Source organism: Bos grunniens, chromosome 26 (assembly GCF_055505025.1).
Source record: "Bos grunniens cultivar Pamir isolate PY7600 chromosome 26, Bosgru_T2T1.0, whole genome shotgun sequence".
Classification (NCBI taxonomy): Eukaryota; Metazoa; Chordata; class Mammalia; order Artiodactyla; family Bovidae; genus Bos; species Bos grunniens.
Window position 1 is genome coordinate 33,789,662 of NC_141190.1, and position 118,774 is coordinate 33,908,435.

Consider the following 118,774-nt stretch of genomic DNA (forward strand, 5'->3'; position numbering starts at 1 on the left):
AACGAAATTTAAAAGAAAACTTTGAAGCCAACAAGCAATCGTGGGCAATGCTTCAAAGGGCCTAGAATCAATGTTTGTCAATAGCAGTTTTGCATCCTTTAATTTATCTTTCATGAATATAAAGCGTGATGTTATTAGGAGCCTATCCATGCCTTAATTCTGTTAGCGATTTGATGAATCAGATCTCTATTAACATTCTGATCGAGTCAGCAATGTCAGAGGCCTGTGGCAGGAGCCTCACTCTGGCCAGGCTTTTATCCTGCAACTGAGATGCTAGTGAACTGTGGGGCCTTCTGCACTGAACCCTTGGCAATCCCGCCCCCACCCCCAGGAGCCAGGGGCACTTTATCTCTGCTGCTTTCTTTGGAGACTTTCTCTCCAGAAAAGAAACCAACCCCATGACTCAGCCCAGCCCCAAAGTTACCATTTGTTTAATCAAGATAGTTGGTTTGCAAAACATTAAACATTAAACAGTATTTGATGCCTAGTTAATAATTTGCATCCTCTTCATTTGTTCCTGAATCCTGGGAGACTGACATTCCCCCCTCCCCCCCAAAGGCAGAGACAACAAAAGAAATTGTAGTTAGAGCAAAACAAGAGTTCTTAAACTACAAAGATGTTTGCCAGAATGTCTGATCTCCATGTTCTGCTGTTAATGGTTCTGGCGGGAAAGACAGCCTTCGGGGTAAGTGTTCTTTTCAAATATCTGGTGTTGAGAGGCTCTGAGGTTATTAGGAAGACCAAACCCACTGGGCCAGGAGCAATGAGAAACTTTAGCTGTGAAAGACTGGTGTTGCCAGGTCGAATATGTCCTGATTTCGAGCTCTAAAGCAGGTCTTTCATGTTGGTTGCTATTAAGTGGCCAGTTCCATGAAGCCATGCAATTGACTTGAGTCATCTTGGAGCAGTCTCCATGAACAACTTCCAACTAAGGGAATCGGAGCCAAAAAATCCACTAAGGCAGCATGTTTTGTCTGATATGAACCCAGAGATCCCTTTGGGAAGCCACTGAAAGCTACCAACTCTTTCTCTGTACATGCTGACACGCATACCCAGTTCTCCAGCTTCTTTGGGGGACAATAGGGTAAGAATCCCCCTACTTTGACCCTAGAGGAGAATCTTGCTGGCAACAGCTTTACTTAGGTGGATCGAATTTGGAGAGAAGCTTCACAAGCAGGACTTTTTCTTGCATCAACCTGTGATTGTAGCTGTAGTTAACAGGGCACAGAGGTGCGCAGGGGCCCAGGAGGTCGTGGTAAGTGGAGAAGGAAAGTTACATCAGGGGCTCTCACATGGGGGACTCAAGACATTAGGGAGCAGATGAGGTATGGTGGTGTCTGCTCCTGTTTCGTGCCCTTTAGTCCAAGACTGTTAGCTGGGTCTCTGTGGGCATATGAGGGGGGTCCTCACCAGACCTCACACCTCTCAAGTTCCATGCTGGAGGTGGTCTGAGGTGGGAGTGTGGGCTTGGAAGCCAGGGTTTGAATCTCAGCTTCGCCACATTCTGGGTGTGGAACCTTGTGCAAATAACATCATCTCTGTGAACCTCAGTTTCCTCTACTGCAAATCAACTGATAATCTCCCCCAGATTTGGGAAGGGTCGTGACTGATTAAGCGGGGCAATGCATGCTCACATTCAATAAATGTGAGCTCTTTTCCCTTGAAATTTCCAAAGTGAACACGAGTTCTTTATAAAAATCAAAGAAGGCTCACCTTTGTTAGGGTGGAGGGGGGTGGTGAGTAACGTACAAGAAACGGATGAGAACTGAAATAACAGTCATCATATTAAATAGCTTTGCATTTTATTTCCAGTTTCACTCCATAGAGCTTTACCTGCAGGAAGCAGATTAGATTCTAGGCTTTCTGATTAGCATGCCTTAAAAACAGCAGCTTCTCCTCCCCTTTTCGTAAACTGTACACAGACACCTACCTTAGTACCATATTAAGCTGCCAATGACTCATCTTGGAAAGAATTTTCTTTCCCAATGATAACTTGTGTATATGTGTGTGTGTGTGTGGTGTGGCTGCAATGATCAGTCGTTATCAAACCCTCTACATCACTGATTGCTGTTGAATGTCTGAGGCTAAGACCCTACAGAAATAGCACAGGTCTAGAAAAAAGCGATGGAAATTATTAGACTCACAAAGGGCCCAGGGAAAGTACCACTCAGAAGAAATTAAATCCTAAAATTTGCAGGCAAGGAAGAGAGTGGATGCAGTCTGTTTGAAGTTCAGCAAAAGATAACAGTCTCCCCAAATTCTTATTTTGCAAGCCCTAGTGAATTTTTAGGGTTAGCAATGAAATTGTAAGTCAATAATGGATAAAAGAGAAAATATGAGAACTAGCCTTTAGGCAACGAGCTTAGTCAATTCCAAAGAGAGGATTCAGGGCTTTGGAATGTTTTCTTACTTCAGATGCATGCCAGACAGGTGACTGGGAGAGTGGCTTGCATTCCATAGGCCAATACACAGAGATACAGGGGAAAGTGGCCAACTCACTCGGATGTTTAGAGAGCTTGAGACATCACCAGGAAGGAAGGAACCACGTAGCCGGATGGACAGGGTGGCTTCTCCTGCCCCAACGTAGGTAGTAATAACAAACTGCCATTTAATGAGAAATCCTGTGTGCTGTGCGCTGTGCTTTTGAGGCATTGGCTTTTGAGTTCTCCAGAAGAAAGAACAAAATAATGCCATTTGCAGCAACATGGATAGATCTAGAGATTGTCATACTGAGTGAAATAAGCCAAACAGAGAAGGGTAAATAGCATGTTACAGCTTTTATACACGGAATCTAAAAAGAAATGATACAAATAAACTTTTTTACCAAACAACAATAGGCTCACAGACTTAGAATATGAACTTATGGTTGCCAGGGGGAAGAATGGGGAGAAGGGATAGTTAGGGAGTTTGGGATGGACATGTACACACCGGTATATTTAAAATGGATAACCAAGTCCCTACTGTATAGCACAGGGAACTCTGCTCAATGATATGTGGCAGACTGGACGGGAGGGGAATGTGGGGGGGATGGGTATATGTACATGCTTGGCTGAGTCTCTTGGCTGTCCACCTGAAACTATCACAGCATTGTTAATCAGCTATACTCCAACACAAAGTAAAAAGTTTAAAAAGAAAAGAAAGAAGTACTGTTATTGCTCCCACTTTGCCGAGCAGGAAACTGAGGAACGTGTTCTCAAACTAGGAGGTGGCAGAGCTGAGTCTCAGACTATGGCTGGTTTCCATCTGTCTGGATATGGTCTCTTGCCTGGGGCCCTGGCTGAGGATGAGATTTCTTTAGTCCATACAGCCTCCAGTATTCTTGCCTGGAGAATTCCTTGGACAGAGGAGCCTGGTGGGCTACAGTCCAAGAGGTCACAAAGAGTCAGACACAACTGAGTAACTAATTTTAGGGGGGCTTCCCTGGTGATTCGGATGGTAAAGAATCTGCCTGCAATGCAGGAGACCTGGGTTCATCCCCTGGGTCAGGAAGATCCCCTGAAGAAGGGAATGGCAATCCACTCCGGTATTCTTGCATGGGAAATCCCATAGACAGAGGAACATGGCGAGGCTACAGTCCATGAGGTCGCAAAAGAGTCAGACACAAAACACACACACACACACACACACACACACACACACACACACAAAGAGCCAGACACGACTTGGCGACTAAACAACAACATATGGCCTTAGGGGTATGATCCTTCCTATAGGGATGGGGGGCTTTTAGACCAGGGGCCCGTTGCTGGGTCAAGCGTCAGGCACAGATTCCTTGTGCCTCTGAAAGTTTAAACAAAAGCAGTCACAGGTCTCCCATTGCTGCCCACTGGAGAGATGCCCGGAAATCTGCCTATGCATTCAGATTATACCACAAACATTATGATGACTTCTCTGTGGGCTCATCTGTAACTTAGGTTTATATTCAGGTATCATGATCCCAAAAAAGCGTGGTCAAATATTGCCATAGATTCCAGGGAATCCTTCATAGTGCCTTCCTGGTCTGGTCTAGATTTGTTTTTTCCTTACCTGTCAGTGTTGAACACCTGTCCCCAGCACAGGGGCTTCCCTGGTGGCTCAGTGGTGCAGAATGCCTGCCAATGCAGGACAATCAAGTTCAATCCCTGGGTCGGGAAGATTGCCTGGAGTAGGAAATGGCAACCCACTCCAGTATTCTTGCCTGGGAAATTCCATGGACAGAGGAGCCTGGTGGGCTACAGTCCACGGGGGTGCAAAAGAGTTGGACACAACTTAGCGACTAAACAACAAAATCCCCAGGACATCTCATATTGTTATTCCCATTTTCTGAAGGAGAAGCCAGCCCAAAGATGGTGACCTAACTTCCCAGCCAGAATTGAGACTCAGCTCTGTGACTCCTCACCCATCACGGGAGGTTTGCTTGACTATGTGCCCTGTCCCTAGGGCTTTGACGTCTTTTCCTGCTGCGGTTCTGAGGGTGACTTGGGGTGCTCCTGGGCTCAGCTGTAATGCACTTTGACTTCTTCCAGGGTCAGAAGCTAGAGGATGAGGCTTGTCAGGCTTGCCCTGTTTATCTCAGCTCATCCTCAGCAGGGGGCCTTGCAATTAAAATGCGTGTTTGCTCCCATTTCTTAGCTTTTTAAACCCTATAGAATTTAAACTCAAGAACTCTAGGGCTCCAGAATCCTCCTAGGTGGAGAGTCACAAAAATATCTGCACAGACAAGAGGTTGCAAATCTGTGGCTTGGGATGCATGTTGCTCACAGCCCGTGTTTTGTTTGTCAGGTAAAAGTTCAACCTGAAGACTGTTTTCATTTCCTTTCAATTGCTGGTGACATTTGAGAATCAGGACACCTCATATAATAATACAGACCCCAGCTTTTCCTGAAAATCAGACTTTCTAGTAACACAGGCTTCCATTCTTATATAACACCGAGGGGACAAGGAACTACGGCTTCTGGTATTAGAAACTGAAGACCCCAGGCCCCCCAGGTCCCAGCATGCTCTACTTTTGACACTGTCTCTGTTCGATGGGTGTACATTACCTGTCCAGTTCCACCTTGGAAAGAGAGAGACAAACAAGGAAAGAAACACAGAGAGCATGCTTGTCTGATTATTGTTCAGAAACACTGTGGATGCCGAAATATTAGAGTCAATTTCGGGTGGTCAAGTTACAGGGCTCCTTGTCTGATTAATTCAAGAATCCATAACCGCATGGCCCCCAGGACCAAACAAGGGCTTTGACGAGAAGACACAAACCGCCCTTTTCAAAGCCTCAGTGCTCCAGAATGTCAGGGTCTCTTTCAGGCATAGGAGACATCCCTCCTTCATGCTGTGTAACCTATTCAAAGTCTTATGGAAAAGATAAGTACTGATTTGCACTGCATGTACCTATAGATATTAAAAAAACCTGATCCTAAGCACAAGTCCAACTCATTAGCTTTGGTAGTGTACGCTGTTATTTAGGGAAATCAGGTTGCAGGAAATCGTATGTGTGTAGGCACAGATATATTTATATTTTCAATTCATTAGAGTTTCCTAAATGCAAAAGCAATTCTGCTGTCACAGAGAAAGAAACAGCATGGCAGAATATTCGGCAGCCGGGATTTTAAATAAAACATGCTTTTTCTTCATAATTAATATAACAAGGTTTCCTGGCTTAGGACTTGGCAAAGATCCCAGGAAAAATGGGGGGAGGGGGTTGGTGTGACGTGCTTGTGACCCAACGAACAAATTCCAGGAAGAGTTTGTGCTGCTGAGTGAGCTCTCCTCAATCACTTCATAATTTGAAAAAAAAAAATTTTTTAACATATTGACAACAATGGCTAATAATCACTGTAGCAAGTATTTATTAAGCTTATTAAGTCTTTTCTATATGTCAGATATTGTGTGCTTTATATTTATTACCTCATGTATAGCTTCCCCACAGCTCCATGAGGTAAGGACTGCTGTCATCCTCATTTAACAGATAACAAACTAAGCTTTAAAGAAATTAAATAATCTGCACAGACGGCTGCCCCGTGAGGTTACAGAGCTGGGATTCAAACCCAGGATGGCTTGATGCTGGTCCCAAATTCATAACCTCTGTGTTAGAGGTTGCTGTGACAGGCACTACCCTGAAACGACTGAGACCTTCAATGTGGAATGGAACGTGTCCAGAGGGACAGTGGCCTCAGATTCCAGCTTCAGGCAGGAGGAAAAGTCAGTCCCACCTGGAAGCTTCTCCAACAATCCCTGAAGCTTTTCTTTGCAACACGAGAGGGATCAAGTCTTGCTAGATGGCTAGCCCGTTAGCTCAGGGCTTTCAAAACTTTAGTCATGAATGAATCCATCTTCAGAAATTTTGCCAAAGCCCAGACTAGTTTCTTAATACTTTCTGTCAACCTAAATAGATTTATTTTGAAAGGAAACTGTCACTACTATAAATTGGAAAATCAAAGAAAAGGAAACAATGATATTGAATTCCAACTGGCTGCAGCTGTCATTCTAAAACTCCACGCGGAACTCTGCTTTCTTCTTGGTAGGAGGGAAGATTAGGAAGAGTGGCTCAGATGGTAAAGAATCTACCTGCAATGAGATAGACCTGGGTTTGATCCCTGGGTTGGGAAGATCCCCTGGAGAAGGAAATGGCAACCCACTCCAGTATTCTTGCCTGGAGAATTCCATGGACAGAGGAGCCTGGTGGGCTACAGTCCATGATCTCACAAAGAGGCAGACATGACTGAGCAACTAATACTTCACTTTGGAGGAGAAGGACTTACCAGCACCACCCCAGTCTGTCTTTGTTATGGGATTGGGAGAGCTTACAGTAAAACTGAGAAGGAAATGGCTTTCTCACGCTGTGTTTTGACGTGATGTCTCCCCTGGCCAGGCACCACCCGAATCAACTTGGATACCAGCAGCAGTTCACATGCCACACCAGGGAAAACACAGACGTAAAGACAGCTTCGGGGATGGAACTGTTTCCCATTTGTGGGAAGTTAGTTTCCTGGGAAAGTGAAAAAAGTGAGAGAGACAGTTGCTCAGTTGCGACTGACTCTTTATGACCCGGTGGACTATAACCTGCCCGCCAAGTTCTTCTGTCCATGGAATTCTCCAGGCAAGATTACTGGAGTGGGTTGCCATTCCCTTCCCAGGGGATCTTCCCAACCCAGGGATCAAAAACAGTTCTGCATTGCAGGTGGATTCTTTATCATCTGAGTCACCAGGGAAGTCCACCTCCCTGGGAAGCCCCGGGCTTTTCCTGAGAACTGACTGGCGGAGGAGGGGAATATTGGGGCTTGTGCCCATGTGGTGGGCCTCAGACACAAGGCCAACCCACTCTTTTGTTCATTCATTTGCCATTTCAGTGGGCTCCCAAGAGCATGATCGCATCCAGAAATGTGTTTTTCTCCAACCTCCTCATACTGGATGGTCTCATGCCTGATCTTTTGGCTCCCTCCCTGCAAGCTCCTGCGATAACCCATTTGCACCAGTATCTCTCACCAAGTGCTTATGTGAAGAGCAACCGATTGCAAATGCTGTGCAGTCCAGTCCGCAGCTAACTGAGCAGAGGTGGTGTAGGTGGCCCTGGGTCGGGCACAGGTGACTGCCTCAGAGTGAAGGGATCCAGCCTTGACTTCCTCCCCAGCCCAATCCCCTCATGTCCTTACAGGAGTGCGTCATCCCACTGGGCCTGAGCTTCCTCCTTTGCATGTAAAGGGTCTGGGCCAGCTCCCCTTCACCTCCTGGCTCATCACTGTGGTCCTATAAACAGCTTTGCCCAGTGTCCCAAGAAGGAGACCACCCAGAGGGACCACTGGATGCTGCTTCTCCTTTGGCCTCGAATTTTCCCATTAGAACCTTCCCTCCTTCCCTCCAGCTCCAGATGAAAGCAAAGCCACAGTGAAGCCACTGCTAGGATAGCAGTGCGCATGTGCAATGGATGGATAGTTCATGTGCTAAAGCAAGGATGAGATTTCCTTTGACCACAAAGGACGGAGCGGCACCACTTCACACCTATCAGGATGCCTAGAACCCTTTGAAAATGAAAAATAACAAGTATTGGTGAGGATGTGAAAAAATCAGAGCTCTCATTTATTGCTGGTGGAAATAAATGGTGCAGCCACTGTGGAAGAGCATGGTGGTTTCTTAAAAAGTTAAACATAGAATTACAACGTGATCTAGCAACTCCACTTCTAATATCAACCCCAAAGAATGGAAATTAGGGACTCAAACAGCTACGTGTACACCAATGTTCATAGCAGCCTTATTCATATAGGCAAAGGATATCACAACCCAAGTGTCCATCAGCAGATGAATGGATAAACCATGATATGCCATGGAATACTATTTAGCTATAAAAAGGAAAAAATTTTGATATATGCTACAACATGGATGAACCTTGAAAACATGAATAGTGGTGACATAAAGCCAGTCATAGAAAGACACGTATTGTATGATTCTACTTACATGCTGCTGCTAAGTCGCTTCAGTCATGTCTGACTCTGTGCGACCCCATAGACAGCAGCCCACCAAGCTCCCCCGTCCCTGGGATTCTCCAGGCAAGAACACTGGAGTGGGTTGCCATTTCCTTCTCCAATGCATGAAAGTGAAAAGTGAAAGTGAAGTCGCTGAGTTGTGTCCGAATCCTAGCAACCCCATGGACTGCAGCCTACCAGGCTCCTCCATCCATGGGATTTTCCAGGCAAGAGTACTGGAGTGGGTTGCCATTGCCTACTTATACGAGGTGCCTAGACTAGGTAAATTCATAGTGACAAAGTACAATAAAGGTTACTGAGGGCTTGGAGGAGGAAGGAAGAGAGTTATTTTTAAATTTTTTATTTATTTACTTATTTTTTGGCTGTGCTGGGTCTTCGTTGCTGTGCACGGGGTTTCTCTAGTCGTGGCGACTGGGGGCTTCTCTGGCTGTAGTACTTGGGCTTCTCGTTGTGGTGGCTTCTCTTGCTGCAGAACATAGACTATAGCTGCAAAGGCTTCAATAGTTGTGGCTCCTGGGCCCATTTATGCCAAAGCATGTGGAATCTTTCCAGACCAGGGCTGGAACTGGTGTCCCATGTATTTCAAGGTGGATTCTTCAGCACTGGACCATCAGGGGAGCCCGAGAGTTATTATTTAATGGATACAGAGTTTATATGTTAGGAATGATGAAAAAGTTTTGGCTATAGATAGTGGTGATGGTTACATAATACTGTGAATGTAATTAATGCCACTTAATGGTATACTTAAAAATGGTTAAAATGAAACAGTGGTATGGTGCATATATTTTACAATTTTTTAAAAATAGCTGAGGCTTTGCATAATTGTTCATCTCAGGACATAGCTTATGTTTGCGGCAGGGGCCAGAGCAGATGGATGGTATGAAGGAAGCAGCAGCTGGAATGGTGACTGGAATACTGGCAACCCCTGTCCTCTGTCACCTCCACCTCTTACCCCAACACTGAGCGCTTGGTCCAGCAGTGGGGACAGGCCCTGCTGTGTTGTGCACTCCTGCTCGTGGCTCGCTTTCCAGCCCTGCAGCTTCACATGGCCACAATGCAGTTCTCTCCAGCTGCCTTTAGGAGCAATGCAAATCCTTCCCTGGTGTGTAGTGACATCTGGTCTACCACCAGGGCTTGGAAGAACATCCAAAGAGAAAGAGATGGCTGGGGTATGAGTTCCAATCTTACCTACCAGGTGAAAGGTTGTTCCGCTATTGGCTCATTCTAAGCCAAGGTTCTAGCCCCAGAGGTCAGGTCTAGCCCCAGCTCTTTGCTCTACAGCTTCCCAGTCCTTTGAGAACATATTGTGTTGTTCTTGCTGTTCAGTCGTCCAGTTGAGTCTGACTTTGCGACACCATGGAGCAGCACACCAGGCCTCCTGTTCCTCCCCATCTCCCAGAGTTTGCCCTAGTTCATGTTCACTGCACCAGTGATGCTGTCCTGCCATCTCATCCTCTGATACCCTCTTCTCCTTCTGCCCCTGATCTTTCCCAGCATAGGGTCTTCTCAGTGAGTCGGCTCTTTGCATCAGATGACCAAAATACTGGAGCTTCAGCTTCAGCATCAGTCCTTCCAGTGAATATTCAGGGTTGATCTTCCTTAAGATTGACTGGTTTGATCTCCTTGCTATCTAAGGGACTCTCAGGAGTCTTCTCCAGCAGCACAGTTCAAAAACATCAATTCTTTAGCATTCTGCCTTCTGAGAAAATGTCCTAATAGTTAATTCCTAGAGACCATCAACACAGACTTTTAGTCTCTGCTTTTTTGTTTTGTTTTCTAGAAGGTTTAGAATTGTCAAAAGTAGAGGAAGAGCCTGTGTTGAAATAATCACTAGATTAAAGATAGGACAGAAGAGATTAGACCACAATGCCCTCCACCCCCAAGAAGATTATGCTGTAAGTCACAGGATCCCTCTCTCTGCGCCCCCCTCCCCCCAGCCGCCTTCCCCCCAAAACTATCCTTAGCCTAGAAGACACCATATTATGCTCACTGGTGACTGGGTAAGGGGGTGAGATGTTAACATTGCTAGTAATTTGCTTCTAACTCAGTTTAGTTCAGTTCAGTTCAGTCGCTCAGTCGTATCTCTTTGTGACCCCGTGGACTGCAGCACACCAGGCTTCCCTGTCCATCACCAACACCTGGAGCTTGCTCAAATTCATGTCCATTGAGTCAGTGATGCCATTCAACCATCTCATCCTCTGTCATCCCCTTCTCCTCCTGCCTTCAATCTTTCCCAGCATCTGGGTCTTTTCCAATGACTCAGTTCTTCACATTAGGTGGCCAAAATATTGGAGTTTAAGCTTCAGCATCAGTCCTTCCAACTGGGGAAGGCCAAAGTCCTGAGGCATGGATCCATCGTGAAAGCCTGATTAGAGATGGACCAGCAGTTGGATCTCAAGGGGTCTCAATGAATCTACTGCAAAACGTCTACCTTCCCACGTGCCAGAAGTAGCTATTCCTAGCCCTCTCAGAGGAGCTGGGCAGTTTGTGAGCACTCAGCCATGGTGAGACTGGGGATACACATGACGGAAGAAGCAGGCAGTAGCTTGTGCGCCTTTCGATCTGGGTGGAGATGTTTGCTGAAACATGTTTGTCACAGTGAACTGGCTGAGGCTCCAGCTGACTTTTGTCCCTACCCTGGATGCCCCTGGAGCCTAGCGGCCCTTTCTGTGTCTGCCAGGCCTGAGCTAGTCTGGGTAGGACCTGCAAAAACTTTCCAAAGACAGGGGCCCAATCTCTTCACCAGAGAGTGCCCTGCCTCTCTTAGGATTGGGTGGCTCTCCTACTTCCTTCATTATCATGCTTGCATGCGGTGGGTCCCTCATCCCTCACACAATGGCTCTGGCATAAGACTGGCTCCATTCTACTCTGGCTCCAGCATTTACTAGCTGAGTTACTTTCGGTAACTTAACGTCTGCAATGGACATAATTATAGTACTCCAATTATCGAAGATTATGTGCAATAAAAGGGACAAAATGCACATAAAACATTTAGCACAGTCCTTGGCAACTGTCAGGTATTAATAAATGTGAACTGAGATCATAGTTGTCCCCCTCCTTCTCCCCATTCTCCTTGTTTTGCACCAGTGATCTTCCTCTTTGGATTTACAAGTCCCAGGAATAAGAATTCTTATCCTTTCCCTGTCTCTCTCTGTAGGAACAGAATGGATTATAGGGATGAAAGTAGGTAGATGCTGTCTATTCACAATCCCCATGCCCTGCCATCACCCAGGTGAGCCACAGGATCCAGGTGTATGGCGCAAACAACTGGCGATTCTTGTGGCCTTTCTGGTTTGGTCCAGCCTGGTGGTGTGACTGCCAGTATCCACGTTTCCACCACAGCCTCTTTTCTGTGGGTGGATCCAGTGATTCACGAAATAAGTGGGCCTGCTTCGGACCCCTGGGACCCCTTGACATCAGCCCAGGGTGCACAGCTGGGAGGCAGCTGTTTCAGACTCCCAGAGCCCGAGGGATCTGAAGGGCCCCCAGCTTGGGAAGGTCCTGCTTTCTTTTTGTTTAGTTTCCATTTGAGCTCCAGCTCCGGTTCCAACTCCTGCGAAGGGCACGTCTGCCACCTGCTGGCCACGAGCAGTGCAGCACCCAGCTGTCCCTCAGGCTCCAGTTTCCAGTTAAAATGTGGGGCTCTGGCCTGGCATAAGTCCTGCAGGCCTGGATGAAGGCCGGTAGAGAGGGACAGGCCCTGGCCTCCAGACAGCTTCATGGAGGGATGAAGAGACAGACAAAGGACTGGATCAAGGCTGAGCTGACAGGCTGTGACGAGGATAAGATTGAAGGAGGGGGTAACATTTGTTCCAGGGTCCCCTCATTCCTCTTCTCTGGCACCTACCTGGCACCCAAGCCCGGAGGTATCAACATCAGACACTCCCCAGGGCCAGAAACACCCTGAGCCCTGAGCCTGCCATTCCTCTGCCGACCTGCTCTCACCTCTCCAAAACAGGCGCACTCCGGGCAGCAAATGACCTCTGTTTCTGCATCCTTTCTCCTCCCCAGCTTTTTATTTTATAATTTGTCAAACCTCTAGAAAAGTGAAAAGAATAATACAGTGAATATTTTTCACCCAGACAGATGCAACACTGATCGTTTGCCATGTTGCTTTCTGCCCTGATTTTATGTACACACATTTGCTTTGGCTGGTTGGTTGGTTAGTTGGTTGCTTTGCTGGATCCTTCGCAACTAAATTGCAGCCATCCCACTCCCTGCTTCAGGACCTTCTTAGAACAAAGGCATTTTCTATAAAACCACACTTCCATTATCACACTCAAGAAACTCAGCATTGACACAATAATACTGTCTAACCTAGGTCTATATTCAAATTTCCAGATAGTCCCAATGATATTCTTCAGGGCTTTTTTTTTTTTTTAAATCTAGGATCCAATCAAGGATCCTTCGCTGCATTTGGTTGTCAGGTCTCTCTAGTCTCATTAATAGGGAACAATCTTCCCATCTTTTTCATCTTTTATGACACTGACAGGCTTGCAGAGTTGAGGCTAGCTGTTTTGCAGAAAGCCCACGCTTTCTGTCTGTCATGTTCTTCATGAGCAGATTCAGGATAAGCATTTTTGTCTAGACTGTTGTGCCCTTCGTACACCATGTCGAATGCATTCTTTCTTCTTACCATTTTACCCAAAAATGACTGAAGGCGCTACAGTGAAACAGAAAACTGAAGCTTCTGCTGGAGGTGGAGGAAGCAAATATACGAAACTGCCTAGACTGGGTACCAGGAAAATACATCATACTGACAGCAGCTTCCTGGCCACTGAGAACCAAAGGGAAGCCTGTCAGAAGACGGAGCTCCTGTTTCCTAAGACAGAGGTCAGCAAACCTTCCTTGTAAAGTTCCAGACAGGAAATATTTGGGACTATACTGTTTCTGTCACAACTGTCCTCCCATTATAGCATGGAAAGAGTTAAAGTCAGTATACAAGCAGGTGGGAGGGGCCATGTTCCAATAAAACTTTATTGGCAAAAACACAATCTGGCTTCGGCTTCAGAGCTTTTTTTTTTTTTTTTTTTTTGCTGATCTCTGATTTAACTGAAAGGAAATATTCCACCTATTAAATAAATAACACTTTCTCTTTTTTTTGATGTACTGCCTTTTAAAAACAAAGGGGACAACAGAGGATGAGATGGTTGGATGGCATCACGGACTTGATGGACATGAGTTTGAGCAAGCTCTGGGAGCTGGTGATGGACAGGGAAGCCTGGCATGTTGCAGCCCATGGGGTCACAAAGAGTCGGACATGACTGAGCGACTGAACTGACTGACTGACATCATTTTAAGAACAACGCAAACACTATTCCTACCATTATCTATTTTTTCAGCAAACCTATGTTGAGGCACGCCATATGCCAAACACTGCTGGATAATGGCTAAATACATCAGTGGTGAAACAGAAAGAGCCTTGATTTTCTAGAGAATCAGAGTTTGATGTGAGCAACAGATAACATGCAAATAAACACATATAAAATTATAAGCAGTAATGGGCACCATGGAGGAAATGAATGGGTGCAGAGACAAAACCACTGGGGTGTGTCATACTGATGGGGGAGGCAGGAAAGATGCAGAGAGGATGACATTCAAGCTGACATGGAGGCAAGGGAGGAATGGTGGGGCAAGCTATCTAGGCAGAAGGAACAACTGCAAAAGCCCCAAGGAGGGAAGAGCTCGGCTGGTGCCATTTTGAACCCAGGTCTAGTTGGAGCATCAGGAGAGAAACAACATTTGGAGAAAAGGGTCTGGGATGAGGTTCATAGGTCATGGCAGGTGTTCCTATTTTGTTCCAAGAACAATGAGGAGCAACTGGAGAGTTTAAACATCTGTCCATCTCCAACCTTAAAGAGCTGTTGTGTGACAGTCGCTCAGTTGTGTCCAACTCTTTACAACCCCATGGACTGTAGCCCACCAGGCTCCTCTGTCCTTGGGGTTTCCCAGGCAGGAATACTGGAGTGGGTCGCCATTCCCTTCTCCAGGGAATCTTTCCAACCCAGGGACTGAATCTAGGTCTGCTGCATTGCAGGCAGATTCTTTACCCTCTGAGCCACCAGAGAAGTCTAAGGCAATCACCTAGACATGGGCATAAATGTGAATCCTCTCACAGCTGTGTGACCTCTGAAACTCAATTTCCTCACCTGTGAAGGTGCTAATGCAACCTCTTCATAGGGTTGTTGTAAGAGTTAAATGCAGCAGTGTATAGTCAGGCAGAGGAGACACACAATACATGGTGATCGCTGTAACTAAGAAAACAGTCGGTACCTGGGCAGCCAGGTTTCACCCTGGGAACAGGTAAGTGCAAGCATTCTGCATCCATACTGAGGAGAAGAGGGATGTTTCGGATGCTCAACCAGCACAGAAAGAGTGGGGAGCGTGGTCAAATAGGCCCTACCACTCTCTCCAGTCCACACTCCCATGCCCCCAGCCATCAGAAAGTACCTAGTGCTGCTATGCCCTGGCTATGACCCCAAAACAGCCCCTTTCAGCTCACGGGAGCTCAGGAAAGAGCCCAACCAGCTCAGAGAACTCAACCTTGCTCCTCTCTCTGTCATTTTCTCTTTCAGCTCTCCCTGCTGTCTTTTCTCACAGAGCCGGACCCAGGTGAGTGTGCAGACTGCCCTGGGGCTGCTCACCCCACAGGCTGGTTCTGGGATGGAGAAAAGGGATGTGAGTGTGCGTGTGCCCCCAGGGGTCCAATGTTTCGGAAGTGGCTTGGACCCCTTTGAGGATTTCCCCAAAGAAATATACTCCTGGGTGTTTATGTGTCCACAAACAGTGTTTCACACAATTTTGAGTTGACTGATGTTGCCTCAGGACTCCAAGAGAAAAACTGCTGAAGTGGTTAAACCCCTTCATTTCTCAGAGAAGGAAACAGGCTCAGAGAGGGGAAGTAACCTGCCCCAGGTCACACAGCCTACTAATGCTGAGATGAGACACTTTGCCTTGGCAAAGGGAGGATGTCTTGAGCAATGGCTCCAGGGATGCAGCCCTGGGCTACCCTACTCTCTCCACTCCATCAGTGGCAGGCCGGCATCTCTCTGTGGAAAGGGTGGTGTCATGTAGGCAGGCTCCAGGCTGGCCCATCCCTGCTGATGGCCTCCCACCAGCAGCCCCACTGGGATGCTCCTCCACAGGCTTTGTTTCCTCAGTGTTCTTTCACACAAGCTCTTCTCTCACAGACACACCTGCCGCCTCTCACCTTCTCCCTATCCTGTTTCCTCTGTCTGGTACCCTGGGCTGAGCACAGCTGCTCCTTCCTGCCATCTGGTCCCCTGTGGGTCTCTGTCTCCAGGTCCGAGTCTGTTTTTGCTGCTCTGAGACCCAAGGGAGTTAACTCCACTCACTACTTCACTTGGGGGGTAGAACGCATCCCCCACTGGTAGTGCCCCATGTTGGTCACCCGCAGAGGACATGAGCCAGGCACAAGGAGACTACAGTCATGTCTCAGCTTTGGATCAAGGGTCTCTTTGGAGCAAAGATGGCACTGGGTCAAATTCAGCTTGACAGTCAATATTCTCTGGCAGCAAAGCCCTACATGGGCAGACAGACTTGTGCCAGCTCAAGGCAAGCGACCTTATCCCACCCCATGTGCTTAGGGAACATTTGTGAAACTGGTAAGAAATATACATGAGTGTGGCATGCTGGGGTTTGAAAGGATCGGGGTCTTTGCTCAAAGCACAAGAGAGTGTTGAATTCAACAACATGTAATTCCTTGGAAGGATCGTATTTCAGGGAGGGCTCCCTTGGATGGCCAGACCAGCAGTGTCCACATGTGGAATCCAGGGAAGGTCCAAAGTCCAGAGATGGGATGAGCTGCCCCCACCCCAGCCTTCTGCACAAAACTTCTCAGGCACCACTGAATGGGCTGCTGTAGTCTGGGTGTCCAGGAGACACAGCTGCAGAACTGTGTGGTCACACAGAAGAAGAAACAGGACGTTGAAGTCTCAAGGGACCTCACTCTCCATGTATTTGAAGAGCAGCCCCACCCTTAGTCCATGAGGTAGCCTTTGTGGGAATTAAGAGGGATATCTACCTCAACACACTTTACTGCCACCTGCCAGAAAGTTGCAAAAGACATCTACAATGACTCTATGTTTACGATGCCCTGGATTGTGCAGTGAACAGCGTAAAGAACGTGGACTATATGCAGTGGTTCTGCTGAACAGACGTCACAGAAAAGGGACTTTGCGTCCACAAAGCTCTCAGTTTTAATTAAACAGATTGGAAACTATAGTGTCAGATTTAATCTGCAAATAGTAGATCATCAGAGTTCTCAAAAAAAATCTCAGTGGGCTTTGGGGCTCTTGGAAAATAGTGTGTTCTCCATCCCTGGTGGTATTCAAGCACAGGCTGAAAAACCACTTAATGGACATGAGTTTGAGCAAACTCCAGGAGACAGGGAAGGACAGGGAAGCCTGGCGTGCTGCAGTCCACGGGCTCTCAAAGAGTCGGCCACGACTTACGACTAAACAACAGCAATAGGGAGTGGAAAGAGTGGAATTTAACATGCTGAGCTTCTGGACTTTATAAGAACTCTGCCAATGGCTTCTGAGAGTTCAGTGAGTAGAAGAAGGGACCTTGGAGCAGGCCACCCACAGTTTTCCGAGTCCCTCTCAAGGTGTTCGGTCAGCCTGTGGCTGTGGAATGAGGTGAGATGTCGTGACTGGGTCTGTCTGCAAAGAACAGGTTAGGTTCTAAAGACTCCTCTGTTTGTGTCTGATTTAATTTCATCTGAGGGTTATACTTTGATGGAATTTTGTCAGATTCCCCGCCATCTTTAGACAATGTGGGGCCAGAGATACACTGTGCTCATGTCCATGGGCAAGCTGCTGCTGTGGTTGATCCTGCTGGAGTCAGTGCGTGGTGACGGCCTGGCTGGCACAGACGGGGCCAGGACACAGTCCCCAACGGGTGGCAGAGGAGGTGGCCATCAAACAACACAGACTCTGCCCATCTCCCCAAAGCAGGTGACACAACAGCCCACAAGCCTATGGAAATGCCTCTTCAAAGCCGGCTAGACTGGGCCCAGCAACACAGGCTGAGCGCATCCATCAGCTGTCCTGCCACCTGCCAGCAAGGGTCTCTGCTGGGCTTGCCCTGTCAGCCGATTGGAAGCGTCAAATGCAGGCTGACAGGGCTGGGGTTTGGGGGCGGCCCTCGGAGGAATGGTTTGTGCCACAGTGATGGATGGTGCCAACAGGGACAGCGTTCCAGGGATTTCTACTCCGTTCCACACATCTGGCGAGCTCTTTAACCCAAACAGCTGCAGAGCCCCATCCTAGGAACTCTGGAGTTTTTCTGTAGGGACCACGATAATCCCAGTCCAGGGACCTGGAGCACGTGCCAAAGGAGATTTCCCAATGCATGTTACTTCCTAGAAGCTAAAACCCATGGACTTTCAGGAAACACAAACCCACAAGAGGCTCCCGGGCTCATAAAAAGCAAACTAGACTGGAGTCAGGTAGACTGGGGTTCTGATATCATCTCCTTCTGCCCTAACTTTTCCTTTTCTGTGAAATAGAAATAAGAAGACCTATGCCATTAGGGTTTTGTTTTGTTAAGGTTAAACAGATTGTGTGAAATCACATTTATTTAGTATAGTCACCAATACATAGAAAATAGTGAGTGTGTAATAACCTCTTATTTGGATTATTGGAGTTAAGATACTCTTACCATTCTTCCTGATAAATTCTAAAAGCAGACTCTGATAATTAGACAAATCCACAAGGGTTTCTTTTTATACCTGATATGAAATACTTCTGACAGCTGCCCCATTCTTCCCTCAAAGCTTTCTCCTTTTCTGTAGACTAGAGAAAGTTTCTGATAATCTGTATTTGAACCTGGAGTGATTTTTTAAAATCTGCCAATGGAACCAAATTTCATGTCGGGCTGCATGCAATCCCTCTCTCCCCAGGTAAGCCCTTGGACAAATGTCTATACTGCTGTCAAGCTCATCAGGCACTGTCTTCACCAAATATCTATGACCCAAGTCTCACAGTTTCTCTCCTGAATTCTCTGTTTACTCTAAACCAGACAGACACCATCTTTGCTGGCAGAGCCGTGTGCCCACCGTGTGTCGGCTGATCAGAAGGAAGGGAGGCTTGGCCCCCGAGGGAAAGCTTGATCTATCAAATACATATGTCAGGGGCTAATAGGGCTCTGTGTTGGGCACTGTGGAGCGAAAGAGAGGAACCGACATGGCTCTTACTCTTAAGAAGCCAACTATGCAGTTGGAGGAAACAAATCAGATAGACCATGTTAAATATGAAGTACAAGAGCTATGCCCTCTGAGATTGAGCCATGCAACCTAAAATTCTGCAATCAGCTGAGCCATTGAGGAGTTCTAGTATCTAGAATTTGTATCCCACCAGCAACTGAATATTAATCAAGCTATGTGGGTCTGTTTGTTATTACTACATGATATAGTCGGCCCTTGAACAATGTGAGGGTCAGGGATGCTGACCCCAATATAGTAAAAAATCTACTTTGTGTCCCCCAACCCCTGCCCCCAGCTTAACTTCCCTGGTGGCTCAGCAGTAAAGAATCTGCCTGCAATACTGGAGACGTGGGCTTGATCCCTGGGTCATAAAGACCCCCTGGAGAAGGAAATGGCAACCCACTCCAGTATTCTTGCTTGGGAAATCCCATGGACAGAGGAGCCTGGCTGCTACAGTCCCTGGGGTCACAAAGAGTCGGATCCGAGTGAGCACACACACACACACTGCCTTGCTTAGCAGGATGATAATCAATATCTACGTGTTTCATTCCCTCCTTAGCTTCACTGAGGGGTGAGGAGGCCTTGTAAATAGAGCTGGATTCAAGTCAAAGCCCTCCAGCACACATTTCATCCATCCCTCGTCATCTGGAAAAATCATACCATTCCATCTATCTATAAAAACCTCCCCTCATTTCCAAATATCTGCAATGGTCTAACCAAGATCAGCCAGTCTGACCCTCAACTTGTGGGAGTGATGGGAGAAATTACAGGAGCAATTCGAAGGTGCTGATCTCTAAACACCTGTTGGAAAACAAAAATCAATTCTCCAAAGAAAAAAGAAAGAAAGAAATGGGGCCATCATCTCATTACCAAACCCATTGTCTCTGAAAAATGTCAGTTTGAAATCTTTCATGTCAAATTCAGAAAAACATTTTTTTCCCTTCACACTCTCCCTCTCTTTCTCTACTTTATTAAGCTAGCTGGAAAGAAACTTGATTTGCCCCAGGAAGACAATGGCCTTATCTTCAACCTAGATCCTCTTGCCTGGGAAGGTGGCCTCCTCTGGGAGCATTTTCATAGTGGGGAAAAGCGGCTCGAGCGAAATAATGAGGAAGCAAAGGGAGTCTTGACTTGACAGTGTGATAAATGAGGTGAAACTTTGGCAAGGAACCAGAGTTGGCGTATTCAAAAAGGAAATAAAAAGATAGTTCCATTTTAATGGGAAATATAAAACAGCCATTGTGCAAAAGTCGATTTTTCAAAGGCTAGAGCGATAAAGACTATCAGGGAATGACTGAGAGACCAGTAAGATAATGTGATTGATAATCAGGCTTAGGTAAAGTGGCATCCTCCGAGCCATCAGCTGGCTCTGTGGGAGTGCCCTTTCAAGTCGGCTATCTGCATTTGCCCCTACGTCATTATCATATGCATCTCCGGAGGGCTTTCTTGCAGCTTCAGCTTGCCGGCTTGCCACACTCCTACCAGCTGGCGAGAGCAAAGTCAACCCTACTTCTCCTAAATCCCAAACTTCTCTCTGTCAGTTGCAGAGCTACCAACATCTTCCAAAGCCCCGGACAACAAAGAGCTTGGGTCCAGCCTTACACACACCTGCTTTCCCCAGTGGACTGGTCTAGTGTGAGATTTACCACCATGGCCAAGGCCACACACGGCCCTTTCTCTCAGTGGGCAGGATCTGTGAACCTTCTCAAGGTTGTTCTTGGGTGATTCCTAATTAACAGGCTGGATGTGCAGTGGGAATGACTGGACCCCTTTGACAAGGGCAAGTGTGAATTCTCTGAGGCAGTGTGAGAGGCCTGCTGAAGAAGTGGAGAGTGTGCACTTTAGGGGTTGTGCGGAGATAAGCTGCCTTTGTTCATAAGCTACATCTATTAGTGTGTGGTTTAAAGTAGAGATAATAATACACTTCCTAGATTTTCAGGAGAATGAAATGGGATGGTTCATGTAAAATGCTTAGTACCGAGCCTGGTACACAGTAAAGACTCAGTAAATATTAACGGTTATGATGACTCTATAGAAATAACTTGGGAGCAGTTTGATGCTGTGACCGAAAGGGAGGTGACAAATTTCTTTGACTTGATTGAGCTGAAGTGACTGGTAAAGTCCCACTGAGAAATTTCATTCATAGAACCACCCAACAAGGCATCCAAGTGCCCCTGGATCTGACCCTGGGCAGATCTGTATAGCAACTTGGAGGATTCCTAGACCCCAGTCATCTTCCTGTTACAGGTGAGGAAACTGAGGCACCGAGAACACAGTTGGCTTGTGTCCCAGGTCATGGTTAGCGAAAAGCCAGAACTTGACATCTTCTTCCCATTTCCAATCACGTACTCTTGACCTTGCCAAGTGCCAGTACTGGATCACTGGGTCATAACAACCCCCTCAAATGAAAATTCACAATGCTTGACCCCTTCTATACACCCTATTAGTGTCAGGAGCTGAAAAGACACAGGAAGCCTCTTTTAGGACCTAGAAATCTTCAGAAAATGGGGTTTTCAGTGAAATAAAATGGTGGCTTCTTTAAGTCTAACAATTAGGGTTTCTTCTGTCCTGTTCCCATGTCTGTAGATTGGACTCCTGACCAGTATGAGTACAGCCAAGAGTATAATAACCAGGAAGAGAACGCCAGCAGTACCTCTGCCTATTCTGACAACCCTGACTGGTACTACGAAGAGGATGGTGGGTACCAAAGCTGTTTGGGGGCCCTCCCGAAAGGAGAGCAGCCCACCCAGCAGGGAGTTTACATATGACCACATGCAAGGGCTCACCACCTCCTCGCTGAATGGGATCATAAAATAGGTTTTGGAAAAAGTTATTTAGAGTGGCTTTTTGGGTTGTTTTTTTTTTTTTTTTTTTTTTTTTCAGTTAGAATCATATACTGTGAAAACTGGAGAGGTTGTTTGAGACCATCTCTTCCATCCTCAAATGACAGGGGAAGCAAGTGAGGCCGAGGGGAGCTGACTTAGCCAAGATCACACAGCAAGTTAGTGCATCGTCATTCAGGTCTCCCGACCCTGTGGGTTAGTCATGTTCAAAGTCATTCCCAGAGCTTTCATGACATGCGGGTCCTAATTATGCAGAAGAATTTCGGTTAGCGTCAGGCAGCAGACTGTAGCTAATGCACAGCTGGCATTGGGACTTCCCCTTCAGCTGCGCTGTGTCTTCCTTTCTCTTTCCGCTCTTTGGAAGCTTTGCACGGTTGTTAGGTTGTGCGTGTGCATGCGTGTATTCACACATGTGCTTCGGCCACCTTTGTTTTTGTTTCCATGGCTTCTTAACCCACGCAAAGGGACAGAAAGGAAAATGAGAAGCGGGGCCTAAGCACAGGCACGTGACTAAACCAGGAGAAGGAATGGAAAGCACTTAGCAGCTGGAATAAAAGCTGTGTAACTGCGAAGTGGCCTGGAAGGCAGGGCCAAGATCCGGGGCATCAGGGGAACATCAGAAGGGACCATCAAAACAAGAGCCAGGCCCAGGGATCCTAGTTCCTGAACCAAAGAACAATGTGTGTGAACAGAAGGATAAAGAATTCCCCAAGGGAAGATCCATTCAGACAGCCATGAAAAGCCAAAGGCACAGATGAAATATGACAAAATCTAACTGAACAAGTAGTTGAAGAAAGATGAAGGCCACTGGGTCATTTCCTCCTCGCCGTCAATTCTTCTGTCCCCCTCTTGCCTTTGGTCTTCTTTCCTGATGTTCAGAAGGCTGGTGTTTCATTAGGGGTGGGTTTTCGTTCCCCGCTCCTGACCTCCACCCCTGGGCACTGGGAGTAGGGGAGGTCTTCAGGCTTGTGAAATGCCTTCAGCATCAGAGACAGACCCCGTGGCACTCCCAGCGAGACTGGGAGGAGAGAGACAGTGATGATGGGAAAGGGGAGTTACTCCAGGAGAAAGGCCCCATCCAAAGCCAGGCCGAGGGAGACAGGCACGATTCCTTCTCGCCTCTCCTCTTACTAACCCGAATCCCTCCCTCTGCCCTTGTGATGGCAGTGTTCCTGGATCTTTAAGGGCAAAGCATGTTTCCCCCTTTCCCTGATAACTGGCTCTGTAGTTCCTCTTTTATTTGGGGGCAGGAGGCAGAAATCCCATGAGCGAAGTGGGGTGTCTTGCCTGCTTTTCATTGCAAACCTTGACTTCTGCTCATGTGCTTTAGACCCATGCCTGTCCAACCCCTGTACAAATGGTGGGGACTGCCTCGTCAGTGGGGCCACCTTCACGTGCCGCTGTCCGGACCCTTTCTCTGGAAACAGATGTCAGAATGGTGAGTGTACCTTCACCAGATCCACTCTTTCCTCCAAGTTGAATAACAGGCACTTTCTAGGGGGTTAATGAAGGCTCTCAGAAATCCCATGGAAAGGCTGAAAACCACACATATTATATTATGCATAAAGGATTCCTCAGCCCGGTCAAGGCAACATCTTCCTGAGTCCTCATCCCCACGTGTTAGATTGGACTAATATGTCCATTCCACAGATGAGAACACTGAGGAGATAAAAACTGGATCCTGATCAGGGCTTGTTATTACTGTTGTTGAGAGTGTTTAGACCAACTTCAACAGAACAGTGTTCTCAAATAGGGGAGCAGGAAGGTGCTCAGGGCACATAAGGCCCAATCCTGTTAGAGAAAGGGAGACCAGAGTACACAGAGGACTTGTACACGGTCACACATCTAGTTGGGAGAAGAGCAGGAATTAGAGATCTGGGGCCTGATTCCAGCAGGGGCCTGATTCTCTCTTCCTGCCATCCTCACTCATGAAGACTCTGATAAAAGCTGTGTCTGCCTTTAGTGACCTCTTGTGGGCATAGCATGAGGTGATAAGGTATTGGGAATAGAATTCTTTTGGGCCAATTATACCCTTAGAGAAAACCTGGATTCCATCCTATCTAGTGACCATATAACTGGGGTGGGGGAGACAGTGAGGGTTTTGAGGTTGACTTCTTTTCTCTGTGCCCTTTTCAATTATTCCTACCATTTTCTTAAAAAAATATTCATTTATTTATTTGGTTGTGCTGGGTCTTAGTTGGGGCACGTGAGATCTTTGGTTGTGGCATTCAAACTCTTAACTGTAGCATGTGGGATCTAGTTCCCCATCCAGGAATCAAACCCAGGCCCCCTGTACTGGAAGCATGGAATCTTAGCCCCTAGGCCACCAGGGAAGTCCGTCCTATCATTTTCAACACCACAAAGTCTAAATAAATGCTTCAGGATGGTTTGGGAAATCAGGCACAAGCACAGTATCTGAGCTTATCCTCCACTTCTTGGAAGAGTGACAAAATTGTAAATGGAACATAAAATCAGCATAAAGTGGAGAAGCTCAAATTGCAGATCCATTTGGATTTGTTGAAGTTTTAAAATTATCAAAGTGCTCATAAAGATAGAATAATAAAGGCTATGAGCAGTAGGAACTCTTAAGGAACTGGGAAGCAATCATCCATGACCCAAGGATGAGGGAAATTTTCTTGGGGTAGGGGGGAGTGTGAGGGATGGGGGCGGGGGGGTGGTAGCATGGTGTTTCAGAACCATGGACAAGGGCACATGCTCTACCAGTCACCATCACCACCTCTCCCAGGACCACCTCCTAAATATTGTACTGTGCAAGTACCTTTCAATGTAAAATGTGCCCCAAATAACATCCTGTACCTGGCAAAACTTCTCTATTGGTCTCCCACAGTGCAAAACAAGTGCAAAACCAACCCCTGTGGCCGGGGAGACTGTCTCATTACTCAGAGTCCTCCTTACCACCGCTGTGCCTGCAAACACCCTTACAGGGGCTCAGACTGCTCCAGAGGTAAGTTCTGGAAGCCTATTCTATGCTAAGCTCTCTCTACCCTGACTTATGCCTAGGATGTCAGTATCCTACTGTGTGAAGTCCAGATACCAACCCAAAGTTTTGATGGCCCTTTTAACGAAGACTTTTTAATATTCACTATCCCTGGAGAGTCCAGTGGGAATTGACCAGTCTGTGTGCCTTCCCATAAAAAAAATCATCTTGAAATCCGCTGCTAGGAAGTAAGCCCCAGTCTATTCCTGCTGCTGCTGCTAAGTCGTTTCAGTTGTGTCTGACTCTGTGCGACCCCATAGACGACAACCCACCAGGCTCCCCCATCCCTGGGATTCTCTAGGCAAGAACACTGGAGTGGGTTGCCATTTCCTCCTCCAATGCATGGAAGTGAAAAGTGAAAGTGAAGTCGCTCAGTTCGTGTCTGACTCGTAGTTCGTGTCCGACTCGTAGTGATCCCATCGACTGCAACCTACCAGGCTCCTCCATCCATGGGATTTTCTGGGCAAGAGTACTGGAGTGGGGTGCCATTGCCTTCTCCGAGTCTGTTCCTAGAACGGGTCATGTATATTTATCCACTGCTGCGAGTCAGGCATTGTCCCAGGAGACTTACATTCTCTCTCACATTCTCCCAAAAACACTACAAGAAAGAGTTTTACAGATGAAGAAATTGAAGTTCAGAGAGGTTAGCTAACTTGCTCATGGTTACACAGCTATCAAGGGGCAGAGCTAAGTTTCAGTCTAGCTCAGACTGGCCCCAAATTCCTGCTCAGTCCATGCATCTTGCTGTTTTTCACTGAACGACGTGTCTGCTTATATACTCACTTTTGCTGGCCTCTGTCATACTGTCTCACCCACGTTTGTTTACATCCTTAGGGTGTGTGTGTATGTTTACTAGCATGCCAGTGGGTCTCTTTCCCCTTTGGTGACCCACCTTCTGTGAAAGGATGGACACCAGAAAGGTGCCACCAACATCTCCTCATCAGCTCAGATGTAGCTGCAACTCCTCCTAAAGAGTCTTCCTGGACCCACTCCCTGTGTTCACAGTGGTTCCTGTGTGCAGGCCAAATCCCTGCCAAAACGGTGGCACCTGCTCCCGGCAGAGGCGGAGGTCCAAGTTCACCTGTGCCTGTCCTGACCAGTTCAAGGGGAAGCTCTGTGAAATAGGTATGGGTCTCTACCACCACTTCTCCAGAATCTCAGAGCCACACAGGAGGCCTCTGGAATCCTTTATCTGTTGGGGACTTGGCAGAACAGGATTCAAGTCAAGATTCCCAAGCGCTGCTATTGCCTCAGCCTTCCAACCAAAGGGCATAGGGTGTGTCCTGCTCCATGTAAAGGATGTAATCAACGGGGATATATGTAGGCAAGTCAAATACATCTGGGCATCCTCAGTCCTCAATGCACCTACCTCAATGCCCCTCAGTGCACCAGTTCTTGTTTGAGCCAAAATTAAAGAATTCAGTTCCCATCCCCAACCCCCATGAGATTGTGTTTTTAAACTGGGTTGAAGGTGGAACATTTGCAAGCCACCTTCTTTCTGGGACCTGTGGTGGAATCTCAGGGTGATCTGTATCTAGGCCAGTCCTCTCACACCTGATACAGCTGACAAGTCCTTTCCGGGTGCGGCACGCGTTGGCCTCAGCTCTCACATCCTTGCCTGCTCTCTCCGAGGTCCTGATGACTGCTACGTTGACGACGGCTACTCTTACCGAGGGAGAGTGAGTAAGACCATCCACCAGCACACGTGCCTTTACTGGAACTCCCACCTCCTCTTGCAGGAGAAGTACAACATGTTTATGGAGGACGCTGAGGCCCACGGGATTGGGGAGCACAATTTCTGCAGGTAAAACTCACCTACGTCTCTGCTCAGCCTTGGCTACTTGTCAGGGTGAGGATTTGCTTGTCCCTTCACCTTGCTCCTAGTTTTCCTGAGTCAGCTTAGAGATTTTGAAATGGAACACTGAAACTCATCAGCTTACTATCAATAGGAAGATTTTCCAACTCAGTATAGATTAGGTTATGCTGCTGTAATGAACAACCCCAAGCCCCAGTGGCTTGAAAACATCAGTGTTTATTTCTCACTCACACTGCATGTGTCATGTAGGTTGGGTAACTCCACAGAGTTACTCAAATATCCAGGGAGGGCAAGGAGAGCCTGGAATATGGAGGATGAGATTTTTACCTCCTCAACCTAGAAGTGACACATCATTTCAGCACACGTATTTCATTGACCAGAAATAGTCACATGGTCCCACACAAACTTCAAGGGAGAAACGGAACATCAGAGGAGGAAACGAAAGGTTTGGTGAGCCTTACAGTCTCTGCCACAAGGATGTGCAGGCTTTCCCAGAAAAGAATAATGTTATTTCCATCCCTGGTGATGACTAGTTACCTTCTTCCCCATCTGCTGCCTCCAGACCATTCTGTTGCCTTCCTCCCTCTGCTCATTGTCTGACCAAGGCCAAGGACATTCTATACGGTCTCCATATAGAAACGGGGATTTTGTGTATGGCTTTCAACTGGTTCCATTAAGCAGAAGGATTTCCCTTGTACAACACACAAGTTCCCTTCCACTTTCGTTGATCTTGAGCTGTTCCTTCCATGGGATTGTCTGCAGGGTAGCCTCTCTCAGAGAATTCTCAGGCTCAAAATTTGAAACTTTGGGCAAAGGAGCCTTTCTCTCGCCCTGTTTCTGTATTTATTTCATGTTCCTAACAAAGAAGGGTCTTTAATAGGGATATCATTTATTTTCCTGCAAAACAATTTGTGTCTTGTGGATCTGGCATAATGTTTGTGAACTACTTTCTGGTTATTGAGATTCCCCTCCAGAAGTTAACTTGGTCCCAGAGCTATAACCACGCTTATATGCCAAGATTTGCTAACCTGTTGGAGGAATGGAATGGAAGTTAGCTCTGGGTATGGGGGGGCAGAGGGTGTAAGAACTTGATATTCTTTTACCCAAAGGTCCTTTAATGAAGTCCAGTGGGTTCACCAAGCCTCAACCCCGGCTTACTTTGTTGTTTGTTTTTTAGAAACCCAGATGGAGACAAAAAGCCCTGGTGTTTCATTAAAGTAAACAATGTGAAGGTGAAATGGGAGTACTGTGATGTCCCTGCCTGCTCTGCCCTAGGTAAGACTGTGGCTATCTGGAGGTCTGGGAGTGGGGAGGTTGTAGATCCACAGAAGTTCCTGGAACTCTCTCTCTCCCCGACCCTTACTCTCCCTCCACACCTGCTTCACCATTTGCCAACCTGGTGGCAACCCAGCTCCCCGACCCTCTGCTCCCAGGCCGAGCAGACCTGGACAGCTTTGCAAACTCAGGCCTCCTGGCTCCCAGTCAGTGCACTCAGCAAATACTGGCTGCTTGCGTGCCGTATGCCAGGCGCTGTGCCAGGCCTTCAGTGTACAGTGGGGATCAAACATTGGCTGAGCCTCCACAGCCTCTCAGGATACAACATGGACTGAGTTCCAGCTTCACGGTCTTTCTAAAAGTCTGCCTTGGTCCACTTCTCTACCCACATCTGAAGCTATGCACCCTCCTGCCCTGATCAGTGGAATTGCTTCCCTGAACAGTTTCATTTTTGTGCCTTTGCTCTGTCCCACGTTCGCTCTTGTCCATATCTAACCATTCTTTGAGAATCACCCCAAGTAATCACTCCTCCTGGCTCAAATGGTAAAGAATCCACCTGCAGTGCAGGAGAGCTGCGTTCAGTCCCTTGGTCAGGAAGATCCCCTGGAGAAGGGAGTGGCTACCCACTCTAGAATTCTTGCCTGGAGAATTCCATGGACCGAGGATCTTGGTTGGCTATAGTCTGTGGGGTCACAAAGAGTCAGACATGACTGAGCAACTGTGACTTTCAATCACTCCTCCAGAAAGTCCTCCATGACCTACCAAGTGAAGCGCTACCTTTCACTCCTTACAAACCTCATGAAATGGACTGGGCACCACCCTACAACTCTTATTGCTCTTTCCTTTGATTGACAATAATCTGTGCAAATGTCTCATCTACCCAACTCTGTCATCTGGGTATCTTCCCCTAGGCACCAAAAAAGCCTTCAAAAATCTATGTGTGCATTAACATAGTTAAATACATAACTGGAGGTCAGTAAAGAATCTGCCTGCAATGCATGAGACCTGTTTGATTCCTGGGTCTGGAAGATCCCCTGGAGAAGGAAATGGCAACCCACTCCAGTATTCTTGCCTGGAAAATCCCATGGACAGGGGAACTTGGTGGGCTACAGTCCAAGGAGTTGGACACAACTTAGCAACTAAACTACCAGAGATGGATTTCTAACTGATACTTATTTGCATGTTTTGTTGAAATCCTCTTGCTATACAGTGTTAATGTGAGTTACAGGTATATACTAGAAGGATTCACAATTTCTAAATGTTGAACTATATTTATAGTTATTTTAAATATGGACTATATTCCACCCGTTGTACAACAAAATAACCCCCTGTAGTTTATTGTATACCTAATAGTTTGTCCCTTTTAATCCCTGTCTTGCCTCTCCTCCCTGTCTCCCCACTGCTAAGCACTAGTTCATACTCTATATCCGAGTCTGCTTCTTTTTTGTTATATTCTCTAATTCGTTGTATTTTTTAGATTCCATATACAAATCATACACATTTCTATGTGTTTGTATGCACATCAAAATAAGAAGGAAAAAGCAGTATCTTCATCATTAATTCTATAGACTTGCTTTGTGTTAATCAATGTGCTCAACAAATTTTTAAGGGTATGTATAAGCATGCAGGTGTTCTTTTTTTTTCACTATACCGAGTGGACTTGTGGGATCTTCCGTCCTCGACCAGGGATTGAATCTGGGCCTTTAGCAGTGAGAGCACGGAGTCTTAACCACTGGACCATCAGGGAATTCTGCCAACAAATGTTAATTGCACGTGCTCATCCTGTATGCACCAGTACGGTCTCTTAGTTCTGGACAGTAGCTCAGCTTCTAAGGCAGAGCCATATCTCTGATAAGGTCCTTCTGAGACCCCAGAGGGAGGGTGGAAGTGTGATTTATTTCTCTGTGTTTTACAGACGTTGCCAACCCAGAGGGAAGACCCACTGAGCCCTTGACCAAGTTTCCTGAGTTTGGGTCCTGCGGGAGGACGGAGATAGCAGAGAAGAAGGTCAAGAGGATCTTTGGAGGCTTTAAGAGCACGGCCGGCAAGCACCCGTGGCAGGCATCCCTGCAGACCTCCCTACGACTGACCGTCTCCATGCCCCAGGGCCACTACTGTGGGGGGGCGCTGATCCACCCGTGCTGGGTGCTGACTGCTGCCCACTGCACTGAGTAAGCGCCTGCTGCGAGCAGAGGCCAGGGTGGCCAGAATCCCCAGGGGGTGCTGTCCCCTTCCCATCTGATCAGCATCTTGACAACTCTGGCAGGACTAGGGGGTCTAACCTAGCTCCAAGGGCAAAAGTGTGTCTCCTTAAAACCAGACAACAGAAGAAAGCTCCCGTGTGTAGAATGCTTACCACATGCATTACATGTGTTATGACAGTCAAGCCTCAAAACTGACTGCTGAATGACCGGCAGGAGAGCTCTGTGAGCAAGACCATGATTACAGATGAGGATGCCACCGGGCGAGAAGTCAGGTCATCTGTCAAAGGTCACAGCTCACGGGTGTGGCTCCAGCCTCTCAAATTCCAGGACTAGTTCCTGATCATTATACTTTCCTCTTACAGGATAAAAACCAAATATCTGAAAGTGGTACTTGGAGACCAGGACCTGACGAAGACGGAATTCCATGAGCAGAGCTTTGGGGTGCAGAAGATTTTCAAGTACAGCCACTATATTGAAATAGACGACATTCCCTACAACGATATTGGCAAGTCTCTTCTCTTCTATTGTGGCTTTCCTGCTTCTCTTGTCCTGGGTGGATTTCTCTACTGACAGAAAGTTGAGGCTTGGTTTTGGAAGGTGCTCTGCGCAGGTCTTTCATAGACCCTGTAAGGTAGAGCATTTCTTCCAGGGCGTTTTAGTTCTGAAAGGTCTATGTTAGTGTTGCAGATAAATGTGCACAAACTTTTAAACTGAGGGGAAGGAACATCCGATGCAAAGAACGGTGTGCTGTGCAGAGCTCAGTCTTGAATCCCTACTCCCCCACTTCCTAACCGGTTTCACCCTTCTAAGTCTCAATTCCCTCTTCTGTGAAACAGGGACACTGATGTCCAGCTGTTCACTTCCCCTGTGTGCTAAGTGACATGATGTACATATGTCCCATGTACATCTGGCACCTGGTAGGCAATGATGTACTTATGCTTCTTGCTCCTTAGTTCTGTATTTCTTCATTCACACACTTCTCACTCTCCCTTCTCAACACTGTGCACGCATGCTAAGTTGCTTCAGTCGTGTCCGACTCTGTGCGACCCTTTGGACGGGAGCCGACTAGGCTCTTCTGTCCTCAACATCTTTCCCCCCACTTAAAGCCTGTTTTTCCAAAATGGTATTCAAAATGATTTCAAACTCAGTTATTGTTCCTTAGCATTACTCTCAGCCTGAAGTGTTATGACTCCTCCCCAGGTGAAGGTTAAAAGCATGAAATGATGACAGAAGAATTTGGGGTATTGGGAGTAGGGTTTTCCTACAACCACCTTCCAATCGAGCTGAAGCTAATGCTTCTTTGACAGAGAGGGTTTCATCACCCATTTCCCCTCTCTCTACCTAGCCTTGCTCAAGCTAAAGCCAGTGGATGGTCATTGTGCCCTGGAATCCAAATATGTGAAAACTGTCTGTTTGCCCGACGGTCCCTTTCTCTCTGGGACTGAGTGCTATATCTCCGGCTGGGGTGTCACAGAAACAGGTGAGTGTGGCCATGCATTCTCCTGCCACTCAGGTGACTTACATCCACCAGACAGGAAAGGGTCACATTCAACTGCCCTCCAGGACTAGAAATCAGAGTTACATTCAAAATGACTTATCAAAAGAAAGAGATTGCCCCAGCTTTCTGTGTATGTGCTCAGTCATGTCAGACTCTTTGCAACCCCATGGACAGTAGCCTACCAGGCTTCAATGTCTGTGGGATTTTCCAGGCAAGAACACTGGAGTGGGTTGCCATTTCCCACTCCAGGGTATCTTCCTGACCATCTTTCTAGCTCTAGTTAAATCTCATCACCTTCACAGTCTCCTCTGATCTCCATATCTGTCCTTGGCCCTAGCCCCTAACTCCTTGACTTTCACCAGGTATTGATCTTGCATCCATGGAGAATTTCCTCCTTTCCTAGGTAGATATAGTACTGACAAGATTATATTGTTATTGTTCAGTAACTAAGTCGTGTCCAGCTCTTTGCGACCCCATGGACTGCAGCATGTCAGGCTTCCCTGTCCTTCACTATCTCCCAGAGTTTGTTCAAATTCATGTCCATTGAGCAGATGATGCTATCCAACCTTCTCATCCTCTGCTGCCCTCTTTTCCTTTTGCCTTCCTCCTTTCCCAGCATCAGAGTCTTTTCCAATGAGTTGGCTGTTCCCATCAGGTGGCCAAAGTACTGGAATTTCAGCTTCAGCATCAGTCCTTCCAATGCATGTGCCCTGTAATATGGAAATTCAGGAGTAGTATCTTAAGTGTCTCTCAAATACTCAAAATAGATTTCCCTCCCTTCCAATCTTGTTCTTAATAATGGAAGGCAAGGATCATTTCAAGTAGGCTTCTCTCCCCATCTCCTAGAAAAACCCCTACTGCCTGAACTTGGGGCAGGTGGCCCTCTTCTGACCACTGCTGATTTCTGGTGGGGCAGGTTCCACCCTGGTCTCTACAGTGGCAACATCTTTTCTCTGCCCCTCAGGAGAAGGGTCCCGCCACCTCCTGGATGCCAAGGTCAAGCTGATCAGTAACACAATATGCAACTCCCGCCAACTCTATGACCACTCGATCGATGACAACATGATTTGTGCAGGAAACCTCCAGAAGCCTGGACAAGACTCCTGCCAGGTCAGAGACTCCACGTGGCATTTGGAGAAAGCAGGGCCTCACACAGGGGCACAGAGGGCACTTAGAGCCCCGGGCAGGGAGGAGGGGCAGAGACCCACTTGCCATTCGGTCAAGGTGGGCACATCTGTCCTCTGAGGGCTCAGCATCAATACCTAGCAGTCACTCTGCTCGCTGTTGTTGAATTTGATTCTGACCAGTCTGGTGAAGGATGTCACTGTCGCCATTGTACAGATGCTTAGAGAAATTATCTTGGTCCACAGCTCCTGGGTGGAAAGTGCAGAGCAAGAACTTGCTCCTCTGTGTTAAAATGTGAAGAGGGTGTTTCTGCCCTCAGTGCTGGGCAGCTTGTCTGCAAATCCCAATAAGCAGGGACATTTGCAAAGACCAGTGGTTAGAAAGAGAAAGATGAGGGGCCAGAGAATTCACAATATTGAGTCACCATTAGGATTTAAATGTGTGTGTGTGAAGGGGGAAGGAGATTTACCCCTAATACACTAATTGGCTGAGTGGCTCCCCTGTGGCCAGAGCCAATTTAGATCCTGCCTGACACCCACCCTCAGACAGGACTTTGGGGGGCAAGCATGGGCACCCTCAAACCTGAGCTCCTCCCTACAAAGAAACTCAACAGTGATCTGCAGCCTCGAGCCTACTTTGGGATGGGAAATCATGGTCACTCTCAGGGTCTGTGGCTCTCCTGTGACCCTCTGTCCTTTTCCAAGGAGCCGCAGGTATCTACCTACTTAAAGGAAGGGTATGGGCAGATGGGAGTGATTTTCCCCGAGTCCCTAGAAGATGGATAAGGAAACATATTGCAGGATTTTAAAAAGACAGTCAAAGGTTTGAAACCTGCTTCTGTCCTTTACTTTGTGACCTGTCAGTCACTGAATGGCTTAGTCAGCCTGGGCTTCTATATAAGTGACCTAGACTGGGTGGCTAAACAACAGACGTTTCTCACAGTCCTGGAGGCTGGAAGACTGAGATCAGGGTGCCAGCATGGTTCCAGTGGGACCCTCTCTGACTGCCAACTTCTCATGGTGTCCTCATGTGGCAGAAAGAGAGAGAGCTCTCTAGGTCCCTTCTGCATGCGTGCTTGGTCACTCAGTTGTGTCTGACTCTTTGCAACCCCAAGGACTGTAGCCCATCAGGCTTTTCTGTCCATGGGATGTCTCAAGCAAGAATACTGGAGTCGGTTGCCATTTCCTTCTCCAGGGGATCTTCCTGACCCAGGGATCAAATCTGGGCTTCCTGCGTTGCAAGTGGACTCTATACCAACTGAGCCACAAGGTTTCGACAAGGGCACTAATCCTGTGCATGGTCCCCACCCTCCCAACCTAATTACCTCCCCAAAGCCCTATCTTCTGATAAAACATTAGGCTTTAACACAGGAATTTGAGCAGGGCAGGGAGGACACAAACATTCAATCTGCTGCCCTCAAATAATTAGCCAACATTAAGTGTCTAATCTATAAAATGGAACTAGGGTATCCATAAAATTGGGAGATTGTGGCTAAGATTGAAAGAAATAATTCATTAAATATCCTACCAGGTGTGTAAGTGGGAGCACATACGTGTGTGTGTGTGTATGTGAGCTGTCCTTCTCATTCCTGCCCTCCTCACCATCTTCCTCCTCTCCACTCTAATTGGGGGTTTAATGTGAACCATGCACTGTCCCATAAGCCTTACAAACCTTAGTCCTCACAAGAACCCTCGGGTGGGTTCTGTGGCCACCTATGGTTTACAGTGTGAGAATGGAGGCCCCACAGGCCAGCAGATGGACAGCCTGGCTTGGAGACTGGTAAATCTCAGCCCACAGACCATGCTGAACGTCATGGCCATGCTGCCTCTGAACCCCATCCTTCCTGGCCAGTGTGTGCCCTGCAGGCCCTGGAAGGTGCTCTATCCAAACAGGGCATCCCTCCAGCCCCTGCTAGATCCCAGGATGGAATGAGAAGTCGAGAGCCCCCTAGTAATACCTGCATCACTGAGTCACGGTGGGTTAGGAAGTCAGGGTATGACCTGGGCCTGGCCCCATGGCTTCTCTGCCAAGCCCTCTCTGACTTAGGACACAGGTTGGTATCTGCTTCTCTCCCTTCGGAGCACTGCATCATATGAGGCATAGGAAGAACCTTGTTGCCACTTTCCCCAGGGCTGGCCAACAATCCCACCCCTCACCCCCCAGCATCCCCTCACAGGAGGTGGGGGTGTCTGAGTATATACTGAACCACAGAGTGGACCCTTGCATCTTTTCCCATAGGGCGACTCCGGAGGCCCTCTGACCTGTGAGAAGGACGGCACCTCCTACATCTATGGGATCGTGAGCTGGGGCCTGGAGTGTGGGAAGAGGCCAGGCGTCTACACCCAAGTGACCAAATTCCTAACGTGGATCAAAGCCACCATGGAGAAGGAGGCTAGCTTCTGAGGTGTCTTGTGAGGCTCACAGCCTGTCCTGTGAACACCCAGACAAGGCGAGGCCCTGTGGGCAGCAATGGACGCCCCCGGAGCCTCTGAGCACACAGGCTCTCAGCAGAGACCACTGCTGCCCAGCCCAGGGCACCAGGGACCGGCATGGCCCCCGCTTCCTCAGGCTCCCTCCTGGGAAACCCAGAAATGAGAGAATCAAGCTCAAGTGCATGACGTTTGCTTCCCTTCCAACAACCGTAGCTTCTAGAAAATCAGTGTTCACAGCCTGCCTTCACTTGGGACACTGGCAAGTGAGAGCCTTCAGACGGCTCAGCATCGGTGGGGGTCACCTTTACGTCTTTACTCCTCAGACACTCAAGGTGCACGACAGGGCGAGCCACCCACTGCTAGGTGTTAGAGGACCAAACACAACATTCTCCACCCATTTTCAGGGAGCTGTTATTTTAATAAGGGAGGGCTAGGGCAGGGGCGCCGTTTTCACAGCTGGCTCCGACTGAAGCCATGTCTCTGGCGTGCAGATCTCCTCTCCAGCTTCTCTCCCAAGAACCAAGGGTGGACGCCGCCCACTCAGAACAGTGGGGCCTTCCTCCTTTTGACGTGCAGAATCTCGGTGGCATCTGGGTTTACAAACCCGCTCTGATCATCTCTGGGCTCCACAGCCTCCGGCCCCCCCTGCAGAAACCAAACACACCTCCCTGAGTGAAGCGGAAGCTCCCACAAGACAAGCTGTCTAAAAAGCTCGCCCTCTCCTTCCTTTCTCCCTCTTCCATCCTCCCCAAGAAAAAGGAACCTCACGGCAAGAAAAAGAAAGCAGCAGAGCCCATCTCTCATTTAGACGGGGCGCCTTTCTTCTGAACAAAGTAGGGTTCAAAACCCAGACTGTGGTAGACAGCGCAGCTCTGACCCCTTCCGCGCATGTAACGAGCAAGCAGTCAGCACAGCCTGGCCCGCGTGGCCAGGATTGATGTAGCCCCGGCACGCTCGCCTCCGAAGAACTAATGGCTGTGACTTCAGAGAAAACCCCGCAGGAAGTTAACCCAGGTGTCATCCGCCTGGTCATCTCAGACCCATGAAATTAGGCACCTTGCCTGAGCTGCAATGCACGCATCTTTAGAGCCAGCTAACCTTTGGCCAAAAATAAAGTTTGAAAAGAAACAACTGAGTTCGCCTTTCCCCCGTGGCCTTGCCTGCCAGCCCGCTACTTACATAAGCCCCTTGGAGACCCAGGCCCCTCGCGTTGGCCAGTTCTGCAGCCCGCCGAGCCATTTCCACTTTGTAGGAGCCAGGAGGTGTCCAGCCAATACCTCTGGTCAGGTTCAAGTCTGATTTGTACTTGACCTTGGGGGAACGAGGGAGGCAAGAGGAATAGGTCAGCAGGGCCTAGAGTGCAGAGGCTTAGAAAGGCTGCCCGGGGGACTATGTTGTTAGTGAAAGCAGGACGTGGGAGCCAAGCCGCCTTACGCAGGAGCTCCTTGGCACTGCGGATGCGCTGTGCTGGGGGTCAGGCCAGCATAGCGCTGTCCTCTGCACTGCTCTACTCAAGGGGGCTGCAGTGAGGGTTCAAGGCTGAGCTCCTATCTAGACCTGCTCTGTAACCTTAAGGAAGTCATTTCCCATTTAGGGGCTTCAGTCGCCTCTCAGAGATAAAGGGCCCAGGCTGCTGACTACTAAGATCCCTTGGAAAGAGTGTGTACGTGCCAAGTCGCTTCAGTTATGTCTGACTCTTTGCCGGACTGTAGCCCATCAGGCTTCTCTGTCCATGGGATTTCCCAGGCAAGAATACTAGAGTGGGTTGCCATGCCCTTCTCCAGGGAATCTTCCTGACCCAGTGATCGAACCTGTGTCTCTCACATCTCCTGTACAGGCAAGCAGGTTCTTTACCACTGGCGCCACCTGGAAAGCCCTGGGAAGACTAAGGCACAGCAATCAAGACCTTGGGCTCTCACATTAAGCCATATGGGGCTCAGATTCCAGACCTGCTACTGATTGCCATGGGATCCTGAGTAAGTGACTTCATGGCTCTAAGCCTCCAGTTCCCCATCTGTAAACCAGCTGGCTGTGAGAGCCACGAGGCACGGCATGGAAAGCATTTGGCACGGAGCCTGGCCCACAGGAAGGACTCGATACACTGGGATTCTTGTGATTTCTTCTGGTACTATCATCTCAGGTCTCCTAGGTTCTATCGCAGCCCAGCTCCTCCCTGAGGGTAACACGGGACGTGGGATTATGGACACCTCTGATGAAGAGAACCAGAGGCAGGGCCTAGGCCTGAGGGGAGGGCAGCTCACATCGCTCTGCAGCCGGTGGGCCTTCTGCGCGTGTTTCAGGCCCAGCTGCTCCGGGTCGCAGGTGGGCTGGGGCAGGGGCTGCCTGTAGTGCACGTCGCTGGCCAGCTGCTGGCTCCTCTTGGCCTGGAGGAAGCCGGGCTGGTCTGGGCGGCTGTGGAACTGGGACCGACTCTTGGCGAAGTCCTTCTTGTACTCGTTGTCACTCTGGAGTCTGCCGACGCTGAGGAAATGCTTCGTCCTCGGGTCGTCGTTGATGCTGCGGTACCCTATCTGCAGGCCCCGGTCCCGTAGGAAGGCCTCTTTGTACAGGAACTGCAGGGCAGAGGAGCAGAGAGGTGGTCATGGGCGCCCCCCTTCCCTCCAGGGCCGGCCCTCGGGATTCTCAGCAGGAAGTTCAGCAGTGGGTCAAGGGCACCGCTTTGGATTCAAGTAGGCCTGGGATCCGGGTTTCCCTCTGTTTCCTTTAGCTGTGTGGCCTCGGGTCAGTTACTGAGTCTCTCTGAGCTTTGGTCTCCCCACTTGGTAAAATGGGTGTGAAAATGGGTGCGGGAACCTCCACCCCACGGGATCTTGAGAGGATTCAGCGAGAAGGGCTGAGCTTCATGTCCTGCACAGGCTCACGTCCACCCAGCGGCAGGTGACGGTATTGCTGTGGTAACAGTTAATCCAACAGCTAAGGAGTGCACCCATTCTATCAGCAGCCACTCATCCTTTGATTCTTTCCAGCTTTCAGGGACCCAACTCAGTGCTCCTCAAACCATATATAGTGAAAAACGGGACTGAGTCACTTTCTTTTTTAAAATTTCCAATCCATCGAAGTCCAATATGTAGTCCTTCTGCCTGTGATTGCATGTGTGTGAAATCACTTCAGTCGTGTCTGACTCTGTGTGACCCCATGGACTGTAGCCGCCAGGCTCCTCTGTCCATGGGATTCCCCAGGCAAAAATACTGGAGTGGGTTGCCGTGCCCTCCTCCAGAGGATCTTCCCCACCCAGGGATCGAACCGCATCTCTTATGTCTCCTGCATTGGCACTCGGGTTCTTTACCGCTAGCGCCACCTGGGAAGCCTGTGATTAGTATGTAAAAAGTACCAGGTGCATTTGATAAACCCAAACCGGCCTCTATTCTGCTCAGCCAGAGGAGTCCACCCATCTCAGGCTTGGAGGCCAGAATATCTCATTGCTAAGTGTTGCTAAATGCTTGGTTTCTATATTTGTTTCACTTTGAACCAGTGACAAGTTGTTCATGAATGATCATATATCTAGTTAGTAATGTCTTCCTATCTAGTTAGTGATGTCTTCCTCTTCGATAATAACAGCTGCCATGCTTTGTCCCCTTGCTCTGTACATGACACTGAACCATTTTGGTTACATTCCTACATCAATCCCGGGCTTCCCTGCTGGCTCAGCTGGTAGAAAATCTGCCTGCAATGCATGAGACCGCGGTTCTATCCCTGGGTTGGGAAGATCCCCTGGAAAAGGGAAAAGCTATCCACTCCAGTATTCTAGCCTGGAGAATTCCATGGACTGTATAGTTCATGGAGTGGCAAAGAGTTGGATACGACTGAGCAACTTTCACTCTCTCTACATCAATCCTGTCACCAATAGAGACAAATATTAGATCTCTATTTCATAGGAGAAATTTTAGTTCAGAGGATTTAAGCAACTTGCTCAAGACCACAGAGCCAACTCCTAAGCAACTGAGGCAGGATCTGAACTCAAGTCAATCTAGGCGGGAAACCCAATCTCTTTCTATTCCATAGTGCACTTCAGCTTTGAAAAAAAGGTCCCTTTATTGAAGGTCAACAAATCAGTCCTCTGCTAACTGATTTCTAGTTTCTGTCCACATGCATCAACATTTAAGAACGCCTCTCTTGAAGGAGAGGAAATAGGAATAAAACCTTCCCTAATTCCAAATTTCTGGCTGAGATGCTAGAAACTGAGGCCAACTTTTATTCCTTTCACTTGAAATACTTTCTCAGCTTTGGTTCCCAGTGGTCTGCCTTTCAACAGAACTGGGGAAACCAGAGTGACACCTATCAGAGACAGAGGCAGGGAGGGAACGTGAGGTCTTACATCACTGGCGATTTCCCTCGATGCCCGTGCCGTCTGGAATGGGATGGCATCCAGCCTGAAGTCGTAGCCGCCAGCCCGGGTCTGCTCCCAGGAGTGTCTGTAGACTTTCTAGTTGGGGAAACAAAGAAATGAGTGAGAGGCGAATGGGCAGCTCCATGCCTCCATGTCTGCTAGTTCTCAGAGGGAGTAATTCCTATACAGGTACCCTCTGTCTTGCTGGCGCCCAGATGGCAGAGCCCATGGCCCCACGGCCACCCTGAGGACCTCCTCAGCTCTGGCCATGAAGGGCTTTGGCTCTAAACGCCCAGCCAAAGCCTGAGCATCAGGCCCTGCTCTTGTGGGTCTCGGGGTCTGGCTGATTTGCTACACCCTGTGGGTACCAGATGCCCCTGTCCTCCTTCTTCCTGTCTTTGCTTTCACTCCAGCACCTCAAGTTTGCAGCTTCCAGCTGCCAGAATGCAAAGTTAAAGAACCCTGTTTCTCCCCACATGCTGTTGGTCCTATTCCTTGGGTCCTGGTACCCTCATGTTCACGGGCTCCCCTCAATTCCTGGGGGCCCCTGGGCCACCTTGATGCCACGTCACATTATCCCTGTGAAGCGTGCTGCAGCCCCCATGCCCTCCTGGAGTCTGCACCGAGAGGAGAGCCTTCACCTGAATTAAATTGATTGTCAGGAACCTGACCGAGTTCCTGACCCCTGCATTTCACATCGTCTTCTTTTATTTCTCCGCCTTTCAAGTTGTTCTTGCACACCCTCCGGGAGTCTGTAATCACATCCTCTTAGTCCTCAGGTAGACCCACATCACCTACGGAGGCATCAAAACCGCCCGTGCCTTCATGTAGCTCATATATTTTTTTTTTCAAGATAAGGGAATGGCTCCATGAAAGGAGTCATCTGGAGATCCCAGCGGAAGGCTGTCCTTTATTCTGTCGCAGAGAAGGGAGACAGCAGGTGAGGCGCATCGCCAGCAGATGACAAAGTGACAGCCCCAGACCGTTTCGGTCGCTCACGCATCTCAGAGCCACGGCAGGTCAGGGGGCCCTTAAGAACCTTACTTTTGTCACTTGGGAATAGAGGTCAAGGCTGAGACTCTGTTCTACAGGGGATTGGGGGGATTAAGCGGAGGAAGAGTGGCAGAGAAAAAAGCAGAGTGCCCTCACGCCACCCCACAACCGAGCCTGGAACTAGAGGGGACCACAGAAAGCTTGAGCCAAGCGTGGTGGAGCTCATTGTTTGTTAAGTCCTGCTGCTCATCATCACCTTTACCTTCATCACTTCTTCCAGTCCCAACATTACAAACCAGAAGCCAAATGCCTACTCTGTTGATGTACCTAGAAATAGAGAACTAATCATCGCTAAGGTCATCACTTCATTAGCAGATCACAGACAGGGCCCAAAGGATTAGATTTCCTGGGTTGTCATTGAGTTTAGCGGGGAAGGACTGAGAGATATGTAGAAGGTGAGGTGGAATTCAGATCATGACAGACAACCAGCCCCTCTAGCATTGCGTTTCCTTGTTTTGATGGTCGTACAAATTAATTAGACTAGGAAGGAGAGTCAAAACCCTTATCGTTCCTTGGAAAGGGGTCTGTCAGCGCCTTCCTAGTGAGATTCTCCACCAGATCTGGGCTAGGAAACAACACCAATCTTTTCACAGCATCGAACTCCAAGGTCACCCTGCTTTGGTGTCAAGGCACCCCAGCCTCCGAGTCTCTGTAACTGGGGGTCAACTCAAGTGTAAGTATGGTGCAGGCACTCAGTCCTGGCCAACTCTTTGCCACCCAATGGGCTGTAGCCCCCCAGGCTCCTCTGTCCATGGGATTCTCCAGGCAAGAATACAGGAGCGGGTTGCCATTTCCTCCTCCAGGGGATCGTCCCAACCCAGGGATTGAACCCGCCCTCGTCTCTTATGCCTCCTGCATTGGCAGGCGGATTCTTTACCACCGCACTGCATGGGAGTCAACTCAAGGGCAGGCCCAGATTGGGGTTCTGCCCGAGGCGCTGGCTCCCTGTCTCCCCACCCCGCTTCTCTCTGTATACTATTTGCTTGATTGTCATCGCTTCCTCCCTGAGTTTTTTTTTTTTTTTTTTTTTTTTAATTCTGTTGAGGTTTTTGCCTTGCCACTGGGAGTCTTTAGATTCCGCAGGCTCTTTGATTTGGAACCCTGGGCGTTCCTCTTCTTTATCACAGTGGGCACAGCTTTGCCCTCATCCTCACACATTAGAGTCATTTGATTTTTAGTTATTTCGGCTGCCTTACACATCTCAATGGCTTTCTTTGCCCAGGAAGGTCACTTTCCCTCCACATCTTCCTCACAGAGCACTTGATCCAATTGTGCGTATCCTACACGCCCCCGAAGAAGTGCTCTTTCAAAAGAGGTTCATGAGTCCTCCATACCCGCGTGCCCTGGCGGCTAATTTCAGCTCCGGGACTCTGCAGACGGGCACCCCTTGTGGAAGGAAGGATGCCTCTGCCACCAGCCCGGGGTGGCTGTCCTCCTTAAGTCGGGCCCCCGAAGGACTGGCACTTCTATCCCAGTGTCCAGGGCGATGGGCCTCCAGGAGCTCCTCACATGGAGGCCTGGCCTTCCCCTATCCTTGAAACATTAATGAGATGGATGTTTTGTCCGAGCTCCGCTGAGGGGGAGGTCCCGCTTCCCCAGATGGAGGTCAGCCCACCAGAGCTGCTGTTCTAAAATTATCACCTGCGCATCCCTCAAAAGCATCAAATGGTCATAATAACTCATATTTACAAAGCAGCAGCACATTCACCGCGTGGGATCCCACAGGGCTTTACAAACGCAACAAACTAACACACACGCTAACTAGAAGGCGCCTCTTGCCGACCCCTGCGAGGCGGCTACCTCTGGGGTGAGCAGCAGCAGCTGTTGATCTGCACGGAGCCCCAGGACACAATGGCCGGGCCAGGGCGGGAAGAATGGCCGGACTCTGGGAGGCCCCGCGCGGCCCCAGGCCGACACACTCAGCCTGTGTTATTCTGATCTGACAGTGTCTTTTGATTCTGCCGCCTCGGTGCCTGTTATCCCAGGATCACAGCTTTGCCGGCAGAGCGGCCGCCTATTCTATTACGACCAGGGGCCTCCGACCCCTGCCAACAACAAGCCCGGGCTGAGGAAACAGCATCTTGGAGATGCATGCAAAGGGCACACATCCAAGGGAACAGACGTGTCGGGGGCCACAGCCTCAGGCACAAAGGAGCGGATTGTGTTTGGATCCCATGGACTACAATTGCAGCGTCTTTCTAACCTGCAGAAAGCAAAGAAAGCGCCACTCGGTCTCCAAACTTACAAGGCTCTGAATGGCTAAGGAGAGGAGTCTGGGGAACAAGCAGAGCAGGCAGAGCCAGGGCACCACTCCTCTGACTGGAGCCCAGCACCTGACTGAGGTCTTTGGAGTCATGCCCAGCACTGAGATGCTAGAGCTGACAGAACCACAGGAGTCAGCTAGCACAGCTCCATCCCCATTTTGCAGCTGGGGAGACTGAGGCCTAGCGAGAAAAGTGGCTCAAAGTTATACATGCCATTTATCCTACTCTCAGTCTAGGGTGCTTTCTGTTCCCAGCTCCCTTCCTAGGAATTCTTTCTAAAAAAAAAAAAATCCCATTTGGGCACACATCACATTACAGAAGCGGGCACACACCACATGAGCGGCTGGTTCACTTACGTCGCTCAGATTCAGGGCGTTGAGGCGGGCTCTGGTGAAATCGGGGTGGTCGGGCACCAGGGTGTACCTGTGTCGGGATTCCGCATCCCCCGACCGGTACAGGCGCTGCAGGGAAGAAGGCTCACGGTAAATGGGAAACCGCACTTGCTGCAGTCAAGGTGAAGAGGGGCTGATGCCCTTTCCTGCCCCTCCCACCCCAGGGTGCAGAAGCTATCCTGCACTCGGAGAGCATCCCTCCAGACGCCACCCAGGAAGGGAGGTGCCCGAGTGGCCAGGGTCAGGTGGTGAGGAGCTGGTTTTAAGTATTTAAAAATATTCATCAAGTTTTGCTCCAAAAGGGTCACAAACCATCATCCTGGGTTGCTGTACCTATGTTTCACAAACAGTAAAAGATGGGTGGATATTTCAGAGAATCTTTGCAATCAGGCATTTGCTCAAGCTTTTTACTAGTAACAAGACGCCTCAATGCCTTTGTTACTAAACATTAATAAAAATAATAAAAGACATAGCAGCTAAAAAACCTTAAGCACCTTAATATCTCTTAAGAAATTTAAAGTTTTCATAGTCTACCCTGTGTCCCAAGAAGACACAATTTTAGAAATCAAGCTTTCTCTTAATGGCTATTTTTAGGGCAGTGATCTAAAAACTGCAAATAATTTTAGGAGGTGGTTGAGTCTCATCCAGTTTTAGAGAGGAAATAAAATATTTAACATTCCAACCCTTTCCCAAATTCAGTTTGTGTTTTCAAACATGAACTGGTCAGTACCGCACTTGGACTCTGTGAGCAGGGGGCAGCTTTGTCAGTGTGCAAAAATCCAATCCCTGGAGGATTTCAGAGAAGAAAATATGTAATTTCCTATTCTTCAAAATTAATACAGGAGAGAGGAAATGGGGCTAAATTATACAGTAGAAAGAAGTTCTTTATATAGCTGCTTTTTTTCCTAATTGGCTTATGTTAAGATTTAATTCCATTATCATCTATGGACAATTAAGATATATATGACCTAGTGTTTGGTAAGGGTCCATCAACAATACTTAGTATTACTATTGTGATGATTATGAGTCAAACTAGGGACATTTACTGAGGACTTACTATATTCTAAATACTTGCTAAAAGCTTCATGAAGTTTTATTTACTTCATCCTCATTTAATTCACTCCATCTTATGAAATGGTTGCTATCATTATCTTTATTTCAAATAAGGGAACCATGGCTAAAAGACATTAGAAAACTGACCCAAGATCGCCTAGGTAAGGGACAGAAGGTTTGCACTTACATCTTAAGCACTGGCCACTGTGCAGCCCTACCCCCTATTAAGCCTGGGATGAGTGAGCAGAAAACACCCACCTCATTGCAATGCATGTAGCTGTTCTTGGCATGAACTAGGTCTGGGGAGTCAACCACTGTGGTAAACTTGATGGTGTCTGGTTTTTCACGGTATTTGGTCTGTAAGAGAAAGACCAAGACTCTCAAGAAACAATCAAACACCGTGCATTTTTCCAGATGCCGCTTTACCCTAGTACCAGATGTACCAATGACATGCTTGGGAAAGAAATCTCTCTTCTTTGTGGCCACCTCACCAGCATACAGAAGAGATTCAAGCTGCCTCTGTGATAAGGACCATTTTACAGGTATTTACATTCTTGAAAAGAGAGGCTGCAAAATGCCAAAGCTCATCACAAGAAAAGGAATTCAGTAGATGGAAGGATTCAGCCTTAGGTCAGCCCTGCCCAGACCCTATTCAAGTAGATTCTGTTATTAAGGAACTAAAGAAGGCAGTGCTATGCTCGCAAGGAGTTCCCAGGGCAAGAAACTCTGGGTCATCAACATGGGGGCGGGGGGAGTTCAGTTAATGTAACCATCTCTGGGCAACTTTTAACACCCTCTGAAGTCAGATAACCCTAGGACATTGAACTGAGTAAACTCAGGAGACGGGTGGCAAACCCTCTCCTTATCTCCATGAAAATAATGGGTCAGGTTAGATCATAATTGTACATAGAACATTTGTTGGTCATCCTCTAATGATTGGAACAAGCCTTTAACTCGCCAGCAAGTGAATTCACTGGGAGCCAAATCTTGTTCTGTTTTGGGATTTGATTGCAAATAGCCCCAGAAAGAAATCAGGAGTCCAGTGTCATGGGCACTCCCAGGCTCTCCAATCCATCTGCAAGTTCCCTTGTCAGGAGGAGATAAACGCCAGGGTGTGTTTGTGGTAGAGTCAGGTTAATGATACCTCACTGATGAGTTCTCCGGCCTTCTTTGCACTTTCTATCTGTGGGGAACTCAGCGCCAGCCATCCTGTCCCCTTCATGCCCATCAGGTCCGACTTGTAGCGCAGCTGTGAGAAGAAAAAAACACTGGCTTTTATCAGGAAAGGGCTGCAAACCATTGTGGCATCCATAAAAATGCTTCATCACAACATTTCAATATCTTCATTTGGGTGAGTTCTGCATGTCGCCAAGGCAAACTATTTGAGTTTGTGCATTCTGCCCAGAATTAAGTAACGGATCACATGTAAGATACAAGCAGGTCCCACATGTAAACTGGCTGGATTCCAAGCAGAAGGTTGTGACCTATGGGAATGATCCCTTAAGAAAGATCTGAGATAGACACCCCAGCCCACACATCAGCCTTGATTATTTGGTTTCATTCTGGCAGTGAGGCGATTGACCGCCTGCCTAAACAGAAACGTTTTACACACTTTCAGCGGATCAAAGGGCTTTGAGCTCTGGATCAAACCTGCTGTGACTCAGGGCAAATCACTGTACCAAAATGTGACTCAGTTTCTCTCTGTGATACCTGAAGGTCATGACAATCCTCTGTTCTCATGAAAACACCTGAGAGTCCTGAGGGGTAAAAGATATTCTGTGTGTTAGATTTGTTTTTTTCTTTGCAGTGGTGGGGAAGGGGCAGTTCTTTGCAGGACTCTCAAAACTGCAACAAACCTGGCTACAACTGGGGAATGGTGTGTAAACCGCCTTAACATTTCCATGCCTCAGTTTACCCCTCCTCCTCTGGTTACTCAGGATTTGCCTACATTGCACAATAGGCTTAAACTTTAGCCATTTTCCTCCTCTTAAGGACTTGGAAGATCAGAACCACAGCATCAATTCCAGGAAGAAAACAGTAAGTGGGGTTTTAAGACAATGGGCCTGATTAGGAATCTCCTGAAATGTTTAATCTTATTACCATTCCTTGATCTGCCCACCATTACCTACATTGAGACAGTCTCTGAAAAAGCTTTTCTTCCTCTCCATATGGAAATTAGGCATTTTTAAGGAAGAAAAAGGACTCTCTAAGGAAATGTGAAATTTGGAACTAAACGAAGTTGCTGGCATTTCTCTAATTTAGATACAAGCTCTGCGGTAACGCAAAATACCCGCTCCTGAAATCAGCCTTTCGGCCTTTTTAGCTTTCTTTCATTTCAGGAATCACAGTGCTCCTCACAGCTGGCCTCAAAGAGGGTCTGTTTCTGATCTACTGTCTGCTGGCTAAGGCCCCTGTGCAAATCCCACTCTGCTTTCCAACTGCTGAAGGGGGACATCACTCGGGTTTGGGAGCACATTTCAAAACCCCATGTCAGTGAAATTGCTTTTTATACCGCGATCTTTCAGTCTACACCAGCAAAGCTTTTGCCTTCCACTCTGATAAAGAACAGAGAAAATTGGATAAATTTCTAAGTTAGAGAGAATAATCCTACAGGGCCTCTTCACAGCCGGGCCTTGCTCCTTTCATAAGTGAGATGAAGTGGGGGCGCATGCTTTCAACTTGCCTTTTGTTGAGCTGAACAGTGCGAGCGCAGGTGAGTCAGAAGGCAAGACGCAGGTTCCCCAAAGATCTGACTGCGCCTCCGACTCGCTTATAAATGGATTGTCTATTGATATTTCTGCTCCCAGCCCCGCTTTGACTATTCACGCAGACCCTAAAAACAACACGCCTGCCCGAGACCTCACCATAAAAGAGGGGAGGAGGAGCAAGGAGGGTAGTCAAGGAGAATCGGCCCAAAGATGGTTTCCAAGAAGGATTCTAAGATAATAAGAGATCTTCTCAGGCTGCCCAGCTGTACCTTGCTTCCCCAGGTGGCAGCCTCACTACTTGCCCTTGTACATATGAAGGCCTGGATGCCACCTTCAGAGTCACACGTGAGATTCCTGGTGCCCCCCATTCTGGAGACCCAAAAGCTGTAGCTTGTAACCCTTGAGCTCTAACAGGAATTACATAACCAGGAGGTGCACCCAGGAGGTGGTCAGGGGAAGGGGTATATTTGTCATATTAATAATAAGAATCACTATAACAACTATCTTGCAAAGGGTGTGGTTTGCTTCAGACTCATTTGGGGCTTCCCTGGTGGCTCAGACGGTAAAACGTCTGCCTGCAATGTGGGAGACCTGGGTTCGATTCCTGGGTGGGGAAGATCCCCTGGAGAAGGAAATGGCAACCCACTCCAGTACTCTTGCCTGGAATATTCCATGGACAGAGGAGCCTGGTAGGCTAGAATCCATGGGTCAGACACGACTGAGCAACTTTCATTTTCACTTTCATTACTTCATTCAGTCCTTGTGCCATTCTCAAAATTCCCAACTATAGAACAATCTGGGGGGTTAAATGCTCAGATTCTCAGATAAGTCACCAGCTGCTGTCCTTTGGGACCCTGTGCAGGTGGTTCTTAAGAGAACCCTCAAGAGCCAGAGCGCCTGGGTTCCTAATCTAGCCACCAGGGGGAGCCAGATAGCGCTAACTCCAGAGTCAGGAGCCCAGAGCCGGGCTTTGCCTCTTAACAAGACATATGGTCTTGAGCAAGTCATTTCCCTGGCAGCTTATGACCCTGAGCAAATTCCTGAAAATTTATAGATGTGTTAGTTACCACATCTGTAAAAATGGAAGTACTTACAGTACCTACCTAGATACTACATGAGATCGTTCATGCAAAATATTTAAATAAATGCCTAGCCTGAGATAAGCATTCCGTACTTCTTAGGTATTGTTACTGTCATTGCTGTTATTTCTGATGGGGAAACGGAAGCCGGGGAAGCTTAAGGAGTCTCCTGAGGCCTTGCAGCCATAAAGGCTGGGGCCAAGACTGTCCCCTTGACGGTCCCTTCATGTGCTTTGCAGGATGCCTGCAGCCCTTATGTGAGCTCGCAGAGAGGAGCATGGAGTGGCAGATTTGGAAAGGACCAAGAAATGCTGGGCTGGAAGAGGCAGAAGCTGGAATCAAGATTGCCGGGAGAAATATCAATCACCTCAGATATGCAGATGACACCACCCTTATGGCACAAAGTAAAGAGGAACTAAAAAGCCTCTTGATGAAAGTGAAAGTGGAGAATGAAAAGGTTGGCTTAAAGCTCAACATTCAGAAAACAAAGATCATGGCATCTGGTCCCATCACTTCATGGGAAATAGATGGGGAAACAGTGGAAACAGTGTCAGACTTAATTTTTGGGGGCTCCAAAATCACTGCAGATGGTGACTGCAGCCATGAAATTAAAAGATGCTTTCTCCTTGGAAGGAAAGTTATGACCAACCTAGATAGCATATTGAAAAGCAGAGATATTACTTTGCCAACAAAGGTCCATCTAGTCAAGGCTATGGTTTTCCCAGTGGTCATGTATGGATGTGAGAGCTGGACTGTGAAGAAAGCTGAGTGCCGAGGAATTGATGCTTTTGAACTGTGGTGTTGGAGAGGACTCTTGAGAGTCCCTTGGACTGCAAGGAGATCCAACCAGTCCATTCTAAAGGAGATCAGTCCTGGGTGTCCTTTGGAAGGAATGATGCTAAAGCTGAAACTCCAGTACTTTGGCCACCTCATGCGAAGAGCTGACTCACTGGAAAAGACTCTGATGCTGGGAGCGATTGGGGGCAGGAGGAGAAGGGGATGACAGAGGATGAGATGGCTGGATGGCATCACCGACTCCATGGACGTGAGTTTGAGTGAACTCCAGGAGTTGGCGATGGACAGGGAGGCCTGGCGTGCTGCAATTCACGGGGTCGCAAACAGTCGGACACGACTGAGCAACTGAACTGACTGACTGAAGAGGTGACTGAACTAGCACCCCCTGGTGGTGGAGCACAGCCTGGGCGGAGCACGTGTCTCAGACGCATCCCTGAGGTAAGCACGACTTTTCCAAGACTTCAGCAGTCACAGCCTTGAGGACCCTCCTGCCAAGGGTGAGCACCGAGACCCACAGCTTGCTTTCCGGCCTGGATGGGAGAGGTAAGGAGAACGACTGATGGCTACCGGAGCTGCTGTTCCTGCCCGGAACTCTGCTGAACTGCATGAGCTCACAAGAAGCCTTTGTTTCCTTTTTACTGGAACATAACCACGTGGAATTGGATTTTCAGTGATGACTGCAAGAGAACAAGCCTCCAGACCAGATGGACATTCTGGGGGTCTGCTGTTCACAGGATCTTGGAGCCCAAGACCACCCAGTTTAACAAACCTGAAGTTTCAAAACAACGCATGAAGCCCAACATGGTCATTCGTAAATCAGGCAATAAATTCTCAGCACAAAACATATCGCATTTGGTAAAGTATAAGTCTATGATTGCCAACAAGTGTTTCTTGGGAAGGACTCTCTTTTTTTCTTGTTGTTCTTATTTGTGTGTGTGTGTGTGTGTGTGTGTGTTAAAATATCCTTTCTTTTCAGAAGTAACAGTGATATAAATGGTAGCTTGAGGTAAGAGTTGGTTTTTGGTCTTTTTCCTTACATAGTAAAATAGTCTGATACTATGATGATGTCAGCATTTAAAAAAACATTTATCTATGAATCCTGAAATCTGAGATCACCAATAAACCAAACATCTTTGCTTTTCTAGAAACATGAAGGCCTAGAAAGCCAAGTGGCTGCTGACGGACGAAGCTGGGCTTCTAGCCGAGCCCCTAATCTTCCCACAGTGGCCTGTCCTGTCCCAGGAGGTTTATTTTCTCCCCGGAAGAGGCCACCGACAGAAGGGTCCTGGGCTGTACTCTGAGTCAAACTAAGAACCTCTTCTTAGGGACCTCAGGGTGGGTCCTGGGCTGTGCTTCAGCATATGCATGCCCTGCTCCACGCTCCCCTGGCTGGTACCCACTCAGTACTACAGTCCCAGCAAATCTTGATTCATAATTAGATGATCACGGCATTCATTAAATCATTGCATCATTGTTGTCATAATTAATCATCAACTGGGTGTTTTCAACACTCTGCCTGTGCCACATAACTAAACTCGGAGCAGTCACTGCCCTAAGGCCCCCAGAATCAGGAGGCTTGGTGGAAAACAATCCTAACAGCTCACAGCCTCTGGCATGTTCCTATGGACCATGCACTGTGTGTGCTCAGCGCAGTGCATCATATAGACAGTCCTCAACTGAGAACAGAGTTCTCAGTACAGTTTTATCCCCCAGGTGCATTGGGCAATATATGGAGACATTTCTGATTGTCACATCGAGGGGTGCTGATGGCATCTTGAGGGTAGAGGCCAGGGATGCTGCAACGCACAAGACTGGCCCACACAGCAAAGCATCCAGCCCCAAGTGTCAAAGGTGCCCAAGTTTGGAAACCCCGATATGGACGACAAGGGTTCATGTGACTACAGTCTCATGAGACCTGCTCTGAAACCTCACCTTCTTCCCGGGGGAGCTGTGGGGCTGGGGGAGATGATACACATAAGCAAGCATGGTGCAGAGCCTGCCATGGGCACGTGGCCTGGAAGTGCTGACCGCGACCACATTTTCATCACCACCCTGGCCCTTCTGAAGGAGCCGAAACTTGGAGTGGCCTGGAACTGACTTCAGAGGAACTGAGTCTGGAGACGTCCACTAAGGGCGGGACTTAATGCCCCCGCATGGGACGTCCCCTCTCTGGGCCTAAGCATTCACACCTGCATCATAGGAAGCGTGACTCCCCTGCTCCAGGAGGGTGGCATGGTTGAGAGCATGGGTTCTGGAGCCAGGCCTGCCTCAGCCCCTCACGTGACCTCATCTGTGCAACAGGAGGAGCAAGCAAGGCTCTCACCCCTAAGTGTTGAAGCGAGGGTGCCGTACTGGTGAGCAGTCAGCTCTGGTGAACGGCAGCTCTGGGCACAACTCTCCACCTCGCCTCAGGGACATCCCCAGTGCACACAGTCGGGCCCTGGGTCTCTTTCTCTGACCCCCATCCCATCCCCTGGGGCATCCTCCTCACTCACACACTCAGGCACTCGCTTCAGTCCAGTCCCAGATATGCTGAGGCTGCTGCCACCCAGGGTCTTTGCTCAAATGTCACCTCTGCAGCGAGAGTGACCCTGTCTTTGTCATTGTTCAGTCGCGAGTCGTGTCCGACTCTTTGCGATCCCATGGACTGCAGCACGCCAGTGCTGTCCTTGTCCCTGTCCCTGTATGTCTCTATCCCCCAGAGTTTGCTCAAAATTCATATCCACTGAATTGGCGATGCCACTAACCATCTCATCCTCCTTGGACTGCAAGGGGATCAAGTCAGTCAGTCCTAAAGGAAAACAACCCTGAATATTCATCAGAAGGACTGATGCTGGAGGTGAAGCTCCAATACTTAGGCCACCTGATAGGAAGAGCTGACTCATTGGAAGAGACCCTGCTGCTGGGAAAGATTGAAGGCAGGAGGAGAAGGGGGTGACAGAGGATGAGAGTGACCCTGTCCCTCATTTTTTTATGTTGCACACATATGCTTACCTGGCCATCCCTGCTGGCTCAGATGGTAAAGAATCTGCCTGCAACAGGGGAGACCCAGGTTTGATCCCTGGGTCAGGAAGATGCCCTGGAGAAGGGCATGGCAACCCACTCCAGTATTCTTGCTTGGTGACTTCCCATGGACAGAGGAGCCTGGTGGGCCACAGTCCATGGGGTCGCAAAGAGTCAGACGTGACCGAGCTAACACTTTCACACTTTGACACACACCCCACTTCCCTGCTCTGTCTCCATCTGACACACCACACAGCTGCATCTTCCCACAGACCGGAAGCTCCCTGACACCAGGAACTTTTGAGCTTTTTTGCTGACTGCTATATTCCAGGGCCTTGAGGGATGCCTGTGGCATGGCAGGTGCTCAGTAAATATCTGTTGGCTGAATAATCCCAACCTAGATGATACAGACCAAGCAAGTCATTGATGAGGGGTGGGGGCTGATGAAGGGATCTGAAGGGCTAAGGAAGAGGCAGAGATGTGCACCCAGGCCTGGTGGGAGGAAGAAGTCGGGGACTGATGTGTGATCCACAGACCCCCTACCTCACTCTGCAGGGCATGGGCCTTCTTGGCCCAGGCCATCCTCAGGTCCTCGGGCAGCGCTGTGAACGCGTGGCACTGTGTCCTGTAGTCAAGGTCGCTGGCCAGGGCCTGGGCCTTCCGGGCGTGGACCAGTGGCACCATGTCCATGGGCAGGTGGCACTGCGCTCTGCTGCCCGCCGCCTGCCTCCTGTACTGAAGCTCGCTCTGCAGCTGGCCCACCCGCTGACAGTGCTGGAGCCGGGGGTCGTCACTCACGCTCTGGGCCCCGATCAGCCGTCCTCGCTCCTTCACAAAGTCATGTCTGTAGAGAAACTGGAAGGAGAACCAGGCGGTCAGGGGCCGGCGTTTGGCCCACTGATGTTCTGGCTGTGCCTCTTCCTCGCGGTCACTAAGAAAATCACCTATTCTTACACGAGACGGGGATGATTATAAGAAATGGCACAGTGAGGCTGGCCGGAGAGCCTGCTTCCCCCGCCCTGGGGGAGGAACAATTAAAACAGTGCTCCCTTCCTCCCATCTAATTAAAACTAGATTCTTAGAACCAAAGCAAGGGCCCGCTCCCCTTACGAGTTCTATGGCCAAAAGGAATTTATCAAAAAGGGTGAAAGAGAAAGTTGTGCTTTATCCCTTCACACTTGGCAAAACATCAAACCCAAAAGACAGGATACATTTATTTGAAGTCTACATTTTCTGCGATTTGTTTGTGGGAAAGAGAAAGTCACCTTCATGTCCCAAAGCTATGGACGCTATGAGTCAAGTGGCTGAAACACAGCTGCAAACCCTACCGCCGATGCAGGAAGCTACAGAGAGTCAAGAGGGGACTGAGCTACGGCCACACTACAATTTCTACTGCAAATTCTCTTTCTAAATCTGGGTGGAGTTAGAAAACAGACAGTTCACACATTACAGGGGGATGGTTGCCTAGATGCTACAATTAGAAATAAAATGTAATCTCCTTTCTGCTGGAGATCTTTGCCTGCATTTTGCTTCTGATTACCAGGGCCTTTCTTTCCCTCTCTCCATCAAAGAATCTCATTCATAACTAATATATTCCGCAGATGACATCCTGTTTCACATGGTGAAAGATCTGCTTTAATTCAGGGAAACCAGCCGTAGACATTGTTTTACATGAAGTTAACAGAAATTAGGCAGAATGGAAGGTCGTATCATTCAACTCACATCACTGGCTATGTCTCCAGAGACTCGAGCCGCCTGGAAGGGCAGAGCATCTATTGTTAGCTTGTAGCCTTGAGCATGGAGATTCCTCCAAGACTCCTTGTATTTTGCCTATGGTAGGAACACATGTAGATCTTAAGAAAACAAACAAAAAAATTACACGACTCCATGAACAAAGGCTACCCACTTCATTTGTCATGTAGTGTCGCAGAACAGATTTCTGACAAGCAAAAGCTTTCGACTTGGCAAAGAAAATCTCATTAGCACCCTCCCGGAAGTGGGCTCTGACACATACATATCAACACATCTGGGAAAAGGTATGTTTAACATGCATGTCGACCAGATACATGGCTGAAAGTTTCTGCGAATGCCAGCAGGGTCACTGTTATGTCCCATCACAGACAGAGACTTGGCCTTGGAGATCATCTCAACCTCAGCGATGGGAAAGGCTTACGTCACTCAGATTGGCCGCGTTTGTTTTCGCTCGGACAAACTCGGGCAGGCCCAGGGTCATTGTGTACTGGTGTCTCGCATCTTCCCCTGCTGCTTTATAGAGGCGCTGGGCAGAAGGGGGAAAAAAAACAAGAAGGTAAATGCTGTGCATTTCTGCAGGACTGGAGGTCCTTCCTTTGCAACTGGGAAATAAATACGTTTGTAAAAGGCCATTCGCTATGTCATGGACACACCCTCAGCTTGGGGAAGATATTTCTTTCAATAAAGGTAATCTTTCATGGGATTTCCCTGGAGGGCCAGTGTTTAAGACTTTGCCTTCCAATGCAGAGGGTGTGGGTTCAGTCCTTGGTTGGAGAGCTAGGATCCCACGTGCCTCATGGCCAAAAAACCAAAAATATAAAATTTTTAAAAAAAGCAAGCAATACTGTAAGAAATTCAATAAAGATTTAAAATGATCCACATCAAAATTTTTTAAAAACTTGAAGGAAAGATAGTCTTTCATGAGTCAAATTGAGTGCTATGAAAGGAATGCGTAAAAAAATTGCAAGTTGCTTGTGACGGGGTTCAGGACATGTTACCTCCAAATAGGGTACCTTAGCGTAATGCATATTTTAAGCAAAAGGAATCTGGAAGTAGCAGGAGATGGAAGCCCTCTCTCTGACCTTCCCCCCGAAGCAGGTCACATGCCTCCTGGGGGAGCTGCCCTCCCTCTGGTGGAGGGAGAAAGGGGCATCTGATCTCTGAACCCCGAGGAACCCGAGAGGCATCTGAACAAGCAGACCTCGCTCAGTGTCCCCCAATTTCCTAGCCTCAGCTCATCCCTTTTTGTTCTACGACACCTGCCCACGATCTTACATTCCTCATCAAACCTGGAATAAAAACGCTCAGGTTTAACAGTTCCTCCTGATCTCCATTTCCTTACGAAGACTCCTGCATCCCCTAAAGCTCATCCTAAATAAATGTGAATGCTTTTCCCTTGTTCATCTGTCTTTTGTTACAGAGCCCCAGCCGAGAACCCAAGGTGAGTCAAAGAAAAGGTATTTTTCCCTGCCCTCTACTTTGCTCAATAATTGGGGGGGAGGGCAACACCTTTAGGAATACTGTTACAGTTCTTTCCATTGTGTGTATATAAATATATATATATATATATATATTTTTTTTTTTTTTGCTGAGGACACGGTATAAAGACAATGTTAATATCTGGGAAATTTAGGAGCCGTTCTGCTGGTTGGAAAGGAGGTTCCCAAACCCCGTCTGCATCCTTCACTAAAGTCCCAGGATCCTCCCACGGGCAAACACACCAGTGCTCCCGTGCAGGGCCTCAGCCGGCATGAAAACACATGCTCTTGTAATTAGACATGGCCTGCGGTTGCCGAGTTCTCTGAGGCCAGACCGATCACAAAGCAGGCAAGATAGGTTCGGTGGGAATCTTAAATTGATAACGTTGCACACAGCCCTTTGGGTCTTCTTAACCCAATCTTGGGGTAAGAGTGGAAACTAATATATAAATACCCAAATCTCAACTGACTTTCAAAAGCTAGGGTCAGAAGGGAGAATCTGAAAAACTCATTTCATTCTCTGCCAAGCTCACTTGCTATTTCAAACATGTCAGAGAACCACTTCGAAGAGGTAGAGCTGGAACGATGATTTGAGGGAATTAAGAGTCTCTCCCCTGGGCCCCCTCTGCTCGAATATTACAGTGAGAATTGGGTAAGTGGTGAGCAAGAAGATGGGAAGGCAGAGAACCAAGAAAGCTGGCAGACTTCACACTGTATCAATCACCGTCCCTGGACAACCACAAATCCTTCCCATCACATCGTCGGAATGATGATGGAAGAAGGGTTAGCCAATATCTTCCCAGCTAGGACAGAAAATGACAGACCAGCACTTCTCAAACTTTCATGTGCAAAGCAAACCCGTGAGGGTCTTAAATGACCTCGTGGATTCGATGGCTCTTGGGTGGGGCCTGAGGTTCGGCATTTCTAACAAGCTCCCAGGGGATACTGATGCTGTCAGTCTGTAAATGCATTTGGGGTTGGGGTGGGGGGTGGCAAGGCCACAGGCTTTCTACTGGGCCTTTTTTCCTTCTGGAAACTATTTCAGTTTCATCTAATGATATTCCTTTCTTTCCATGCAAACATGCATGCTTTCCCCTGCTCCCCATCTCCCTCGTCCCACAAATATTCATACTTTTTTTTTTTAAACAATCTAGCAGTTTTTTAAAAAGCCCATCCCGAAGTCATCTGAAGGTTTTACCTCGTTTGTAATCTGGTTGCTGAGTTTTGCATGAGTGAGGCTGGGTGTGTCTGTCACGGCTGTGTACTTGAGCGACTGGGGATGCTGACGATATTTACTCTGAAGTCACACACAGGAGGGAATAAGAGGACAAGGTGAGGTGCAAAACCAGAGGAAGAATCAGCTCTTTAAGCACTAGTAATAAACCCTCATTTTGCGAAGCTCGCCAGTCTATGACCCAGAATCCAGTCCATCACCTGCTCTTGTGACCTCAGAACTCAGTGAGACGAACAAACAGAGAGGAGGAGGACAGATGGAATCGGATGCTTATTAACAAGAAAGGGAGAGCTAGTCCTTTGCCATGAATATGAACATGACTATTGAAATTCATGTTTTGCTCTCAAATTTCCTTTGCTCACTGAAGACCCTGGATTCCTCAGCTTTGAGGGTACATGGGAAACAATCGTTCAGCTTAAAATAACCCACATGCCTGCACACCACCCTAGGAAATGGGATTCAATAAATCGGCAGTAGCCTCAGGCCTCTGTAATTTTTTTTTTAAGTTTCCAAAGGGGATTCTGATGCACCAAGAAGTTTAGAAACCACCTGCTTTAGAGATTTCATTGGAAAAGCAAAGCACAAAGTTAAATCTCGACTCCCACAGTGAGGCCCATTCTGCTTGCTCAGAGCTTCTAATCAATCAACGCATAAGCCATTCTGAGGCACCCAGGCTGGACGCTGACCGCCTTTCACTTCCAATGCCTTCCATTATGCCAGTCTACTGGGAACGAAAGTCCCAGAGCCCTCCTAGAGGCGGGCAAGATTCCTCAGGAGTTCAAAAAGCTTAGAATTCTAGACTTCTATCTTTTTACCAAGAAATTATCACCAGGCTCACAGCAACGATTTCATACACAGCCAACAAAGAAGCACAGTGCTTAGATGACTATTGATCCTCTCAAAAACTAAATGAGACAGGTCTCAGTATTCCCATTTGACTGATTAAGATATTGAGGCTCAGAGAGGGCAGGTGACTGGCTTGAGGTCACACAGCAAATGAATCACCATCTGTGTCTCCAAAGCCTGCTGTCTTTTCACAAGCCACTCTTCAAATGGATTCTGGGAAAGTACATCTTACGAACCAGTGAATAATTCTCGTATGGTATTAATACAGGACCTGACCCGGAATCTGCAAAGTTATCTTACGTACCACCCTGTCTGAATGGAGAAGAGAGTAAGGGGAGAGGCTGGGTGAGTCACCATGGCTAACAGTGTAGCATCTAATTGGCTTTAATAAGACACACTGATAGTAGTTTAATCTCTACTGTGGAATATACTTGACACCCCCACCCCATCCTGGGCCCCCAGTTACCTCACTGATGAGTTCAGATGCTCTCTTTCTCCCTTCAATCTCTAACGTGCCTGGAATGACGCAGGCAACACCCCGCATAAAGTTCAGGTCCGACCGGTACAAATTCTACAAGGAATCAGAAAAACCAAACTTGTGGAACAAGGAAGGACCCACAACAGACAGCATCGTAATTAGAACTCAAGGCCAAACCAGCCTCTCCAGACACATAATACTCAGCGAACGCACACAGGCTTCTGAGTAAATGCTCATTAGGGAAACAAAAATGTAGGTCAGAAGAAAATAATTCTGCTGTCACTCGTCTCTGTAGCTGTTAGAGGGGTGCTCAGCAGATTTTTATTTTCATGTGGGCTATCAAAAAATAATCGCTGGAGCGGATTGTGGTTAGAAAGTCAGCTGTCTTGGGGCAAATGTGGAAATGATTTAATAGGTCTTCAAAACAAACCCCAGCAGCAGAGGGTGGCATGAATTAATCATGGGTTAAGAAAGAACTAATAAATGAATCCAGAATAATCTGACAAAGCCCTGAGTCTGTTGGGGTGGGGGCAGGGGTGTGTACCTGAAGGGTCTGGGCTGACAGTTTAAAGAGGGCCTCAAATTCATTCCCCTTCAGCCACCAAGGCACCCCCTGGGCATGCCTCCTTCCAATTGCTAAGGCAATGGGAGGCAGGGACAGTCAGGGCTCTGCGCAAGTGACAAACGGGCCCCTTAGCTGAGCGTGGCGGCTTGCTAGTTCCTCCAGCTGCTCCTGGGTTCCTGACAGTTTATGTCACTCAGTAAACGCCGCACACGGGCAGAAAATTCCATCAGACGACAGCAACCCAGATCTGAGCGCCACTCAGCTCTCAGGCTCTGCCAAACCAGAAAGCAGGGTTTTTTTTGGGGGGTGGGGTGGGGGGGGTGGGGGAGAGCTTGTTTTATTTCCAACTCAGGCCCCTTACTTGCAAATCTCCCAGCAATGGAAATGCAGCAAGCTGGGGGATAAGATGAGCACCAAAAAGGATGTTGCTGCCTGTTGGGGAGATACCTCCGGTAAGTGAGGAAGTTCTTCAACACTTCCCGATGCTCCCAGGCCTGTCTGCTTAAGAAAATGGGCAGGATGAGCTAGAAACGCACTTGTAGGGAGTGTGAAGGCCTCTGGAGATCCCTTGGGAGGGCCCAGGGATGGTCTCTGGGGCCCTGATTTCCCTGCCCTCTGTCTCACTGGCTCAATGGACATGAGTTTGAGCAAACTCCGGGAGATGGTGAAGACAGGGAAGGCTGGCATGCTGCAGTCCATGGGGTCACAGAGTCCGACATGACTGAGCGACTGAACAACAACCGCCCAACACTCTCCTCTGCCTGAATTGGGTTAGTTCCAAAGGGGCTCTGAGCACCTCTCCTGGCAGACCTCAGGCCTCTTCAGAAGACGGGTGACCCACATACGAGGCTCCTAGAGGAACCCCCAGCCCAAACTGGACCAGAGACAACACCACTGACAACTCCTGAACATGCTAACCGTGAGCCTCGAATCTCAGCACCCCTTTCTCAGTTATAGTTCTGTGATCTCGCATGAGCTATTTCACTTCTTTGAGACTCACTATAGTTTCTCTGTAAAATGGGGATAAAAACTATTGAGTTATTTTGAGTATTAAAAGAGACAGTGCTTGTAAATGCAACGCCTAGAATTCAGCAGAAATACTCAATAAGTTGGAGAAGGAAATGGCAACCCACTCCGTATCCTTGCCTGGAGAATTCCAAGGATAGAGGAGCCTGGCGGACTCCATAGGGGAAAGTTAAGTCCATGGGGTGGCAAAGTCGGACACGACTGAGCGACTAAACACACACTTAACACACTCAATAAATTGATACCATTACTAATAGATTTATGTGACTGTGCTTCTGAAGAGCAAGGCAGGAACAACGGCAGCAATGCTTCAAAAGAAACCCCAGATATAGGATTCTTCATCTCTGGAGCCCCCACCGAGCCAACAGGAGCTTGTGGGTCACTGCCTCACGGTCAAATTTAAGAGGAAAAGAGCTCGACGAGAGAGGCAGGTCCCCTTACCTCACTCTGCAACTTGTGAGCTCTCTTGGCGCAGCTGAGCCTCAGGTCCTCAGCCAAGGACGTGTACTGGGGGAGCGGGTGTCTGTAGTCCTGGTCGCTGGCCAGGGTCTGAGCCTTCTTGGCATGCACCAGGGTTACCATGTCCAACGGCAGATGGAACTGCGCCTTTGAGTGTTCAAAGTCTTTCTTGTAATTCACCTAGATGGGCAGACAGATCGACAGTTATTTCAAAGCCGCCGTTTGCATCAGGGCCATGAGGGAGAGCAATGTGCTGGGACTGTCCCAGGTGAGCCCCGAGGGGTGTTCTTAGAAGGGCCGGTCCTCCGTTCTTATGGGCACTGGCTTAATAAACAGGACTCATCTCTAGGTCCTGCCACTCGCCACTCTCAGCTCTTGGGGGTCATTGATTGGGATGACCCAGGCTCAGGGTTCCCCGACTTGGGGAAAATACAGAAGTTCAAGGGGCAGATAAAATGTCAGTGGTTCCCTAGTTCAAGTCGAGATTGTCTCTCTTTCGAAAAGCAAGAGGAGGCATAGCTGAGCTGCCTCCTGCTCCCCAGCAATTCTTATCATCCTCTCAAGTTCAGACTGAGACACCAGGGTTTCTCCTCGTATGCTAGCCGATGGAGAGCGTCTTCAAGCATTAAACAATGACATCCTAGTAAATCTGGGAACCGAGAGCAGTGGGCGGATGCTTGAAAAGCCAGTTTTGAGGGATGAGTTCCCAAGAGCCCAACATGCATCCTGCAACGGGAAGGGGGAGGCCTGTTTGTAGACCTCAAGCTCCACCCCAGTCCTCAGAGGAGCTGTTTGAAGATCCTCGAAGCTCATTCTGGGCTTTCTGGGGAGTCAGATGCATAATCGCCATCTCTTCTTCCTCCAGCCTTCCCACTGCCCTCCAAGCTCTGCCCACTCCTCCCTAACCACCCACCTGCACTTCTGCTCATCCTCCCCCAACCCCTAGAATACAGTCACGGACAATTCAGGTCCAATCCCACCCCGGTATGGAAAGTGGAAAGAAATGTTAGAAACAGGGAAACTGAGCCAGAGAACATGTGAAGCTGTGGAGAGAGCATGCGATGGACAGCTGGCTCCATGTGCAGCTCTGCCCCTTTGCAGCCGACCTTGAGCAAGGGACTGAGACACTCAGGGCCTAGGTTTCCTTATCAGTAACCAGGATGAACAAATGATGTTCCTAGAAATAAGTTTATGATTAAATGAGACACTGCGTGTTATAGTGTTTAGTCCTCTACTACATGTCGGACAGTATTAGATTTCATCCCACCCATTAGCCAACTCACATATGTGCAAGGGGATACCACACACGTGTGTGCCAGCACTCAGAGGATCAAAGTCAAGGGGTGCAAACTCAGATGTCACCAGGAGCCAGTCAGGTAGCATAACTGAGTGAAGGAGGAAGTGGGTGAGCAGGGCTGGGCTGCATGACCAGGAGGGCACAGATCCCTTCTAAACGGGGCTCTAAGTAATCAACTTCAATGGTAGCCTTGAGGAATCCAGGCCTGGCTTCTGCACAGAACTTTAAAACTTTCATGCCAAGTTTCCCATTTTGAAAAGTCTGCAATTAATCTTCTCTGCAGACCCAACAAAATACCTCTGCAGTCCAAAATCCAACCCACAGGCCTCCATTTGTGGCTGCTGGTCAAAATCATAGAATGAAAGAATCAAAGAATGCTCAATCTCTCACTTGACAGAGGAAGAAGCTGAAGCCCAGAGGGGCCAAGGGTCCTGACCATGCCACCCAGCTAGCCGGGACAGAGCCAAAATCCACAACCAGAAGGACGAAGGACATCTGTGGGCTGTGCGTCATCATTAGGTTTGGGGGTCCAGGCTCCACTGAGTTCTCTCCCACTTACTTGGCTCTGCAGAGAGCTCGCGTACACTGAATGCGCAAGGCTGATATCATCTTCCAAGCTCCGGGAGCCGAGCATCTGCCCTTTCATTTTCTCAAATGCCTCTTTGTATTTGTACTAAAGGGAAAGAGAGCGGGAGAGAGTAACAGCTCAGGGACAAGGGACACGGAATGGAAGAGGTGGGTATTGGGCAAAAAAATGTTTTGTTCTTTTGACAGTAACTGGGTGAGTTAAAAGAAAAGGCGCGGGAGTCGTCAAAAGGCCGGTTCTTTCATATGCAAGCCTCCCAATGACTAAAGGGCTGGGATATGAAATGGCAGGACATGAGAGTGCTTGGGCGGCCCAGGCTGGGAGGAAGGTGGGTGCATTGTCACCAGTCTCTTCACATGGACTGGCTTTAGGAAAGCGCTTGGCGGAGGGTGCGTTTCATCTGCCCGGGGTCCATAGTTATAGGCCAGCATCAGCTTTGTACCCGGCTAGGGGATTTTTGTTGTTGTTGTAAGGCATGTTCTTTCTCACCGGTCGTTATCTGATTGCCCTGACACAGTCAGTTGGGGATAGGAAAGGGTATTAGCTACAGGCAAAAGAAGGCAGGGGTTAGGGGCAAAAGGAATACAAATGGGGGAGTATTAAACATTGTCACAGGACTGTGGGTGGAAGCTCACATCACTTATAATTTCGCCAGAAGCCTTTGCTGCCTGGAATGGAATGGCATCCAGTCTCAGCTTATAGCCACCGTCTCGAAGTTTGCTCCAGGATTCCTTATAACGTGTCTGTTGAGAAGATGGGCACCAATAAAGACCTTTCCTAAATTCCCACGATCAAAATGAGAATCTGGTTTCTTGTGGAGTGCTGCCCCCAATTAGGAGACGCAATGGCACCCTACTCCAGTACTCTTGCCTGGAAAATCCCATGGACGGAGGAGCCTGGTGGGCTATAGTCCATGGGGTCGCTAAGACGACTGAAGCGACTTAGCAGCAGCAGCAGCCCCCAATTAAGAGATCCCTGTGGTTCAGCAAAAATCAACCGAGAGCTGGAACCTGTCTCGTGTCCAGCCTTGGAGGGGGTGCCGTGGGGCTGGGGGTGGGGTTTAAAAGGCAAGAGCTCTGGAGTCAGAACCAGATTGTTCTGAACAGCAAGCTGATTGGAAGGAGGCATGAGGCTGTAGGTGCACAGCTCCTGACGGAGAATCAAGGGGATTCGACTGTCTCCACTGAAGAAGAGGCAAGGGTTGCTGACAGGGATGAGGGAAGGAAAGAGCTCAGTCTCCCAAGTCTCTCTTTGGCTGGATGTCTTCACCTATATTCTGAGGCTATAGAATATAGCTTCGTGTAGAAAATAGGGCTTCACCTATATTCCAGCCCCTCAGTATAAATGCCCTTTGTACGAAGGAAGTTTTCCCAGTCTCATCCTTATCAATGTGCTTGGCTCTTCTGCACGACCAGCCACAGTGTGCAGGGTCCAGTGGAAAGGAAAACATGGGGCCCCTTGTTCAGGAAACTCGCATATTCGGTGACAGCAGAGCATTAAACCGAGAGCTGGAGCGCAGGATGCGTCCAAGCACAGGTGCAGTGCCATTGTGCAAGTCCGGGATCTCCCGTAATTAAAACCAACGCCCCCTCCATCAGGGCTTCCCTGGTGGCTCACATGGTAAAGAATCTGCCTGTAATGCAGGAGACCCAGGTTCGATCCCTGGGTTGGAAAGATCTCTTGGAGAAGGGAATGGTTACCCACTCCAGTATTCTTGCCTGGAGAATCCCATGCACTGAGAAGCCTCGTGCATTACAGTCCGTGGGGTCGCAAAGAGTCGGACACAACAGAAAGACAAACACTTTCCCTTTCCCCTCCTGATATTCCCCAGCCTCACCTCGCTGATATTCATGGCATTCAGCTTGGCCAGCAGGACTTCAGGGAGGTCAGTGGTCTGCGTGTAGTGATGCTTTAGGTTTTCTCCTTGCTCTCGGTACAACCTCTGTGGATGCAGAGAGATTTTGCATTAAACCCAGAAGCCTCCCCCACGCAACCATCGGCCAGGTTACCCTCCAGGAGACAAAGGCACTGCCGCTGTTCCCTCCCCGTGGAGACAGGATCTTGGGTGTCCTGCCTCCTCCTGGACGGCACAGTGATCCTCACCTGTGCGGATGACATGCACGTCACTCCCTCCCAAGTTCTTCCCATCCCAGAACATGACAGGCTGAAACTTGCCCTCTCAGTGAACACTCCCCTTGGAGCACACTGCTGAGATGGGTGTCAAATGAGAGAACGAGGTCTGGTTAATCTCTAGGAATTTCGTTATTAACTATGAGCTAGCTTTTGAACTGTGGTATTGGAGAAGACTCTTGAGAGTCCCTTGGACTGCAAGGAGATCCAACCAGTCCATTCTGAAGGAGATCAGCCCTGGGATTTCTTTGGAAGGAATGATGCTAAAGCTGAAACTCCAGTACTTTGGCCACCTCATGTGAAGAGTTGACTCATTGGAAAAGACTCTGGGAGGGATTGGGGGCAGGAGGAGAAGGGGACGACAGAGGATGAGATGGCTGGATGGCATCACTGACTCAATGGACGTGAGTCTGAGTGAACTCCGGGAGTTGGTGATGGACAGGGAGGCCTGGCATGCTGCGATTCATGGGGTCGCAAACAGTCGGACACGACTGAGCGACTGAACTGAACTGAACTGAACTGAGAAGAGGACATGCGGCTGAGGATGAGATGGTTGGATGGCATCACAGACTCAATGGACATGACTTTGAGCAAACTCAATGGACATGACTTTGAGCAAACTCCAGAAGATAGGGCAAGACAGGGAAGCCTGGTGTGTGGAGTCCATGGGGTGGCAAAGAGCTGACACGACTGAGTGGCTGAACAATAACAACAAGGAGAGGACCTCAAAATACAGCAGGCACAAGAGAGAATGGTTCTTCCACAGCTGAGATTTTCCCTGGGCTTACCTCCATCCTCCCCTCATCCCTGCCACCTCAAGGATTCTTATGCTAATTAATAAACCTCTTCCCAGTGGGTTGGGTGGGTCTGGGGCTCTGTCCATCCAGATCTCTGATCTGGGCTTATGATAATTCTAGCAGTTAGCAGTGACACATGGAGTTGGCATCCACCACCGGAGAAAGTTTCTAAACCAGGCTTTTCCATCCCAAATCTTATTAGACGTGTCCAAGTTTCTACGTATCACAGCACTGCCCCCTAGAGTTGGTTAGGATAAGGAAAATGCAGGTTATCTTTTTTCTCTTCCTACACAAGTTCTTGTTTGACCATCTATGTTTCTCAGAATTAAATTCGCTTCTGACGGGCTGATTGTCAAGACATAATAAATTTCTAAACCCATAAGTCTGTAAACCATCCCATAACATATTCAGATAGGCACTCGAGCCACCTCAGAATGTCTTTCGAATACGGCACAACAGGAGTAATTTCTTCAATTGGGAAGCAACGGAGACATTTGGCAACTCCTCCCTACCAAGGTTTGTCAATTTCCCTCGTGGCAAGTTAAGAGGTCTGAAGATATTTTAAAGGCCTGTCTGTCCTGCGCAATGACCCAGGGGCCCCTCTCAGGAGAATCAGCCAAACAGGGCTAATCCTGCCTTAACGTGAATTTTTAGAGGACCTTGTCATTCTTCCCAGTCTCCAAGGAACTCTGCGCTGAGAGGGCAAAAGGCCAGATTTTGGTTTCACTTTATAAAGGGAAGATGGGAAATGGCTTGAAAGTTAGTCTAATGTACATAAATCAGATCCAAATCACTTTCAAAGTCTTTAGGGGAATTCAGAAAGCCAAAATTCCTGCCCTGGGTCCCAAGAAACCCTAAGCATTCCAATTCCTAAGTATTCCAATAATCAAGAATTTTGCCTCAAAGTCCCATTTCTGAAAACAGTGTTTCAAAACAAAAAGAAGGGGAAAAGGCCTTAACCACAGACAAATCCTGGAGACATGCAAATGGGAAGGAATGAAAGCTGGGGGCATTGGGGTGGTGGAGCCCCACTTGGCAGCTAAGAGCAGTGGTAACACCCCATTTGCATCCTGATGAAGAAGCACCCCTGCTAAGGTGAGTCTCAGCAAAGGATAAGAAGCTCCTTCATCCTTAGAACAACAGAAGGAGCAAGCCAAGAACCCCTCAGCTTCAATCGCAGGGTTGAAAGAAGAGCCCACTCTTAGAGTCATAATGTATATACATTATCACTTACATCCACTGCTTGGGTATAACTAATTCTGGCCTGGACCATCTCCGGAGTGTCTTTAATACTGGTAAACTTCAAAGCATCTGGATGCTGCCGGTACTTCTTCTGTTGAGCAGAAAAAGATCAAAGCTGTGAATTTTGTGCTGCTCTTTCATGCCATTTGAAAGAGAAAATCATAGGTTGCTTGAGATTAGAGTGAATTTGTGAACATAATTATTATTCGGTTTCCTCCATCTTTATAGCCTAGGTGCCTTCAGGTTAATATTTGTTTCAATTTAAGAATAACCTCATGTCAATTAACATTAAAGTATTTCTACCTGGTGCAAAGAAAACATCTCAAAATTAGATTATATGGGTAAAATACTGTAGGACACACACTTAGGAAAGGATTCTTTATGTAGCCGTCAGATACTGTCTTGCAGTTGTTTACATACCTTAGTTTGGGTCTCCCAAGCAGGAAAGAACATTCATAGCTACATTTATCGTTGAAGCTTTCTAAGTTCCTTCCACAAAAGAACTTGGAAGAGGTTATCACAGTCAAAACCCTTACTTTAACAGTCAGTGACTGCACAAACCGGTTAACACATGCAATAATTCTATAAATGTTATAATAACAAGAAAAAGAGTGCTCTTATTGAAAGGAATCATCAGACAATTTGAAAGAGACTGGAACAAACAATAAGGGTTACAAGAAATACAAGTGCTAACAAAGTCTGAGATACCCAAGTTTGAAATATTCTGACAATCATGCTTAAATTAATTCCTGTTTTTTTTTTTTTTTTTCAATCAAAGTACAGTTCCAGGAGAGTAAAACAGTTGCTTTCTTAATGGAATTATGAAGTATATCCTTTATCCAATCAAACAATTATTTTAGAAACACTTCCTTTAGGTTGGATATTTGTATACTGGGTTATCTTAAGAAGACAGTTAAATGTCCAGCTGAATTTGGTCCATCATTTGTTTTGTAAATAAAGTTTTATTAGAACACACTTGTGCTCATTCATTTACATGTTTATCTATGGCTGTATCTGGCTACAATGGTAGAGGTGAGTAGTTATAACAGAAGCGGGGTGGCCCACAAAACCAAAAATATCTACCATCAGGTCCTTTATTAAAAAGTTTGCTAACTCCTGGTTTAAATGACACATGTGTGTGCATCTGTGGCTCTTTCACAGAGCCTGGCATTCCATCTGAAAACTAAGAAATCAATTCAATTTGACACTAAACTGGAAACATGCCAAACTGGAATGAGATGGTTGGGAAAAGTTGCTGAAAGATGTCCTTCCTAAAGTCTGAAGACCTGTATAAAGCATGGAGAGTCCCCTGGAATAGGAAACGGCAACATGCTCCATTTCCTACGCCATGGACAGAGGAGCCTGGTGGGTTACAGTCCATGGGGTCGCAAAGAGTTGGACACAACTGAGTAACTGAGCACACACAAAGCACGGAAGACAAGCAAGTTTGTTAAATAAGTTTGCAAAATGGGTTGGAAAATTAAGACCACTATAGGAAGGATGGTTCCAAAAAAGATCCCTTGTCTTCCAGACTTAAATACACGAAGGAATCATCTCAAAGTCTAAATCATGTGTACAACGGCCTTTATTTTTATGAGTGGGTCCAATATGGAGAGTTTGGGAGCATGAATCTTCAATTCTAAATGTGTTAAGTTTCTCATGTTCACCCTCCTAAGGGAGCTTCTCCTTAATAAGACTGAATTATTTAATACTCAGGGCAGTACAATCTCTACAGAACTCCCAAGGTCTTCTGAGCCTTGAATGTCCACTAACATTTCTAAAACTTAGGTCAATCAGAGCAAGGCCATTTTTGAAATCAGCTCTGTGACACATTGGGCTTCCCAGGTGGTGCTGGGAGACACAAGAGACGCTGGTTTGATTCCTGGGTGGGAAAGATCCCCTGGAGGAGGGCACACTCACGCGAAGAGTTGACTCATTGGAAAAGACTCTGATGCTGGGAGGGACTGGGGGCAGGAGGAGAAGGGGACGACAGAGGATGAGATGGCTGGACGGCATCACTGACTCGATGGACGTGAGTCTGAGTGAACTCTGGGAGTTGGTGATGGACAGGGAGGCCTGGCGTGCTGCGATTCATGGGGTCGCAAAGAGTCGGACACGACTGAACTGAACTGAACTGGGACCAAAACACTGTCAAGGTTGAAGTCTCCAGGGCCTATAGTCATTATGTCTCCTCCTCACAAAGGAACATCCAGAAAGACCAGGCTGCTGAGCAAGTGCCTTCCGAAGCAGACATTACAGAGTGGATTTGGCTCATCGAGGGTGTGCAGCCTCTCTGTGAATGTGAGACAAAGATGACTCTGATGTGTCCAGCCGGGGCAGTCACTCCACCTTGCAACAGTGTCTGGAGGCATATTTGGTTGTCACGACTGGGAAAGAGTGCCGTGAGCGTCTAATGCTTAGAGGCCAGCGATGCCGCCAAAAGCCCTGCCAGGCCCAGGAGAGCCCCACAACAACGAATCAAAATGTCCACAGGGCCAACGTCAAGAAACGCTGACCTAGTCTTTAAAAGATCTGCTCAGGGATACTGTCCTAGAAAGGGAGGAAAGGGTTCCTTTCAGAAGCCTGTGAGTCCAGCCAGGGTGGCTGCAAGTAGACAGCAGTGAATTTCAAACAGAAATGAGACCCTCCAACAAAAAAAGAACCGTGTCACATGTTCGACACCACGTGAATATTCAAAAACTGTTTACACTGCCTGCCTCGGAAAGAAAGAGGAAGAAAATGTGCGTGAAGTCACCAAAGGGCTTTCTGGGTGCGATAAATGTGTCTTTTTATCATCTCTCCCGTGTTGCTTCATTAAAAAGGTAAGTTGGTGGGTAGCAATCGAGCTCTGTTTGATTGTCATTATTATTCATAATATCATTTGTCACCCACTTTGTTTTTGCCAGGGCTCTCTGGGCCCCTACTGGGGTGTGTTTGGTATGTGGTTTTCCTCTAATTACCGGCCCTAGTCCGGGTTTGGAGGCCTTTCATGTAGCTTTGCCTTTTTCTTTGCCTTTTGAGTGGAAATTATTTTAATTTTATACAGAAATGCCGCACGCCTAATGCAGCCAGGCCCGCTGCACGCTGTCAGGGAATCTCACCTCGCTAATGAGTTCTCCTGCCTTCTTCGCCTGCTCCACATTTAATGACCCGGTGGCGACCCAGCCCGTCCCTTTCATCCACTTCACATCTGCCCTGTATTGGTTCTGACAAAGGAGAAAGGGGGGAAAAAAAAGGCAGGCCATTGTTGGTGTGCAGACATTTAAAGGGCTATTAATGGCTCCCCAATGCCACCTTGGTGCCAGCTGAGTCAAATTAGATGCCACTTTTGTCTTATCCATTTCTGCACAGTCACAGGTAGGGCTCCAAAATGTAAATTAATTTCTCCCTTAATTGGAGCCGACCCGCGGATGGTGGCTTTAGCCCCACCCGACACTGCTGGGGGTGAAGCTGGACGGAGGGGGGCCCCCATCAGTCGCATCCCTCATTACAGGTCCACGGCAACCTCAGGAAGAAGCGCGGCCTTATTGTCTGCTTTCCCCGGTTTCTTGTTTAAAATGACACGCAGGGGAGAAGAAAATGAGAATCCACAACGGAACCCGGGTGGGGAGCTATCTGAGGGAATTTCACAAGACATGCGAGACTTCCCACGGTGCCAATTCCTTCTTAAGAACCTCAGCGCAGGGCAGCAGGGGAGGGATTTCTCATTTCTTTCTTTGCCATGGAAGGAGTAATAGTTTTAATGGAAAATCATTTATATGGACACATCTCTGAAACTAGCAGATCACCTCTCCATCCTAAAAGAGCTCTACCTGGAAGGGTGTGTCTGCACTCCCCCCAGCCCACCTCCAGGGGTGACAGTCTGACTGTCGCTGACCTGTCTTTTCAGTTCGCCAGTCAACCGAAGACGAAAGAACACGACGGGGAAGGCGGAGAAGGGTTGTGGAGGACTAGCAAGCTGCCCTTTCTAAACATGGGACGACTGACCTGGGCCTGAGTACCAGGAATGCTCTCTCCACGGGCAGGTCACAGTTAAGAATGTCACATATACATCCCCTCGCCAACCCAGCAATTAGGAGAAACATAGATAACCTATGTCCATCAGAATGCCAAGAAGAAAAAGGAAGCTGTATAATTTTCTGTTTGGTAGTACCGAATTTAAAATGGACATAGTTTTGAGTAAAATTAAGGCACTAGGAAGCTTAAATGTTTCCCCTGAGGGATCCAGAAACAGGTATCTCAAAGTATAGACTATGTCCTGAAGGGTTTGGGAGACACTAGTGCACACACGCGCACACACACACACAAGGAGCTTACATCACTCTGTAAACCGTAAGCCTTCTTGGCCCATTCCACCTTCATGTCTGTGGGCAAAGCTGTAAAGTGATGGGATGCCGTCTTGTAGCCTATGTCTGTGGCTAAGTGCTGAGCCTTGCGGGCATGCACGAGGTGGATCATGTCCAGGGGGACGTGGCACTGAGACTTGGTGTCCTCGAAGCCCTTCTTGTATTCCAGTTCACTCTGGAGCTTGGACATTTGCAGCGAGTGGCTCATTTGCGAATCCCCCTGGGCACCCTGAGCTCCAATGAGCTTCCCTCTGGATTTTTCATAATCTTCTTTGTACTTCACCTAAACAAAAGAAAGAGAGCAGGGGTTCCTTAGCAGATATCTCCTAAAGGAATTAAGCATCAAGTCACACAAGAAAGTTAAAGTTATACAACAGGACCTATCAGAATTAGTGTCATAGAAATTGTGCCTCCTTTGAACAACTGATATATTTCCTTTCATCAAATATTGAAAAAAAAAATTACAACCCATTATTTCCCTTTACACCTGTACTGCCAGAACCTCAGAACTAAACTGAAAGTTCAGCTATCAAACAGTCTTCTCCCCATTTCCTGGGGAAAGTCCACCTTGTCTCTATATTATTTGAGATTACTCTTCCTGGGTTTGTTTTTAAGTGGCCTGTTGCTTTCATGAAAGCCATTTTGTAATCTTTTTTGATAACAGCAAGAATAGTATGGAAAGTCATCATGAAATGAAAAAGACACAGAATACCTAAAACACAACTGCTATTTCAGAAAGATGTTCAAACGAAAGACAACTGAGGTACGTGTAAATATTTAGGAGTTACGGGGAGCAAAAGGAACACACTGGCCTGAAAAAGAAACACTAGATCTAGATTTATGAGGATCTGAAGAAAGAATAAATATGGAAATGCTTTGAAAACTGTAGCAGGATGCTGGTGTGTGGCATCATTTCAACATCATCATTACTGAGGTCATCAGGAGACATGGGCTCTACTCTCAAATCTGCCAAGAAGAACAACAGGATCACTATCCGCCACAATTTATTGGCAGATAGTGATCCTTGGCTCATTGAACATTTGCAATGAGCCCGGGATGGTATAAATCTGTGCCACTCAAAAGTGCATCTATAGACAAGTGCTGGTTTGTGATGAGACAAAGGGCTTGTGTCATAATGTACATCAACCACATTGCCAAGCCATTGTTTAGTTCAGCTGATATCTATACACATTTATGGGTATATTTTTGTGTGTATATATATATATTATTACATATACATACACAATAGATACAGAATGTACACACACACACACACACACACACACATATATATATATATATATATATTTGGGGGTTTTTTTGGAAGCAAGACTTTCTTGATGAAGGAAGCAGTGAAAGTGAAAGCTGCTCCCCAGGTCTCCTGCATTGCAAGCAGATTCTTTACCGTCTGAGCCGCCAATGTCAGGCAATCTGGCCTAAGCTCCTTATCTCACATCGGACTCGTAGTAGACAGCACTGGACTACAAAACACTTAACCCACGTCAGTGCATCCCCTTTCCTCATAACCGTTTTGCAATTATCAATTTACCCGTGTGTTCACTGAGATTTTGAAAGGTGGGACAGCCTACCCCAAGTCACAAGCTATTTGGTGATGGAGCGGGGATTTTACCCCGAGTCATTCCAACACCTGAGTCTGTACTCTAACCTCAGCAGGCCTCCACATCCCTAGAAAGTCATGGAATGTCTCTGGGCATCAGTTTACCTGTAAAATAAGTGGTTTGGATTACTACTCACGCTACTACTAGTGATAACACCAGTTACCACTTACCAAAAACAAGTGTGCGGCAGGCAGTGTGCTTGACACTTACACGATTATCTCACTTCAAGATGGTCATACTTATCTCCATTTTACAGATTAGAATCCTGAGGCTCAGAGAGACTAAAAACCTGCCAGGACACTTTCGGAATCTCCCAGATATAGATGTCAGGATTCATGATGCCGAGTGCAAACTGGGGACTGACTTACCTCACTGGCCAGGTCCCTCTTGGCTTTGGCTGCCAGGAAGGCCAAGGAGTCAAGACGCAGATCAAACGCTTTCGCCTTCTGGTTTTCCCAGCTACTCTTATACAGTTTCTAAGGGTAGGAGAAAAGAGATCATCCTGAAGTGAGAGGACTTCCTTTAGACTCTATAACAGCTTCTCCAGGAGGCAAACACCCATTACATCCTTCCATAGAAACCCTGAGACCCAGAGAAATTTATAGCCTGAATATAACCAGGCCTTCTTGTTCCACCTTTTGGCCTCTTGCCTTACAGGAATTTGGCTGAAAGAAGCAGACACTGAACTCCAGAAGCCCTGGAAAATACTAAGAGTCTTCATGGAAGTCTAGTGACAGGTCATAGGTGGAATGACACCGCGCAACACACTGCAGCACTTCTGAAGAGTCTGCTCCCCGCCTCTGTCTGCACACCCCACCAGCCCAGCAGCTGTTCCTGGTGCACCCCTTTCTCTTTCTGAGCCCAACCTCTAGTGCATGTGGGTCTTTCCTTTGCTCCTCCCACTTCCTGTCCTGCCCCCACCTCCAGATTTCAAGTTCTTTCTTCTGGAAAGTGAAAGTGGCTCAGTGGTGTCCGACTCTTTGCGACCCCATGGACTATAGCCCACTAGGCTCCTCTGTCCATGAGGTTCTTCAGGCAAGAATACTGGAGTGGGTATACATTTCCTTCTCCAAGACATCTTCCCAAACCAGGGATTGAACCCAGGTCTTCTGCATTGCAGGCAGATTCTTCACCATCTAAGGCTCCCTCTCTTTCTGTGTGTGAATCAATTTAGCTTCTGTTTCTCCTTCCCATTCTCCCCTCCTCTCCCAAATACCTGCATCAGGACCCCAAAGACCTGGGAGACCAGCAGAAGAGCCAAGAAAGGCCCTTCCTTAGAAGAAAGAGAAGAAAAGTTGGAACTCCGCAAGCTTTTGTGCCTAAGGAATAACTGCTCTGAGCATGCTCCTCCCTGTGCTTGCCGTATATCAGCTCACTGAGACTTCGGGGCAACCCAGTGTAGAGGGAAATAAGCGTGCCTTCATTTGCCAGTGGGACCACTGAGAGCAAAGAAATTGCCCACGGTTGCATACCTGCTGCTGCTGCTAAGTCGCTTCAGTCGTGTCCGACTCTGTGCGACCCCAGAGACGGCAGCGCAGCAGGCTCCCCTGTCCCTGGGATTCTCCAGGCAAGAACACTGGAGTGGGTTGCCATTTCCTTCTCCAATGCATGAAAGTGAAAAGTGAAAGTGAAGTCGCTCAGTCATGTCTGACTCTCAGCGACCCCATGGACTGCAGCCTACCAGGCTCCTCCGTCCATGGGGTTTTCCAGGCAAGAGTACTGGAGTGGTGTGCCATTGCCTTCTCCGGTTGCATACCTAGTAAGTGCTAAAAACCCAGAGAGTTTGGAGCCAATTTCTGAGCTCTTTTTCACTCCCTTCTCTATCACTATTCTTATGTTGTTTCAACTCCAACCCCAGAATAACCACTGCCTCCTACTCCACCATATAGCTGATGCTCATTCCTACCAAAGGTTGTCTGCACGCACACACGCGTGCATGTGTGCATGCTCCATCACTCAATGGCATCCGACTCTTTTGTAACCTCAAAGACTGTAACCCACCAGGCTTCTCTGTCCCTGGGATTTTCCAGGCAAGAATACTAGAGTGGGTTGTCATTTCTTCCTCCAGGGAATCTTCCTGACTCAGGGACTGAACCAGCATCTCCTGTTTGGCAGGCATATTCTTTACCACTGAGCCACCAGGGAAGCCCCTCCCGCCCACTAATACTGGTGAGTTTACAACGACCAGATGTATACAGGCAGCCTCAGTGGACACAGACACACTGATACAGCTGGTGGGCTTTACAGATCAGGTGCCTACATACAGGAAAGTAGAGCCCTCAGCACGCCTCCCCTCCCTGCCACCCCCGACTGTACCTCGCTGAGATTGGCAGCGTTGGCTCGGGCCTGTAGGAAGAGAGGCTCGTCTTTGCTAATGCTGTACTGATGGACGGACTGCTCATGCTCTGCCTTGTAGGCCACCTGTTGGGAGAGAACACTGGGTCAGGAGCAGAAGGCAAAGGAGGAGGTGGCTGGCTGCTCGGTTCTTCTGGTCTTACATGGAAAATCCATTACAAGATCAATAAGGCCAGATGCTGGCTGGCAGCATGCAGGAAATGAGGCTTAAGGCAGAATAGATGACTAGGGAATGAGCAGCAGCAGTGAGCCGCTGGGAGGAAAACGTGGCCAAGGGACCAATCTGAGAACCCCTCTAAGGTTCTCATTTTCCCTTAAAGAAAGTGAAAATGTTAGTCGCTCAGTGGTGTCTGACTCTTTGTGACCCCATGGACTATAGCCTGCCAGACTCCTCCATCCATGGGATTCTCCAGGCAAGCATACTGGATTGGATTGCCATTCCCTTCTCCAGGGGATCTTTCTGACCCTCGAACCTGAGTTTCCTGTATTGCAGGCAGATTCTTCACCATCTGAGCCATCAGGGAAGCCCCATTTTCCCAGGAGGCATCAACTTCCCCAAGCTGTTCCCATCCACAGTGTCTATGGCCACACAAATGACCCACTAGAGGGCTAAGATGAACATGGACTCCCCAAGTGTGAAAAATAAGAAGTATCTCCTGCCTCCTGCACCTCAAGATCAAACCTAGCACATCCACAGGTAGTGACACCTGGAAAGCGAACAGTGACCAAAAAGGCAGCATGAGTGAACATCTTCTCCATGGAAACTGAATCACTCCTGCTCTTTTTCTCTTCCCTTCTCTCCCACTTCCCAGCCTGTTTGCATGCAGTGGATTTCTGCTGACTCCGAATTATGTTTATTGCATCCTTCCTGGCAGATGTATCTGAACCTTTAGAAAGGAGAGCGAGGGACGTCCTGGCCAGATGGTAGCACTACGCCTGCTCAGCTGTTGATCCCTAACGTGTAAATAACATATGCGGTGTTTCAGTTTTCTACCTTCCACATTTGAGTGCAAGTGGGCATGAAGTGCACCATCTCACAAGCAAATGCTATCCTCCTCTAAGATAACTCTCTACAGGCTCCAGAATTCTGGAGTCCTTGATGAGGGAGAGAAGGAGAAAGAAAGAAGAAGGAACTAGCGTAAAAACTGAAAAAGAACAATGTCAGCTGACGTCTGTCCTTAACAAACAGAGGAGAAATACGGTGAGTACGGTAGGGAGGCCTGGAAGCCCGTGGAAAGCAGGCTCCAGCCTATTTAAAGGGAAGGCTCTTTGGCTCCTGGCTTGTGCCTGGGCAGCACCTGCTGTGGTCCTGGAGGTGTCCAGGCCCGTGACACAGCAGGTCGCAGGAGAAAGGGCAGCCCAGGACTCACCCCGCTCTGCAGTTCCTGGCTCTTCTTGGCATGCTCCATCTGGGAGCTGTCGGCCACACTGGTGAACTTCAGCTCATCCACCCTCTGCCTGTAGTTTTTCTGTTTCCAAAGAAAAGAGACTCAGTAGCATTAGATCGGGCTGTTCCCACCATCACATACATGCAAACACCCACATACTTTCTGTGACCCAAGAATTTTCCCAAGGGGGATGGTCCAGCTATTCCTTTAGCTTAAAGAGGACCACTCAGACCTGAGACTTTCAGCCTGGTGAGCTTGTTTTAGTCGCTTCTACTGAATGGGGATTTGAATCTTCACTTCAGTGAACCCTGTGTGTCACCGTGAGCCCTGGGATGGATCCATTTTGTAAACTTAGATCTGACATAGGAGAGCTGAGTGGAGGGAACTTGGACTTGATAGCCATGAAACCTGAGGTCCAAATCTCCCCCAACCTCTTTCTGGCTTCATGGCCTTGGGCAGACCCTTGGATCCCCTGGGCTGCTCAGGCTTGGACTGTACAATGTGGGAAACAATACAAGCTGCTTTACTGCGGGTGGTGCAAAGGCTTCAAAGCCTCCCTTCCCACGAGGGGAGTCCTTGGACAGAGTAAGTGATCACTGTGCTCGCAGTCACTGTTATTCACAGTGCTGTCAGGATGTTCCAGGAAGTATTGTGAAAGGAAAGGCCAGGAGCCACATCCAGAAGGCAGGTGGCCAGGTGGGTTCTGCCCTCACAGCTCTCCGTGTTCCAGATTACTGAGGGCTTGTCTTCCTCGTGTCCCCATCTCACACCCACAAAGCCACTGGCAAAAATTACATGTGCTAATTCTGTTCCCCCACGGGGCCTTCTTGTCCTTCCTGGAGGTTTACTTCCTCTGGCTTTTCCATTGGAGTTGCCAAAGCTGATGGGAAGGGAAGATCTGAGAATGGCCTATTGAACAAAAACTTGTGGGGAGATCACAGGTGAGCAGAGCCCCCAGTGCCATCAGCAAGAGGATTGCTGATACCAATTGAAGCACAAATAAGGATTGGAATATTGAAAGTTTTGAACTTCCTCCCATGAGGAAGAAAAGAAATTCTACAAAAAATATTCCAAAGAGACTTGTACTTTCCCTTTCTCATTGGAGCATGTTGAATGGGAAAACCCCTTCACCACATAATTAAAGGAAGTCACATTGCCTTTCCATGGTTGGAAATCCCTGTGTGTCCCAGTCTCTGCATTGGTCAAATCAGAAGTGCCGAGTGAGGAGCCAAGAACCCACCCTGCCCAGGGCAGAGCAGGGCTATGAGAAAGGCAAAGGAAAAGGTATCTTCTTGGCCCTTGAGGAGCTTAACAATGAGTCAGTACATGAGTGAGATGGGATCAGGCATGCCTAAGGCATAAGGTCCCCTTACCACACACCTGTCCAAGACAAATGGGGCTCGGCTTGTACCACTCGGATTTCAATTGGTCTCAAAGAAGTTAAGTGATGGGAACCCTCAAGGGTATTCTCTTCTCTCTACCTTCCTTATTCAAACACCCTAACCTTGAATGTGTCTGTCTGAGAGAAGGATGAGTGCAGTGGATAAATAAGGATAAATCAGAAAAGGTGCTTCGGGAATCCAATATTGCTTAATTGTCCAGAGCTGATGCATTGGACCAAAACACTAAGTACAGATCCCAGCTCTGCCACTTCTGGAAATGTAACTCTGTCTTACCTTCCACCTATGTAAAATGGGGATGTGAATATAATAATACTAGTGTCTACTCACAGAGGAGTAATAAAATCTGAGTGATAAATGAACCATGGGTGTGTAATACACTCACAGTCATCAATGAAGGACAGCACTGGCTGCATAATTATTATCAGCCTATAAACGGCAGCTGTTACCAGCACTACGATTACCATATGCAAGAAAAATGCCGACTCAGCCTTCCTGGCACCAAAATAAGAACCCCCTTTGAAGATCCCAAACGGGGTTCCTGAAATAGTCACATTTGCAAATGAAATGTCCTCCAAAAGTCCTCCTCTGCCTGCTGCCGACACCAGCTGTACACGGAGTAAAGAGAAGCACAGGCTTGGAGCCACAGGGATTTGGGGAGGATCCTAGCCAACCTTCTCATTTGTATAAGAGAGAAGGAGGATTGGAAAGGTTGAATGACTTGCCTAAAGTCTACAGTGAGTTTACGGCACGACATGGTGAGAACTGTTGTTCAGTCGCTTAGTCCGACTCTGAGAACCCATGGACTGCACGCAGCACGCCAGGCTTCCCTGTCCTTCACCGTCTCCTGGAATTTGCTCAAACTCATGTCCATTGAATCGGTGATGCCATCCAACCATCTCATCCTCTGTTGTTCCCTTCTCCTCCTACCTTCAATCTTTACCAGCATCAGGTGGTTTTTGTTTTTTGTTTTTTTTCCCAAAAAGCATGATGAGAATACTGACCTCTAAATACCAGATCCTCTGATTCAGAAGTAATCACACACTCCTTACACAACAAACACATTTCCTATGTCCTAACTGTATATCACAACCATTCTGACTCATCGATGCAAGTACTACTTAAATCGGTCGGCTTCCTACAACAACGTCCCAGGAAGCGTAAGGGTGTAGAAAGCTAATTCAGGGTGAGCTACACGTGCAAAATGAAGAAGTACTCCCTTGAGTCTCACTCAAAAACTAAGCCTGGGGGTTGAGGAGAATTCAGAGGGAAAGATGGCTCTCTGGGGTCACTTGGGCTGAGAAGGACAAGAAGCCAGGGGCTTGGGCTCAGGTTACCTCGCTGACCAGCTGTCCAGCCTTCTTGGCCTGTTCCAAGTTGAGACTGCCCTCAGTCAGCCACCCGACCCCTTTCATCCACGCCAGGTCAGCCTTGTACTGCAGCTGCAAAGAGGAAGACCAAGCTTAATCAGACACATGGATGCAGACTGGGAGAAGTTAACGGAGACTTAGGAAAGTGCTCACTCTTGCGTTTTCTCAGCCCTTCATCATAATCAGGCAGAACTCTGCTCGGGGGTGAAGCCACTGCCCACCCTGTAACCAGACGAGGCTATTCTTCCTTAGTTCTGAACCACCAGCACCTTCACCAAAAAGGAGGGCTTTTCAGACTTTTGGCCTAAGGACTTTATCTGCCAACCTGCTATACTTCCTAGATGTACTTTACAACGTTTATCAGCTTTACCACTTTCGCACTTGCTTTCCTCTTTGCTCATCCCATTACCAACACACCTTGACTTTCACAATAGCTCTGAGTCTCAACCCTCCACCCTCTGGTCTCCACTGTCTTGATTCTAACTCCATCTCCATCTCTACCTCCCCATCCATCCCCCCTGGGCCTGGCACACCTCCAGCAGTTCTTCCTGGTCCTGAGTCACCTAACAGACTCATGGACAAGTTCTAAATCACTCTGAAAATGTCACCATATCAGCTGCAAGAGCTGCATGGGGAGAGCAGGCAAAGAGTCAAAGCTCACCTCGCTCTGGAGCCCGTAGGCTTTCTTGGCCCAGAGAGTCTTCATATCTTCGGGCAGCACGGTGTATTCGTGCAGTCTTTTCCTGTAGTCCAGGTCACTGGCCAGAGCTTGGGCCTTCTTAGCATGCCTGATGTTGACCATGTCCATGGGCAGGTGAAAGTGGGTCTTACTCTTTTCAAAGCCTTTCTTGTATTCAACCTTGAAGGCACCAAAACACACTCTATTACTGGAAGCCTGCCTTGGCGGGACTGACGTGGAAACAAATGCAGGAAAGAAGCCCAGGCTTCCATGAGGAACTGGCACTCTGGGCAATGCCACCTGTCTGTCCAGAGGGTGAGACCCAAGTCCTGGCTCTGCCAGGTGGTGGCACCTGGGAACCGAGGTTTCACACTACTTTGCCTCTGTGAGAAATGCGTCCTAACTCTTTTCACTCAGCTGCTCTAGGAAGAAAACACTCGATCCATGGTTTCTGTGGAAGCTTTGAGAGGCAAATATAGCAAAGTTTGGGCTCCAGGGTCAGCCAAGCTTGAGTTCAAATCTGATCTGAACTTTGCCAGCTAGGTGGCCTCTGGGAAGTCACATCACCTCTCTAAAGGCTCATTTTCCTTGGAGGCCTATTGTGAAAAGTAAACAAAACAGTAGCCGAAACCCACTTAGTGCAGGGATGGTATACAGCAAACACCTGATAAATGTTGGCAATGAGGGGGTCAATGAGGCTGGATGGTGGTGATGATGGTGGTGATGATGGTGGTGATAGTGTGACGGTGGTGATGATGGTGTGATGGTGAGGAAGTGTGGTACAGCAGAAAAAGTCTAGGAGTAAGTTTGGAGTAAGGTAAGAGTTCTTAACTTCTAGGTCAAATTCTCTATTCCTCAGCCACTACCACTGACGACAATATGACTTAGGGCAAGGCCATCTTTTTTGGCCCCATTTGCTCCGAGTATGCAAAACCAGTGTTGTTCTCTGTCTAAACTGAAGCCAAATGCTCAGCGTCTCTGTATACTTCATGACTGAGGACATTAGAGGGCTTGTTCCATAGGGCACATCCAAAATGGTTATAAGATGCAATTCTCTTATTCTGTTCAAGCCCTGGTTCCTCCATGACTCAACAGGTAATCATAACTGACTGCACTCCCAAAGCATCATAAGCCAGCCTCACCACCTCAATAAACAGAATGCTTCCTGTCTAATGCTCCCAATGCACTTAAACTCCATTAGAGAGACACCAGTTATGTGCTGTTTACTCTTACAGCCCCCGTGTCTCACACAATATCTCGCGCAGAGTAGTTGTTCAGTAAACATTTCAGAGTGAATAGATGTGGACGAACATCCTGTACCACGAACAGCAGATGCCGGTCACCCTTAGAGACCACACACTTCTCATCTCCTTTAAAAGAATAGTAGTCTTTGCCAAGATAAAGGAAGAAAACATTTCCCACATAAGCCAGGAAAGAAATTACAAGCGGAAGTGGAAAAATGACAGTTTCAGGTGAAGCAGGCTGGGAAAAACTTTCACAGCAACACAGCCCTAAATGAGGGGGTTGAGGAGTAGAAAAGATTTTACCTCACTGCTCATCTTGGCAACCTGAAGGGAGTGCAGCAGCCTTGAGTCTGTGGTTCCTAGGACTTTGCCTTTTGCTTTTTCATACTCCTCTTTGTATTTAATCTGGAGAGAAAGAGGAAAGTCAACTGTGAGAGATAAACTTTGCCATTGGAGGGACTGTGGTTAGTGCAAGGGGGACCATGTCCAAGTGACAAGTGCAAGGAGAACTATTCTGAAAAAACACCTCCCAACACCTCTCAAACCCAGTAGAAGATTAATGCGTAGCAATGTTTACAATATTAACAGTCATTATTCTTTTCTGCGGGACCATTGATGTTTTACTGGAACTGTTTTTTATGCATTTCTGAGTTAACGAGAGAAACCTACATTGCTTGCAAGCTCTCCGGAAGCTTTGGCAGCCAGCAGAGACATGGCATCCAGCTTCATCTCAAATCCTTTCCCCTTTGTCTTCTCCCAGCCTTCTCTGTACTTAACCTGACAAACAGAATCACAGGTGAATGGGAATCACTGTCCAGTCTTGCCAAAAGTTGAACAGAAGTTTTTTAAATTACAAAGTTGGCACCTTCATCTGTTTACAGAGCAGAATCTTGGCTGTTACTACTGAAGTGATAACAACAATTGTTAACACTGTGGATTCCCTCGCTGCAGGGCCGTGTGGGGCAATGATGGGACAGGGCAATGAGAAGACCCACGGGTTCATCCCAGCACTGTCGCTGCCTGATCATGTGACCTTGGACAAACTACTTCACTTTTTTGGTCCTCAGTTTACCATTTGCAAAAATAATATCATATATCTGTCTAAGGGGCTTTCCTCGTGGCGCTAGTGGTAAAGAACCAGCCTACCAATGCAGGAGACATAAGAGATGTGGGTTCAATTCCTGGGTGGGAAAGATCCCCTGGAGAAGGGGCATAGCAACCTACTCCAGTATTCCCGCTTGGGGAATTCCATGGACAGAAGAGCCTGGTGGGCTACAGTCCACAGGGTCCCAAGAGTGGGACATGACTTAGCGACTAAACCACCACCTCCCAGGTTAGTTCCTCTTTCCTTTCTCCTGCCCTACAATTCCCATCTAGAATAAGAAGCCTAGTCATAGCCTCATTGTGACTCCTGGGAGAATCTGGTGATTAAGTTTTGTCTTCTTCAAACTTAAACTTTACTCACACAGCAAAGCACCAGCTAGGAGTCATCAGGATGATGATGGGGATGATGATGAGTGTGTATGAGTGTGTGTATGTGTGTGTTCCAGCATACACCATACACATGCACAAACACTGGGAATTCAATTGCTGTGATCAGTTTATTCTCATGAACTACCACATGCCATGAGGCAGCAACATTCAAAATTACAACCTGATGGGTGCCTCTGATGAACCTCTCCATGAACAGAGGAGTCCCTGGGCCCTGTTTGCTGGACCAGCCTTGTCCCTTCATTTTCACATCTGTTTATAGCCCCCACAGCGTTCTCACCCATGCTCCTTGCTCACCTCACTAAACAATTCCGCGTTGGTTCTAGCCTTCACCAGCTGAGGGACATCCTGGGGCAACGTATAATTCAACTTGTTTTTCTCATAGTCAGCACGGTAATTCACCTGTTGGATTTCAAATAAACCCGCAGGGTAAGCACATGGTTTTGACATGACAGAAGGAGAACTTTGGAGAGAATGCGCTCTTTCTCAGTCTCTTTTTGTAGGCCCGTAGCCGAGAAGGAATTTCTGGAAAAGGCATTTCACAAGGAAGCCTGTAATTTTACGAATGTTTTAAATTAACAGACGGAAGATGCCAAATGAAAAGTCAAACAACTCAAAGGCATGCTCACAGTTACAAGCTTGCAAAAGACTTCCCTGTGGCTACCTCACCCGCTGGCCTCTGAAGCACTTGAGGGTATGAAACTCATTTTTTTAAACTTACTGCAATGCCAAACCTCTCGCTATGTGCAGTTAGATACTCAAAGAGTAATTATCAAATGTCTGCCCACATTGGAAACAGACCATCTTAAACCACACACACAAACAGCCAACCAGACATTTTATGATTCCCAACGGAAGAACACGGCATCATATGAAAAGCAGTCTTGCCCCCAAATTAAACCTGAGCCTGACCAAACCTAGAGATCCAACTATTATTTTGTAGGCACTGGAGGCCAGAAGAACACATGTGCAATCACACTGGGATACAGTCAGCAAAGCTCAGATGTGGGAAACTTTATAGGATAACCAGTTCAGTTTCTTCAACAAACAACTTGCAAGAAAAGAGATAAAGAGGAAAACGTAAAGATCAAAATAGTCTTGAAGACATATCAACCAATCACAAAGTGTGGACCTTATCTGGAGCTTGATTCAGACAAACTGCGAAAAAAAAAAAATAACCCTATGAGACAACTGGAATGCTGAATCCCACCTGGACATTGGTGATGTTAAGAATTTTTGTTGGTTTTTTTGGTGTGCTATATCAAAGTTGTATAAATATGTTTAAAATTATTTTTACATTTTAGAGATTCATACTAAAATATCTGTAGATTAAATTATACAATACCTAGGATTTCCTTCAAAATAATATGGAGGTGGGCAGTGGATGTGCATACTGAAGCAAGACTGGCTACGAGTTAATTCACTGAAGCTGAGTGACGGCTGCCTGGGGGTTCATTATGCTGTTCTTTATACTTCTGAATGTATTTGAAATTTATAAAATAAAGTTTAAATCAAAGAGAGTGATTTCTGGACTCTCCTAGAGGTCCAGTGATTAAGAATCCGCCTGTCAAAGCAACGGACATGGGTTTGATCCCTGGTCTGGGCGGATCCCACATGCTGGCACATGACCAACTAAGCTGGCACATCACAACTACTCTAGGGTCCATGCTCCGAAACTAGAAAAGCTACCGCAATGAGAAGCTCAAGCATCACAGCTAGAGAGGAGCCCCTGACTGCCGCAGCTATAGAAAGGCTGCACGCACAGCGCAAGGAAGACCCAGCGCAGCCAAACATAAACAAATATTAAAAATAGTAACTTTTAAAAAGAACCATCTCGTGCTTGTAACAGGACATATGACACCATCAATGGAAGTCAAATCTTTGGGGAACCAGATATCCAGAACCCTGCAAAGCAACTGCAAGTCCCCCACATCTAGCCGGGTGGAGAGGGTGTCACTTACACGACTCAGTTGCTGGGCATTGATTTTGGCTTGAACAATCTGAGGCGTGTTGGTCACAGAGCTGTACTTCAGCTTGTCGATGCTTTGCCTGTAGTTGACCTGGATGCAGAGAGGTACAAGGTGTCACCTGTACTTTGCTTTAAGATTTCCTTAGCTCCCTCCCCCCAGGCATATAGAGCCATGATTCTCAAATGACCAAAGCAAAACCCGAAGATTCCAGTTGGAGACCAACAGAGACTCCAAGCCCATAGATGGAGAAACAGTCCCCTGAAGAGTGAGTGACTGAATAAGCGGCTCATAAAAAGAGTTCAACTGAATGGCCAGGGAATGGAAGAAAGGGTGATCATCCACATTGCCAATCAGAGAAAGGAATTTTAAAACCTACCATCTCCAAGCTAGGCCCTTTAGTCAATTAGGTTCTGGATCTGTTAGTAGCAGTCAGATTACCATCAAACATCTCACACATGGTCTTCATGCCTCTGTTTAATTGCCCAAAGCCCAGGGCCCCACCCAGGATCCTGTACAGTATGGCAGCTTCTTTAGGCCTCCACACCCCACTTTCTAGCCTCCCACTAGCTCTTACGTCTCTGTCCACACTCCACCTACTGCCTCGACCATGATCCCACAGCAGGGGGCTCTGCCCTCACAGGGGGCAGCCTTGCACTGTTCTACTATATCCTGTCTGTCTAAACAAGAGTCTGATGTCTTTGTCATCCTACCCACCTGCCGTCACCTCCTGTTGACACCTCCCTGGGTGACAGCTCACCCCTGTGAGTCACAGACCACTAGCTGGATGGCACTTGTCTTGGCTCAGTGTTTGGCCTCATTGTTGGGGAGTAATGAGGAGTGGTGGGGGCTGTGGCAAAGGGCAGAGCTACCGCTCAGCTCTGAGAGATGGTGATCTTGATCAAATGGGACTCAGAGTAGCCAGACAGTCCAGTTATCCCAAAGAAACCAGAAACCCATATTATTATATAAATTCTTACAATTTTAAATGTTGAGAAACAGTTCAGTATTTTAAAACCCACTGACCCAAGGGAAACAGACCCAGTGAAAAGCTTGAGATGGCATCTCTTGCTTGGACTCACTCCATTCTTGCCTGTTCCAACAGGAGCTAAACAACAATTACGACTGAAAAATAGCACTTACTATGTGCCTGCCACTACTGCAAGTGCTTTACGTTTATTTACACATTCAATCTTCCCAACCACCCTGTGGGGAGCACTGTTATCCCCACCTTACAACATGTGAACTGAAGCACAGAGCCCTGAAGTGACTTGCTCAAGGTCACCAGCCGGTGTCAGAAAGTAAGTGTTAGTCACTCAGTCATGTTTGACTCTTTGAGATGCCATGAACCGTAGCCCATCAGGCTCCTCTGTTCATGGAATTTTCCAGGCAAAAATACTAGAGCGGATAGCTATTCCCTTCTCCTCGGGTATCTTCCCCACCAGGGGTTGAATCCCGGTCTCCCGCATTGCAGGAAGATTCTTTACTGTCTGAGCCAACAGGAAAGTCCCTGGTATCAGAGCTAGAGTTCAAATCCCAGCAGTCGGCCTCCCAAAGTGGCTCCCAGACTGCATACTATAACTGTGGTTTTGCCAATGCTGGTGTGCTTGGAACTGTTACCTGTTATCTTATAGATGAGTCAGGGGTTCCCTATAACCAGAGCTATCTCTGCTTACAGAAGGAGATGTATTATGACAAATTAGAAAACAAACAAAACAAAAATCAAAAAGACTTATAAATTAGCTTCTAGAACAAGATCTAAGAACAGAGTGTTCCAAGTACTAGACTACAGAATCTTTTGTTGGGATTTGGAGAAAAGGGACAGCATTGCTTCATTCTATTTAGTTAACAATTCAAGGAGAAAAGATTTTTTACATTCTGAGTTTTGGACCTGGGGTATGTAGAAAAACTAGGAAATATGAAGTCATTTCAATGTCAAATATTAATGAGATTACACTATAGTAGCTTCCTAACGCACTAAGTCAGAGGGAAAATTATCATCTCATAATAGAGTCTAATAGAATTCAGAATTATGCATGATAAAATGTCACAAAACTCTGTTTTTTAAATGGCACATTCCTTCCTGATAATTCTGCATTAAGTATGTTGCAGAGCACAATTACTTTCCTCTGCAGGACATAATTAACACTCTCCATGATTAATTATATCTTTGCAACATCACAGATGCTTGGTCAATGCTTCAGTCTACTTTCTGAAAGGTCCCTTTGCTGAGGGTAGAGTCTCATTTTAATGCTATTAGTGTTTTTAAAATCCATCTGAAAGGAATGCTCTCTAATTAAGGGCCCATGCTTGTTTATTTGATTTCAGGGATACCTGACCAACTTTAAGACTACCAGACAGAAAGAGAGACCTCAAATATAAATGGATTCCCAAACTTCCTGAAAACTAAAGTCCTACATTAAGGGCGGTAAAAATTTTCACACAGGAGCCAGGAAAATAAAAAAAGTAAAGCAGGTGAAGGTGATAGAAGAAGTGGGCACTCGGTCCCCATCAACTGCTGCGACGCAGGAACTAGGGCCACAGTTCCTGTGTGAACTCACAATTTCTACATATCGTTTCAAAAACAAGTTTCTTAACACTATGTGGCCACACCAAATACCTCTGCAACCTGGATCTGGCTCACGGGCTGCCAGTGCAGAATCTACCTCTGCTTCCAATTAATGTTTCTAATCCAGTCTAGTTTAATTCATCTCTCAGACTTCTCCAGGTTGAGCTGACTCTATTGCAGATGCCTGGTTTGATCCACTGTCTTATATAGGCAAATGTAATAGCAAGTCATGTTGTAACATATAACATGTTATAACATATAACATGACCCTATATAATAGTTGTAGGACCCTCTCTCATTTCATTTGTGTTACTAAGCATTGTTTCTAGAATTCTACTGTCAAAGTGAAAGTGTTAGTTCCTCAGTCATGTCCGACTCTATGCAACCCCATGGACTGCAGCCCGCCAGGCTCCTCTGTCCATGGGATTTCCCAAGCAAGAATACTGGAGTGGGTTGCCACTTCCTTCTCCAGGTGATCTTCCTGACCCAGGGATTGAACCCCAGCCTCCTGCATTGCAGGCGGATTCTTTATTGACTGAGCTACTATGGAAGCCCACTCAAAGAAAGAACTCACTCAGAAGCCCACTGTGAAAGAACTCACTCAGATTTTATGAGATGCTCTTGATTTCTCGTTACTCAGGTAATGTATGCAGCCAAAAAAAGAAACCTGGCTTTTGTAGCCAAGTTTAAACTTGAATTTCATTAAGGTGAAATGAGTAAGTCAATGCAACCAAACTTTCTGGGAAAGGGAGAAGCAAAATGGGGGCTCTTTATATTCTACTTCCCATCCCCGGCTTTTTCACATGTCTGAAAAGTCCCTTTCATCCATCAAGCTGTCATTTGCCACTGACTGGCCTTTGTTGTCCTGTATCTGTGTTAGATGCTGGAGATGCCCAGCTGAACTTGCCACTGCTCCTACTCGGAGCAAAAGGGAAACAGCTGCAAAGACCTATCTACCAACAGCACAGACCAAGTCAACTGCTGGAGCTGTGCTGACTCCAGAAGAATGTGAAGGAAAGTAGCCCTGAGCACTCAATGGGCACAAGTTGAATAACATACTAAATTATTTTTTTAAGATTTTTTTTTGATGTGGACCCTTTTTAAAGTCTTTATTGAATTTGTTACAATATAGTTTCTGTTTCATGTTTTGGTTTTTCGGCCATGAGGCATGTAGGATCTTAGCTTCCTGACCAGGGATCCAAACCTCATCTCCTGCATTGGAAGGTGAAGTCTTAAACACTGGACCACCAGGGAGGTCCATGACTGACTGAAGAGTCCGTGACTCTCACTGACAACTCAGTTCTAAACCACCTTATATACTTTTTAAAACAGCAGATAACTTCTACTGTTTCCCTTGTACATTTCTGTATTTTCTAAATTTTCTGTAATCAACATGTAGTAAAATTCTTGCAATTAGAAAACGATGAAATTAATTAATTATACATATTTCATTGGAGATAAACCAAACTATAAATAAATCAAATCACTGCTATAATATTACATAATAAAATTAAGTTATTTTACTTAATCTTAAATTATTTTATTTAATATTATATAAAATTAAATTTAAAAATTACACACATATTTCTCCTGGGGAAAATAATTAAGTGCTCCTGGAGAAAATAATTAAGCCAATGCTGCCATTTCCTCTCAACTTATAGCTATTTCAGTTTACTTCCTCTGGTCCTCAAACATAAAACTTAAAAAAAAAAAATAAACCTCATCACTGCTAGCAAATAATTACTTTAAATGTGCCCAGCAGCAGATATAGTTCCCAAATTCTAAGACGTTTCCAAGACGAAACCAGGGTTGTCTCTGCCTTATGTTGGAAATCCAAGAGTTTCCAGACATGAATATATGAATGTCGTGTTAGAAAAGAGTTACTGTTTCTCAGTCCCTTGTATCGCCTAAGAACTGCTGTATCCTGTTTCTTTCTGTCTCGCTAAGAATCACTCCATTGGAGGGAAGTGATGAGGAATACAGGTCTACTGGGGAAGGACTCACGTCTTTCAAGGGAGCCAGTTTCACTGTTGTTTGATAGGAAGGGGTAAGAGTGGCCGGGTAGTTGTAGTCGACAACATCGTGTTTGTAATCAGCCTTGTAGGCAATCTGAAACACAAAGAAAAGACCAAAAAAAGAGCAATTAGCCCCCACTTTCTTGTGACTTTGTTTGAATGTCATAAAAATATTCTTTAAATAACCAGAAACAAAATTAATTCAGTTTCATCACCTCCAAGGAAAATTAAATTACATTCACACTTTTGCCTTTAATTAATTTGAATTCTTCTTCTTAATTAACCCAAAATTAGCTAACTTTATCTGTAGCACATTTATTTTATCTTTCTTATTAACCATGGAGTCCCTTGTAGATTTTTTTGTTAAAGAAGAAGCATTTGCATACAAGTATACAATAAAAGAGCTTCTTGGCTAATGCCCAGAAAATAAATGAAAATTCAAGAGTCTTCAGAGTACTTGAAATTTTTTTCTAAAGGTCAAATTTGACTTTCTCAGGCAGATGAAATTTGACATGTGTATGTTTTAATAATGAGATCAGCTTCTTCTTAGTGTCCTTTACTTCCAAGATGTACACTCTGGCATTTGCAAACGTGTAAACTGAATGAAGGAAAGTTATGGCCAACCTAGACAGCATATTAAAAAGCAGAGATATTACTTTGCCAACAAAGGTACGTCTAGTCAAGGCTATGATTTTTCCAGTGGTCATGCATGGATGTGAAAGTTGGACTGTGAAGAAAGCTGAGTGCCAAAGAATTGATGCTTTTGAACTGTGGTGTTGGAGAAGACTCTTGAGAGTCCCTTGGACTGCAAGGAGATCCAACCAGTCCATTCTAAAGGAGATCAGTCCTGGGTGTTCATTGGAGGAATGATGCTAAAGCTGAAACTCCAGTACTTTGGCCACCTCATGCAAAGAGTTGACTCATTGGAAAAGACCCTGATGCTGGGAGGGATTGGGGGCAGGAGGAGAAGGGGATGAAAGAGGATGAGATGGCTGGATGGCATCACCAACTCGATGCACATGAGTCTGAGTGAACTCCGGGAGCTGGTGATGGACAGGGAGGCCTGGCGTGCTGTGATTCATGGGGTCGAAAAGAGTCGGATACGACTGAGTGACTGAACTGAAACTAAATGGACAAAGACAGAGATAATAGATCACATGCTTTAGCAAAAAGAGGGACCTAATCTATCTTGTTATCCCACTACATTGAGCAGTGCCTGGACACAGGAAATCTACAATGAACATTAAGATGGAACAAATGAATAAATCAGTCAACCAACCAACCAGTTTCAAATAAATCATAAACACTTTGGAAATCTGAAGCATTTCAAATGAGAATCACGCTCATCCATTTCTCTTTATCTCTCAGAAACTGAAAGTTTTTGTTACACTGGATCAATTACAATAGATCTAAGTACTCTTCAAAGCAGAGAAAGCTGAGATTAATACATGGAAGCTTTTGAAAATTTTCAAGGATTTTTTACCTAGCGTTGGTTGTATTGATTAACATTTAGAAACTCTTTGAGGTCAGTCTTTACACAACAAAACACTGACTTTTTAAAAGGGGAGGTTGGGAAAGAATTGGCTGAATTCCTCGTGGCCTTTCTCCCTCCACCCCAATAGACCCCAAGGACATGCAGGCCCTTCACAACAGGACTCACATTGCTTGCCAGGCTTCCAACTTTCAGAGCATGGAGCATCCGTTTGTCCATCCCGACTCCTTCATAGCGGCCTCTCATGCGGTTCTGGTAGTTTTCTTTATATTTATTCTACATGGGAACACAAAACCTTCAACAAAAGCATTCTCTCCCCAACTCGTGGAAGACAAACGACTCATCTTAATGCACTAAATCCAACATATAAATGATTAAATAGAGCCTATTTATGTATTCAGTGGGTCAGCGAATTAAAAATAAGACAAACCAAAAAAAAAATTAGAATTCAAGAAGTTGGGATAAAACAAGCATACAAGCAAACACAGGATCTGATGCATAGACAGCACATAACAGACCTGATTTTTTTTTTTAACATTTTCAGTTGTAAACATACCAGATTTTTCCAATGTGAAAACCTATCACATGAATGTGGAGCTTTCCAAGGACAAGCACTGATCACACAGGGGCTGCATGCAACCCCATGCCCCAAGCCCTGCACTGCATGCTATTACCACTCCTTCTAGATACATGAAGAATAAAACCCGGGCTTTGCCAAATTCTGCACCTTTTACATGACACATTGGTTATTGCCGTGACCATGTTAAGTAACTATATTATGTCCCAAATGCAGCTTACAAAGAACAAAACAAGAAGACAAGAAGTCAGAAAAATCTGAGTACTTTCTAATAAAGCTACATTAAAATCACCTACCTTGGGAGGCCATTGAGTTTCCAGGCACTGAGAGTATTTTAACAGAATACTATGACTCTACATCAGATATAGTTCTATTTATCTCAGTTAATCTTCACAAACACTCTATGAGCAGGAAGGATTTATTATCATCCCCATTTTACAGACAGGCAAATGGCTCCATGAACTTAAGCAACTTGCCCAAAGTCGGCCACTTAGCCAATTATGGAACCAGGCCCGTCAGCTCCAAAGCTGGTGCGCTCAACTATGGCATGTATGCAAAAAAAAAAAAAAAATTCCTTACTAAGCCTTACAAAGTCGCACGTGATTTCAGATTTTACTACGATAAGCAACTAAGTAGAAGTACAATCATATAAACCAGTCTTTGTTCTCAAAGATACATCCCCAGACTTTGAGAATTTCCAAATTTGCAAATGCCACGCCAGCATACATCTGCTCAGCTGTAAGATGGGGAAATAACACCTGGCCCCCCAGGTGACCGTGCAGGATAACTGAAATTATGTACTAATTTAAGAAGCACAAAGTCAAGTTGAGAGGGAACGCTGCATGCTCAGCTAGGCTTCCTCACCAGCATTTGCCCTAGGATCTGGATACTGTTTTACATGAAGGAGGCAAGAGGGCAGATGCAGCCCTGAGGATTCAGGGTCAAGTGCATGCTGGGGATTTAACACTCCATGGACCAGCCCCAGCAGGCAATCTCTATCAACACTCATAGTATCTGTGCCCAAGAAGCCATGCTTCTCCAAGACATCCAGATGCATTCACATACATGGTCTCTTAAGAGACCAAGAAATTCAGGTCATTAAAAAAAAAAAGGCCAAACAAAGGCTTAGGCATTAAAAACTCACATCGCTGGTGAATTTTGAAATCTTGCACACATTCCTGAATTGAGGCGTTTCACAGTAGTTGATACTATGACCTTTACTACTTTCCAGATCCTTCTTATACTCCACCTTGGAAACCAAAACACCAGATGCACAGGAGAACCAAACCCAAAGTCACTCTTGAAAATGTCACCAGGGCTCAACTTAGGATATTTTTAGAAAACTTTCAACTGAAGATTTTGAAATACCAGGCATAGGCTACTGTAGGTCAACAATACATGTTTTCCTTTCAAATAGTTAATAAGCAAACAATCAGTTTGGTTCTGAATATTAAAAAATATATAGTCCCTTTCAAGAGTAAATACTTTTTAAGATTCTTACATAGCTCAAAAAAAAAAGGCAAAACAGCCTTAGAAATCAGGACAGTGGTTACTTCTGAAGACAGGTGTCTGGGGGGATATCAGGACTTCTTCTGGTCATGTTCTGTTTTTTGATCTGATTGCTTATTACAAAGATGAGTCCACTTGTGGAAATTCTTCCTATTGAACACTTAAGATATATGCACTTCTCTGTATATATACTTCAGTAGAATTTAACCAAAAAAGTTACTTTACCAAAGAACATAATAAATGAGACCACACATAAACACAGGAGTGCGTTCTAATTTTAAATGGCTAGCTGAGCTCCTCTGGGTCGTTGTATGTAAGATGTGAGGTCATTATTAAATAGACTCCAAGTCATTCCAGGTAATTGGAGAAGGCAGCTGAAGGCTAGTTACCATTAATAGAGGCAGGGCTGGTTTGTCTTACTAGAGAAGCATAATGGCAAAAAGAAATGGAAGGTTCCCTTGTGATGTTTACCAAAGGAAATACAATTTATTATCATACCTTATAAAACATTTGGTGGGAATATGCCTCTTAAAGTTTGCAAGATGCATCATAATGCTTATAATATGATATAAAATGAAGAAAAGCACATAAAACTGTACACACAGTTGAATTCTAACTCTATAAAAAATGTTTTTATATTCATATATTTGTTTATAGTACATTCACATAGAAAAGGGCTTCCCTGGTGGCTCAGATCGTAAAGAGTCTGCCTGTAATGCAAAAGACCTGGGTTCAACCCCTGGGTTGAAAAGATTCCTGGAGAAGGAAATGGCAACCCACTCCAATATTCTTGCCTGGAAAATCCCATGAATGGGGGAGCCTGGTGAGCTACAGCCCATAGGGTCCGAAAAGAGTTGGACACAAATGAGCAATTAACACTTTCACTTTCACGTAGAAAAAGGCCAAAATGGTAACAGTGTTATTCCTGGGTCTGGTTCTGGTTCTGCCCCTAGAAGTCTATCAGAACCACAATAAGACACTTGACTTTTCCAGGTCTATGACAAAGCCAGAGACAAAAGACTGCAAAGACCCCACCTAGATCTAATGTTCCATGAGTCAAAACGCAAGATTCAGCAAACTTTTTCTGTAAATGAGCAGATAGTAAACATTTGAGTCTTGGTAGGACGTGTGTATGTGTGTGTGTGTGTGTATGTGTGTGTGCACTGAGTCACTTCAGTCATGTCCAACTCTTTGCGACCCTGTGTGCCACCTGGGAAGCCCTGCACGATGTACCATCTATCTATTCTGCCCGTATCGTTCAAAAGCAGATACACGATGTATTTCAATAAGACTTCATTTCTAAAAATAGGCTGTGGGCCAGATTTGTTACTCAGACCATAGTTTGCTGAACTCTGGCCTAGAGCATAAGAATCACATGGACAATCTGTTTAAAATGCAGGTTCTGGGCTTCCATGGTGGTCCCACGGCTAAGCCTCCCCATTCCAGGCAAGGGGCTTGGGTTCGATCCCTGGTCAGGGAACCAGATCCCATATGCAGCAACTAAGACCTGGCACAGCCAAATATACAATTTTTTTAAAATGCAGGTTCCGTGGGCTTGGCACCTATCCACTATTTTTAAGTATCTGAAGTTTCTGATGATGCCCAGGAAATGTACACTCTTGTGATTCTGAGCAGCATTACAGGCTAAGGCACTTTTTGGGATAACGGACTGACAGGGAAGAGAAGAAAAATCTTTTAGGATATTTGCACATCCTTTTTTGAGTTGCAGACAACTTGTTAGATGAGTCCTATGCATAGCCTGGCAAGAGGCTGACAACTCAAATGCCTTCAGGGTCCTGATAGGTGATGCAAACAGGGAAGAAGCTGCTTTAAGAAACTCAAGAACAATAAAAAGGATATGGGGAACTAGAGGGGATATTCCCTTGCAAATTGCCCTGGCAATTCTAAAAATCCTAACCCCTTGGCAGGCCAAACAAAACACAGTCTCTGGCCGTCAGGTCTGCCTCTAAGGCAAGAGGAATTCATACAGCACACAGAGCTTCTTGGAAACTTGACTACAAAAATAAGAGAATGAGGGAGGTTCCATGTTCAAAACACCCCTCATCTTTGATGTCCACTCTGTAAGAATGATATATGGTTATAAAAGTTGGTTCATCCAAATTCTGGCAACTAGAAATCTACTACTGGGAACTCTGGACTATCCACAGCCCTGTGAGAATTTCAGGAGGAAAGTTCTGAACCATCAGAGAAAGATTTAATTAGTTTGGTTCTATGCTCTGTTATGAATTGCTTTTGACTACCTATTCATTCTTTGGAAACTGGTAACACGTGTGTAGTTCATGTGGCGTTAAGACAGAATTTTTCATTCTGGGGTCACCCCTTCACTGTCTGTCGGAACCAAAGGAAGTGACAGCACACAGATGGGACCGTCCCCGTACATACCTCACTCACGAGCTTGTTCACGCTCTGAGCCCGCTTCAGAACCAAGTTGTCCTGGGCTGGGAGGGAATGATAATGTGCAGCGCCCTTCATCTTATTGAAGTCCTGCCTGTATTTTATCTGAAAGAAGCACACGAAGAACAACCAGAGTTGTTGTTTCATTCTCCAGGAGAGAAGTTACTACACATCTACTCCACATTTCATGTCAACATTTATTTAATACAATTTTCTGGAGGAAAAAAAAAAATCACATGGGTTTTTCCTCCACTAAGTCCCTAAACCACTCACTCCCTTTTAGATTAAAATATTACTGCCCCCTTTCACATTTTTTACACTTTACATTCCAGTTCTACATAAAGAAAGGTCTCACAATGATCATACCTAGAAGTATCATCCAGAAACCCATTCTGCCTTTGGTTTTAAAGACCATTTCTCATCCAGTCTCGAGTGATGAATGTGTCCTTTATTTCCCCTTTCAGGCCAAAGTGCACTTTTCTAGGGAAATGGGTGATAACTGAGTAGGAACAAAGTAAAGGAGAAGGGCAAAGGGGGTATGAGATGAATGCTGGGCCTCTGATGATTGATCAAGTTCAAGTTGGTGAAAGATCTGCAGTGTGCCTGTTGCTTTACCAAGTGTAATGACTTTACCAAGGGTAACAATAGCTTATCTTTCAAGGATGGCCAACTGGCTAACATTCTGCAAATAAAAATTATTTTATCAACTGGGTTACAGCCAATTTGATAATCATACTATTTATTTTAATCAGCTATTCCTCTTGAGTGCTCAATTTCTAAAGTGGGTTATTTTGCAAAGACTCTCCTAACTCCACCTGATCTGGCTAGACTGGTATCAGCGCTTGCTTCAGCTGACCTCAAGCAAGTTATGTGGTTTGTCCATGTCAATCTCCTTTAAAGCAGACAAATGTGACCTAACAGTATGAACCCAAAAAGCAGACGTCAGAAATTTGGATAGGAATTGAAGGTTAACATTGTGCTTTGACTCTGCTCTGAAAAATTAAACTGGGTGTAGGTTTCAGGAAGCACAGTCTCCAGAGTTTAATTTTTCCTCTGCTTTTGTGGCTCTGTGGGTTGTCCCAATGAGGTACTTACATCACTAGCGAGTTCGTTGGCTTTCTTGGCGTTCTGATAAGCTGGGGTGATCATGGCCGGGAAGCTGCCCTTTCCTCTGTGCTCGCCATACTCTTCTGAGTAACCCTGCTGGGGCAATCGAAAATTTTAATCAGGGGACTTCCCTGGTGGTCTAGCAATTAAGAATCTGGAGACACGGGTTCTCTTCCTGGCCTGGGACGTAGGCTCCCACATGTTGCGGGGGCAACTAAGCCTGTGTGTCACAACTCCTGAGGCTGAGTGCAGCAACTCCCGAAGCCCAAGTGCACTAGAGACTGTGCTCTGCAACGAGAGAAGCCACCACGATGAGGAGCTCACGCACAACAGCTAGAGAGCAGCCCCTGCCGCTCACTGCCAACACAGAAAGCCCTTGAGCAGCAACAAAGACTCAGTGCAGCCAAATAATTAGTGAATTTTAAAAAACTTTAATCAGTAATGCTCTACCCCTGGAATGGGGAGGGGATTAGCAATGATCTCTCCTACATCTCTTGTTCTTACATTTCCTGTTCCCATGAAGGCCGGTCCACACTGAACCCTCCTGTGTTCAGCCCTAAGAGCAGCACACGTGGTTACTGAGCTGGTGGACTCTGGAGGCAGACCCACCTACTATTGTCCAGCACACTTACTGGGGTCAGCACTAAGTAAACGGAAGTGATTATCATTGGCATCATCGTTTCCATCAGATAAGTTAAGAAACTGTATGAGTCTCCTAGGCCCGTGGAGTAATCATCTCTTAAAAGACACCAGGAAAGTCCCTCTGTCTTCCAGGGGTCTTGAATGCTACTGTTCTCTGACCTGTTGGCAGATCTATGCAGAGAGGCACTGATATCCCACAAACTGCCTCCCCCAGTGATGGATTCATTTCATTTACCAATAAAGGAAGGTTATATAACGATTTAAATTTTTGATATTGGGAGGAAAAGATTTCAGATTTCCATAAGATGATCTCAACTGGGACCAAATGTTTATTTCAAACTAAGTATTACAACCTGAGTCTTGATTTCTTCCTTCCTCCCCACCACATCATCCAGCCACTCCCATAAAGGAGTACCTTCCTTCTCATGGAACTGTCCTCATGTGCTAAGTCGCTTCAGTCATGTCCAGCTCTTTGCGACCCTACGGACTTAGCCCACCAGGCTCCTCTGTCCATGGGATTCTCCAGGCAAGAGTATTGGAGTGGGTTGCCAGCCTGCCTCGATGGGATCTTCCCGACCCAGGATCGAATCCAAGGCTCTTAGGTCTCCTTCACTAGCAAGCAGGATCTTTACCACTAGCGCCACCTGGGAAGCCTCACGTCACTGGTGTACACCTTCCCTGGCAATCAGGAACCGGATGTACTTCAAAAGTCCGTCAGATGCTACCTTCTCTCCGGGGAGCTCCTCCCTCATTCCCGGGCCTGCCCCAGGCAGAAGCGGCTGCTTCCTAATCTGTGCTCCCACAGATCTGAAACAACCCTTAGTGTGTCCCCTCGGGCTCATGACTCCATCTCACTCTGGCCTCCTCCGCGGTGGGGCTGCCTGGTTCCAGCAACACGGTTCAGAGTCTGGCACACTACTGTCTTATATGAAACAGTTGGGTAAAATTAGAATGCCCAGGGTTCCTTTCTACCCAGTAATGACAACTGCTTAGCCTAAGAGCTCCTTTTTGGTTGGTTGCCAGAAGGTTCTGGGCCACATGAACTAAGTGAAAAAAGTTAAGCTAAAAAAATAATAATAACAAAGACTCAAATTCTTTGGTAGCCTCCTTTTGCCCTTTCTGCTTTATGATTTGGAGTTGGTTTGCAGCTTTATTTTAACGTCTCTGTTTATATGAATATATGTTGTGCATGTAAATCTTTTTTTTTTTAGTATGTAAATCTTTTTGAGACCCTTAATCCTATTGGGAAGATGACAAATAATAGATTACATGGTAAAGTCCATTAACCTAAAAAATACGCATTAAAAAGAATGAATTGCTTTGTCATTTAGGCATTACAGATATTTATAGTTCCTCTGACTGCCTGTTTCTCTCTCACTCCCCCCTGATCTCACCCTGATGTGTCACGTATATCAGTGAAATGCCACAGGGGATGGAGTCCTCTTGACCGACAGCTGCTGGTGGTGCTATCAAACCAGACCTACTTTGATTCTTTTATCTGTTATTATCAGGATTCCGTATGCCGTGTGCTCAGTCGCTCAGTCATATCCGACACTTTGCAGCCCCAATGACTGTAGCCCACCAGGCTCCCCTGCCCATGGAATTTTCCAGGCAAGTTCACTGGACTGGGGTGCTATTTCCTATTCCAAGGGATCTTCCCAACCCAGGCATTGAACCCACGTCTCTTATATCTCCTGCATTGGCAGATGAATTCTTTACCAGTAGCGCCACCTGGGAAGCCCATTATCATGATTGGAACTTCAAGCAAAATGCCCTAATAATCAAGGCTCCACTCTGGCACTAGGAATTTCATCACTGTGTATAGAAAGGCCTAGATACATATAAGAAATTATATGTGTGTGGTAACAGTGGCAGATAGGACGGCCCAAATATAGAACAAAATATTTTCTGCTGAATATGGAAGCCAAGTATTTTTAAAACTGACTTTGAAAAGTTGTCCAGACCATCTGAGCAACATATTTACAACATTAAACCAATAAAAACATATTTTGGGGTTTCCCTGGGGGCTCAGTGGTAAGGAATCTCCCTGTCAATGCAGGAGACATGAGTTCAATCCCTGATTCAGGAAGATCCCACATGCCGCAAAGCAAGTAAGCCCATGCATTACGACTATTGAGCCTTTGCTCTAGAGTCCACATGCCGCATGGAGAAGGCAATGGCACCCCACTCCAGTACTCTTGCCTGGGAAATCCCATGGACGGAGGAGCCTGGTAGGCTGCAGTCCATGGGGTCGCTAAGAGTCAGACACCACTGAGTGACTTCACTTTTACTTTTCACTTTCATGCATTGGAGAAGGAAATGGCAACCCACTCCAGTGCTCTTGCCTGGAGAATCCCAGGGACGGGGGAGCCTGGTGGGCTGCCGTCTATGGGGTCGCACAGAGTCGGACATGACTGACGCGACTTAGCAGCAGCCGCATGCCGCAACGACCGGAGCTGCACGCGCTAGAGCCTGCTCTCCACAACCAGGGAGACTAATGCAAGGAGAAACCTCACGCTGCAACTAGAGAGCAGCTCCCGCTCGCCGCAGCTAGAGAAGAGCCTGCACCACAACAAAGATGCAGCACAGCCAAAAATAAATAAATAAATACAATTATAACAAATATCTTCACTGAGCTTTAAGCACTAGAAACCATTTGACTAACAATTATTGTGGAATTTAATAAAATTGCCTTATAAACTCAAAATCAGACATTTGTGTTCAGATAGACATTTTGCAAAGGGACCAAAACCTATCTTTATATTCATTCAAAGTTTCACATGAATATACCCCACAATGGTCAGGAAAGATTGAGGGCAGGAGGAGAAGGGGACAACAGAGGATGACATGGTTGGATGGCATCACCGACTCAGTGGACATGAGTTTGAGTAAACTCCAGGAGTTGGTGATGGACAGGGAGGCCTGGCGTGCTGCAGTTCATGGGGTCGCAAAGAGTTGGACACGACTGAGCGACTGAACTGAACTGAACTGATAAGCATCTCAGTTTTCTGAAGAAGAGAAATCAGTTATTTGCTTCCTTTTATAAATTATATATGTCAAATAAGTCACATGTGTTGTAAAGTCTACTCAGTGCCAGAAAATTTAAACAACTGTCAAATTAAGAAAAAAAATATCAACTAAGGCCAATTGAATGTACTCTTCCAGAACACATATTTGGTCTTCCAACATTCTTTACTTACAACCATGAAAACATAATGTTCCATTTCCCCCTTACAATAGCTGTCTAGTACCAGAAAATACAGAGGGATGTGCAAATGAAATTAGCTTGTAATTGTCACTCAATCTTTTTACATCTTGTCAAGATGTAGTTCATTGAAGAATGAAATTGAGAAAAAAAGGCATAAAGCAATATGCCTTTTTTTCCCTCTGGCATATTGCTTTATCTGGCAACCTAGATAAGAAATTCACTTTCTAAGAAAAAGAATCCTGCTACTCAGCGAAATATTTTTCAAGACATGCATTGATCCCTTTGGTGCTACTACGCAGTGACAGGCTAAACACAGCCAGTCTGAGTCCTCAGGATTTTTCTTCAATGAATAGATGAGGATGCTTTACTCCTAGCAAACACACCATGCTGATATAGGTCCTTTAGTTTTTGTTTTTTTTTTAAAGAAAGATAAAGTATTTAGAATTTGTTTTCCTAAGTGAGTCAAGTTGAAACCTGTGTAACTGTTTGCCTGCTATTTTCTGGCTTTGAAATCCACTTTCCATAAATAGGGCAAATATAGACGACAGCCCAACCCCTGATTAAACTGTCACAGGGTGTGTCATGGGCTAGAGGGTTGCCAAACTGAGACCTGACCATCCAAAAGGGTAGTCTCCCAGGAAGTCACTTTATCACATACCTGGCCATACTGGTCCATGTATTCCTTTGGCAACGGGCCCTCAGCTCCAGCAGCAGGGCCAGCCATTCCCTTCATTTCTCTTTGATATTGTTGATGGTATCTCACCTATGTGGAGGGGAGAGAAGGATACACCTGGTAAATTTAGCCTCTTATGCACACGGGTTAGAAGAGTCAAAATGAATGTCTACGGAATGCTCTTTTTCTGCTCGAGTCTAGGGAGTGTGTCTTAGACATAAAAGTGCCTGATCATTGTTCTAGTAAAACTGACTGAAAACTTGGAAGGAAAGTTCTTTCTTGGATCCACAGTGCACACAAAAGAAGGCAGGAAGCTGGACTTGCCAGGTCTGGGTAACTTCCTGACTCCTCCCCTCCTGTGACAACATAGCCTGGGACACTTACATCACTTGCCAGCTCGTTGGCTCTTTTGGCTATCTGATAAGCAGGTGTGATCATAGCAGGGAAACTGCCTTTCCCTCTCTGCTGTTCATAGGCCTCTGTGTATCTCACCTGAAAAAAGAAATATTTTGAATCACATACCACATTCCCACCATCTACCGGGCAATCTGAGTGAGAAGCCCCTCTAAGGGCTCCCATAACACCTGCACATCTCCCATCAGATCTCTTAGGCAACGTAGTAGGTTTAGCGCTTGATAGACTCTTGTTTACCATTTTATTCCCAACACCCAGCTCAGTGTCTGATACATGGAGATGCTCAGGCCAGAATTCAACACATACTTGTGAGTACCTGCTGCAGGCCAACCAAGGCAAGCAGAAGCCACTCGTTAAGCTGAATCTGGATTCGTGCTTAAGCTTCCCAATCAGAACAACACTAAGTTTTCAGTCTTATTATGCTGTGGAGCAACTGGAATTGAAAAGGCAAATGGTACAAATTCTTCGGAAGTTCTATTCTGTAATTTGCAGTGACAAGGAGAGAATTCTTTCAGGTTAATCAGAAATATCTGGTTTGTTACTGAAGTGAAGTGAAGGGAGTGAAGTCGCTCAGTTGTGTCCAACTCTTTGCGGCCCCATGAACTGTAGCCTACCGGGCTTCTCCGTCCACGGGATTTTCCAGGCAAGAGTACTGGAGCGGGTTGCCATTTCCTTCTCCAGAGGATCTGCCTGACCCAGGGATCGAACCTGTGTCTCCTGCATCGTAGGCAGACACTTTACCGTCTGAGTTTTCTAAGGAAGAGTTTTCACGTGGCCTGTGCTAGCTGCTGAATCTGACCTGACCACCCTTCTCCACGTTAGGAAAGAGTGGGGAACCTTAAAGAAGAATCACAGCATCTGGCCACCATCATTGCTTTCTTTTCTTTTTGGCCACTCCACATGGCATGGGACTCCATAGACTTCCCTGGTGGCTCAGACAGTGAAGAATCTGCCTGCAATGTGGGAGACCCAGGTTTGATCCCTGGGTCAGGAAGATCCTCTGGAGAAAGGAATGGCAACCCACCCCAGGATTCTTGCCTGGGGAAATTCCATGGACAGAGGAGCCTGGCGGGCAGCAACCTGTGGGGTCGCAAAGAGTCAGATGTGACTGAGCGACTAACACACAAATGGTATGGGAGATCCTAGTTCCCAGACCAGGGATTGAACCCAGGCCCCCCCTGCAGTGGAAACATGGAGTCCCATCCACTAGACCACCAGGGAAATCCCTGGCTTCTATCATTTCTTACATCACTTTGAAGCTGTCCACCAGCCTTGGCCCGGAGCAGCTCGGGGGTATCCGCCACCGTGCTGAACCTGGAGATGCGCTCATCATGCCCTCTCTTGTACTCCACCTGGCGAAGAGACAGCACGAAGTCAAGGTAACACCCAGCAGCTTTTGTAGGACCTCTCCCTGCAGCTGTCCTAAAGCTACACCACTGGGCAACACTCAAGGCAAACCTATGGCAAGTCTTTCTGGCCTGCTTTATGGGCTCCTCTCCAAAAACACGCACATGTGTTCAGTCCAAGAGAGTGCCAGGAACTGCTAAACTTGAACAAATATTCATTTGTCTCCGTAACAATCACATGAGGCAGGACTATGATTTGCCCCATTTTACAGATGAGCAGCTGGGGAACACAGAGGTTAAGTAATTCGTGCAGGGTCCCACAGATATGAAGCAAGAGAGCCAGGATTCGAATCCCAATACAGCTGGCTCCAGAATCTGAGCTCTAAATCAACCAGCTATGCTGTTCTTCAGTAGGATCTGCCATCCTCTTAATAAAAATCAGTGTCCTTGATGCTTAACCTCGAAATATTATTTGGTTCAGTTTCGGGGTGAGTGACATGGTCTTCTCTCCATTGATAGAGGAGGCACAGGCATAGAGAATGACTGATATACAAAAGATAAGAACACAGTCTTCTTCATAATATTGTACTCAGGGTACCTACTGCCCCCAAAGAACTCTCCTGTTGGATTTTACCTGAATCCCAGGGATTCACTAATGACAAAAATTAGTGTAATCAATGGTGAGTTAGCAGTAAGGCACTCACTTGGCTGGCCAGCTGGTTGGCGATCTTGGCCCTTTGATAAGCAGGTGTGATCATGGCTGGAAAACTCCCTTTTCCTCTCTGTTGCTCATAGTCTTCTGGATACTCCTGTTGGTGAGACCAATGTCAGCATGAGAACCAACAGGATCTCCAATGGGAATGAATAAACTGCAACAGCAAGCATCATCAGAACCGATGCAACTGGATGTATATGGTACTAGGAAAATATTTTGGTCTCCTGGAATAAATTTGAAAATTATTCACTTGGTGATTTAAATTAACACCTTCAAGGCTAAAGAAATCATATTTCCTAGGTCAAAGAGTTTCCCTTTCATTGTTTATATTAAACTCTGTGGAACCTGGCACAACCCAAGGGAGGCCCCTTGACTCAAAGGCTTGTAAGATAATGCAGCAATTATTCCGCAGGAGACCTTTCAGCGACTCATCCGCTAGACACAGTTCTGGGCTTCCCTGGTAGCTCAGTCGGTAAAGAATCTGCCTGCAGTGCAGGGCACCTACGTTAGATCCCTGGGTCAGGAAGATCCCCTGGAGAAGGAAATGGCAACCCACTCCACTATTCTTGCCTGGAAAGTCCTTATGGACTGAGAAGCCTGGCAGGCTCCTCAGTCCATGGGCCCGCAGTCCATGGCAGGCTCTCCAGTTCATAGGGTCACAGAGTTGGACACAACTTAACGACTCAACCACCACCAGACACATTTCTACAGCACTGGGAGTGAAATATCTGTTCTTTTCTCCTCCTTACTTTTGAATATCTTTGCTAGTCTGCTTTCCTAACAAAACACAGCACCTTAGCAACTATGCTTCAGTTGCTTTCTTTCCATGTGCTAAAGAAAACTTACTCAAGACTAACAATATTTTCCAAAGTGGTTTCTTCAAAAGACAGGTGCCCTGGGTTTAGGGAGAGGACTAGAGGATACAGCATGCAAATCATTAAGGAATTCCATAGCCTGGGGTAAAATTGTCTTTCCTACAATGAAAACCTACTAAGATCTCTCTTATGGTGTGACAGTTCCAAAATCTAAAATAGGGCATCAGGGCTGATTCTGAAGGCTCTGGTAGGAAATCCATTTCTTTGCCTTTTCCAGCTTCAAGAGGCTGTCCACAGTTCTTGGTTTACAGCCCTAAACAGTTTTGACCTCTGTTTCTGTTGTCGCATCATCTTTTCTCTGACTCTGACTCTCCTGCCTCCCTCCTTATAAGCACCCTTATGATCACATTTGGTCCATGTTAATCATCCAGGATAATCTTCCTATCTCAAGATCCTTACCTTAATTAGGAGCTTGAGTTTAGCAGATACAAACTACTATATATAAAATAAACAGCAAGGTCCCACTGGCTAGCACAGAGAACTATATTCATTATCTTGTAATTAATTATAATGGAAAAGAACATGAAAAAGAATATACGCGCCTATGTATGTATACATATAAATGAATCACTCTGCTGTACGTCAGAAACTAACACAACGCTGTAAATCACATATATGTACGTTTGTTCTGTTGCTCAGTCGTGTCCAACTCTTCGCAACCCGATGGACTGTAGCCCATCAGGCTCCTCTGTCCATGGGATTTTCCAGGCCAGAATACTGCAGTGGGCTGCCATTTCCTCCTCCAGGGGATCTTCCCAACCCAAGGGTCAAATCCGTGTCTCCCTTGTCTCCAGCCTCTCCTGCATTGACAGGTGGATTCTTTACCACTGAGCTACCTGGGAAGCAAAGCAGCTATATTCTGTTAAAAAAATCCCTACCTTCATCATACCTTTGGCCATGCATAGTAGCATATTCACAGGTTCCAGGGACTAGGACATGGGAATGTTTGGGCGAGGACCAGTATTCTATCACAATCTTAATGAACATTCAAGCTAACTGCTAAAGTAATCTTCTAGGCCCCTTACCTCACCCAGTGACTTTCGTGCCTCCACCATCCTTACGATTTCAGGGTCTGGAAGAGCTCCTGGGCACCAGGCGTCCCCTTCCCTGTATCCACTCCAATAGGCTCTCTGGAGAGGAGAAACACAAGTGCATACAAACACACAGCCCACACACTTGCTTGGCAAGATCACCCTACCTACCCGACCCTTCCAGCAACACCCACCCACACCGTCAACATAAGATAGAGAAGACAGAAATTCTCTTAAAATGATAAACTCCTCCTGATAAATGGCAGGTCTCAGCTAGCCAGAATGTTCATTTTTTCCAAACTAGAAAATAACCTCATCTCCTAAATAACCAAAACTTTCAGAGATTGACTGATATCACAGCAGAGTTCCAAATGTAACTTAACATTTTTTTGCACATTATTGCACCAAGATGGGGCAGTGGGGAGTTGCTGTGGACAAGCCACCTATCTGAGCTTAATCAGCATTATTCAGCCAAGCTTCAAAAATCTGCTACCTGTTGTGTGCCAAGTGCTAGATTAAGCAATTAGCACTAGGAAAAGATTATCAAAAAAGAAAAAAAAGAAGACAAAATTCTTCTTTTAAGATATGTGTGGTTTTTCTAGGGAGATAAAACTAATATATGAAACAATTAGCAATTAGAAAACGCTTGGTGCTTAAAGGTACTGTATTGAAGATAAACACAGTGAGAGTTTTGAGAAAGCAATCTCCATGTGAGGGCCCTGATTTGGACAGGAATTTGAGCTGGACCTCCAGGGGTGAGGTCAGTTACCAGATGATGCAAAGAGACAAGAAAAAGCATCTGCTCAAGGAGGTCTGTTCCACGAAGGCAGAGATTTTCGTCTGTTTTGTGCACTGATGTATTCCAGCAGCCTGGAATAGTGCCTGGCATATAATACTCAATAAAGGCATGCTGATTTTAAAAAGGCAAAAAATAAAAACACACATGTTGAATAAATTCTAAGAGTGGGGACTACCATGAATAAAAGCATGAGGGCAATGATAGACTTTGTGTGAAAGACCATGAGGAAATGGGTTTGACTGGAACTGGGGGGAAGAGATAGGGAGCCAAGGGGGCTGAAGGTACAGCAAGCTGGACAGGTTGGGTAGAACCATGCTTTGGCGATCTGGAAAGTCAGATCATTCATATGTGAAAATACGCTCAACTATACTCGCAATCAGGAAAGTTTAAACAGAAAAAAACAAGATACAGGTTGTCAACACTTTTGTCTGGTAATACCAAGTATTGTGAAAATGTGGGAAACAGACCATGGAGGTCTTCTGTAGACCGCTGGAAGGATAAGATGGATAAAAGAAAGCTTAACCAATTCCCTCTCGAAGTAATGCTGACTACACATGTCACCTGCACAATGTGTCATTCCTTTCTCTGCTTCCAAACCTGTTTATAACTCTCGCCTCACCTCATCCACCTGTGGTTGCCTGTTAGGTGCGGCGGCCTCATCCTTGGATTTCATGTCCCAGTGAAAAACCGACTTAAACCGTTCACCATCCTCCTGGCCACCGATCTGCACAGTGAAGACGTCGTCAGTAATGTTTCCATCAGAAATGAGAAAGGTAACAAACAACACAGAACGAAATTGGGGGCGGGGGGAGCGGGTCCTACGTCTCAACTACAGAGCATCCTAACTGTACAACAAAGCCACAGTGTACTGTCAAGAGTCACCACCGGCTTCATCTGTACCACCAGCCAAGTGGCACGTGGATAGCACCTACTGTGTGCAAAGCTCTATTTTGCAGGGCAAATAAAAAGACAATGTCTCTACAAGCTTATCACACAGTACCAAGTATTCAGCTTAGAAAACACCAGACGTGAGAGCAGTGGTTCCTAACTAGCCTGTGCAACACTCAGGGAGCTTGTTCAATGCTGGCTCCTCAAATTCATGTCGGTGTTTTCCTATGCTTTATGATTCCACCTTTCACATCTTGATCCATAACACACCCTGTATTAATGTTTATGTATAGGTATGAGGTAGGTATCAAGTCCATTTCTTCTACGTAAGTGTCCAGTCACTCGGGTACCATTTATTTAAAGATGATTCCTGCTACTCTGAATTGCAGTGGTGCTCTTGTTGTAACTCCAGTAACCACATACGTGCACCTCTATTTCTTAACCTTGTATTGTTTTCCACTGAGCTGTCAATTCTACAGTACTGCCAATACTACACTGAGTTAACAACTAGAAGAGGTACCCTGGTGGCTCAGATGGTAAAGAATCCGCCTGCCATGTAGGAGACCTGGATTCGATCCTTGGATGGGGAAGATCCTCTGCAGAAGGGAACTTCAATATTCTTGCCTGGAGAATTTCATGGACAGAGGAGCCTAGAAACCTGGTAACCTAAGTCCTTTGATTTTGTTCTTCAAGATTTCTTGGCCATTCTAGAATCACTGTATGCTCATATCAGTTTTAGAATCAGTTTGTCTATTTTTATGAAAAACACCAGAATCTTGGCTGGGACTGCATTGACTGCGTCAATCAATTTGAAGAGAACTGACATCTAACCATATCTTCATGATTTCGGAATAGGCAAAGATTTCTTAAGGGCAACATAAGAAGAACTAACCACAAAAGAAAATATCAGGGCTCAGGTTCAAACCCAGATATCATAATGTTTGAGATCCAAGATGGAACCCAGAAATCTGCAACTTAAACAAGTTGAAATTTAAATCATTGATTTTACAGATGAGGAAAGAAGCTCAGAGAAGAGAAGCGAACTTATTGAAATCATTCAGCAGGTTAGCAAAGCCAGGTTTAGAACCCGGGAATTTTAGTTCCCTGTCAAGGGCACTTTGTCTGGGCTTGCTTAATGCAGCACTAACATGTATATTTTTAAGTACATAAATTGAGAAATCTTTACATGCCTTTTCCCTTGGCTATTGAGAAATTACCTAAACACTACATAAACTCATGGCAAAGTTTCATGTAAGCAGCTCCACTGACATTTGGGGCCAGTTCATTTCTTGTTGGGGGCACCCTGTCTAGCTCATGGCAGGATGCTGAGCAAGATGGGTGGTCTCTATCCACCAGATGTCACCAGTATTCTTACCGTCCCAGTTTTGACCAGAAAAAGTCCCTCAGACGTCACCAAATATCCCCTAGGGGGCAAAATCGCCCTCCTTTACAGCCACTGACTAAAGGAATCAGAATCACGTGACCAAAGTACACAGGAATCTGTATTTTCTGCCCTTCTCCCACAGTATAGGCAGTGAGGGGAAGGCGGGGGTGCCTGCCTCTCTAGAGACCTTTCACAGGGCTCATGACTATTTGGAGGAAATAGGAAGAGGAAAAAAGCCATAAATGTTATTTGTGGAATAAGAAAGCATTAAGGGTTAAAGTTCATTCTCTGAATAGGAGAGAATCTAGATGTTCTGTTCTGCTAAAAGTTCCATTCACACCTACCAAACAGGAAATTCTGTCTTACTGAATATTTATTTATGCATTATTTTTCGAAGAGTGATATTTAAAAAAACAGAAAAATGTTGACCAGCTTCAAATGCCATTTCACCTTTATCGCCGTAACTGAAGAATCCCTTTCTTTCCTTTTTTAATTTTAGCACATGCACTATGAATCTGTTTTTTATTCAGTTGGCAAAGTCTCCCAGAGAAGAAAAGGGAGTAAGAATGCAACCCACAACATTCCCCAGTGGGGTTGTAAGATCTGGGGCCTAGAAGGGACATGAGTGTCCACTTGATTTTTCCCCTGGTGGGAAAGGAGGAGAAAGGGGTCTCAGCAGTCAGTTGTTCTGTACACATGCACACGCACACACGCACACGTATACACATATATGCATACACACACAGACACACACGTGTGTGTACACGCATGCACGCATATGCATGTACACACATATGCGAGTATATACACATGCACGTAAACACACATCCACCATATACACACAGAGATAACACACATATACACATATACACATACCACACACATACACAAATGTGCACACAGGCATGTATATACACATTCATGTATATACGCACATGTATATACACCATGTATACACACATGTATACACGTGCACACATATTTACACCTACATACACACATATATACACTCCCCATATGCAAACACACATATTTACACACATACACACATATTCACATAGATGTGAACTAACACACACACACAGACTTCCTGGGAAGCTCACGTCACTGCCTGTGGCTGGAAATAGAACCAGCCATAATCTCGCTCCAGGTCCGGCCTGTCATACAAGTTACAAAAAAGTGAATTCGCCACCACTTCAAAGGAAGGAAGTACTGCCTGATCTGTTGTAAGATTTTGCCACACCCTAGGTACGTGGGAGTAGGCTGACTGAGCAGTTTAGGATGTGGGTCCTAGAGTAATAGAGATCTGGGTTTGTATACATTCAACTGGCCGGGAAAAACTGGGCAAGTTCCTTAACTTCTGTGAGCCTCAGCCTCTCCAGCTATAATGTAATACTGCAGAGGGTTTTGTGAATAACAAGTGAGATTATACAGATAAAGGGCCTTGCAACATGCCTGGCACTCTGTCGAACTGAGAGTTAAGTTCAGTACAGTCAATTTTGAGTTAGACATTAAGAGACAAACACAAACAACAAAACCCACACAAACAAGCAAAAACAGATGAAAGCAAAATCGTAAAAGAATCCGCCTTCTCAGTAATGGATGGCTTGAGAACTCTTCAGGCTTCTCAGTTGTTAGAAGTCAATGCTAGATATAGGAACAACTCTCCAAGCCTCAGTTTCTGCACCAGTAGAATGGGACAATAATAGTATTTACTTTATTGGATTGTAATGTATTAAGTTAGTTAAGCAATTACACAGTAAATGTTACCTAAACTTGTTAAAAAAATAAATAAATAAACTCACAATTGGAGCAAAGCACTTAATGAAATAAGCTAGTTGGCAACTATGTGTAGAAAGCCATGATCAGGATAAGCTCAAGCTAAACCGTCTTCTTGAGGAGGACGTGGCCTGGGCAGGCAGGAGAGTCAGGATAGGGTGAGGTAACATGAGGAAGGCAGATTACTAGAGAGCCTTCCACCTCCTGTGTCATTCTCTAATTTTAGAAAGCTGCTAGTTCCATCCCCTAAGCAACTTGCTATGGGGCCCGGGGGAGGCGAGTGAAATGATTCATCATTTTAATAAATGCAAGCGTCTGGTCAATAGTTACCTGACAAAACTCTACTGTTAGTTTTTCAAAACAGGTTGGTTAATCAATATGGCCTCCTGGCCTACCCAAACATTAGCTCCAGATCAAAATATCTCGGACCTACCCCTACCCACAGGGTAAGAGATCTTAAACACTACCGAATGCAGAGAGATTTAAGAGTGTGGAACTAGAGGTTTCCATGTCTGTACCCAAATACAATGGGCAAAGAAAAGGGCTTTGTGATATTTTCCAACTATATATGATTTGTTTTATGTATTAAGCACCTGGTGTACGTATGGCCTGCTATATCAATGTGTACAGAGTGGACAGACACAAGGAGATTAAAATGGATACAAGATCTCAGATATTCAAGCTGGATTATCCTGGATGGGCGTCTATGTTGTGGTAGGACAAATAGCAATATTTGTTACTTAAACATGCCTAGGTGTAAACCTGCCCATTTTCTGCCTAGATGTAAATCTGCCCATTTTCTCCATATTTACAGAGACACTTAAAAACTAAGAAACGCCTGAGCTAAGCAATTTTCTTTAAATACTATTTTGAAATTCAAAATTAAGTAACTTACCCCACAAATGGCCTCTGGAGGTTTCCGCACATTTAGATTTAATGGAGTGTAATAGACACTTGTAAAAGTGTTGTTCTTGGGGTTATGGCTACAAAAAGTAGATATAAATCAGAATTAGAAATGTACTTTATCCAAGACGACTGAGTGACTATTCTTAAAGGAAGAGTCACTTTTTACATCAAAAAAATATAAGACGTAATAATTAAATTCAAGAGTTTCCAGGCAATAAGTCGTAAAGAAAGAAAAGCAAATCAAATAAATTCAACCTATTTAACGTAAACACCAAATTTAACTGAAATCATTTACCTGAAATTATTTAAAAGAAAACATTTTAAAGCTTTCTGCATAGCCACATCAATTATACTGTTCTGCATAATCTTTAATAATTTGACATGGGGTTATAGAGGATAGATTTTGTTTTTCACTTGTAAGAAATCTGAAATTTTCAACTTTCTGTCCATTGCATAAAATCCTGTGTCAGATCTCTTTAATGACTGTATGTAAGTAAAAACTTTTGAGAAGACATTTCTTGGGTTCTTGGATTTAACCCTGGAGTGCGCAATTTGAACCTCTGGTTGGTTACTTATTTAAAAAAATATATATATATAATTCAAGAGGTGGTGGGGAAGGACATCAAACACTTACGCGTGACAGTATGGCTTTTTCTGGTGACTCACAAAGTTATTCACTGATAGCATCATCTTGCAAACTTCACAATGAAAACAAGCTTTGTGCCATATCTAGAAACCAAATAGAAAAGATTGAGCAAAATTACCTTTTCTTTCATTCTCAGGAATCATATATTTCAGGGCAAAAAAAAAATGAGCTTTAGGGATAAAATGATGATAAAACTCATACTCGGCTACAAATTTTTGAGACAATACAGGAGATGTAGCTAGAAATTGGTAGAACTGAAGAAGAGTGGGGAAAACATTATATCTTGGTGGCTCAGAAAAACCCACATGTCCATATGTGACAAGATATATTTCCCAAGTTTGTGACAATTTGCAAAGGCCAAAAAATGTCTACTGACCTGGTCTAGACAGTTGATCTTCTCAGCAGGGTACACCCCGTACCCACACCTAGAACAAGCCTGCACATTCATCGTGAAGTCTGAAGAGAGAAGACCAAGATCGGTAACAGGCAAGAAATCCAAAGAGAAGCCACCGTCTGGTTGTTCAAGCCTCCAAAGTCCTGACTCCTATTAAATTCCTGTGGGCACCTTGACCGTTCAGTATCCAACTTCCACTCTCCTCTGCTGACGTTCTGGTTTGAAGTCGGTGGCTGGATGGTTTTTAAAGCTGCCACTTACTCAAAGGGCTATTTTGGAGACTTGCTCGGCACGCATGCGTCTGGGTAATAAGGTGGAGGTATTTCTAGCTGACATGTTTCTCTAAATAGAAAAGTGAACTCACAACAGCATCATGTTTATGTGGATGACCAAATCCTTGTGTATGATCAGGCAGCATGCAGTAGTTTAACACTAGCTGTGATCATAACCCAAGAAAAGAAGCCAAAGGTATACCCCACACCCTCATACGACGACTAAATGAGAAAAGCTCTCTCTGTGAGGCCTGTGACTAAAGCAGAAGGTCCAACTCACCCCTCCGAGGAAAATGAAAAAAGATTTACTCACTCCATAGAGGGTAAATACCATATTTGAAATTTAGCCTTATCTCTTAAAAATGTTTAATATCATCCAACCATAAAAAAGAATGAAATAAGGCTATTTCTAGCAACATGCATGGATCTAGAGATGACTGAAAGTAAGTCAGACAGAGAAAGACAAATACCATATGATATATCACTTATATGGGGAATCTAAAACAGGACACAAATGAATGTACCTGAAACAAAAACGACTCAGACATAGAGAACAGACTTGCGGTTGCCAAGGGAGAGCTGGATGGGGGTGGGAAGGCTTGGGAGTTTGGGATTAGCAGAGGCAAACTGTTATAGATAGGACGGATAAACAACAGGATCCTACGGTATGGCACAGGGAACTGTATTCAAAACCCTGTGACAAACCATAATGGAAAAGAATACGAACAAGAATATACATATGTATAACTGAGTCACTCTGCTGTACAGCAGAAATTAACACAATATTGTAAACCAACAGTACTTCAATGAAATGTTTTTAAATAGATTAAAATCTTTATAAGAGTAGGACGGAAAATTTATTAAGATATCAATTCAGGTTTAGCTTCTGCAAGGATGCAAAAATAAGGGCAGATGAGAACTCTCTGAGTGCTGACCTCTGTTATCTTAGGCGGGTCCCAAAAGTTCTTGCCTTCCAGGTCTTGCTTAGTCCCTTGATTCCCAGGGAGCAGCGTGAAGTCAGTTTCTTTTCTTGGCTTTGTGAAGCCCCTCTTTGCCTAAATGTCACTGAATACAGACCTTTCAGAAACAGCTTACAAAAAATGGCAACACATTTGTCCCCACCCCTCAGCTCACTGTCTTTCTTCTACAACCCTCTTCCTGCTTTATGTTCTTCACAGCAGTTACCACCACCTGACACCTTAAATATTAGTATATCTGCTTTTAAAAATTATCTGTCTCCTCCATCAAGATATTTCATCAAAATGGGGTCCTTGGTCCATGTTGTCCTTTCTGTATTCCTGATGCAGAGAACAAGGTCTGATACAGAAAACATGCTCAACAAATATTTATCAAATCAAAGAAATCAACACTGATGCCAACATGCCTGCTGGGACCGAGGTGAAGCCACAGGTCACAGGCCCCATCTGAACCACCTCTCCACCCCAGCCAGCTTGTGATGAGGGAATCAGTAGCCAGCAGGGACAAATATTCTGACTCTTCCAGAAAAGCCAGCTATCTGCATCTGCACCTGAAATTCCCTCTTTTGAAAAACACTGGGAATAAAACAATAAAACAGGGTCATGGGCAGTAGTTAATCAGCAGGGTACCAATTAGTGACTTTCCACCTCGAGAAAAGGCTCTGAGGAAACTGCTGGGGGGACCTCGGGGAAGACAGAGAGAACCCAGTAGTGTTTCTGTGTTGTGACAGGAGAACCACGGGGAGGAGGAGGCCACAGAGCAGGTGAAGAAGAACAGCGTCCCCATGACGCTTAGGAGAGGGTGCCGTGAGGTCCCTCACAGAGAGAGAGCGGGCGCAGAGCTGCCCTCTCAGCACCAGAAGGAGACTTTGAGTAGGGGCCCCAGACTCAGGAAGACTCAGGCTGAAATGTGATACAACACGGCCTGAACAAAAGGGAACAGTAAAGGCAAAGAACTAAGACCTACAGGTTAGGGACTTCCCCGGTGGTCCAGGGGCTACGACTCTGCGCTCCCAATGCAGGGGGTCTGGGTTCGACCCCTGGTCGAGGAACTAGATCTCACATCTCACAACCAAGTGTCCACATGCCACAAGTAAAGATGCTGCAATACAGATTTCGTGTGCCACAACCAAGACCCGGCCAAATAATACCTTTTACAAAAAGACCTACACTTTCCCCAGATATTTTGCTCTGTGTGGGATTTCTCCAGCTATACCTGGACATGGGCTGGAAGTCTCAATAATCACTGAGAAAGAACTCTGCCCCAATCCAGAGGGATGCGGAATCGCAGCCAGATTTCCTTTAAAGAAAAATGACCTAACGCTTCTCTAAGGCTGTGATTGCATCACTGCTATAAGTTGTGAAAACAAGGATGACCCAAACGCAAGATGCTAAATCTGACTTGTACCATCACTTCTGCTTTTGAAAGGTGCTTATTATGTATCAGAAATTGTGAGAAGAAACAACCCCATAGAACTGTAAGTGGGACAGTTTAAAGACCGAAATGAACATGCATTGCTGGTGCCAGAGACACACAGCCCTCATCTGCTTTACAGACCTCGTGGATGGGCTTCCCTGTGTGCATTCTAACCCTCTCACATCAGGCAGAGCCCCTCCCCTTTCTGACAGCGATTACATCAGACCCTCCACATCTTAGCCAATGAACAAGGGTGCTCCTCTGGCCCCTGGGATCCGTTCAGACAACATGTGTTAGTCTGGATTTCCCACAAAATAGAACCTGGGGCAAAGGCTTCCATGAGAGCACTTTATTCAGAAGTGTGATCCAGGGGGCAGAAGTAAGAAGGCAGGAAGTGGAGGGGGAGAGTCAACATCCTTTCCCACAGAAGCTTTGGACGTTGGATCTCTTGGTCTCTACTTTCCAAGAAGCCACATAAGCCACTGCTACTCAGGAATGTCTGCTAAAGGAAGGAAGTGGGAAGGAAGTACCTACTGGCCCTGCCCACCACTGACTAATGTCTGGTCCCACTGGGTGTTAACTCCCTTAGACATCCATGCTGTGCATGTGCCCAGGGAATCCCACAGCATCCTATGTCTCAATAGCAACAGGGAAAAACGCAAGGGCAACAGCAGATCAAAGACACTGTTGGCTAAACCGACATAGAGCTAGCGGCCACTGCCAAGGCTGGACTGGCATAAGTCTTAAGACAGGTGAGGCTAAGTGGATGGAAAGAGGCACCTGAGAGGTGTGTGGTGTTGGCCTATCAGCAGAAAGTCCAGGACTTGGGCTTGGTGGTGGTGAGCCAGAGTCAGCTCAAGTAGAGGCCTGTTAAGCTCTGATTTAGATGCTTCTGTCAACAGTGTCCCATATTGCTTCTTTTTTTTAAGTCTTGACTCACAGGGAGATTGTGATCAATGAAAAACCCCACATTTCATTTCACATTAGTGACTATCATGTTCAGTACATGAACAATCGATTCTTTTCAACTTTACCATAGCACTTGTTTCTTTTAAATTGTATCCTATTGATGGCAGCCCCATTGCTTCAGCCAGTCAAGATCTTTTTGAACCCTGGTTCTGTCATTGAGATTATGAGGTAATTCCTCCTAGCTCTGAACCATTTCCAATGCCCTGCAGGGCCATGGATGTAAAATGGTTTTGAGATTATGAAGAGATGACCAAAGAGAAGTAAAAAGAAAGTATCAAGCCTCTGTCTGTCATCGCCAGTCTAGTTAGACTGGGCTTGTTCCTCCCATGGTGGGGTGTGTGCGTGCCTACCTTAGTTCAGCTTCTCCCACAAGCAGAGCATGAGGTGAGGATTTGGCTGTAGGTGGTATATTTGGGAGATGATCTTACAAGGTAAGAATGAGGGTCTGAGGTGAGTGAGCAGAGAAAGAAGAGTCAATAAAGGGCGCATCCTGAGCTAATTACCACTGGGCAACTGAGGCTCAATATTGTTAGGGATCCTCTGAGGCGTTGTGTAGAATATTTCCCCAAACCATCCCACTGAAGGACAGAGGCTGGGATACTTATCCACCCAACTCTCATCTCCCATTGGCTGCATCTCAGGGGCATTAACTCCCTCCACCTCTAGAGTACACCTGTCTGCACAAGCTGAACAGACTTCTACAGATTCAGAGAAAGCCCAGAGGCATAGAAGCAGGGGGCTGATGCTGCAGGAACTTAAGGGGGTCCTGGTGCCACACAAGGAGCTATTGATGAGCCGAAGGGATGCGCACAGGGTACCGCAAGGTCAGTCACTCAAGGCAACTTGAGAAGGAGGAAGGAAAGTGTTTACATGAAATACACCATGAACTCCCACGGTCTTCTTTTCCGGCTGCTGGTGTCAATTCTGTTCCCTCCTTCCTCTTCTCTGCACCGTGCAACGTGTGACCAACACTTGGGGTGGAGAATTCAAGAAGCAAGGGCTTGCCTCTAGCTGTCAGGCTTTCCCAGGTCAGAACTCCAACCCCACTCTCACCCTCATCCCTTGGTGTTTTCAGGTGCCTGGGGGTGATCACATGGGGTTAGACAGAGGCAGAGTTGATTTCAAAGTATGAAGTTGGAGGCAAAAAAAACAATTCATTCCATATAGCCTGTCAGGCTCCTCTGTCCATGGAATTTTCTAGGCAAGAATACTGGAGTGGGTTGTAATGCCCTTCTCCAGGGGATCTTCCCGACCCAGGGATTGAACCGGGGTCTGAACTGCAGGCAGATTCTTTACCCCCCGAGCCACTAGGGAAGCCCAACAATATAATACAACTTAACTTGCCATTAAGTCCCTTGGACTGCAAGGAGGTCAAATCAGTCAATCCTAAAGGAAATCAATCCTGAATATTCATTGGAAGACTGAGGTTAAAGCTGAAGCTCCAATACTTTGGCCACCTGATGTGAAGAGCCAATTCATTAGAAAAGACCCTGATGCTGGGAAATATTGAAGGCAGGAGAAGGGGACAACAGAGGACAAGATGGTTGGATGGCATCACCGACTCAACGGACATGAGTTTGAGCAAACACGAGTTTGACTCAAACTCATGAGTTTGAGATGATGAAGGACAGGGAAGCCTGGCATGCTGCAATCCATGGGGTTGCAAAGAGTCGGACACGACTGAGCGACTTTGAACAACAACTTGCCATTACCCCTAGAAGGCCTAAGGAAGAGACCCACCCCAGAAGGTGGGTGCCTTCTTCCCACCCCAGAGCTGTGATCCAAACTTTATTGGAGAGAGCATGTTAATGGCTTACTAGATACAGAGAAGTTTGGGGACTATGCCAGTGGAACTTGCTAGTGATCTGTCCTCTAGTGCCAGAGAGAGCTGCTCGTGGGGAAGTATCTCAATGGAAGGATGCCTGAAGGGGGTGCCAGGGAAGTTGCTAATTGCCGGGTACTGGTGCCCAGCAGGCCCAGCCGGGCGCTGGGGAAGCCAGGTGTGTGATAGGAACCTAGAAGGCATGCATCCCTGTTGTAGGAGCCCGATTCCTCCAAAGTATGCCAGACACACCAGAGCCAGGGAACAAAACCTTTAACTCCTGCAGTCTCTCACTTTTTGCCTTTTTATACAGTTCACGGGGTTCTCACGGCAAGTGTACTGGGGTGGTTTGCATTCCCTCCTCCAAGGGGTCACGTTTTGTCAGAACTTCCCACTAAGACCCGTCTGTCCTGGATGGCCCTGCACATCACAACTCATAGCTTCACCGAGTTACACAAGCCATGACAAGGCAGTGATCCATGAAGGGATGGCATCACTGGTTGGATGGCATTACCAACTCAACAGACATGAACTTGGGCAAATTCTGGGAGAAGTGAGGGACAGGGAAGCCTGGTGTTCTGCAGTCCATGGGCTTGCAAACAGTCGGACATGACTTGACGACTTAATAACAACAATCTTTCTCTACTGTCCCCAACTGGCAAAGTTGAATCTAGGACCACAGGCAAAGGAAAATTATTTAAAAACCCAGTTCCATTTTCACAGAACAGAGGGCTTACAGGCAGTGGTTAATAGCATCAATTATTCTTGTCAGGGAATTCAGCCTGAACCCTGACCCACACCTCTGTCCCTTTGCAGAAGCCTGCTGGTGCCTCAGCCAGAGTCTGGGTTTGGGCCTGTGAGTCCTAAGATGGGCATTTCTGTTACTCAAGGGATTATCCTTCAGTGGCGAAGTCATGTATCCTTGTACGAAGTCATGGCCTGGCCTGAGCTGTTCTGTGAACAGCAAGAGAAGCAGTCGCTGATTGTATCTCATGGAGGTGTGGTACCCAGCAGGATGAAGGTGGGACTGTTGGGCTCAGCAGGATTAGCAGCCGCATCCTGGTGACTAGAGCAGAGGGCCAGAGGCAAAGTCCAGAGGGATCAACTCAGGAGCACCCATGAGGTCAGCTCTTGTAAAGACTTCTGAATAATGGAGTTGGGGATTTTTCTGGGGTGAAGAGAAAGACTTAGCTCTAATCATGTGAGTTTGGAAAGGAAGCAGAAAACAGTGACATGGGCCAAAGCTAGAGAAACACAGGAAATACTGTTAGAAGAAAATAGCATTTGGATCTAACAGGTCAGTACAATTATCAGAGAGGGAAATTTTTTTTTTTTTTAGTTTTTTGAATGTCGATTTTTAAAATTAATTAATTAATTTTAATTGGAGGCTAATTACTTTACAATATTGTAGTGGTTTTTGCTGTACATTGACATGTCAGCCATGGGTATACATGTGTTCCCCATCCTGAACCCCACTCCCACCTCCCTCCCCATCCCGTCCATCAGGGTCATCCCAGTGCACCAGCCTTGAGCACCCTGTCTCACGCATCAAACCTGGACTGGAGATCTATTTCACATATGATAATATACATGTTTCAACACTATTCTCTCAAATCATCCCACCCTTGCCTTCTCCCACAGAGTCCAAAAGACTGTTCTTTACATCTGTGTCTCTTTTGCTGCCTCGCCAGGGAGGGAAAAAATTTAAACTGTTTCTTCCCTTTCACATATCTGTAGTTTTATTTGTCGGTGTTGTAATAATCTATCCTTGGAGCAATACTTTCAGAGTTGCCATATCAGACCACACTACAGAACTTAAAAAGGGAAGTTTTGCTTCAAATCATCTTTCTATCTGAGTCAGCAGTGAATTCCTGTGTGCAACACGTTTTAATGATATAATTATGACATAATTCTTGTGGATGGAAAATTTATTATTTTTATAAGCATCCTGATCCTGGTTCTGTCACTAGCAAGCTTGTGTTGTGGGCAATCTCTCTGCACCTCAGATTCTTTATCTATAACATGAGCAGAGGGATTAGTTGTGAAGCATCCTCCACATCTATCACTGTTTTATGGTATTTCAGGTATTTTATGGTATTATAACTTGAAAAAATTTAATTGTATAAATCAGATTAATTAAAGAGTGATGTATTTGCCTTACTAAAGGATTTTTCATTTCTCAAGTGATTCACAATTGAATGCCTTCAAAAAGTATTTTATCTTTGGGTCTACAATGACTTAGTTGGCCCTGACATTTCAGAAATATGGGTATTAAAGAAAGAATAGGACAGCCTGTCTTAGTCTCAGTTGCTGTAACAAAATACCACAGGCTGAATAGCTTACGAACAACAGAAATTTATTCCTCACAGTACTGGAGGCTAGAAGACCAAGAACAGAGTGCCATTATGGTTGGGTTCTAGTCAAAGCCTTCTTTGGGTTACAGACTGCAATTTCTCTCTGTGTCCTCACTTGGTGGCAAAGGCCAGGAAGCTCTGTCAGGCCAGCTTTACAAGGGCAAGAACCGCAGGGCTCCACTTTCAAGATTTAAGCACTTCTCAACGGCCCCACCTCCTAACGTCATCACTCTGGGGATTAAGTTTCAACACATGAATTG

The 118,774-nt window shown here is 46.4% G+C and overlaps 2 protein-coding genes across 7 annotated transcripts; one reads left to right on the forward strand and one right to left on the reverse strand.

Annotated features, from left to right (window-relative positions):
- Positions 1-503: 503 nt before the first annotated feature.
- Positions 504-36,003, forward strand: HABP2 (hyaluronan binding protein 2). The gene is made up of 13 exons (XM_086377059.1): positions 504-685; positions 15,032-15,068; positions 21,271-21,381; positions 22,858-22,965; positions 24,376-24,492; positions 25,531-25,650; positions 26,158-26,329; positions 27,519-27,616; positions 29,532-29,787; positions 30,183-30,325; positions 31,166-31,300; positions 32,283-32,428; positions 34,682-36,003. Exons 1-13 carry the CDS (start codon positions 617-619, stop codon positions 34,844-34,846), a joined length of 1,677 nt encoding a protein of 558 aa, XP_086233185.1. The 5' UTR covers positions 504-616; the 3' UTR covers positions 34,847-36,003.
- On the reverse strand, positions 35,273-110,920 carry NRAP (nebulin related anchoring protein). Of its 6 annotated transcripts, none has more exons than XM_086377054.1 (42): positions 110,686-110,920; positions 110,298-110,392; positions 109,653-109,740; positions 105,326-105,430; positions 103,902-104,006; positions 101,991-102,095; positions 101,188-101,292; positions 99,911-100,018; positions 99,512-99,616; positions 94,992-95,096; positions 93,885-94,001; positions 91,117-91,221; positions 89,564-89,671; positions 87,893-87,997; positions 83,314-83,412; positions 81,650-81,754; positions 80,531-80,638; positions 80,165-80,266; positions 78,600-78,797; positions 77,906-78,010; positions 75,151-75,249; positions 73,742-73,846; positions 71,794-71,901; positions 69,778-70,089; positions 68,562-68,666; positions 65,453-65,551; positions 63,129-63,233; positions 61,927-62,034; positions 61,265-61,378; positions 59,391-59,588; positions 57,347-57,451; positions 55,999-56,097; positions 53,744-53,848; positions 53,293-53,400; positions 52,114-52,425; positions 45,130-45,234; positions 44,244-44,342; positions 42,897-43,001; positions 39,212-39,319; positions 37,137-37,448; positions 36,055-36,186; positions 35,273-35,520 (listed from the first exon to the last, which is right to left on the reverse strand). In XM_086377054.1, exons 1-42 carry the CDS (start codon positions 110,755-110,757, stop codon positions 35,416-35,418), a joined length of 5,193 nt encoding a protein of 1,730 aa, XP_086233180.1. In that variant the 5' UTR covers positions 110,758-110,920; the 3' UTR covers positions 35,273-35,415. The 6 variants fall into 6 exon arrangements, with proteins under 6 accessions (XP_086233180.1, XP_086233179.1, XP_086233184.1 ...); XM_086377053.1 differs by having other exon boundaries at positions 94,992-95,099; XM_086377058.1 differs by lacking the exon at positions 91,117-91,221.
- Positions 110,921-118,774: the final 7,854 nt, after the last annotated feature.

Excerpts from the sequence above, each read along its gene's own strand:
- HABP2 (XM_086377059.1), top strand. The coding sequence starts at position 617 with ATGTTTGCCAGAATGTCTGATCTCCATGTTCTGCTGTTAATGGTTCTG. Across the intron at positions 27,617-29,531 it reads CCCTGCCTGCTCTGCCCTAG|ACGTTGCCAACCCAGAGGGA; the intron begins GTAAGACTGTGG and ends TGTGTTTTACAG. Across the intron at positions 31,301-32,282 it reads CTGGGGTGTCACAGAAACAG|GAGAAGGGTCCCGCCACCTC; the intron begins GTGAGTGTGGCC and ends TCTGCCCCTCAG.
- NRAP (XM_086377053.1), bottom strand. The coding sequence starts at position 110,757 with ATGAATGTGCAGGCTTGTTCTAGGTGTGGGTACGGGGTGTACCCTGCT. Across the intron at positions 81,755-83,313 it reads ATGCCCAGCAACTGAGTCGT|GTGAATTACCGTGCTGACTA; the intron begins GTAAGTGACACC and ends GAAATCCAACAG. Across the intron at positions 59,589-61,264 it reads CGAGCTCTCTGCAGAGCCAA|GTGAATTACAAGAAAGACTT; the intron begins GTAAGTGGGAGA and ends CTGCCCATCTAG.